The sequence below is a fragment of the Sturnus vulgaris genome, chromosome 2 (assembly GCF_052056855.1).
Source record: "Sturnus vulgaris isolate bStuVul1 chromosome 2, bStuVul1.hap1, whole genome shotgun sequence".
Taxonomy (NCBI): Eukaryota; Metazoa; Chordata; class Aves; order Passeriformes; family Sturnidae; genus Sturnus; species Sturnus vulgaris.
The window spans coordinates 94,638,959-94,783,137 of record NC_142244.1 but is presented as its reverse complement, the minus strand read 5'-3'; the positions used below and the strand labels follow the sequence as shown (position 1 = coordinate 94,783,137).

Below are 144,179 nucleotides of genomic sequence, written 5' to 3'. Positions count from 1 at the left end.
AAACTTAAAAATGTATATTTTTCTTGAGATGGAAAAATCATTTTCAGTGTCACTCTAAATAAGATCAAACAGTCAAATGACATGTCACTATTTGAGAAAATTGCTTAATTGAATGAAGCACCACAGTTGTAGAAAACATAAGTAGGGAAGTCAAAGGTATCATGATCTATGAGTAAGATTGTGTTTGCTCTGCTGTAAGCAACAATAATTTTCATGCATAATCATAGATCTTTACTGTCTATTTTAATTACTGCTCTCTATTTTACATCTAGTAAAGGAGACACAATCTCTGGAACAAAAGATGTAGAAGAAGATTCTTGCCAAGGATATAGGTTAAGAGCAAATGAGTTAATATATCTTCCCTCCAAAGTGTTGCTGGTATAACAGTGATGATTATTCTAAGTGCTGGAATAAGAGAAACAACATGTATATTGGATTATTTTTCACACAAATGATCTGCGGCTATATAGGAAAGTAAGTCTTTCAATGTACAGGATTCTGGAAGATAACAGATCAGAATAACAATTAAAATAATAGTAGTTAACCTGCCTCATTTCTGTGGCTGTTAGGATGCAGAAAGTCTCCTTTCAAAAATTGAGTCTGTGCATCTCTCAAGACAATTGCCAGTTACCCAGAAGCACAGCCTGACCTCTATCTCTACATATTTGAGTGGTACTGGAAGCAAAAATTTATTTTTCCTATGTTTCTGCAAAAACACGTACTTACTTTGGTGAAACTGAAATCACAGACAGATGTAGTTGTGGAGCTTTTTTATGAAAAGTCATATAAAAATCCAGAAATTTGGCAACTGTAGCATATTCAGAGGAGAATAAACACACATTCTAAGAAATTAGAAATGTAAAGAAGAGAGGATCAAACACAAGAATGAACTGCTTGGAAGACAGTACCTTTTTAAAGTATTGCATTCCCTCTAATTGCTAAACTCTGTCAAAGCTGTTGAAAAGTATCAGCATATACTCATTTAACAGAACTGATCAGAGTTGATTAGAATTACCTGGATTCTTCCAGCTTCCAGGAGTTTCTTGTTGCTAAGTGATTTTGTAGTCATAGATACATTTCTTACCTAGGTCAGCACTTCCATATTAATAAACAGGAAGTCGAGTAAGATTTTCCCTAGGAATAAATCACTGCCATCCACTGTTTATGGAAGCTTTTAGCAGATCAGTCTTAAAGTTACCTTTGACCATTTTTTTTCCTGTTAGCTAGGATTACGCTGAGTTGGCAATCAGAAATTGTGTTATTCAAAACACTAAGGAAAGCATTTTTAAATTGTTTTGTGAAATAATTAAATGGCGGAATCTGGAAGAGAATGTTGTAATGCCACAATCTGGAAATTAATCCAAAAAAGAAACTATTCGTCTCCCTGCTTTTCTTTCCACCTTGACATATTAAATGAATGTGTAATTTACTTGATTGAAATCTTTTGCTTCAATAGTAAACTCCTGATTTGCTAAAAATAAAATACATTTGTCACTGAGAGACATTTCAAACATCTGTGGAAGAAAATGAGCTTTATCTGTGCTCTGAAAAGTTTACAGATATCATATACATGGTACTGAATATCCAATGTGAGAGTCTGGTGGAAGTTAATCAGTGATATTTCCTGTGAATTCACCTTCAGATGAGTGTTGTCTCTTTTTGTCGTTTATTTTGGTATTATATTATAACAAGTAAATATTTGTTCCTTTTTATAAAACTTTAATCTTGAGAAGTACAGTGTATTTTTACCACATCCAGTAGATGCTAGATATCATTTAAATCAGCTAAATGCTGCTAAAACCCTATTGCACACCTTTGGTTCTTGCAGACATCAGCCTGTCTTTTGCCAGTGCTATCTCTTCTGCAATATCTAAGTCCAAGTTCTGATCTCACTGGAATCACATTAATTTTCACTGAACTCACCAAAATAACATAACAGATTTGAACTGTTGGCTTTGTTAATTAGATAGATGATTTTACTGTATAAATCTGTGCCTGAGATAACTATTTGGCTGGTTTGAAGAAATGGTTATAGGCCGAGTGCAGCTGTGTAGAAGGTGACAGTGAAGACCTTGCCTTATGTACAACTTCAGTACGTTTTCCTTGGCCCGCTGGGTGTATCAGAATACTTTCTGAAATAACACAGTTCTCAGCAGGAAGTACCAAGAGTAAATGCTGGCCTGAAAGCAAAAGCTTTAGGCAGAGCAAACCAACATGGCAGCCTGGAAGTCTCTACATGGAGTAGTTTTTCCTTTATCAGATGCTCTCTGCCTGACTGTAGTGGCAACATTCTTGTATCAAAATATCGTAACATGCAGATATTGTTTTATTGACCAATCTTTCTGAGAGCTACAGACATTTCAGGGAGAAAAGATGTATCTTGTTTAGTCATGGTGTTGCCATTCTGAAGAAGTTTCTGAAATTAGACCTAGCAAGTTTTATGGTGCATCTTACAAGGAAGCTTAAACCACAGCCATTATTTATATCAACATTAAGTAGTGGTGTAACCCCAAAGGAATGGCAATATGTTATTTTAAGCAATCAGACAGGACATGAGAGGCTGTCTGATATCACACATTGGCAGAAAAGTTAATGCTGAAGATCTTTAGCTATGCCAGGTTTTGAAATGACAGATAGTACCATGTCTAAAATGTGTTATCTTTTTAGAAACACACATAATTTCTCTCTGCTTGGGGAATAACTGTCTACTAATCACAGTAATGAAATGAATGACCAAACTTGCAAATCTGCCTTGACTTTCAAGAATTTGAGAAGCTGAGGAATGTCCATCCAAGCAGTTTGGATACCAGCCTTCATTATGGTAGAATGGGTTTGGTTCACCCACTACTTGAGGTTTGTTATGTTGTCCCAGATAAGACATACTGGTCTGACTTACACAGACTCTTGCTCCCATTTGTAGCAGATGAAACCCTCTTTAAATAGCAGTTACATCCTTAAAACTTTCTATGGATTTGCACCTAGGTCCATGTTCACTGGGAAAATAGTCTGGGAGAACTGCTGGGACTCCATTGTTCCGTAAGGTTTGTGAGGCTAAGTATAATTTGTGTAAAGTCCTGAGCTACTACCAAGGACACAGAAATAGAAATACGTAAACAAAAGCTTACAAGTTTCTATAATACATAACCCATGAAATAATCTTTGATACTAAAGCCGTAATACATTCATATCAAAAGGTATATTACCACTGGGAAAAAAAACCCAACCAAACCAAACAAAATCCCAAACGTACAAGGTATAAAACTTTGGGAAATGCTTTGGGTTTTTTCCTCAATGAAATGGTAGGAAAATAAAGCCCTGTGTGTGGATAAGAGCCATTTGGCTCAAATAACCTCAAAATTTGGTGCTATAAGCAAATTAGTATTGAAGGAATTCCAGGCTGTTGTGATACATAGTTGTACATAACAACAGTTTTTTGCTTTCTGTTTGTGTATCATTGCATGATTTTTTTTCACACATTTCACAATTTATTAATGTATTTTCTTAGCTTAATACAATGTGTGATTTGTATTCAAGTTACATAAATCATAAGGTAAACTATTATTTGTTCACCTGTATGTCAGAATCAAGCAGGAGTATTTTAAAAATAGTTTTTGATTTTTTTTTTTAAATGTGTGAACATGAACTTGTGGATTCCTGCTCTCTCACCAGGTGATATCTATTTTCCAAAGGACAGGAAGTACTGGCGTGTTTCTGCCTCTTCTGAAAGTATTTCTGCTGCCTTTTGAAGGGAGCAATGTAGGTGACTAATTATTAGCACTCACCTCACTGGAGCCTAGGTTAAGGCCCATCAACTTGAAAGGTACATATATAATAAGATATGTGATGCTCTTTACCCCAGCATCACCCCTGGCTTGTTGAGGCAAATTCAGCAAACTGGATCCATAACCATTCTCAGGGGAAGGCAAGGAACAAATCTACTGTTTTAAACTGCTGATTCTGACTTGGGTTAGCCCTCCATTCAAAGCTGCACTTTATAGGAGCCAAGGTACCTGCTTGGGTATAAAAACATCCAAGGTTAGATGTTGTAGCGCTCCATCTAAATCAGTTTGTAGAACAAATGTATAAGGTTTTTGATGGTACTAGACTGAGGAATCAAGTTCACCCCTTGTAGAACAAGACATGTGGTAAAGGCAGAAGCAGGACCACAGTGTTGAAAATCACTGCTCTGTCAGTCTGTTTTAGCCTTGACCAAAGACCAAGACCTTTCTGATTCATTGTCAGTGTCTGTTCTACCTTCAGTTTCGACTAAAAGAAAAAAAAAAGAGGATGCTTGTCATTGTTCGTGTTTTTAAATATTCTGGATTAAATATGCTGAGAGGTGTGACCTCTGAAATTAAACTTATGCATGTACCATGCGTATTTGGAATCTTATCTGGGAGTCTTCATTCTTTTCAAAAGATATAGTGCTTGGGATGAAAAGAAAGTATATATAAACTTTTCAGTTTTGGGAAAAGCCTAACTAAAATAGGAATATGAGTCCGTAAATTCACTGGGGAATTTTAAGGATGGTTGCTGATCAGGTCTATAGTGAATTTAGGAGCAGAGCTTTTAAAGGGAGATGCAGCTAAGAAACAGTTTGGGAATGGGCACAATGCTGGAGTCTCAAGCAGATAGGATGTCTCCTGAAAATCAGGAGAATCAGGAAGGAAAATGCTAATGATTTTTTATCGCCTGACTTTATATTCTCACCTCTAGCCACCCCTTTGGGCTATTCTCACCAAATGCTAAAGAGCTCTACCAGGGTAGGTCTTATGTAATAAGTTCCATTATTTGAGTTTAATCCAGCAGTTTAGATTTGGGAAATACTTAGCTATTTCTTAGAAGCGTTAGCTCAATTTTATTCAGATTTTCCATAGTTTAACTGCCAGGCAGTTTAACTGAAAGTAACTCAGTTTTCCCCTGTGTCTTATATTATGGGAAAGAACCCATAACTGCCAAGAGTTCCTATGATGCTTTATGATGTTTTTTCTAATACTGATGTAATTCTTGCACAATATAGGTGTTCTAGTGTCACCTAGACTCTACAGTTATACTATTATACAGATGACATACTGCTGGGAATGTAAATGAGAAAGCCTCTTGTTCAGATCTACATATTTGTAAGAATTTGTGTTAAGAATAGGAGCAGTGAGGGTGCTGAATAACAAGTGGTGAGGCTCATCTAGTGATGGCTGTTGACACTTACTGCTCCCAGCTGTCCTTTCCATCCCATGACATGTTGTTTTCCACCCTCAGTGCAAAGATAGTTCAGCTGTTCAATATAGCGGCTGCTGAATTTCTTTAATTTGCAGCCAAGCATATTAAGGTAAGCCCAAATAATTTTTGGGCTAAATTAAACTAAATTAAAACTTAAACTGTTCCACCAACAGTAGTACTTCAGCAGCAGTATTCCAACGGAGGCACAGCTGCAACAGAACAAAAATCTTAGGGCAATGGGAGAGACGACTTTTATCAATGCCCTTAATGGACTCAAATTGTTGGATGGAAAAAAGATTATATCATTATTCTGTGTTGAGAAGCTCAGGAGCATTTCCAGGCTCTTTAGTGTGAGTACATGCCTTAGCCTTCACCCAGCTCCATATTCCAAAGAAGTACACATCCAGGACAAGCCATCACTGATATTGAATGAGAACTCCTAGAGCAGGAGTCAGCTCCAGACTCAGAGTTCAGCTTAGATGCCTAAGGTGTAGATTTCTACATGTGATATATGTATTTAATGCACAAAAGATTCAGTGAATGCAGTCAATATGTCTCTGAGACAACTTTCATATCTTGTTGGATTATATCCTCTCCTTTCATTCACCATTCCAGAAACAGTCACTGTATCATACTTATCTCTCTGTTTCTATAAGTACTGATGACTCCTCGATGATCTCTCCCTCTTTTCTTCATCAATTTTCCTCTGCTCCATTTGCTGGTAACACTTCTGAAGTCTGTTTGGGATGTAACTGCCAGAGACTTCGTGTTCTCTTGCAGAAATCTCATGAAAGTAGATTGAATAGTGTTTGCTCTGCATTGTGGACTCAACTTCTAGATGTGTCGATAAATCTAAAAGCAGAAGACAGATAACCTGCATCATCTGGTGTCCCTCCTCTCACACACAAACTGCCATGTGTCTCACTGAATCAATAAGATTTGATTAAGGGTACATAATGGCTTGGTTTTTTTTCTATCTTTCATACATGTGAAAAGGCATTCTCTTACAAACATTCAGTTGTGCCTTTTCCTCCAGTGTTCTCTTTAAGAGCACAGCTGGTGTCTTGGGGTAAATTACAGTGAGTCCTTTGTGGTTACTCTTATCCCTTGGTGACCTCATCTGCCATGAGGTTATCCATATAGCCAGAGCACCTACATTTTTCTTCTGATATTCCCATCATCTTAATACTAAAAGAATTCTCCATAGATCTGTGAAATATACCCTTATGCTGACCATTGTTATGTTTCCCTTCCAATATTCTCCAGGGATTTTTATTAGCTTGTCTTTTTAATGCTGTTCTTAACAAGTGTGCCTGAGATTAAAGTGAAACATTGTTCAGGGAGAAAAGGGTTTCTGGTGAAACAGATGTCACTGGAAGCACTATATATCCCTTTCTTTTGGCAACTGGCACAGATTCTGGCTAACATCATGGGCATCCTGTCCTCCAACAGATGGTGAGAAGTGTGGAGAGCCTAAAGCTCATCTATGAATGTGGAATATGTTGAAGAGTTTATGTCCAGACACAAATGTTGAACGAACCTTTTTAGTCTGAACTCCTGTGCCTGCAGCCAGTCTGGAGAAAATGAGAGCTTTTTAACAAAAGAATATTCTGCATCAGCATATGGCTGCTCCAGTGTTTAGAGCAGATGATTGTTATGGGAGGGTTTGGGAGAGGGAGATCATGAAGTAATCAGCATATTAGAAGAGTGACTCCATTTGTGGAATTCCCCATATTGGGAATACCTAGTGAGAGACCAAAATGCAGTGTTTCTGGTTCAGCTGAGTTTCACAGAATTCGTTCAGAAGTTGGAAAAACCTGTAGTACAGTCACTCAAATAAAGTTAGGTAGCCTTAAAACAGAATTTCAGATGTTTTAATACAAAGTCTGGCTTGTTTTCTTATGTCTTTGTCATGTTTGCCAACAATTTTGAAAATTAGGGATGTTTTTGATGTCACAAAACCATCTTGCAAAATACAGAAGTTATCACATGGATCAGTGAGAAGTTTGTGTGGCTTCTTATGGTCATGCTTAGGAACCATACTGGTTCTTAATTTTTAGGGGAAGGACAGTGACCTATGCTACTGGGCCAGGAAACGTGTATTGCAACAAACATAGATATACATAATTAGGTCAAGGGTTTTGCCTTACATTTTCCCATGTCTAGAAACATTAATATACAGACTGTACTGTAGACATGATTTGTCTTTACTTGTAGGTGTTGAATCCTTACCCATCTGAACTTAAATATTGAGCAGGTTTAAAACAGCTGCCTGGCATACTAGATGAAGGAATAGCAAAAAGTGATAAAACACAAGAAATTTACTGGATAATATTGAGAGATTGATGGAGATTTACCTGAGTCAAAGCAACTCAGCCACAGAATTTGTATGTTTCATTCATGATTATAGGGAAAGAACTGACTTTAGCTTTGGAGGAAAACAGAGGCAGGTATTAAAGCACTGTGAGGGGCAGAGATGAGAAACTGAAGGAGCTGGCTTCTTGTTTGCTGTGCCCTGAGAAGAATGTTACAGGTGCTTGCATGCCTTGGAGCATGAACCAGAGCAAAAGAGAGGCAACAGGCAGTCTGCACTCCTCACCATCAGTGCATCCAGGCTTCTGAAGATTGCCTTTGTTGGGGCAAAAGGGACAGTTTGTCTCTAGGGAGTTCATGCAGAAATGAGAACAAATGCAAGAACAATTTGGTAGTGTGTGCATGTTCCCATGGAGGCTTGTCTAGAGACTCTTGGAATTGTTCACTAAAAAGTCATAATACACAGCTATCAGGTAATAATGATTTTCACTCACCAGCAAAGCTGTTTTGGTGACTGGGGGATAACAAGTCTCATTGTCATTTACCCATACTTTTTGGGTTCAATTGCATCCTGCTTTCACATTGATTCCCCCTTACACTTCTTTGTTATAATTCAGGATGTTTTAAATTCTTTCATTTTTAGAGTGGCCAAAATCATATGCTTTGGGAGGTTTTTTAATATTGATTCTCTATGGATGTGTTATTTCATTGCATACACGTTTCTATAGCTGATGATTATAAGGTCAATCCCTGAGTGAGCTCACTAGCAGTGTGCATTCAATAGCACTCCTCATTAGTTGGTTCATAAAAGCATAGGGTTTTTTCAGTTCTTTGTACATTGTACTGGAGTGAAGTGTCCCATGAACTCAGTACCAGCTTCCTTGTATTTACCAGCCTGTTTTCTATTATTTTAGCTCCGCTAAAAATCACTGTGATTACTAGCTGAATCACAATCTCATGAGCGACATGAGATTTGCTTAGTAATAGCATTTTATTTAAATAATGAATTTCACAATGCTGTTGAATTACGGTGCTTGCTTCAGAAGTATTTTCAAGCTCCTTGTCTTTCTAATATTTAAAGCACACGCAGCAGGTGTAAGAAATGGGAGGACAGAGCCTAACTCACTGTGTAGAAAACTACGTCTTTGTGTTAGCACTGTGAAAAAGGCCCAATCAGGGACCTAATCAAGAGACTGCAGAAGCTAAAGGCTCTCTGTGATCCACAGGCCTGGCATGGGGCTATTGTGTACTGGTTTATAGCTGAGGCATTGTGTTTGCTATTCTGATGGAGCCCCGCACACGGTATGAATAGGAAAATGGAGGCCAATGCCAGTTCCTGTTAATTTTTTTTTTTTTTTACAAGAATCTATTAGCGATTTGCCACGCACCCTGAATTCCTACTGTCATGTGGGTTTGTTTCCTGACCAAGTCTCTGCCAAGATATTTTCACCATCCTTTGTTCATTATCCTTTCCCGGCCCGCATGCTGCACCTGTGTGCTTTTGAACTGCTTTATGCATCTGGAACTGTTTGTCAGACTCTGGACAGTAGTTTTTCTCCCTCAGGAAATCTGTCTCTCCCTACTGTATGAGGAAATCTGGCTGTGTTCCAGCCTGCTTGGGAGCGTGGCTTTGCAGAGTGAAGTGTGTACACATGAATACCGAAGTGAGTGCTTAAGTAAATCTCCAGAGTAAATCTATGTGTGCGTTACCTGGGTGAGGGCTGAGTGACAAATCAGATGATTATGGAGCCATATTTCACAATTCAACAATTACCTGCTACCAGATCTGAATCCATACAGCTTTTAAGGTGTGTTAAATTTTTATTCTTTTTTGTTAAGCCAGAAAGGAAGAGCTTTTCATCCTCATTTATCAATCTAACATAAATACTACCATCATTAATAGAGAAATTCATAGGTTTAAGTTACAGGAAAATTAACTGATAGCTCTTCATACGCTTGCCAAGTCAATAGAAGGACTCTATTGATTTTTAGTACTTACAACACACACATCACAAGCTGCAGAGAAGTCTGATGTCCATCTACTGCCTGTAGGAGTGCTTTAGCCACTGTACTATAGGACACTGTACTATAGGACGTTGAGGGCAAAAGAATTCATTGCTCTAGTTGGAGCTTGGCCGATGTATGACATGGGAAGCTTAAAAGGAATCTCAAGTACTATATCTTCAACTCGGGGGCAATAGAAAAAATGGAATATTAGGTTCAAATTTACATGACTTGTGCATAGAAAATAAACTGACTATCTGAGTTTGAATATGTAGGAGCTGAGCCCTACCTTTTTTCCCCACTTAGAAGCTTCTAGGTTATCAAGTTTTCATACAGGCATTCAGTGAGCAAATGTGTCACGTCAGTGAACAAATATTAATTGAATGCACTTATGCCTGTTACCATGGTTAATTCTACATCCTTGTTGCAGAACTGCTGGGAAAATTAGAAGATTATTGGCATGGTTGGTTTGTATTCTACATATAATGTGGAATACAGAATTTTGCTTTCTTATTTGTGAACAGAACAGTTGGGACTTAGCGTGGACTTGATAGAGCTAGCAGGCACTGCCGTGTCACGTCACTTTGGTCTCTAGTAAATGCTTGATTTAGAGGATGCAGGGTTGCTAGTACTGCATGGTTCTAGTGCAACATTTGGCATTTTCCTTAAGATTTCAGCCTTTTGTTGGACTTCAGCAAAGTGTTCAACATGGTTTCCTTCAGCCTGCACAAAGTGGCAAGTGTCTGCGTGGGTGGTCTGTGAGATGGGTATGAAATTGGCTAAGAGGAGGCACTCAGAGGGTAGTGATCAATGGTTTGTAGTCAGGCTGAAATCCTGCCACAAGTAGAATTCCCCAGGGATGAATACAGGGCTGCATGCTATTCAACATTTTCATAAGTGATCTGGACGATGGGGTTGAAATCAGCCTCACCAAGTTTGCTGGTGACACCAACTTGGGTGGTTGAGATGGAAATGTCAGAAGTGAGAACCATCTCACACAGGGACCTGGCTAGGCTGCAAGAGTGGGCAAGCAAGAACGGTATGAAGTTTAATGAAGTGTGGCTGGGGAGCAGCCTTGCTGAGAGATCCCTGGGGCTGCTGGTGAGCACAGGCTGAACAGGAGTTGGCAGTGTGCTGCTGCAGCAGCCAAGGCACATCAGATCCTGGGCTGTATCTGCAGGGCTGTGACTGGCAGAGACAGAGATGTGATCATCCCACTCCACTTAGCACTTGTCTGGCTGCACCTGCAGTGCTGTGGTCAGTTCTTGTACTCACAATTCCAGAAAGTGGCAGATGGACTGGAGAGGGTCCAAAGGAGGACCACAAAGGTGATCAAAGGGCTGGAGAGCCTGCACAGCAAGGAAAGACTGAAGGAGTCAAGTATCTTCTCCCTGGAGAATAGAAGGCTTGGAGGGGCACATCATCACAATATTCCAGTAAAAGCTGCACCAGGAGAGTTTTCACCTCTGTGTAAGAAGGACATTTTTTACAGTGATAACAATAATTTACTGAAAGAACTTCCCCAGTATTGGAATCCTCACTACTGGAGATTTTCAAGATGCCATTGGACAGGGTGCTAGATAATCTCACCAAGGCTCCCTTTCATCATGAAATGTTGGGCCAGGCAATATTTTGAGGTCACTTCTAATGTGGGATGTTTTGTGATTCCATTATTGTTTAAAGACCTGTTTTCTCTTAAATAAAAACAATCTTTTTAGCCTTAGATATTGGAGTGTCTTGAAATGTTAAAAATAATGTGATAAGAGCCTTGGAAGGCAAATAAAAGCAGCTGAAAATGAATAGTTGTAAAGCAAATCTGAAACTTTTTGCAAGCCAGCCCTCTTTATGTTTGAGAAATCAGTTCAGAACTTGTAGAGGAATAGCATATTCAATATTGTGAAAAGTCTCTCTTTGGTGCAGTTGATATTAATGCTTATTGAGAGGATATCTGAACTGGTACCCCAAGTGGCTTGCTAAGCTATCCCCTAAATTCCAAAGTTTATGTTCCTTGGCACCAGAAGAAGTTTTTCTTCCATTCTTCAGAAATGCTTATGCATCTCCAGGCCTTCTGCTGTCAGTTTAATTATCTTCTCCTCTATTATATTTCTAATTTTTACTGCAGTGCTAATTATGTAATCTTATTAATTTTTAAAAATATTTTTCAAACCACATTCAAATCACATTTCTCTGTTCGGAACTACTACCTTTATGAATGCATCTCAGCTTTCACTGGACATGAATTATCTACACGTTTCAGTTTCTGAGCAAATGCTTGAAAATATGGCTGGAGCACACTCTAGAGGCTTAAAATTTCAATGGCAGATAAATTACCCCTGATTTATTTGTATATCAGAGCTCATGATTTTGAAGTAAATCTCATGATTTTTTAAGCTCTTTTTCATTTCTAATGAAGATTTGAAGCAAGATTTTTGAATACTATGGATTTTTTCATCTCCCATTCCTCCAGAGAAATATCTTTTATTACTCCTAATCTGCTGACAGGGAGCTGAGTCTTCTATTTCTTATATCTAGGTCAAAGATGGATGACATTCTGCTTGTTCATAGAAGTGCTGATATTATTTCTGTCATGTTTTGCAAACTAGGAAAATTTATCTTGGTAGATTTTATAAAATTGTGTCCTGAAAAGGACAAGTGCTGCATGTTATAGAATTGTTTGGAGAACCAAGATACAAGTATACATAAGTTAAAAAAAGTCTAAACAGGTCTGTGGATGTAATAAGTTTGTATAGAATTCATTATGCCACTTGAAAAGGTTCACTACCCTACATGGGAGACTTTGTGTTCTCTGCTATTTTACATCATGTTACATGGCTGGAAAGCTTTCATGAAGGTTAGGCAGAGCAAGCTTCCTAAAAGTCCTGATTTATATGTTGTTTCAGATAATCCACGTGCCTATGCATCTTCACTTTGCAGATTTTTTTTTATTTTTTTATTTGATTTCCAATCAAATGTGAAGCTCTTGAAGTGTAGCAAAAGTATTAATGCATTTTTTTGGATTGCTGACACTTCAGGACCATATTTAGTAACAGGTTCATGTTACTCTCTTGAAGGATAGTTCTAAATGTACAGTTGAGTGACCTAGACAGCTGGATGCTGTCACTATATCTGAGCAGCAATTTGTGAAGTCATTCATGATGTTTCTAAGCTGTGAAATAGGCAGCTATCAACACTGTCAAATTTTTGTTATTATTTTCAGCTATTTGTTTAACATACATGTTGCCTGCTTGGGTTTGTTGATCATATACTATTTTGTGCTGACACCCTAGAGCCTCAATGGTGAATCAAACTCAGGCATCCCTGTCTGGATGTGGAGCCCACATAGCAGTAATCACAAGACCTTTCTTTTTTTAAACAGCAGTTGCTGTCTCTGTTTCCACTTCTCTGGCTGGTCATTGCTTCATTACACAGAAAATGTGCCCTCCAGCCCTGTGTCCTACATTGGCCTTGCTGCTTATTTGAAGAATTTGGGGCAGATTCAGATATAACCAGTAGCAGCCTTCCTGGGTACAGGTTCCAGGGATGTACAGCCTGTCTGCAGAGGAGCTGGCTTGGCATGGAGCCACTTGGCACACTCTTGCTATGAAGACTCTGCAAGTGCTCAAGACCTGGGGCTGTGGTCAAGGCAGCTGGGGGATGAGCTGATTCAGCATGTCCGTGCTGGAGCACGGATTCTTAATCTGTAACCCATGAGCTAATATTTACCTTTGGAACAGGTGGCTGGGACTATTTCCTCTAGTTGGTAGAGAGCCTATTTTCTCTAGTTGGTAGAGAGCCTTTACACTTTGGAAATTGTCTGAATGGCTGTTCAGGCCTGTGAACTGCTGTGATTGTAGTTACCAATCCCTGGCAGAAACCACACAGCTGAAAATCAGGGATAAAAGGACAAGAGTAAACTGGAAAATGCATCTGAGCAAATCTTGTCCCTAAAAGGTATGGACCACTACAAAATAATGAAATTTTTGATTCAAAGTTGTCCCTGGATTCTGGCTTATATGTTGAGAAAGAGAAAGTATTTTCATTTGAAAACTGAAGGAAAATTTTGAAAACTGAAGGAAAATTTTGAAAACTGAAGGAAAATTTTAAAAACTTCTACTATTTTTTGCTAAAAAGGAGATTTCCAGGCAAATTTGTACATCGTCAGCATCACACTTTTCCATCAGAAGATAGTTCTACCAATCTCACTGGATAGTTTCCAAAAACAGACCAAGTAAGTTTTTCTGCCAACTAAAACATAAAATTTCTTTTTAAAGAGAAATTTTAAATATTTTTTAGATGTGGCCACAACATTCATTAGCATTTGATCCATTTTAGCATTCTGTATCCCTTAAAATCCTGAGTTTGTCTGAACTCTGGTCACAGAAATAGTTTGGATGGTACAAACTATTGATTTCCATGTGCATGTGCAGTCAAATTCCTCTGGGCAGAGCTTACGTTTCAACAGTAACTACCAGTAATGATGAAAGAAAAAGGGGAAAAATCCACAGAGTGTAAGTAAAGTGTATACAGAGGAGGGAGAGAACACCAAGCAAGAGAGTAGAAAATAATGTACCATGTGACTGGAGTCAGAGTGGAAATTATTATTCTTTGGGCTTGATCCTCAGGCCTGGGATTTGAGCTTGAGCCTTCTCTTCAGTTACTGATCTTGGTGCCTAGCACTGATGCTGGGTAAGACATCTAAGACAGTTTATATATACCATGCTACTTTCCAGCTAAATAAAATAAATTGATAGCTATACGTAAGACTGAGTATTCTTAAGGAAGACATCATCCATACATGTTATTTCAGTGAGTCTGCTACAACTCTATGGCTTTTATATTTTCAAAAATTGTTCCCAATTGTGCAAATCCAAATAATATTTTCTGCTTGCACTACTTTATGTGTGCAAACAGTACTGCCATATATAGATATATATAGATATATACATATACCTAAAGGCTAGGGAAGAGTCATTGTGGAATGGACTTGTTTCTTATCTGGAAGTTTAAAATCATGTTTGCTCATATACAGTAAGTCTTGAGAAAGATTATTCTTTTTGTTAATCTTATTTAATTACAAAATCAGTAGGTTTATTTGATTGTTAGTTATGCTTGGATTTTTTTTAGATTTTCATATAAATAGGTTTTGTTTAATTACTATTTATTTACTATAGATTAGCCTTCGAATGCGCTTATTTTTAACTGCTTGCAAAAATGCCATTGTCCACTGCTAAAGTAGAGGAGGACAATTACACTATAACAGAATTAAGATAATCATGCAGTGGCTGTATTATTTTGAGCTACTGCTGCACACATGTATGTGTAAAATCAGTGGGGACAAAATTCATACTGCCTGAACAAAATTTGTATGTATTGAGCAGTGTGAACTCTGCGGCTGGGGAGAGCCTTTCACTGCCAGAACGTGACAGGAAGGAAAAGCCGCTTCTGGCAGAGACACATGATGAAATTAATTCCCGTTCATTGAGCTCATCTTACTGGTAAGGGGAGGCACTGTAAGAGTAACTATTAAGAGGCACTGCTAAGAGCATCAGTGAGCTCAGCAAACTATGCTTTTCAGCTTTTGTGATTTTATTAGATATCTGGATGAGGTAACCTCTTGAAATAGCTGAGAGGAAGAGAAAGGAAAAAAGATGCTGATTGCCTGACATCGTCCTGCTGAAGAAATCCTACAGTCTCTTGCTAACAAGAGGTTAATTTCTAGTTGCTGTTTTCTTTATCATGAAGGATATGTTAAAAATTTGGGGGTTTTTTGTTTTCTTTTCTTTCCTTGGATATTCTTGAAGAGTAGATCAGAGACATTCTTGTGAATGCAACTTCTTGTCTTGGAAAATCATATGCAATCACCATAACTGTTTCAGTCTTTCTGGTCACTGGTGACCAAAAAGAAATCCTGTTTTATGCCTGCATTTTAAGACCAGAAGTGAGAATGATGATTATTTAGCCTGACATTCTCCACAACACAGGTCACATCTCAAGTCAGTTATGGAGGTTCTGCTTGATAAGGGGATGCTGTCTCATCTGCTTATTCAATACTGAGTATTAAAATGCCTTGAGCTTCTTCCTGTATGGGTTTTTTTTAATGTCAAGGTGATTGCTATGAATTCCCATAAGCAAATACTATCACAATGAAAGACTGGCTGTTTTTCTCTAAAATTCATTGGTTATTGATCTTTAATTTATAGCTGTAATTCTAGTTCAGATTGTATTCTAGACTGTAATTTAGATTTAGGGGATTTTTCGTGGGTTTTTTTAATTGTTTGATACATAGAAGTTTCTGTATGAAATCATTTGGCTCAAAAGGACATCTAGTGCATCTTTCTGTTGCCAGGCAGGAATATGTGTAGATATATCCCTTCTGACAGATTCTGGTCTAGTGTTTTCTTAGAGGTTGGTAACAATGCTAAGATTATGGCACCTTTCCAAAAAACCTGTAAGGACATTTCCCCATGTCCAATCTGAATTTGCCTTGCTGCAGTTCCTTTTCATTGCATGCACCAGAGACATGAAAAACACATTATTTCCATATGGTTTGCAATACTCCTTCTATATATCTGAAGATATGTTCCATCTTTTTGCATAGGTCATATATTTTTTGTACTGTGCTGTTGTTCCTGCCTTGCATTCTCACTTTCCCGTTGCTATTATCAGTAGCTTCATTAGCACATGTAGCTATCGTTATTCTTACAGTTCTTTCATTTTTGCCTCAAGTACTTGGAGTTAGAATCTTCACAGTGAGTAACTTCTTGATAGTGAAACATCAAAATTTGCTTTTATATTTTATCTAAATAATTTTATTTTATTTATTATTATTATATTTATTATTTATATATGTAAAGACACAAGCTTTCTAAGGTCAGTACAACAAAAAAATTTTGCTAAGTCATTGGAACATAAATGTTTTATTTTGGTGTTTTTTAAAGACTAATGTCCATTTTCAGCCCTCCAGAATGAAAAGCAAGTAGGTATAGGTATGCTGTGCATTTGCCTCTGTTTACAGGATGTCAGACTGGATGATTTCATGCAGCTGCCATGCCTTCTGTAGAAACAGCTTTGTGCAGCAGGGCTATATATCTTGCCCCTCAGAAAGCTTTAAATTTGAATTAGCTAGATGGTCTGTGCTACCATCTGGTGAAGAGTCTGAGTAGTCTGCCCCTAGAAGGGAGCTCTTGTTGGACAGTAGTATTTGCCTTCCATGCCCAGCTTCCCACCATGAAATGTCTGTGCTCCCTTCAAGACAAACCTGGATCATCTCACCTCACATAATTCTAGAGCAGCATCATGGAATAACTGAGGTCAGAAGGAAACCCTGGAGATCTCTAGTCCAGCCTCCAGTCCAGCAAGGCTTATAAAGGACTTTTTCTAGTTGGGTTTTGAGTAAATACAAGCATGTGGTCTGGTCTCTTCTATATGAGATAAGAGAGCCAGCTGTTTCCTAGGTGAAGCAAGCCCAGCTTTCCCAGCCCCTACTTTTGGATGGTGTGCTTCAGCCCCTGGACCATCTTTGTGACCCTGTGTTGGACTGACTCTAGACTGTCAGCAAGTACTGGGGTGCCCAGAATAGGAGGTACTGGGGGAGCCCTTCAAGTGGGAATAATGACCTTACAAGAGAGGAAAAAAACACTTCTCTTGGCCAACTGGCTACTCTCTGAGTGCTCAAGGCTACAGGGGGTTGATGTAGATGAGATAAAATTTTTGTATGGATTTAAAAGTTTTAATTTTATTTCCTTTTGCTTCAGGCTGCTTATGAGTTTTCTTCAAAACAATATTTTTGCTTAGTCTCCATATATGTGGCTTGTATTTAGAGTTCAGCATAATTTTGAATGCCTCTCTCAAAAAGTCTTTTCCACTTCTTTTTGCTACCAGTGCCCCACACTTCCTGTGTGTTTTAACAGATCATGGTACCTAATGACCAGCTGGGATGTGGGTCCATTTGTTGGCTTGCATATTCCAAAGCCTTTAAAGGAAATGCTGTCTGCACATCTCATTTGCTTCTAGAATAAGTTTCAATATTATTAATTAAATATTGAGATTATTTGCAGCATTCCTGCTGTCAGTTTATTTGTACCTCCCTGCCTGAGAAGAATGCTGAGGCTTAATTGTGCTGTGGTCAAGAAGCTCACTCTTATTTTGGGAGTTCAACTGGCTGTCATGGAGGGACAGTTTCCATTTCATCTGAGCACATCCTGTGCAAGTGAGATAACTCAATCATGAACATATGTTACAGGAAGTACAGTTGTAGCACATTGGGGTTTTTAAATTTATTTTTAGATTTATGACTAAAGGGCAGTATCAAAGTTCATGGTCTAAAAGTGAATTTTGTGGCAGTCATCATATTTTTAAGTCTCTTAACTTGACACAGGGTTCCTCTTAGCTTGAATGGTGATCAAAAATATATACAGCTGTATCTTGCAATAAACAATTAAATGCCTTTGTGGAAGCTGAATTTGCTTATGTGGGATTCTAGTGTTTACAAACCTAGTAAAAGAACAATATTTGACTACAAAAAGTGGAAATCGTTCAAAGTTTGTTTGCTTAGTTTTTATTTTTGTTTTAGAAGAGGAAGCTAAATTACAGCCAGTTTTGTAGTCCTGCGGGCATGATGTGTCTATCTTTCTCATTTCATTAGGTTATTTGGCTGTAAATCAAATGTAAAAATATGTGTATTTCAGATAACCTATACTGTTTAATAAATACACCCCTAAAATGTACTTTAAAATAAAGCAAATGATCTGTCTTGTGCTTTGCAAATCAAAAGGTAGAAACCAAGTTTTAAATAAAAGTGTCTTGGGCTCAAATTTTTATCTCTTTATTTTGTGGAACAGTATCTGGACCTCAAACAGTCCTGCTGTGTGTCTTTAAGGAGTAAAGCCCATCTCCATGTGAATGAGACTACCCTTGTCACACAATATTTAATTATGTTTCATCACTACTACAGAAGATCTGCTCTTACTGTTGTTAAGGCAAAGATCTCAGTGTGTTTGTCATGGACTGAATAAAAAATATGAGATCACTTCGTGGCTGCTATTGTTTAAATCAAATACATTACAGTCTGGTTTTTGTAATGTTTGAATACGTATATATGGTGTTGAACTACTTGGAGTCTTCAAAGGCTTACTCTTTTCTTTTGAATTAACTTGGATACTAGCTGAAAGAGCATAGATAAAGACCTCAAGTAGTTGCAGAATTCATCACTTTATTACTTTCACTTCTTATTTTTTGTATATGCATGATCTTTAGCTTTGGCCCAAACACAATGTTGCATTTATTAATTCAAAATTTGTTGCAGCTTCTGCATAAAGACCAACCTTTGTTTACATCAGTATTCAAAATCCAGAGAAATTCAGAACAATTTTCCCCAGACATGAATTACTTCTTCATGCATTAAAGACAATAAGAGAGAGTAAAGAAGGAAAATCCCTATAAGGGTCCTGTCACAGTTCTCTCCATTGCCTTTAAATTTGGCAAAAATGAAACTTGATATTCAACATAATGAGCTATGAAAGGAAAGGTACAGTCTGCCCATATCCATATTTCTGTCATTCTTGTGCAGTTCTTCTACAGTTCAGGATAATGCAGTGTTGTTTGGTGATGTATGAGCAGTCTTCTGTAGCAACCCAGAAGCATCCCTCCTGGAAGGATGTTAAGTGCAGATTCAGAGGGGTGTGTCCTCACTGGCACTGGTAAACAATCCAGTTCCTCTTTTCAGGTAATAGCAGCAGTGAATGATGTCTCTAACTTCTCATTTGCCATCTCAGAACTGTATGAATGGCAGGAAACAGCAATGTTTGCCTTTTCCTTTGAATTATTTCATAGATGTTTCAAAGTTTTATTTAAAAGACTATTTTTATGTTTGTTTGAGCAAAAATAGTACAGTTGTACAGGCGTGACAGTAGCCAATGGCATTTTTCTCCCTGCTGGTTTAGAAAACAATTCCAAAATTGGAGTTAACTTCTGAACAGTGTTCTTGTCAAGAACAAAATGTTGGACCTGCACAGGGGAGCCCATTTGTGAAAGACCTGCTTTTTGCTGCCTCAGCTTCATCTTTGCCATATCAGTTAAGTTGTCTGAGCTGGAAATCAAAGGTGGAATAGAGCTGGTGAAAGTTTGTCTCTCATGTGTCTGCTCATTCCATACAGGTTTAAATGATCAACTCCTCAGCCTGGGAAACTGCACCCATGAAAAATTACTTTTTAAATATTATTCAGCTTCAAGTTTTATAGAATGATTTATTCTCATCCACAGAAGTTGCCACAGTTGAAATTTGTCTGCTACAGTGACATCTTTTCAATAAACGATAATATGGGATTTTATACTTCATGTTTAGGACAGTATTTTTCCTTTGTTTTGTACTGAAATTTAAGGTAGAAAAAAAGCCAGAAGTGGGCTTTGAATTTTTTGTTACTTCTTCCTCATGTAGAACTCCTTTTTACTTTGTGCAAATTTGCTTGAGCATGAACTTTGATGTTTTGACTTCTGTGTTAGTTAATTAAATAATCCTATTTTCAAGAAGGACTTGACCAGTAGACAGAAATGTTTATAATGTAATGTAGTGATGTAAAACTAATCATTACTGGTCCAAACAGTCTTGTGAGTTTGAGTGGAACAAAGTCATGAGAAAACAATGCAGGTTTGAATGGTAAGAGCTAAACCCTATTTCAGGTGATTTTTTTTTTACCTCCACACCAACATTTTTTTTAGGCTTTATCCCATTTCCTAGTTTATATTTGGAAGGTTAAATAGGTGGATCAAGTTATTTTGGTGGTGCTATTTCTTCCCACTGGCATTAAGCTGTGACATTCAAGCCACAGCAGCACAGCAATGCAGCATTTGAACATCTCTTGTGTACATTACTTATGTCAGACATCAAAGCGGAAGGCTCACATTTACATCTGATCCCACCCATATTATTAAATTTTAAGCTTATGTCGATACTGTTGTGAGTTAAACATAAAATATAAATTGGTTACAAAACATTTCTTAATGTTAAACTACCTCAGATTGCCTCAATTGGTGTAATTAGACGGTGAATGTAATTTACATATTGAGCAGTAGAAAAATTCTTCCTTGTGCTAACAAGGATTCATTAAACAATGTCTCCAGCAAATTTCCTTCCCTTAACATCCTTTGCTTCTTAAGTTATTGTTTAATACACTTTCTAATCCTAAATTAGTGCAGGTCCTGCCGATTTAGTACTATTTGGCATTGATGCAGTGATTGCAGATTTTCTTCTGACTGACATACATGATAAGGAGATTTTCATTTCTGAAATGAACAATTACAGACTTGTTTTGCTGTTGAACTGAATATGCAAATAATTATGAGGAAAATAGGCAATGCTCCCAGGAAATCTCTGGTTTCCAAGTCCAGTCCAATTAGTCAAGAAGGAAGCTTTTTTACAGCTTTTATCATGGTCTGTTTCACTGATCAGATAGAGATTCTTGACAGACATAGGACTGAACACTCTTCAGGTTGAAAGATAACTAGGTATAGAGTCAGTCCATTATATTGATTACTGATTTATATAGTACAGACTTATAAATATCAGCACATCAAGACATCACATGTAACGTGCTGAAAATACTGAGATCTGCAATGTTTTGAAGGTGCCCTAGAAAATTCAAGGTAAACACTGAAAATCTTACTTTACTTAATTAAAAAAATATTTTGTCTTACCTATGTGATGTTGTTTCTTTCTGCAGCTATATCTGGTAAATAGCTGGAACATACCTTCTGGAAACAGCTGAAACATGTGGCAGCAATGACTGCAGAGCTGTCTTCAAAATAGACTTTACACGAATACAGAAATTCTCCATTGGGAGCATAGAAAACATGCACAGAGAAAAAAGAGACAAAAATTTCAGGCAATCTTCACCCTAGGATTCTTCCAATGTTCCATAGTCGAGTTCCTGTGTTTAAAAGCAGGAATATCCCATTACTTGGTTGGAAACATAAGATTTAACACAAGGCCATCAAGTAGTGAAAGCCTGATGCTCTCATTATAAGAGGCATTTTTATGCGGAGTAACAACTTTGGTGGGATTACACCTAGAATCTTAGAATCATGAAATTGTTATGCTTGGAAAAGACCTCCAAGATCATCCAGTCCAACCTTGGATTGAGTACCACCATGCCCACTAAACTATATTGTGAAATGCCATGATTACTTGTTTTTAGAGCATTTCCAGGGATGGTGACTCTACCCCTTCCCCAGGTAGCCTTTTCCAATTCAAACAGGAAAGATTGCAAGAAGAATATGGCATGTGAGAATATGGCCTATGAGACCTTACAGAGAGTTTGCTAAATGGTGGTGCCACCTGAGCTTGAGAACCCTAGGAAGTTCAGCATGCCAGTGATACTTACTTGTCCTTTCTAATCAGCTCTGGTGTAATTATATGTGCACCTTGACTTTTATAACATTGTAGATCTTTAGGATTCAAGCCCTCCAGAAGACTTTGTTTGGTAAGATGCTTGTCAAGTAACTACTAATTTATCAGAGCATACTGACTAGTTTTATTTGGCCAAAATTAAGACCACTGAGAGTTATAATCACTGCCAACGGGACTATAAAAGCCAAGGAAAATACACAAGATTAATGTCCTTAAACACTGGGAGCTTAAAGAGGAAATGGTAGAGAGCTGAGCCAAATAATCATAATCCATATTTGTTGTGTGGCTGTAGTTTTAATCAGCAAAAAAGAAAGTAGCCAGAGGTGCCCAGAGATTCTAGGGCAAAGCACAAGATTTCAGCTGTTGCCATCTCAATGTATTCTGTCTGAGCAGCTTCCACAACGGGGCCTCCACCCTCCTGCTGGTAATCGGTGACAGCATCCCTGAAAACCCTAAAGTGTAGGGAGATGAGGCTCCCATAAGCTAGGTAAGCCTTCAGCATTATTATTTGGGTATAGACTTAGTATTTGGTTTCTTTAAAAAGGAGCACTAGAAGACCATCTTACTGCTGATGGAGAGTGTCACAAATAAATCTGAAGTGAACTGGTGATGATACAAAGATCTTTAAGTTAAATTAATATAATTAATATAACATAGCATCATATATTATAAATATGGGCTGGAAGAGTGCAGATGCTAACTGTAAGGCAGATGGTGACATTTATTGACTGTAACATTTATTGATGGATCATCAGAAGGCTTCTAGTGCATTGGCCCTTCAGTACCTACTGCATATGAAACATCCATAGTCAACAAATAGTACCGTAGGACTAAAAATAACAGCTCCACCAGCTCACATGGTCTCTTGCAAAAGCAATCCAGAGAGCTCTTGAAAGCCTGATCGAGCCATAGATGTTCTGCTGAGCCCTACTGTGTGCCAGGCTGGAGCTCTGGCTGGGTGCCAGGGGAGCAGCTTCCCAAAACCCTCCTCTGAGCATGCAAGCCCTGCTGCCATGCCCCACACCCAAAAAAGCACAAGGATGACCCAGCAGATGGTGACACTTGCTGTGCTACAGGGACACAGCAATTTCCCCTGTGAATGGGGAGTAATCCAGTTTTACATTTTTATCAAATGTATTCAGTGTCTTGACCACTCATACAACTCTGAATAAGAATCCTCTTGCAAACCTCCCTTGCTAAGCAATCCCATGAAAATCAGTTTTCTTTCTCTTTACCTGAGCGAAGTGTGGAAATCTTGTCATAAATACACTGATGGAAAAGCTGTATGTTTTGATGCTCCTGCTCAGTGCATTGACTAAGAGCTTCTATCACCTGTGTTCTCTTCCTCTCTCTCATTCCCTGTGCTGCCCTTGCATCCTCCCACACTTCAAAAATGTCTTCAAAACTGTCTGTCTACTGCCAAGGATTTTAGAGTAAAGTGAAGGACAGGCAGTGGAGTAGCAGGATGCTACTTCAGTCTGGTAATTGCTGTGTGTTTAAAAACAAAAGAGGCATAGATCTATAGCAATCTTTTATAGAATTGAAAAATTTGAATACAAAAGGGCTCTTAAAAAAATCCAAGGGTCACTATATGTGGCTTCCAACTCTGTGAGCCTATATCTCAGAGAAGAGGGTTTTCTTCCATTAACCTAGTTTACTAAGTGTATTTTCCAAGCAGCAATGAACAAGTGTCATTAGCATTCACTCAGGGTGAGAGAATGGCTTTGACTGTGGTTCTGCTTATTTGACTTCTCTCACTAAACCTTATCCATCATGATGAATGCTTGGCCCACTTTGATTCTGGTAGACGTAACACACAGTCTGCTGGGGAGCGGAGCCTGGGCCATGTCCAGTCCCTGCTGCTGCACTCAAACCTTAGAATCACTTTAACCTGCACATTATACACCCCTCTAAAAGCAGCTGGGTTATTTGCCCTGATCTTTCTTATCAGCACTGAAAATTTTTGTGGCTAGAAGAAGCAAATATATTTTTCTGATTTCCAGCGTAAATTCATTCAGGACTTGTTTATACCCATTTGCTCTTGTGCTAGCATTGTCCTGAAGCTTAAATAGCTGCATGCCTATCTGTGATATTTACCCACGGGTGTATTTATAGACAGCCCTCCTGTACCCTTTCTCAGGCTTTGTTTCACCAGGGCAAACAAGCCGAGTTCCCATAAGATCACTGTCAGTCTTCTAATGACTCTATTGCTGTGTGATTTAGTTTTTCCAGAGAATAAGTGTCCAAGTTTCTGTGCTATAATCCAAACGAGTTTCTATTGATGACTCAGTAACACTCTTACGTTTACTCTGCCCAAAATTCTTCATCAGATAAAATTTAGAATCCCACTTGCCTTTTTTATGGATGGTCATGTCAGTCCCCTGTGATCAGAGCTCTTTGCAAATTGTTGAGCTCGCTATTTAAAAATGTCATAGATTCATCAACTTTAAGGGAGCTGTGACAACTTCCACCAGCTGGAGATCTGCATCTGATATTTCAGCTTGCAGGACAGCTTTCTCTGTGTCTGGCCTGAAATGGTGGAGCTCACTGCCAACTCCCCTCCCCCAAGTCCTTCCACAGGGGAACCACTGATTTGCTTCTGTCCAGCCTGCAATGTTAAAAAAGTGCTTACTCCAACTCATGCTAACAAAATACGGGGCAAAATTTGGAAAATACTGTTCATTCATTATTCATTTGTTTAAAAATATCCAAGAATCTCAGCTCCTTTTTCTGTTTGTTTAAATTCAATTCAATTCAATTTTCATTCATTTTAGTAATTTTGATTTCTCACCGTTCAATTCTCGTCCTTGATTTCTTTCTTAGACCTTATTAAATGTGAATAAAACTTTTGAAATGGCAATTAAAATAGGTTTCTTCCCATGGAGAGAGCCTAAGTGTGACTGCACTGTTGCCTATTGTCCTGCTTCATTTCTTCCTTTCTCAGGTCTATCCTTCATCTTCCATCATCTGTGATTTAGACTAAGCCCTTCATGGCAAGGACCTTCGTTTTATATTCATCTCTGCCGAAAGCAGAGACACTTACTGGTTTCTGAAAGTATAAAGAACGTAGCGGATCAATGCCATTACCCTGAACTGCACTTAGAAGACAAAGGCAGCTCTTGAATTGATGCTCTCGGGAACGCAGAAGCAGAGCTACATTTTGGGCTACTGCACACTTGCCACAGGACTCTGTATATTTCCACCTGAAGATCACAGCCAGGGTAAAAGCTACAAAAGCACGAGTAACTGTGACAAAGCTTGTAACACAGGATTGCTTCATCAAATCAAGCAAATGCTAACAAAAATTTTGACTACTAGGATTAAGATTGCCAAAGACTTGGCAGCAGCCTGGACTCTGAGCTCAATCAGAGCATAGTGTCAATAGGCTGCATTGATTTAAAGTAAAGACATGGTGACAGTATTTCTGCTTTTGAGTAGCCCTTCTCAAAGGCACTTGCACAGGAAGCAGTACAGCAAGTGCGCTAGATCCTTGAGAGATTTGAGATCTGTGGTTGGGGGAAATAAATGAGGGACTTGATCTCCAGGGCATCTCTCTCCCAGCTAAAAGCTCTCATGATGCTAAGCATTCCTGTTTTCCCTCAAACTCTGCAACAGGCACCTGCAACTTCCATGAAAGGAAGAGGTATAAAAGCACCTTTTTTCTTTGTTTTTTTTTGCCTTTTTGGGAATGGCTTGGACATTGGTGTATTCAACACACTGCATTCTGTGATCCCTGTTTGAGAGGCCCAAGTCTGCCTGGGCACCCATTGTGCTGCCCTGGAGCTGAGCACTGCAGTCCCAAGCATCATGCTGCTGTCACCCTTGGTCAAACACCTGCTCTCAGAGTCCTGGATTTGTGTTTCTGCATCATCACTTCAGCTGCTCTTTGTATGGTACTCATTTATTTATGCTTGATTGACAGGCCTCTCAGGACAAAAAACTTTGCATCTGCCTATTAAAATACTTTGCATCTTGGAAGATAATGAAATAATTTGGTCTCTGTTTTGTTTTTGGTTTTCTCTTTTTAATTCATTGACACTTGGGCCAGCACCACATAGTTCATTGATCTGCCTTTCCGAGTTCACCAACACAATCTTTGGTGTATGGGTTTTAACTGGCACCTTCAGCTGACAGGTAGTCAATCAATAGCAGAGAGAGCTGGTGATATTGAACTTGTGATAGCTGGTTTCAAGAACTGCAAAAGACTAGCTTCTCTGAAGCCTCAAAATTCTTTTGAAAGGTAGGTTTAAATGACATGGAAATACATCTCTGAGTTTAACACAGAAGTGTGCTTTGTTGGGGTAAAGCTTTTACTACAGAAAAATGTAAACCTCCCTTGGCTAAAACTACAGAGATATTTATGTATAGCATGGGAACCCCAGCACAACAATTGATCCACTATGATTCCTATATAGCTAATTACAGATTGTCAAGGCAATTTCTGTTCAAGCTGGACTGATAATTAATTAGTCACCTCCACATTGAAATTCTGACCTTGGCTTGGCACAGGGAAAACAGAGACTTGTGTATCTGGCCAAAGCATCTCATTGCTGCCCAGGGGCAGGTAGGCAAGGTATTAACAGCTGAAAATGGAAAACAGCAATTGAAAGTCCAAAATGAAAGAGTAGCTTTCTTTACCTGCTCTTTCCTTCCTCTTCTGCTCTCCCTCCTCCAAAACCAATTGATCAGGCTACAAAAATAAATAAAACCCTCAGAACTATAATCATCTTTTGGAGACCTTCCAGTTAATTCATACCAGAGAATAAAGGAAGTATCTCTACTGGTAACTTATTGGTCAAATTGCAAACTGGCAATTTATTCCTGCTGTTTTGTCTTTCAGCCACTCGCTAATCCATGGCAGAAATTTACCTTCTACCTCGTGCCTACCTGGTTTCCTTAGTAACTTCTCATAAGAATATGACAAAAGCTTGGAAAAGACCAAATAAGTTGTCAAATGCTTAATCTTTATTTGTAGAAAATGATGTGCTGTTAAATCTACGAGAAGGTGCCTGATGTATTTCATAGAACATTGATTTCTTTCTTGTTCAAAAGTGGTCCAGATAGTATTAAACTGAGACTTCCCCACACCTCCCTCTCCCTCCGAAAAAAAAAAAAAAAGAAGAATCTTTTTGCTTGTGTAAACAGATTTAAGGCCTGGAAGTTACCTGAACCTACACACATGCTTCATATATATCCTTTTTTTATGAGAGTCAGTACCAAAATTACTTTTTCAGCTTTGCATAAATTTAAAATGTTTTGCAGAAAAAAAGTGGTTAAAACCATCCCTCTATGATACCCTTCAGAAAGAATTTAGATTATTTAAATACTATCAGAATGGATGCTTGAATAAAGATGTCATGAGTTTATGATTTAGAAGCAACAGTGGGACCAGAGTCAGGATATAAGAGAATCAGAGCATCTTTAATTGTGAAACAAAGACGAAGAAAGAGCACAGACTTGCAATGTTTCATTGTTTAGGTTACTGCAAAACTCCCACTATGGCATGAGCTCTACTCTCCAGACACTGAAGATGCAAAATATTTGTCTGTCCTATAAGGTTGCAGTATAAATGGACAGTACTGGGACATGCAGGAGCAAAGAATAAAACAAGGGAGCTGTGCAGAGAGTTCAGGTGCTTTGCAGTAAATACTTTGTAGGGGAAAGTCTGACAAGAAAGGAATCCAGGAAGGGAGTGGCATGCTCCTAAATCTTTTGGGCATTTCCTTTTTCTTTTCCTTGAAAGATCTGGAAATGGCTTCCCAACCTGTGTCGTGCTTCTCTCAAAACTCTCTATGCACTCCATCCACACAGCTTTCCAATGGCAAACAATTGCCATGTTTGTGTTCTTCATGGCTGGCAAATTATTGGATTGGAAGCTGTTGCTCAAAATAAATATGGAAGGGTGTACAGTTAAGTGCAGAAGAATGGTGAGGAGATAGGTGATGGATGTCAGTCAGTGATAATCCAGATCTTGTTTACAATGAAACCTTTTATGCTTTGTTAAGATCACTATTCTGTGTTGTAATATGTTGTTACTTCCATTGCTTTTGGATGGGTTTTCCCACATGTCATGTATCATGCTGTCTACTGTAATCAGCCATGAGCTTTTCACATTGTTCATGTACTCTTCACATCTTTCACATAAAAAGCTTCATAAACTCATGCCCATTGTTTTCTACCATGGGCCAGTGCCAGGGATGTCCACATTTCTGCTTACCTTGCTCGGGAAGCTGCTGGGGAACCCCTGCTGGGATTGCCGAGGTAATAAATGCCTTCTGACCATTGTACTTATTTATCCCATCCTGCTTGAGTCTGGGTGGGCATTAATACTGGCAGAGGCCAGTCTGCTGCTCTGACCTCGACAAAAACAAATGGCAAAAGAAAAAACAAATTTTGGAAGAGGTATCTGCCTACAGTGTCAGAATTTAAGAAAATCTGAACCTATTATGGGTTAGAAGGAGAGTATTTGAATTAGATTGAGTGTTAAAATTAGATTTTCTTGTCTCAGATTGAAAAGCATCTCTATCTTTCTGGGCTGGCCACTAGTTTGGGATGAGATTCTGGGTCAGAAAAAACCTACCAGAGCTGCTGCTCAGGGACTGTGATGGTGGCAGATGCAGTCACTAGGCTGGAAGCAGAACAGCAGAGATGGTGAATTTGGGTTGGCATTACTCCCTCTCCCTCTGCCTTGAAGGCTTTTTGCCCCTCGAGGGGGTCAGGTGGGGCGAGAAGGGAGCGCAGGGGCTGGGGTGGTATCGCCTCTCCTGGCGTGTGCTCAGAGAGGCTAATGGCAACAGAGGCACCCTGGGAGCCACACCAGCCAGCTCCTAACAAAAAAATACTGATTGCTCGTAGTGTCCTGGACAAGCAAAGCCTTGAGGAATGGCTTTTGTCAGAATAAAAGGCACAGGAAGACTCTGTTTCAGGTTAGCCTTCACAGTCTTTCTGAGTATCTACGCTGGCTCCCCAGGCGGTGCCGCAGACCATCGGGGTGGGAGCTGGCGGAAGGCGCTCCGGGGATGGAGCATCTCGGCAGGCACACGGCGGGGATGGGGCCAGCCCGCGACCCGGCCGCTGGGCCGAGCCTCCCGAACGAGCTTCCTCGCGCAAGGGAACGACGGGCAAAGGCAGAGATCGCGTTAATGCGGCCGGTCGGGCCGGAATCCGCTGCCGGTGCTCCCAGAGGTGGATGGTCCGAAACCAGTCTCCCCGAGCCTGGCGCCGAAGGCTCGTGGGGGCTCGTTCCCTGCCCGACGGCGCCGTCCGAGGAGGAGACGAGGGGCCAGGGGATCTCGCAACTTTTCCCCGCGGCCGGCGGTGCCCGGCGGCTCCCGCTCCCGCTCCCGCTGCGCTGCGCGCCCGCGGAGGCGCCGCCGCTAGGGGGCGGCTGGCGGCCGGAGCGCGCAGCGGGCGCGGAGCGGTGCGCGGGTCTCCGCGGGCGCGCGGCCCCCGCCCGCCGCCGCTGCCAGTGATGTCATGGGGCGGCGGCGGCGGCGGCGGCGGCGGTGGCGGTGGCGGCGGCAGCGGGAGGGCGGGGGGGCGGGGAGGAGGCGGCACTGCAGCTGCATGTGTCTGTAGCGGCGGGGCCGGGGCGTCGTCATCTGCATTCACATGGGGGCGGCGCCGCCGGCCTCCGCCTGAAGCCCCCGCCGGGGGAGACACAAAACCCACGCGAGGCGCGGGGCGCCGCGACCCCCGCCCGCCGCCGCCATCGCCATGAATTCGGCGGAGCAGACCGTTACGTGGCTGATCGCCCTAGGCGTGCTGGAGTCGCCCAAAAAGACCATCTCCGACCCCGAGGGCTTCCTTCAGTCCTCGCTGAAGGACGGCGTGGTGCTGTGCCGCCTGCTCGACCGCCTGCTCCCGGGCACCATAGACAAAGTAAGTGCCCGGCGCCCCCCGCCCCGCCGCCCTTTGTGCGGCTGGGCCCGCCGCCCCCGGCCCCGGCCCCGCCCGCGCCGCCCCCCGCACCGGAGGGGGGACCCCGGGCCCGGGGAGGGCGGCGAGGGGCGCGGGCGGCGGAGCGGGGCCGGTCCCCGTCGCGGGGCCGGGGGACAGCGGGGAGCGACAGCCGGGCTGGGCTGGAGGGGCTTCCCCGCCGAGGGGCCACTGTTCTGCAAGTGTTTTACAAACGCTCCGCTCCCCAAAGCGGAGTCCTGGCTGTGCACGGGAGATGCATTAATTTTAGGGGTGGACTATGGACCCTTTCTTGCGTGCCACGAGCCGGCTGCAAACTTATCTACGCAACTGCTGGAACAGCCGGTGCCTCACCTCACTTGGGAGGTGATTCAGCTCATCCCTTCCAGCCTCTGAAGGACATTTTAGCGTTTGATGCTTAGTTTTCTTGAAGGCTGTTTTAGCGTTATTTGGGTCCTTTACTGTTCGGTAGCCTGTGGAAAAAAAATCTAATTTTTTTTTGGGAGGGGGCTGAAAAAACGCTTTACAGCTCTAATCTGCGTTTTGTTCGAAGAAAATGTACTCTGTCAGGTAACTTTTATGTGTTCTGTGTGCGTACGTAATTCCCGTCGTAGCTCAGCTAGAGGGAGAGGGGTTTGGTTGTGCCTCAAAACTTGGGACAGTACTGTTGTCTCACCTGATGTTCAGTAACGTAGTGCATGCAGAGATCCACATATTGGCAAAAAACTTTCCTTGTGTGCCAGTCCAAGGTGGTGAAGAGAAGATTGATGAAGGCCATCTGCTACTATGATGGGATGACTCCTTGCTTGAAAGTAACACCGTGTTTTTCACCTTTTGCAGTTGGCAGAGCACTCCACTCGTTGGAGCCTGCTAACAAAAGCCGGCTTTTGTTACCTTTTGTGGCTCTGTTTCAAGTAGTTCTCAGACCCACAAAGTTGAAACCAGTGCCTTGAGCTCAGCGGGACAATGGGCTGGGCTGTCCCCCTTTGGTTCTTCAGTTTGCCACTCCACTGGGGTCGTTACTGTATTGTGTTGTACTGTGTAGCATGGAAGTCTTGGCTCTGGACTGGAGTCCCATTCTGCAAATGCAGTAGATCATTCCTGCCTCCCAAATTCACAGGTGCATTGGGAGGTGGTACGGGGATATGGAGACCCCACAGGAGCCTGCAGTGCTATTGGCAGGGAAGCGATGAGAGCAGGCACAGTGTGTTGGTGGCTGTGTGAACGTGGGTAACTCAGGGACCACCATGGTGGCCGGTGTGGCTAGCTGGGACAGCTGAAGCCCCTGCCACTGCTGGGTGTCCCTGACACCCAGGTGCTTTCCCTGACACCATTTTCCTCTAAGTGGCTGTTCAGGCAGTAGAGCTGAAGAGGATGTCCCTGCACCCAAGGGGCTGCAGTTTTGTGGAGGTGGTACAGCAGATGCAAACTGTTGTCCAGTGCATTGAGCTGCCAAGTGGGGCTTCGGAGCAGGTAAATGTCCTGTTCTGCCATCCGGGGTGACACATGTGGTGTGGGGCTGGGGGCAGGTGGGGGTCCTCCACCTAACTATCCACGGGCTCTATACAGGCTCTGTCCATGCCTCCTTGTCCCCAGGCGCTTTTGCCTGGTGGCACCAAGCCCAAGGAGGGTTTTGGTGGCCTCTTCCACACTGCTGCTTCAGGCACGCTCCCTGAGCACCTCTTGGACTTCGGGTTCTTTAGGGCAGAAAAGGTCTTTCCCCTTCGTGTAGATGTCAAGCCTAGTAAAATGGGGTCCTGCACTCAATTTGGGAAAGAGGCTCTACTGAAAAACAAAATAAACAAAAAGGCATAACAGAAATCAGTGTTACAAGAGTGTTTCCCAACTCAATGTGCTTTTCTGTTACAGTATAGTTGGGGACAGCTCGGTTAGTGAATGAAAGGCTCTCTTTTCATCTCGGAGGAGCAAACACCTCTCATGATCGGGTGGGGGTCCCTTCACAGCACCCATATGCAGGGGAGGGTGTGCAGAGGTGCACAGCTCCCCGCAGCCATCAACGACCCCAGCCTGGCGTGCAAGGAGCTGTGAGCGGGACTCAGCGTGGAGCTCGTGGTGCAGCAGCACGGCGTTTGCAGCGGGTGGTGTGCGGGCTGGGATGGCAGCCAGGGCGGGAGGAACTGGCGCCTCGCAGCCTCCCACCTCCCGGAGCTCACCCCACTCGAGCAGGGCGCTGGGACATCCCTGCTGACCCTCTGTGTCTCCTCTGGCTCTGACTTAGTTGCAAGTCCGGGGAGAAATAGCCGTTTAAATTTTTTTTTAGGGGGATCTTTGGTTTTGTGAGAGTAACTGTATTTGTTTCCATGGGCCATTCACAAAGCATTTTCTAATTCAGAGATGTGTCTATGAGACTCACAAACTCATTTTTCCATCTAACTTTGTAAATATTCTTTTTATGTAGACTCAGAATTTATACCCCATACCTCTTTCACGTTCTCGTCTATGTTATGTCTGAGCTGTTTCCGTGTTACTTTATTCTTTTTCTTTGTTTGTTAGTAAACAGATATAAAACTTACATCCTTTCCTGTGCCATGGTATTTATTCCAAGTCTTTTTGGCTACTACTCTTTGTTACTTTTTTAATACTAAGTGCATTTAAAATATGAGCATTTTTATTCTTTATTTGCCTTGAAAGTCTCCAGTTAAAACTGGACATTTTCAAAGTCTAAAAGATACAAGGTTTGTCCCACGGATGTAGACTGATTCAGTTCTTAAAATCATTTGAGATCATAACTTTCTATAAATATCTGACATTAGCAGACACTTTGAGGACTCACAGAGCTCATTTTTCTGTAAATACAAAATAGTAACTAAAACCAAAGAGAACATTAAAAAAATACTAATTATAAATATGAAGGAATATTTATCAGCTTGGGGTGCTTTTAAAGATGTTTTCTAGAAAATGCTATAAATGTATTTATTTCTTTCAAAAACAGATTAGAAAGAGGATTCAATATATACAGGAATGTAGTAATGCGTTTTTTGGCATTTTGTGCTTTTTAAAGCCTCTGGGTAGCCTGAGAGCAATTAGTAGGAGATTTTTAATAAATAAAGATTGTGTGACCATAAAAGGAATCAAGCACTTGAAGGTCAAAGAACAGAATTTTCATAAGTCGATAAAACAAATTAATGGGTTTCAAGGCTGGTTGGTGTAGTCTTTCTTTAGATTGCTGTGTATTTGTATACCAGCATTGCACAGAACAACCTACAGAGCTTCTTGCCAGGAAGTTTTGGCTGTATTTGTTTACATTACAATCATTTTCTATCTTGAGCAGGAAAGTGCAGATATTTAATTCGCTAGATTTCTAGAAGTCAGAATGAAAATACCTTGGAAAGTAATGTTGTTACAGACTGTTTCTTATTTTTGGGCTCCCATTTAATGTCATAATCATGCCTTTGCATTTTGAAAGAGATCATGACAAGGTGAAACAAAATAGTTGGGTTAGACAGTGTGATGGGACTGCACAATAACCTTGTCCTGAGCACAGGAAATGAACAAAAGTGAGGGCAATTATTAAAAAAAAAAAACAATACAAAATCAACAAAACCGACATCAGCTTCCCCCACCCTGTCTAAACCCAGCCATGTCTTAGTTTTTAAAAGCACGGAGATCTATGCTGAAACATGGTTAGCTGATTTGCTCCGAAAGATAGAGAATTGCTGAATTTAAGTAATTTGAATAAAAAACCATAATTTCAAGTTATGGAATTTCAACCTTGTGTGGTAAAACTGAATCACTTTGATGGCAGGGAAGGGATCCCCGTGGAAGCATTGCAGTGCAGTTGTCTGCTGCTTAGATGCTTTTCCTCTCAGAGATCATTTTCCAAACAGATTCCTCCATCGCAGACCAGTTTGACCCACTTTCAACGTTGTAAACAGAGATCAGAATTGGAGCGGGAATTTTCCTTGTCATATGAGGCTTCGCGCTCCATTAAATTCTGTTTGTACTTTTTTCTTTGGTCAGCTGTTCGACAGAAAGCGTCGTTTTGAGGACAACTTTGTTCTTTTTGGGGAAAATAGGGAAGACGCATCAGGGAATGTGATGCAGCAGCCATTCGACACCCCGTGGTGCCCCCCCTCCCGTCAGGGGCTCCTGGAGAGCACGACGAGAGCAGCTGGGTCGGTGCTTTGGAGCCAGGGGATGGGGAGCGGGCTGGGTGCCGCACGCCCTGGCATCCCTCCGTCCAGTGGACCATCCCCAGGCGTTGCACTGAGCGTAGGATGGAACAGCCCAAAGCCGCTCTGCGGTGCGTGGGAGGCTGATCCAAAACACAGCCGCTTCCTCTTGCTGCTCCCGCATCGCTGAGGTGGGAGACGGACAGCACGGGGCTGGCCCCGGGAAAACAGACACAGCTCTCTCTTGCGGGATGAGACTTGGTGCATGGCTGAAAGGAAACGTCACTCCTATTCCCTGTGGAGGATTGCGTACTGGCGTTGGCATTAATTTGGTTATTAATTGGGATAGCACCAGGACTGATGGCAGCAAAGATTAAAATCTTTGTACAAACACCATACATCTGTATGATTCTCTTTTTAATGAGAGAGGTCTTTGGCTAAACGAGGCATTCTCAATTGTAATTTAGAAATAAATTAACCCTTTGCGATTCACAAGGCAAATGAATTCTTGTGTGTGAGCACAAGCACTAAGAGGATCCAAAAGGATGGTTTGGGCTGCCACATGTGGCAGCCATATCACTAGCCTTGTCCCCGCTATGAGCGTGTATGCCTACGGCTCGGGCAAAGGGAGATTTATGCTCACTTATCTCTGATGTCACACATCAGTATCAGGGCTAAGTATACTTCTCTCCTCTTGTGACAAGGTGTGACCTGAATGTGATAGTTCACATGTTGCGAAGGAAGAAGAAAGGAAAGGTGTTTTGGACCCAGAGTTAGTAACAAGTGATGATTTTTGTAGCCCAGTATCATTGCAGAGGGTGCAATGCTGGCTGTGACCTGAATGTGGAGCCCAGACAGAGCTTGAGGACATCCCACCAGCAATGCAGACGTTACTCCTAAGGTGGAAATTTCCAGGTGCTAGTTGGTCTTGAGCAACCTACATTTTGGAAGTTCTTCTGGCAGGATGTTCTCGCCCTGAAGCCTTGGTTAGGTTGTTGGGGTCTTCCTGGCTGACCCCAAAGGCTGTCATGCCTTCGCTTACTGAAATAGTGGGAAGGTATTGTGGTTGCTGGTATTAGAGCAGCAGCAGAAGGTCATCACAGGACTAGACCTGGGAGACAGGGAGCAAAATCTGCATTTAATGTGCATATGCTCTTTTCCTTCAGCAACAGTCCTCCCAGGGACATTGTTGTGCTCCTGGCAAGAATAATCCATGCCAGACAGGTGTGCCTGCTGTGGCTGCGTGCTCAGGGAACACCGGTGTGTGTGAATGCTGTTGCTCCAGGGTGGAAGCACTGCAAGGACGAGCCGAGAGCCTGGGGAAAAGTTATCCCAAACAAAGTCGTTTGAGTGCCTTTTTCCTGAATACATGCTGTTCTCATCAGTGATACTGTGAGCTTTGTAGGATTCTTTGGTCCTGTTACAGACTTGTCATTGACCGCGTTACTCGTACTGCCTTGTGAAAGCAGGGATGTGCAATGCTTTGAAGGAGAATACCTTTGCTTTTCCTGTGTGCTGGCTCTGTAATTCTGGTGACGGGGATATTATCCAAAGAAATATGGTCTGCCTGTGCTCGTTGAGGAAGCAGAGGACTTGTATCTGTGTGTGCTGCTTTTTTCTTTGAAAACCAGATCCTCTCAATACATAAAAATCTAGACTGAGTTAAATAACGGTATACCAGATCCTGAGAAGATGGGGCAATTAAGGAAACTGTTTGTGATTAAATTGGTTTTTTTGTGTGAAAATATGGAAAAATAATGTGGTTCTGCTGATCTTACTCTTGTTAATGTCTTTTCCACAATTTTTATATAAGTTCTTTCTATGCCTGTACAATAGAGACAACAGAAAAAGTGATTCTTTAGCCCTCACGTGCCCTACTGCTACCCAGACTATCCTCCAAATGCTGTGTCTGTGTGGAGAAAAGGAAGAACTTGGGGATGCCACCAGCACACTCCCCTCTGGTTACACTGCATGCTAGTGGCTGATGGCACCATATTGTTCAGCTGAAAGCATTTAAGATTGTAATTCTAGCCTTAGAAAACTTTAAGTCTGGCTTTAAAATTGAAGTTTGCAGAGTAGGTATGTATATAATTGTATTTATACATACACACACATGTATTTATATACATTATATATAATATGCATATATATTATTAAAATATGGCTATGAATCACTGAGAGGAATTCACTATACATCTTCCTTAAATAACAATTTTAATTAGTTATCCAGTGGCTGTGATTTGAAGAGCTGGAACCTTAAAACATTTAAAGCATGACAAGGCTTGCAAAAATACTGTGAGCTGACAGCATGGAAGCAGTGTCTTGCACCTTAGCTGGCTGAGCTTTATTCCCTGATCCTCAGCCAGTGTGGCACCTCTGCTCTCTCCCTCACCTTGCTGCCTAGAGCAAAGCCATTTTCTCTCCACATCTCTCAGTATGATGTGGTTGCTGCCACCAGAGTCATACCCGCCACCAGAGTCATAGAACAGTAGAATGGTTTGGGTTGGAAAGGGACCTTAAAGATCATCTAGTTCCAACACCCCTGCCATGGGACACCTTCCACTAGACCAGGTTGCTCAAAACCCCATCCAGCCTTGAACACTTCTAGGGATGAGGCAGGTATGATTATCTAGGCAAGCTGTTTCAGTGCCTCAGCACTGCAATTGTGGGGGGAGTTGAGCAGGGGTGGCCAGCTTCATCTGCAAGAAGTTTCCTTCGTGCTGCTCCTCATCACGGATCACTGACACCCTGTGGGCAGAGGCCCCTGTCCCTTCTTGGCCGATGAAACACTGCTTGGGTCTGAGTGCATTTGATACGGGTCTCCATTTTCCTGCTCTGCAGTGAGTGCTATTGGATGATGTTGGCAGCTTGCCCAGAAGAGAATCCATCCCTTCTGTAGGGCTTTGGTAGTCCTATGGAATATTTTCATGGGTTGGGGGGAGGGGGAAAGCAGCAAAAATCATATACCCCCCACTGGTGCAGCTGCACTGTCAGAGAAGTGCTTTTGTTGGCTTTGTTAATGTCACTGGGGGAAGTGGTACCGTTAGACTGGCAGAGGAATTCCCTCTCTGGCATATGTTACATCCACACTGAGGAGCGATGCCAGCATATCTAGCAGCAGAGCTCTCCCAGTGTAAACAAACCCTGAGTGATTGGACTCCTGAAGCCTGAGCTTGCGCTGCATCAAAACAGCCATGCTTCACAGGAAACGCTGCAGGGTTTACGTGACAAGGGGTGCAAAATCCTTCCCCATCAGCCTTCCTTCACCGGGGAATCTCTTTGGTTCAGTTCCTGCCAAGCCCGCACCTGGAGCTGCACTTCATCAGGCTTTTTTCACTCACTGACTTCAGAGAAATAGACATTTTCCTTTGGATGCTGAGTGCTGGCACCCCTGGAGCTCTGCCGCCTGAGGCTGATGATGCTGCTTGGGGTTGGGGTCAGCTGCATGCTAGCTGATTTCCTCCTTTTCTTTAAAACAGAAGGAAAATAAGCAAAACCACAGGAATTAGGAATATTAGTTCTTAGCTTTTAGGAAGGAAGGGAAAGCAGGTTACTGCTGCAGCTGCAACCAGACTCTCTTATGTGTATATATCACATCCTTCAGGCACACTCCTGTGCGTGTGTTCTGGTAGGACTCCTGCCTAGCTCGGGTCACAATAGGGGGTCTGCAAGGATCCTAATAACAGTTGCAAAGACAGCTCATTAGTTTTATGTGCATGGTATTCTCATTTTCTTAATGCTGTGTGAACCTGTGCTTTTTGTATGAAACATAAAAATCTGATGGAAACTTGAGAAAACAAAAGTACTGCATGGACTGTCCTGCTGCCCCTAGACTAAGTATTTTAAGGCTGGGTTATTGTATTTTAAGGCTGTATTTTGTATTTTAAGGCTGGGTTAAAACCTGCCTCATGGGAGTCAATTTATAGACTTCCACAAAATCACAGAATCAATTAGGTTGGAAAAGATCTCTGACATCATCGAGTCTGAACACTATATTGTTAACTAGACCTTGGCACTTCCCTGGGCAGTCCATTCCAATATATCATCACAGTTTCTGTGAAGAACAGCCTCCTAATGTCCAACCTGAACCTTCTCTGATGCAACTTGAGTCTATGTACTTTGATGGGAATTTAATCAGGGTCCAAGGGAAGTGGTAAAAGTACTGTACTTCTACTACAAAAAAATGTACTGTTTTCTTGAATATTGTTTAATTCGGGTATATATCTGAAAAGATGAACTCAAACAGCTGAATCAGTTTTACAGAGTAACTTTTGGAGGGCAGATTAATGGAAAAAGGCAGCTCTGATTTTTGTACAAGGTCCTGTTTATAAAGGCTGCCACAAGACCCGGCCGACATTTTAACCAAACTGTACATTTCATTTGCAAACTTAGCTGAACTTAAGTTTTGAGGATTATTACACTAAAGAACTGAAACAGCTAAAGCAGAACATTTGTGTGTTTGAATGTAGGTCACTGATAATGATGGTTAGTCAGGCAGAGGAGCATTTCTGAACGTGTGCAGAGGAATAAATCAGAAGAGCTAGAGGAGTCTTCAGACAGCTAAAAGTGCTCCTGGTTTCAGATAGCATAACTAAGTGGAGGTTGAGGGAGCACAGAGTGGTTGCTGATGAGTTGGTGTGGACAACTTTCTTTACTGTTGGACAGTAAAGAAAAGGTAGTGTATTGCATTTGTGTGGCTAAATGTGGGATTGGATTTACTGGTTTGGAAGGTGGTGGTATGTGGTCTGACGTGGGAGAGATGAAAAGATGGAATACAGGGACTGGTGTGGGGATGTAGGATGTAAAGCAGAGAAGTGTCAGATGTAGGGTTAGTCATACTGATGGCTTTGGAGTGAGGTAATCGGATCTAAGAGCTGCTTCTGTGGCTGTCACCAATAGTGGTGTCCAAGGGCGAGAGGTCTGGGAACCTTTATTCTCTATTGTTAATAAAAAAATGGACACTAACCACTTTTCAGAGAGTTCTTCCAAATGACACTCAAAGGATTCTTGTAAGTCTAGAAGATGACTGGAATTTAGGACACTAAGTAGATACCTCCTTTTACCTTCTACTATGTCTTATAAACTTCCTGGCTGGGCAGCCTTTCCACAAAAGGATTCCACAAAAATTTTAGCGCATATCGTAAGGCACCTTCCTTCCTCTTTGTATTGTATGCAGAACTTAGGTGAGTTGTGGAAATGTGAAATTTTGGCACCTTAGTGGATGACCCGTAGGAGCTTCAGTCTTTTGCTGGATCTAGCTCTTAGTATCTATGTGACTGTCTTTCTGACTGCCTGCTGCTGTGCTTTCAGAGCATGGGTTTCCTCAAGCCAAAATACAGGTGTCTAGCCCATGCTGACTGCTGTGCAGATTATAATTGAAAAGTTTGTGGGTCGCAGGCTTTATAGGGTGGGAAAAGTCAATGCTAAAGAGCTACAGTACTGCAGAAACTGTATCATGCTAAGGTCTAGTGCTCTGCCAAGACACCTCATTTTAAAACAAAACTGCACTTCGTTGAGAATCCTGATCTGTGTTTTTAGTTTAGTTATAGCATCCTGCTAATGTGCCGTCAGTATGATGTCGATCCTTTAAGTGATTGGGCTGAACTGCAGAGTGCTGCTTACTTAAAGATGTGGAAGCTGCGATCCTTTGAAGCGCAGCTGTGCCTCCTGCTGTCCTGCGAGGAGCACAGGACTCCATCTGCAGTCTTCTCAGCCCAACTGCTCACTGACTGTGGAGGAAGTGCTGCACCTGCCATTGGTCCCTAGCAGTGGATGCTTCCTCTGCAGAGGATGTCCTCCTGTGTAGCTATGTAGCCACTCTTTCTTTTCCATGCCTGCTGGGTGCAATTTGTGAGGACCAGTGGTCTGGGACAGAGCAGGAAACCCGAGTGCCGAAAGGGATGGGCCCTGCTGGCCTTGGGTGCAGGTGCAGGCAGGAGGGAGCAGCTGGGAGGGCTGGGGAGGGCAGGAACCTGCAGGAGTTGTTGGGCAGTTAATGGCCTGCAGCTTCATCACCCAGGCTGGTGTGAAAATGGCCAGGCTTCCTCCTCATGACGTTTTTGATATCGTTTTTATCCCCCAACACAAACCCTGGCAACAAATCCCAGCCTGTAGTGCTTGTGCAGGAGGTGTTTGCCCCATTGGAAGATTAGCTGCCCTTGACCAGTCAAGGGGTTGGAAGCAAGGGAAACACAGCTGCTGTGGGACTGAATGTGATCAACAGGAACCTTTCGTTGGCTTTACTGCATTGTGCAATTATGGTATTTTTACTGATTAGATCGCAGTAATGCGTTCTGTGTACAACGTGTTCTGAAACATGGAGGGAAAACTGTTTTGTGCCACGAGGGGAATCTGATATAAAAGGCTCCAGGCAGAATGAACAGGATTTCCCTCAGCTTAGGGGCTCAGGCTTTGAACTTCAGGCTCGGGCAGCCATACACCTGAACAGGATGTTTTTAAGTGTCTGCTGAACTTGGCTACTAGTTTGCAGCTAGTGTTACATTCCATATTAGTTTCTGCTTTCTAGTAACTGAGATAGTCTTCTCACACAGCATACCCTGTTGTGCTTATTACATGTTGCTCTAGATAAATGATGGATGTAACTTTCATGTAGAAACTGTGTTATTACTCAGTCTATCTAGTAGATTCCAGTTTCTATATAAAGATCTTGTACACTTCTCATTCCGTGACCCAGTTTGTCAACTTGTTCAGCAGACGAATGCAAGTAAACAGCTAATTTCCCATACATATAGCTGAACATGTCTCTTTATTAATGTCTCATGTTTACTCGAGATTGCAAACAAAGAACTTTTGTTTTGAGTTTGCTTGTTTGTTTGTTTTTAAAATTAATTTTAAATTCATTATTTTGCAAATTCCTTACTTATTTTCCTCATATAATTTCCCTGTCCAAATGAACTAGTAGGAGCCTTTTTCATTTTTTCTAAGACCATCCCTGTCACACATTTTCCTGATGCAGCCTCTTTTCATTGCCCATTTTTAGTCACTTCTTATGCTGTTTAAAACCATAGCTTTAAACTGATCAAAAGGGGTGGAACGCTTAGCTAGGTACCATCTATTTGCATTGTACATATTTCCCCACCTTTTCTGGATGGTGGGAAATGTACTTTGCTCCTTGATAGCTACAGTGTATCATGAAAGTGTCCTCATTGAACTAGCTGTGGTTTCTAGCACTGCTCCCCAAGAGATTAAATCTTAATCAGAACCTGTCCCTGAACCACAAAGAAGTGGTTTAAACAGTGGCTGTTCTGCATATTACCTTCCTCTTGTCTCTTTGGATTCCACTGTGGCACCCAAGTCCCTAATTAAGGATCTGTCATGCCCCTCTGGAACCCTTGTCTTTTCTAATTATTATTAACCTTTTTTATTTGTATTACTAGAACACACAGGAGTTCCAGTTGGACAGTGAGGTGTATTTGTACTAAGAGCTGTGTGCACATATAAGAAGTAGACAACCCTCATTTATCAACTAATGGTGTTGGTCTATGACAGGAAAAGGATGAAGCAAATACTGGAGAGGAAAATACATAACCTCTTTATTTCACTGGCTTTATGTACATGCAGCCTACTTTTTATTAAGCTAAGTAATTTGGGAATATGACCTTACTTTTATTTTGTTTATTCTTTGTCTCTGAATGTATCTGCTGCCTTTCAGGTGGACTAGGACTTACCTGGCTGTGGTCTACTTGCATGATGTTCTGGTACATTTTGATTAATCTGTGAGGCTATAAATGTGATCTGTGTGAAAGGTCATGCTCCTGAGCTTCCTATAACTGTGAAGGATATCATGTACCATATGTGTGATTTTATCATGGGCCTGGCCCACATAACTGTAGTTCAACATTCTGTCGCAGGGCGATTTTGTTCTTCAGGTCCCTTACTGTGTTTCTCAGCTGTCTGTAGGAGAAGGTTGCTAAAATCACATTACGATTTTCCAGGTAAATAATGGATTTGCTTCATTTTATGGGATCATTAATGCTTTACATTTCTAGTAGGATGCAAATGCTAAGATATTTTTAAATTCTTTACCCATATGCCTCTGTCTTCTGTTGTATAAAAATGACACTGCAGCCACAGAGCTGAGAAAATGTACCCTGCTTCTTTTCTCCGATTTCTCCGAAATCTTTTTCCTTATTTTGAAGGAAGGAATGACATTCATTTCTAAGGATTTACTTTGTTTTGAGGAAGATGATTTTTAATTGGAAACATGCATTAGAGTGCTAGCGGGACTAAGTGGTGTATTTGGCAAGTATTTTAAGCTTCCTGACAGGGAACGATTTGCAGGGTTTGGGTTTTCTTTGCTTGTTGTTTCTTTAATCTTCCATTGAAAGTTTTTGCCTTTCTCTAATCATGTCTCTCCTTACACTCTCCCCTTTCTTCCCCCCCAACCCTTTCTTTCTGGGGTCTCTTTACAGTTATTATTCAGTCTTTTATGAATTATGTGTAGCCTCCTATGAGGTGGTAGTACACGTCTGGATTTCTTCAAATTACTGAGTTTAATATGTTGGAGACTTTGGGACATATTGTGTTTATGTGGATTACGTTATGAGACAAGACATTTGCTCCTTTTAAGAGAAACCTGGATTTACTGTGATTTCTTGGGAGACATTATTTGTATTTGAAGAGCAGAAGTAATGCTAAGGTTTCTCAGAATGAAAAGAGGCCTCTATGAACAAAGTAGATGTAAAAGAAAATGCTGTGTACAAAAAAAGAGATGAGGAAGTAGTACACGTAAAAGGAGATAAACCCATTATTATGCAAATAGTTTGAGATAAAACAGTTATAAATTACAACTATATCATTGTTGTGTGAATATTAAGAACACATTGAAAAAATTCCCAGCATCTTATTCCAACAAGGGATGCTGGCATGATAGCTTTAGATTTCTTACAAGAATTAAGAAATAAATTAATAGAGTGATCAAAAAGCATTTCAAGCAACAGACATGAAGGTTGTGGTGTTTTCAGGAGGGCTCTCTCACCTCTTGTGTCCTTCAAACTTACTGAATTTATCTTTTGGGCTGTAGTACTTCCATAGGGCTTCTTTACGATTCCCTTTATGTTTTACTGTAGTAAAGGGTTATTCTTAATCCACAGTTTATCACAGTACCATAGATTTATCATAGTACCAAACAATTTAAGGAGTTTTTGAGGGGTGTGTGTATATGTGCTTTCCCTGAGGAAAGGAAAATTCTTCAATTTATATTGTTACCAAATTCCTTGTATTACAGACTAGTGGCTTTCATTTAAGACTCATCTGAATTTTGTTTAGAAAATGATAGTGACTTGTGTTTTAGATTTCTTTGTGACAGGTTCACCGTGTCATGCTATTACATTTGTTAATTTTTGTGGTATCATAGGGTCAGAGGAATCTTTAATATCTTATAATCATGTGGGAGGGCACTACCTTGGTTTCAGTTTGATGGAATATTTGGAATCAACCTTATATGAAGTTTCCAGCACTAGGCAGGTGGATTATGCTGTGAGTTTATGTAACCTTGACATACATGTGTGTTTAACAAAACTTCCTCTGAGCGTAAAGCATGATCAAAGGCCATGACACTGTGCCTTGCAACACCTCAGTTTCCAGGCGACTTGCCAATGCACTTCTGTGCTAGGCTTTTCCCCTTCTGACAGAACGAGGTATCCAGTTTGGGCAATGATTTGTTTGCTAAACTACTTGACAGAAATCAATGAATTTATTGTGAAGCGATGTTAATGTGCACACAGAATTTAGTTAAGCTCTGGTAAATTAAGCCATGCCTCTGAAGCTCTTGGTGCTGGCAACTTTTCCGTGGAAGGGCCACACTTTTCTTTCGGGGTGGACAGAGGTTGAGCTGAAGGCACCGTGTGTGTGCGGCTGCAGAGAGCAGGCGGCCGCGTTGCCAAAAAACTGTCTTAGATTCAGTCAAGATTTTCCTCTTTGTGAATTTGTTTTTCTTCTAAGATAGGAAGGCGCCGTTTAATAAACTACAGATAAAGGTCGTTAACATCAGACCCTGGAATTGGTAGATTATTAACTCCGGGTGCTGGTAGTTTCCGAGGAGGTCTTCGGAGCATTTCTGATATATTTCCTCATTAGAAAACCGATACCCAAGGGTGGACGGCAGTCAGAACGAGGGCACCGACAAGCCTCACTGGCGACACCGGCCACCCGCGGCGTGCGCGCTGTGCTCGCCCCGAGGAGGGGCAGTCCCCGGGCTGTCCCCCGGGCCGCTTCGCCCCGCAACCAAACCCGTCACGGCACCGGTGTCTGTGCATCGGCGTTTTGGCAAGACGAGAAGCACGGTGCAGCGAGGCCCGGGGCCGCTCCCACCCGCAGCCGGGGCGGGGCTGGGGAGGGCCGAGCGCGGCCGCGCCTCCTTCCGTCCCTCCTTCCCTCCTCCCGCCCCGCCGGGGCAGAGCCGCCCGCGACCGCGCCTGGCCGGGGCACCCCTGCCCGCGCTCCTGCCCGCCGCCCCCCGCCCTCGCACGCCATTTCCTGTGCTCCGTGTTTACTTCCCGGTTCAAACCTCCAGTGGGAGCGATCGGCGCCGCTGCCTGCGGAGGGAGCGGGAGGTGAGGGGAGCGGCGGGGTGGGGGGACGCCGCTCGGGTGCGGCGCGGTCCCATCTCCGCCCCGCGCTGAGCCGCCCGCCTCTTCTCTTGCAGGTGTACCCGGAGCCGCGCACCGAGGGCGAGTGCCTGAGCAACATCCGCGAGTTCCTGCGGGGCTGCGGTGCTACCCTGCGCCTGGAGGTGAGTCGGGGCTGGGGGCGCCCGGCTCGGTGCCGGGGGCGGGAGGTTTCTCGCCCTCCCTTTGTGCCGGGGGACGCGGCTGACAAGATGGTGGCGGCCGCCCCTCCCCTGGCTGCGGGCCCGGGGGGCTGCGGGGAAGCCGCCGCCGTCCTGCCGGGGCTCCCTCGGCGCTGCCGGTGCGGCTCGGCGGCGGGCGCGGGTGCGCCGGTGCCGCGGCGAAGGGACGGGGAAGGGGACGGAAGGGCCGCGCCGCTCCGCGGGCAGCGCCGGGCGGGCACGGCAGCGCAGGGCGCGCCCCGTCCCTCCGGCACTGCGGACACCGAGTGCCGGGGACCGCGTTTGCCCGGCCCCGGGGAGGCTAAAACCACTGCTGCTCGGTCCGAATGAATGCTTGGTACGTATACATTGTGTCCGATTTATTCGTGGAATCGCTTTGGAAGCGCAGCGGGCGGCTTAGAGAAATTAAGTTGCCTAGAGCCGAGTGAAATGCTAATTGAAGAAAATGGCAGGTGCTGTTTCTTCTATTTAAATTTGCGTTACATAAAAGCTCAGCAAACTGCCATCTTTTCCGAACGTGTGTTCGCAGGGTTGCAAATTAGGTTCTCGAATATTGCTGGTATATTTAGCTATAGCAAGTACATACTGCTGTCGAGTTTACTTGATGTTGGTGTGTGGGAAGGAACTGATGAGATTAAAAACAGGTTTCAGCTTCTCTGCGTTGGAAAGTAATTTCATTTCTTGGAGACACTTTTTTTTTTTTTTGGTGGAAAAATTGGTTTCTAGTGCTTCTCTAACTTTAATTAATGTAGTGTTGCCTTAATTAATTCACAGGGTCTTGTGGTACCTCTGGTCTTGCCTGTGATTTTGCCAGGCAGTAACCGAATGTCATTAAAGAAGACTCTGATTGCTTTCCTGAGGCCTCTAAACAGTGAAGTATCATTAGTGAAATGAATGATACTTGCAGGACTTTCCCTTAATCTTAGGTTCACTCATGGATAAAGGTGGAAATTAAGACTGCTTTTAGCACTCCTCTTGTGAATATGTCCTCATGTTTTTACCTGCCTTCCTGTCTCCCCTCCAATAGAAACACAGAAAAAAAATCCCTTAGGATTTCTTAGAAGAAGAACCAAACTAAGTTCTGAAATACTCAGAAACCAGATTCTGGGGTGAACAGTGCATTATGTCAAGCATTCATTTTTGCTTTGGAGCAGCTGTCACTACCTTTTTTTTTTTTCTAGGGCCACATTGGATCTGCTCACACACGATTATTCAAAACATGAAAACCTCAAGCTTCAAGTGGTAGACACTAATGAACTGGGGAGGGCTGGGGGAGGAGGTACTTCAGAGCTCAATGCAGAAATAAATTGAGTGTTGTAAATGTTAAAGAGAGGGAAAATAACATTAATATCGTCCCCTCCCCTTTACTAATTTCCTTCATCAGGTCTCTCACAAAGCTTGAAGCTATTGCAATTGTGACAGGCAGGGAATAGTTACAATACTGCAGTTTAGTCTCTTTTCTAGTTCAGAAAGCTTTTGTCAGCTCTTTTCCTTGGGGTGATGAGAAAATGAAAAAAAATGATTAAATGAAAAGATAATTTTGGCCTTGGTCTGAGAGCCTGAATATTTTTGGGAATAGTCAAATTGTTAACCTGGCCTCAGGGGTTTCTCAGCAAGACTGCCGGAAACACCTTTCTTACGTGGAGGTAACTGGCAGCAGTGGCTTCCAGCTCAGCATGTTGGAACAGGAATTACTCCTAAGCTACCAGAGAGTTCAGAAGCTGGCAAGAAGGGGCACAAATGCTTGGGCTTATGGAGCTCTTGTGCATGTATTTATGGTCTGTACATTGTCTGTTCCCTGTTGTTTTCTCATTAATTTTTCCAACCCCCTACCTGTGGCCAAAGATGAGAGCAATGGCAACCTGGATTCAACCAGGGAGTAGCTGGCAGGGGACATTTGGCCATCCACTGCTCCTGGGCTCTTTCCTCTCCCTCTGTTAACAAGGTGTGAGTCAGCCCTGGAGAATCTGTGCCTTCCTCACTGTGGGAACTGGGGAAATGCCATGGCTCCTCTGTGCAGGGTCTATAAAATGCTTCCTGAGTCGCAGTCAAGGTTTAGAGATTGCATTGAGCAAAGAGTGTGAGGAGCATCTCTGGAGCTGCTTTAGGGAATATTTTCAGAGAGGACAGATGAGCTAACAAGGAGTTAGTGGTAAGTACAAATATTTGACAAAGGGATAGGTGTGTATGTGGTACCTTAAATAATATAAATATTTAGACAGTATGGGTATCAGAGGAAGCTCTAGGGTGTTGTGGGGAGATTTGCCATTATTCTCTATGTGCATTAATGTGGAGTTTTCTGTGATCTATAAGGGTTGCACTCGAGCCTTACATTGAATGTAAATTATATAGTTGGATCAGATGATTTTTCTGTATGTAGTTTTGTGATCCTGGTGAAAGCATGGTAGTGGTTTGATTAGCCTAAGATCAGCATTGCACAAGTACTTCTTGCTCCCAGATCTGAACTTGTCTTGGAAGCAGTGGTGTTGCATTTTTACGAAGCCATGTTAGAGCTCCTTGCCTTGCTGGAGCTCTGTAGGTCTCCAGTTTTTGAGACTTTACAGCGTGTTTGAGAATTTGATAAACTACTGTGGCTAATGGAAAGTTGCACAGCAGTAGATGACTTCTTAGAGATGCTTTCATTGTGGATCCTTTTATTGGAGGATATGATAACTTTGGTTGTTTTCCTACACTTGAAGTAAGGGGCAAAGATGAGAAAAATCTGTTGGTTTGGAAAAGTGCTGGTGTCTGAAAGTTGTTCTTATTTTCTTCCTCTTGCTTCCCAGTAAGTTTGGGTGGTTAGAAAAGTAATGAAACATTCAGAAAGGGTATTTCAAATTCTAATGAGGAGGATTGCTGCTCCTTAGAGGAAACCAATGGTTCCCTTCCCACACCCTCCAGTATTTTTTTGATACTTAAGTGTTCCAGAGAAATGAGAATACTTAATTTGGAGCTTGCAGCAATCTTTGTAAAGCAAAGCATGATTCCAGAAATAACCAGAAGAATGTGCTGCAAGTGTTGGGTTTTAAAAATTATTTTTAATACAGTTTTCTTGTATGCGGATACAAGGAGCTGAGACCTATTAATGAAAAAAATTTCCTAAGACCTCCACCAGGGACTGAATTTCCATTTTTTTTTTCCCCCTTCTGAAAGCCACTAGTTCTTCCTTAGAATAATTGTAGTGTTGAGTAGTGTATTCTACTTTGAGCCTTTAGTGCTGTTGCAGAATATCTGTATTGATGGAGCGGACTGTAGAAAAGCTACTACCTATGTTGTCAGTTCACATCTTAATGTGCACCTTTTCCTTAGGCAAATTGAATATTTGCTATATTTCTGTTCTTGCCATTTTTTGCTTTAAAGGCTGTTTTCCCACCCAGTTTTCTCTTTGGGTGGGAAGACATTTAACTGTACTTCCTTCTGAGGAGCATGACCTGCTTTTTGAAACAAGGTCCTAGATACTTGTTGTATATTAGGGATTCTGTTCTAGAAGGATATGGCTGAATAAATATAGTTAAGAAGGAACTCACTGCAGGTGTATATTCCACAGAAGTCTGGCAAAGGAGAGAAAAATGAAAAAGTAATGGCTTATTTCTACCTGAGCCCTAGTGAGTTTTGCCATTTTGATTATCTTGTACCTGTGTCATGTTACTCTAGTTCTGTTCCCTTTCAAAGGAACTTGAGCTTCCTGAATATAATGCTGCCTTTTCTTATTCTTTGACTAGAGCTGTTTGACAGCTTGCAGGACCAAAAACAAGCCCTGGAGAAATCATGGTATAGTTCAACAGCAGTGAAGTTTGTTGGGAACAGTTGGATGTAGAATAATAAACAAAAATAGGTTAATGGAAAACCATGTTAGTATCTGCTGTTTAAAGGGCAGAATGCTTGATATATCCTGTGAACAATGTCACGATCTGTGTGATCAAATTCCACAAGTAGCATCTTGCAGTATTTTTTTGCTGGTTTTCATCAAATAAAAGATTAATGTTTGCTGATCTGCAAATATCTAATGTTAACAGCTTTCTTGAGGTCAAAAATATTTTGTATTTCTGACTTTTATATTGATGGGTAAGATAGCAACTGCTTAATGGAAAAAGACAAGCCATGGATCTGAGAACCTTTTCTCTACCTGCCAAGAGACCTGCTTGCCTCTAGGATTCAAGGATGGTCATTGTATTACAGAGGCAGGAATGGCAAACCCAGAACTTTATTTCTGTAGTAAACTAACCAAAGAAGAAATAAAGCAAACCTGGCAGTCTTGCACAGTCTAAGGAGATCCTGTGTTTGTGTATTATACAGTCTCTTGTACAAGAGAGATTTGCCCTTAAGGTTCAGAACGCTGCATGCAAATTTGTAAAATATAATTCATAGCACTCAAGATTTAATCAAGATATACAAATGCCTGTGAATGTCTATAATGGAGCTCTGGCCTTGGGGAAAAGTTTGTAAGGGGTGCCAGTGTCACTCTGGAGCAGGTAATCTTTTGGGAGCAAAGGTACTGGTCTGTGTTCTTCCCTCACACCCACCCCTAACACAGCAGTGCATGTTAGATGATGCTTCTTTCCCCTAAGCCTTGCCCACTTCTTCAGATCATTATGGCTACAATCCTACTACCAGTGTGGACTTGGAAAGGTATTCTGCCAGCTGACTTTCAAAGACATATTTGCACAAGGAAGGTGTGCTAGTGTGGATGGACTTGGCTGACATCCACTTGTCAGTGAATTGGGAATAAATAGGTTTCTATTACTGAAGAGCTTTATGCCAGTCTTAGGATGATGATACAGAAATTAAATCATCTACCTATTCCTTTCAGCCCTTGTTCAGACTATCATCTTTATTTTGCCAAGAACAATATTCCTTAGATTTGCTTCTGGGTTTATTCCAACACTAGTCTTTCTAACCCAGAAGGTTTGCTGCCAAATGCCTTCATGATTCTTAAATGTCATAAACATTTTCCAGAATTTCAATGTTTTAAAGTTACCACTCTTTGCTTATAGACCACACATTGTGAAGTTTTATTTCGAGGCTGAGATCTTACTGTATTACTTACTTTATTTTTCAAAGGGGAAAAGTTGTATCTTTTAATCAAGACGTGTCTACTGTATTCCTTTCCTTAGCTTCTACCTTGATTTCTACTTGTTCACAAAACTATTCTGAATATATATTAGATATTTTTTACAGCGAGGTGTAGTTGGTCACTGCAACTTGTCTTGTGCATACAGACCTCCAACGTGATTACTTCTCTCTCCCTCACACCCTCAATTTCTATCCTTTTTCTCATGTGTAAATATGTGTTTTTAAGACAGGGAGATGATGTTGCTTGACTTAGATTATTTTCATAAGAATGGCTTCTTGTGATGCAAAGAATTTTTATGATGCACAGAGTAGCAGGCCTAGGACTGAGACTGTTTCATATGTTTACCAATCCTTTGTATTCCTATTGAAGAGAAGCCTTTGAATACTACTTTAAGGGTGTCTTGCAGATAGAATGGTGGAAATTTTTTTTTTTCTGAGATTAAGCCTGTTCCTCATCTTGTATACCATTCGTGCAAAATGTCATGCTAGCTGAGAAGGTGACACAGAGAGGCAGGAACATATGACATTGGACAGGGAAGAATGGTAGTATCAGAAATTCTTAGTTTTATCTAGTAAAACCCAGTCTAAAACACAAATGTGCATGGTACATGGTACTTTTCAAATCCTTACATGGTTCTCTTTTCACTTAAACCTTCCCTTTCTTTCTGTGAGAGTTTATTTCTTGTGATTCTGCCTTGTGTGAGCTTGTTGCATCAGCAGTAGCATGGTGTTGTGCTATCACCTCTTGACTAAAGTGAGTCCAGTGGCTTTCGTTAAAGAAAAAGAATGAGCCTCCTTTTGGGACGGTTCAAAAGCCCCTGATACACCATAATTTTAAAACGACTTAGAAAAAAATTATCAAGTAACAAAGGTGGATTACAAATGTGTCTTTATAACGAAGAATGTAACAAATACCTGAGGAATGTGCTATTTCAACTCTTTTTTTGCTGCTTGAGGTCTATATTCAGTACTGTCCAAGTAAAAAATAATTTTGAAATTTTGAATTAGACCATGAATATTTTAATTTCTGCCAGTTCTTTTGTAGTGCATGATTTGTGGTACTTTGAATAGAAACGTGGAAGACAGTGTGCATGTAGAGTCTGGCACGATGGCTCTATCATGGTACAGATTCCATTCTTTGCTGCATGAAGCATATGTGAAGGTGAGTCTAGTGTGTCAGAATATATCCAAAATGTTTCAGTCATGTCTTGGTGGTCAGCATGTACAAGGCAAATTGTAGTGACACTGTAAGTATCAACTAGTCCTACTGGTTTTGGCTGGGATTGAGTTAATTTTATTCCTAGAAGCTGGTATAGTGCTGAATTTTGGATTTAGAGTGAGAATAATGTTAATACCTCACTGTTTTAGTTGTTTCTGAGCAGTGCTTACACTAAAGCAAGGACTATTTAGATTTTTGTGCTCTCCTGCCAGGGAGGAGATTGGGGGGCAGGAAGTTGGAAGGGGACCCAGCCAGGACAGCTGACCAGAGGGGTGTCCCACACCGTGTGGTGTCGTGCTCAGCAGGACACTGGGCGAAGGTGGCTGTGTGGTGTCCCCCTGCTCTTCAGGGACTGGCTGGGCCCTGGTCAACAGGTGCTTGTGCATCACTTCTATATTCTCTTGTTGTTATTTTATCTTCTTTTTCTGTTGTATTAAACTGCCTTTATCTCAACCAATGAGCTTAACCTCTCTTTTCAATTCTCTCGCCCTATCCCAGTTGTGGGGGGGTGGGCTGGGGGATGAGTGAGTGAATGGCTCAGTGGTGTTGAGCTGCCTGCCAGGTTAAACCACAGCACTGGTATAGATCTGTTCAGAGGAGTTTTGCAAATGAGTTGCTGTGTGGTTTGGGAGAGGCTTCTGTGTAACTGCTTCATTTGTGGTGTTGGTTTGGATCTTGAGAATAAAATGAACCTTCATCTAGCAATTAAAATGTATTGCACTGTTAATTGAGAATGCACAGAAGACTTCAGTGTTATGCTCAAATATAGCAAACTGTTTTCACAAGAGGATTTCATTGCTTCTTTGATAGGAGTTGATGATCTGAGGGAAGGTGTGGAAGCTAGGAAAGTTGGGAGAAAAGGGTGGTTAGAGAGAGTTGGAGGGTTTTGGGCAGAACTTCTGAGTCCTTAAGGTTTAAAAAGGGAAAAGAGTCTGCTTCCTGATTTATACGCTGTTCTCCTGACATGTCAGAGGGGTTCTTGCTCTCAGATTTCTTTAGCCCTCTTGTGCCCTCCTTTGTTGTGAGGCACAGTGAGGAAGGGCTCATCTGCTGGTTTTCTGAAGGGTGGGAGCTGTGAGAGGGGGGCCCTTCTGATTAGCCCTGAGCAGGGAGCAAGCTGTGAGGAGGTGCTGGGGATGCCAGGTGTGAAGGCAGGTCCTGGGAAGAGAGCAGGTGAGCTGCCCTTCCCTCTCAGCAAGAGAACAGCAGGGACAGTAGAGAGAGGAATGGAGATGGCATCAGGACAGTGTGGCACTGCAGTGAGCCCAGTGCTCAGCAGAGAAATGCATTTCAGAAGTCGGGTCTTGTTCCTGTCAGGACCTGCTTGCCTCTTTACTTCCCAGAGGGTGGCTATGGTCTTGTTAGTTGGTGTTGTGGTTTTTATGAATGCCTTGTGAAATTGGACTTAGGAAGTCTCAGACTCCCTCCTTACACACATAATTGTTCTCTTGAATAATTTTGAAAAGATTTTTTTGGCTGGCAAACATACTAAAAATAGAAATGTAGATAAATCTTGCCCTATCCAACTGCAATTGTATATACTGAACACAGTTACATTTTATTAGGTGTCAGGTTATTTCCCAAGCATGTATGTGACAGAGGGAAAACAATATGTGAAGTGGGTTATAGGTGATAGTATATTGTGTGAAGAAAACTTGAGTATCTGCAGACTTTAGTGACATAACACTATGTTTTCTTAATGTATGCATTTGGACTAAGAAGGTCCTCAGAGCTAAAGTGCATCCTGCAGTCTGTGAGATGACAGCACTCAATCTCTTCAGGAACCTGGACATCTTTCTCCTCTTGTAGCAATGACTGTATTGCGTCATTTTGGCAAGGGAGGAATTCTGGCGAACAGTTGCTTTGAAGCTTACCTCAAATGAGGACTATACAGAAGAGAGTCCAGCCTGGCAAAGCAGGCTGCTGCTTTTGTTTACTGTCATCTCACCAGAATCTTTTGATTTTACTTTGAACTTAAGAGTCGACATAAATCACTTCAGTTATCTCTAAATGATGGAGTACCAAATCTAGGTCTTTTGTGAGGTGCTCTGATTTTTTAAGTGCTTCCAGCTTTGCAACTGTTCTTGACTTCTGCTTGCATGTAAATATCCTGGCATGTGTGGGAAAGGTGATATGCATTCTGCTGTGGAGAGTGGTTTTCACAGGCTTGATTTTGAAAGATGGTGTTGATGAGAGGGGAAAAGTACCTTGCTCTAATTAAAAGGAAAAGAAATATTAGAATATGGTGATTTCTCAATTTCCTTAAGGGAGTTATCTTGCTGTGCTCAGCTGAATACACAAATGGCTCTAGCACTTGCATGTTATAGCTTGCGCCCTCTATTTCACTATAGCTAACTGTGTTTAGATGTTTCATCAAATGCTGGGCTTATCCTGTCAATATTACTGAGAGCTGGAGTTTCTGTGTGAAGGGCAGCATGGTTTTTGGACACTTCTAGATTTACCCAGGTCTTTCTGTTTTCAAGGAAATACTGAAAAATTCTAGGTAATGGGAAAAATTATAGTGCTGAAAACCTTGGACTCTTACTACTGGAGAAAAGCTGCCTTCAGCTGTGTGCCTCATACTCCACCTCTGGGATTAAGCCAGCAGGATCCAGCTGGTTTGGTAACTTGGGGGCAGCTGAGGAGGGAGATTCAGCTATGTGGGGAAACGATGTGGTGTTTTCAGTAGGTGGCAGTCCTTCTCTGAATCAGTCCAGGGCCAGTGGTAAGCGTGGGGACAGAGGCAGCGACAGAGGGAAAAAGAGGGAGCAAAGTTTTTCTGTCAGTGCCATCTTGTGGGCCAAGTGTAAATACACGAGCCTGAGTACTGGTGCTTTGGAAAGAAGAGGGATATTCCTTCTGGTGCAGGGCTGTCTGCCTGAGTGGTGTCCCAGCTTTGGCTGGGAGCCCGTGTGTGGGCAGCCCAGCAGCTGCCCTCTTTACTTTTGGGGCCAGTAGGGAGAAGGTGAAGCATTCTTGGGGTGCCCTTTGCTTTCTGCAGGGCCGGGGCTAGAGGCTCATGTTGAGCAGATTAAATCCTGATTAATTCTTTTCCCCCCAAACTTCAGAAGAAGTCACAGACTTCTTCCAGTTTTTTGACTGTTGTTGGCCACGCTTCTTTGAACAGAGTGTTTAGAAACTGTTAAGGAGCAATTGCTTTTGAGTCCAATTTACAAATAAAGCATTAAACACTGAGCCAAGCTCCTTGATACAAATCCTCACTACTTACTACTTGCTTCACCAGCCCTATGAAAGATATTAGTGCAGCTGCCTTAGGCTGTGGAATAATAAAGGAAAAACTAGAGGCGGGGGAACCCAAAACAAATGCATGCTATTACTAGCTGATGTAAGGGCATCTTCACAGATCCTCTCCTGCTAGTGCTGAGTGTTTTCTTAATATCTAGATTAAAAAAAAAAAAAATATTCCCAAGCTCTCCACTCTTGTTTTCTACCTCTTACCCCTGACATGTTTTCCTTGAGGGAAGTAGAAGGCTTGTTATCAGAGAGAGGACTAGTGATGGTTAGTGAGAATGTGGTGATGATATGCTTAATAATTTTTGCCAGATATATACTTGTTAAATAACTTGCAGAATTCCTGCCTGATCAAGTCTTCTCAATGTGATGTCCACTCTTGCTTCACAGCAATCCCTAGGCTGTTTTGCACAGCTTTTAGGAGAGTGTTGGTTGAAAGTGCCAGCAAAAGCAGTTCTCCTAGGCAAGTGCTGCTGGAAACCAAACCACTGCCCTAGCTTTAATGAAATTATCTCTCTTGTTTCCTTTCCCCTCCCCCTTCTTAGAGTTCCCCTCTGAAGAGTTTCAAGAATAGGTACTCTGGGTGTGTGTTTTCTTGTTGCCCACCTGCCTGTCAGTGACTGAGCATGGCAGAGAAGGGCACATTGGTTTAGATCAATGTGAATTGCAATGGAAGCACCCTAGCAAGGCATCAGTCAGTTCCATGATTTACATTCATAACAGAATTATAAACTCTGTCAGCAAGTGTGTATTGTCTGTTTATTATTTTTACATCATCTAGATGAGTTTACAATGTGTTTCGTTATTATTTCTAAAGAAATGTGAGTACAAACACATCTTGCTTTGTTTTTAGATGATCTGACAGACTCCCAGTGAACTGTTCATTGCTTCCCTGCCAATCTGTGTATTGGATTTTTCTTCCAGTTGTAACTGATCCTCAGAACTGGATTGGTTGAGTGGTTGGCACAGAGGACAAAGTGGAGAAGGGAGGAGTCTGAGACGTCCTCTTTTGCCAGCAGCAACCCAATCTAAAATAAATAGATCTTTACATACTTTTTAACTGGAGCAGCCTATTCTTCAAATGTTCTGAGGTTCGTTCAGTCAGTACAAACCAAAGAGACTGGGAGAGGGGATGGAATTTATCATACCCCTCACTCTTGTTCACTTAATTAATGAATAAAAATGAAGTAAGAATAAGACAGTTCTGAATTCTTAAGTCTCTTAGCAGAAAGTGCCTGGAAGCACTTGGTTTTACATCATCAGGCACAAAGATTCCTACTTGCTAAATTAACTAGTTTCCTGTTCGAAACATATTGAAGTGCCTCTTTTTTTTTCATATTCTCTGTGTTTGTTAGCTTCATAGAGTGCCCTGAAAATGTGCACTTTAGGCAATTACCATGTTTTGTCTAAAAGCAAGCCTCTGCAGAAATCATGACATAGTTCATCAGATTTTGTTGTTCGATCAAAGTCTTTGTTGTTAAAGCATTTAAATCATGTTAAAGCATTTAAGTGTGTGGAGATAGGGTAATCGCTCACTTTTTTTCCCTAAAGATGGATGCCAAATGTTTAGGAAAGTGTTTGAATTACAAACATGGAACAGGATGTTAATCTATACTAATCTAATCATTATTTGAATAGGCCATTTAAATCCATCCACCCTGTGGGCTTGTGAGCAGCATAAAGTAAATTACAAGAAAACGGATTTTCACACCCTTTGCCTTAGGCTAGTTCTTCATCCTGGTGTCACATGAACATTTTGCAAATGATAAATTTAATGGATAAATGCAGCTGAAGTTATTTTCTGTACTTGGCAGTAAAACTGGAAGAGAATTCTTCATTGTTAAAATACAAAGTTGTAGTAATTACCTGACTTTGATATTGTAAACTGCTGATAGCTAAATTGACCACATCTACGTATTATTTATGGCCTAAGTTAATTAGTTGGCTTGGAGGGCTCAGCAGTTTTGAGGATGCCAGTCAGCTGTTGTTTTCTTTCCTGCCTGTACTTGCTTATTAAGATGGCTTATCTCATATTTTTTTGTTAATCTTTCTTTCTAGAGATATTTCAAATGTCACTATAGCATTCAAAACGAAGTGAATGACTGTAATTTTATTTATAGCCGTTGTCAGCAAATGCAGAAGAATGTACATGTGCCTTTAGAGCCCTCCAGAAAATCTCAGGTCTTGGGAAAGCACACTTTGAGACAGAAATGAGAGATTGTTGTAACTTAGAATGCTGCAGTCTGTTGTCCTCAACTGACACACTCAAAAGCATGTAATTTGGGGTTGTTTTGTAAAGGTGTAGGTAAATCAACTTTTGTATTAATTTATTTAAAATAGGTAAGTGGAATACTTACCTTTGTATTGTAAAAGCATTGCAAGACTAGAACAACTGTAAGCTTAACTTTGGCACACCACACTTTGCTCAATTCCATTTTTGATGTGGATGTTATTAAAGAAATTTGGCTTGTTTGACCAAAGAAATTGCTATGCCAAACCCAAAAAGCATTTTTGGGCCCCCTCTGTATATGCATTGTGCTAAATAGGTAACTGCTCAGTTTTTTTCTGGGAACCTTGCCTGGTTCCAGCTGGAAAGCTGTTCATTGCTCTTCCTTTGTTCATTGGATGGTCTCATATTTGGATTTAGGTATGAGTTTGGAGGCAGAATTAGTACCAGCTGTATGAAGGTAGTGCTTTCCACAATACTTTTTTTGGTTTGGTTTCTGAAGGAGTGATATTACCCTTGTTTCGTGGTGCTTGAGCTGCAGCCTTGAGTGTCTGTGGTTTGACACAGCTCCCCTGGGCCTCAGCTGGAGCTGTGGGTGCAGAACATGATGCAGAGCAGGCTGAAGCCAGGCTGTGGTCCTAGGGCAGATAAACCATTGTGGCAGTAGAGCAGCACTGACACATGCTGTCACCTATGTATTTCTTGCCATCCATCATCCGGCATGGATATTGGCAGGCTCCAAGGTGAGATGGTGCAGGAAGGTCAGCTGGTAGAAATGACTCTGCTAACCTGCTTTCTTTCCTACCAAATTGACCTTGTAGAGGTCAAGGAGGAGCTGGGACTGGCATGAAGTGGAAGGATAGATTATTGTACAGTGAATACATAGATCATCTTTAGGTGATCCTAGACTTCAAAAAAAAGTAGGAAGAAAGAAAGTTCTCTGTGGCAGCTTGGTGGTGTGTGGGAGATTTGCTGTGTCTCCATCTCAGCCTCTGCACCTGAGCTGTCAGCTTATCTGCCAGTGGTGGTAAGCTCAGGTTTCTGCTTTGTGCTTAGCTGGGAAGAGATGGGCATGTTCTCAACTGCTGTGTTTTCTAAGTGTTGATAGCAGAGGGATGATATGACTTGGCTTCTACACCAAGTTCTTAGTAACTGTTTCTCCTCTCCCATTCTCTCTTTCTTGTTGGCTCTGTTTTTCCACTTGTGTTTTGAGTTCTGATCTTCCCTTTCTGCAATGTTTTCCTAGGTGACTTGCCTCTGTTTCCTCTTTCCTGTCATTCTTAGCTTAGCATCAGCTGTCTAATCCTGATTTTTGATGTTTCCAAGGTCAGTGCTGTCTCTGGTTGAAGAGATAAATATTTTCTATCTGTTGTAACTGCTTACTGTGGACCCTCTCTAGTGCTGGTCAGGTGCTTGAAACGTGGAGAACTACTCCAGGAAAAAAACTGGATTAATTTTGTTTTCTGCCAATTCAGTTTGCTGAATTGCAAAGGGGGTGATGGGCTCAAAAACTAGTGCGAAAGGGAGAGTGCAACTTCGTAGCTGAGAGTGCAGTGAAAGCAAGTGGGTTTTGCAAAGGCTGCAGGTGTCTGTAACTCTACTCTTTCCTCCCCTTGGCTTCAGCACTGTCTCATGGATCCCAGCTAAAAAGGGAATTACAGAAGGGCTTCGTGTTATAGTCCACAGCAGAAGCCTCTCTAGAGGATAACATATGGTGAGTGGGATCAAGTCTTTAGGGATACAAAAGAAGACAGCATTGACCCAGTCATCTGAAAAATACTTTCCTAAATTTAGGTGAAACATATTGACAGTGTCGTTCTTTGTCTGGCATGCTCCCCCTCCTCATTTCTGGATGTAGCTTTTTTTTACATTGTTTTAATTGGGCAGTTGCTTTCTCTTGGAGGTGAAGCTTGTCAGACCTCTACTTGTGCCTCTTAAGAGACTTGAACTGTTGGGGGGATGTACTGCAATGCTCAGCCCTTCAAATAGGGTCTTAATTGTTTTACTTCACTACTGAAAGTGATGAGGCTGGATTGAATTCTGTCTAATTGCTGCCTGTAATTGCTCTCAAGTTCGGTCTGCTCTTGGTAGTAGTGAAGGCAGGTCTCATCAAGGAGTGTCATCACTACCTACTAAATACCAATAGTTACACAGAATAAATGACCCTAGGGAAATAATTATATTTTCATGGCAGTGTCTACCCTCAGGTGACCGTGGTGATGCTTGAAGTGAGATATGCTGAGGTTTGTTTGAAATAATCCTGATTTTAATATTAAGACAACTTTTTCATCTCTGTGTATTTCTTTTTCTTCTGTAGAATAGGGAGTCTGTGTAGTCCAGAAGAGGAAGCCTTGGATGCCCTTCTTGTGAGTTAATGAAGGATGCGAAATCACAGCATGAAACTCTCTCCGCCTTTGTTTCCCTGCCTTTTAAAAGGCCTCTCTGAGGGAATTTATGCAAGCAGATGCAGTCTCCTCACAGGCAGTGAGCTCTGGCCTGTTTGACATTCAGAGAACTTGCTCTCAAGCAACTTGGAGAGAGCATGGCTGCTCACCTGCTCTCATGGCTTGAAGAGTTTTTGACAGAATGCTTTGGCCTTTAGTTGGGGTGACAGGGTGACACTGGGAAGCAGATAGTCTCATGTTGGAAGACCCAGTGGCTTCTAGTATGTGGAAGTTAAATTGTTCAGAAAGCACTAGAATCATGGAGTTCAGGCAGGTGAATTGCCATGAAGCAGGACTTGAATTGCTTTGGTATGATCCAGATATTGCATTATAGCTTAACTCCATTTTAAAAAGTGACATGAAGTTTGGGATTATGGTTTGAATGTCTGTCTGGAAGGAATTGCTTATAAAAGGTAGTGTGGAAACCACTGCTGCAAGCTTTGAGCACAGTATTCATAGGTGGATTTATTGTTGGGGTACATGAAAACTAATTGTGTTGCAGGGCACAAATATGAGGAGTATGTACTGTACCTGTACAGTGTTCGTGTATTGTTTTATCAGGTGTCTTGTATTGAGCAACAGTCCAATCAGTGCAAAATAAGGCAGGCTCTTCTAGAAGCCTGGCAAAGGCTTGGGCAAAACAAATTCTGCTTGGCAGATTGGTAGTACAGAACTAGCATATTCAGTCAGCTCTTAAAAATAAGAAGTGCTTTTTAATAGTTACTTTGTGTCAGATTTTTAAAAACTGTATGTTTATTTCCAGAGCTACTGTTACTAATTAGAGGGTAAAATGAGTGTTCTCTTGATATTGTTCACTAGGAGCTGTGATCTGCTGGAAACCTTCAATATTGTCCTAACTTGTGTTTTGTTTGCTTTGCATTGCTTCTTGCAGTGCATTTTAAAAAGTTTCTCACCCACAGAAGGTGAATTTTTTGTTTTGTTTTTTTGGAACACAAGTCACTCTTTTGTTGATGTCATCCATAAAGAGGAGATGCTGGCAGCACCATTTTGAGATAACTTTGCCAAGATTTTTGAGCAATTCTACTCTGTTGGAGCCATGTCTTTGCATTTTTAAATGCTTCTGGAGCATCCAGTTGGAAAGATTTGCTTAAGTTTTTAACCTATTTCTAGAATGGTATGTTGTACTCCATTTTCCACACAGGATGTGATGCTTCCTTTTGCCATACATAGAGCACCTCTGAGTGTGCTGCTTCTCTGAGGCTGGATCACTGCCCTAGTTACTGCTTTTAATAAATGACCTTTTGCTTTTCTACTTCTTTACATTAACATAATCTGTGTTAATAAATCAGTATGCTTTGCAGTCCACATGTCTCATACAAGTTAGATTTCCAGTGCTACATGACTCGGGCTATAACTGGGTCTCTGCTTTGGTGTCACAGCTAAAAGGTTGACATCTTGAGACTGATGTTAGTCACATTAGTAATCTCAGCAGGAATTTTACATGGGATTTTTGGGGAATGTTAGGGAAATAATAATCTGAAAGGGGTTTATATGTGCTCTTAATTTGGCTTTTCCTGAGACTTGTGCTAAATGCCAGTGTTACAGCCATTTATGGCTTTACAGTGATGAATTGTATTTCTGAGGACGCTGTAGATCCATGTGGTTTGGTTGGTATTCTTTTATCTGAAAGTATTATGTAAATCATAGTTTCATTTTGAAATGTTTCCCTATAGGGGTTACAACAATTGTTACAACAATTATAGTTGTAATTGAAGCCTCATTGTTAACTCAGCAAACTTTACTTTGCATATTAGAAAATTGTGAGCCTCCCACAGAAGTCCCATTAGTATCAACTCCACAATATCAACTGTGAAGATGGGTCAGTATAATAATCCATAAGTTGCTCTTGTAGACTAAGGCTGACTTTTTTGTGGTATTTAAATAGCAAAGATTAAGTGAGGAGAAAACTCCCACGTGTTAATGCATCACATGAAATTTTTATAACAGGATGCTACTTCTGTGCTGTAACTTTAACATATTGGTATAGTGATATTTGGAGCTATTTCTTCTTGCTTATCTCCTTGCTATCATTTAAGCCTAGATATAATTGCTAGCTGATTTTGAAGTGGTGCAAAGTTATGTCAGTGTTTAGGTGGTGCATTTAGTGGTATTAGCAGTACAGTGTTTACCTCTGATACCTGCTGTTAAATCTTTCCAACTTCTGACAGTCCGTGTGGAGTGAGGGGTGTATCCCTATATATTTAACAGCTCAATGGAACTCCTCCTATGGCTTATTTAAATAGCTTTCTAAAGCTATTTTGAGTTTTCTTTACCTTCACAGCATCCTATGGCAGTAAATTCCATATCTAAATTATGCATTTTATAATTTCCTTTTGTTTGTTCAGGTGCTGCAGCTGGTGGCAGTGGGTGCCTTTGTTTTTATGTCAGTGATGTTCTCTATGCTATATGTGAGTTTATATGGCATTAGGGTGCTGCACTACATCCCATCTCTTTCCAAGATGAACACACTTAGTTTACTTTTTCCTCGTGTGAATAATTGCATTAATTCAGTTGGTTTAAACAGTTTGCATCTCTGTATCCTTTCTTCTTTTGTAGTATCACAGTGGACCACAGCTGCATTTAGGCTACATACAAATACTATGGAAATAGTAAAAAAGCCTGTTTGCTGCCTCTGTCTTTTCTAATTTTCCAGTATTGTTTTTCTTGGACTTCTAGACTTGGTTGGTTAATGACCTGAGGTTGTTACCCCACTGTCATCTTGTATCTGTCAGTGTAAATAGCTAATTGAGAACTCATTTCTGCACAGGTATAATGATGGAATTTGGGTTTTTTTCTTTTTTCCTTTTTTTTTTTTTTTTTTTTTTGCCTTGAGGTAGGTTTTGCCTTTGTTGGCATTGGATTTCACCCCCCACTTTAATGTTTGGCCATTGACAACATTGTATGGTGGCTGTTCTGTGAGTTCAAGTTTTGACTAATTCAAATGATTTCATATCCTCATCAAAACTATATCTGCATGCCTTTTGTGAAATTGCAGGTACATTGTGTTGAGTAATGTGGCTCCCAAGTTGGATCTCTATAGGTCACTTTGGATATTCCACAGTGAAATCTCGTTGTTTCTATACAGCTGTTGTTTTGTTTCTTCTATTGTACTTCTGAATCTTCAAGAGGAGTCTCCTGGCTCAAATTACATTTGTTTAAAACAAAACTAACCCTTGTTGTTTTGTCTTTTCAAAGGATCTTCAGATATGATGTGATGATATGATACCCTATATTTGGCTTATTGCTTTAAGATACATAGAAGCATTTGGGAAATGCTCCTTTCTTCTACCAAGGCAATGTTAATTCTTTTCTATTTCCCTATTTTTGCAAACCTCACAAATTCTGGATTTGTTTTTTTTCATTATTACATTTTTTATCAACTTACCAGGCTTAGACATTTGTTTTATTGGTCCGTAGATCTCTGGATCTCTTTTCTACTTTCCTTCCTTGATCTTTAAAGGCTTGGCTCATGTTGGCTGCCTTCCATTCCTCTGCTGCTGAGGCTATGCCAAGTATTACGTTGCTCACTGTAGTTAAAATTTCAATTTAGTGTCTGAGTTCTTTTACTGACATGTGTCATGGAGTACTGGCAAATCACAAAGATGCTGTGCTTGGTCACTCACTGTTCTGTAAATTGTAGCATCAAGATGAATTATATTTGCAGCAGTGCCTAGTAGAAATGCTATATTAAAAGGAAATGGAATAGTCTGCCATTTCAAGACTTAACAGAACTTGTTACAGGAAAATGCAGGAATTGAGTGTGTGTGAGGTGCAGATAAATTGACTCTTCTGTCAACAGAAAAAATGGGTATGTGAGGTCAACAGGATCTTGGAAACAGGCAGCATGGAGAAAGTAGAAAGGTTGTTTTCTATTTCTCTCTCTCTATTTTGCACAGGAGTTAAGGGTTACTCAGAAAAAAACAAGCAATTGGCAAGGTCATAACAAATGAAAGGAAGTGATTCTTTACCCTGTAATTAACCTGTGCAAATGATTTCTGTGATTTTTGTAGAAGTTGAAATTGCATCATTTACAAAGTGACTAAAGAAATCTAAAAAAAAATCTGTTTAAGACCTTTAGATGCAGATAGTCCCTGAGACAAACTGTTGGAGAAAACCTTGGTGAAATATTGCTATATTATATTTGCCTTTCTCTATTCTTCCCTGTTAGCAAATCTGAGATGCAGGTTTTGGGCCTGAGTAGGCTGTCACTGATTTTTCTGAAGTGCTTGTCCTGGTTCACAGATGGCATCCTTGGCTGCTGCTTGGAGTAGTGTATGGCTCTCTGCTAGAAATTCTTGCTGTCGAGGAGCAGCAGTTATATTAGCAAAAGAGCTCACACCAAAGCAATCTTTGCCAGTCACTGAACTGTTGTAAAAGGACAAGGTAGCATGCCTGAGTCTTCCACCAGGTTCCAAGCCCTTGTGCCTGTGGGCAGACACATTGCTGCCCATACAGGGCATCAGCTGCCACAGCCTGGACTCCTCAGTGCCGGATCCCTGCATGCAGGTGGGCAGGTGGGATGGGGATGTCTCTGTATGGTTACCATTGATCCGATGGTGGCTGAGGCTTGCTGTGTTCAGCAGATGGCTGTAGGGAACCAAGGATGTCCTTTTTGGATCAGGGCCCATTTAGTGCTGGTGAGGCAGTGTGTGTTGCCAGTGAGAGGCTGGACTGGGGACTCTGTTCTGTGAAGGTGGGAGTGGGAGCAGTTGTGTTTTGGAAAGGGCATTAAAAGTAAAGGCATTAGCAGTGAGGGAGGTGACGAGGCTGGAAGAACCCTGGACTGTGGAGATGAGATTGTTAAGAAGGAATTAAGATAAACTGTTTGGCCTGACTGCTCACAGGATCACTCTAGCTGCCCTTGTCAGCTTGGCTACCCAAGCCCATCATATAGTGTATCACCTGATTAATCGGAACTATCAAATTCTTGCAATAGCTAGTTTCTTGAAGGAAGTTATCTTTATTTATTTCCAATTGAATTCCTGGACATTACTATGAATAAGAAGAATTGATGTGGATTGAATTTTTGTGGTTGCTTGTAACCTGCTAGAGGGCATCTTTTATTAGTTTGGAATGTGGAAATTTTTATAGATATTCCCATAAACGTTAAGTTTTAATTTCTTACTGAACTACTGAATGATGCTAGATGATTGGCTGTGGCTGGACTGTAGCTAAATGTTTGGAGGTTGTGGTTTTTTTTTGTTTGGTTTTTTTTGTTTTTTTTTTTTTTTTTTTTTTTTTGTTTGTTTTTTTTTGTTTTTTTTTTTGTTTGTTTTTTTGTTTGTTTGTTTGTGTGTCCCCCTGGCAGATACGATATTTCTCTCCCATGCATTGGCTCAGGTGCTAGTCTTGTCTGATACTGGACTCGTTTAGCTCAAGAAATTTGCAGCAAGCTTTCCACTTGCTGGATTAGTTTTCTGTGAGTTCACTTGAATGGCCCCCTGAGTGAAAAGAGTATAAGGAGGTGTGAGAGAGAGTCTGGGAGATTTTACTCCTGAAATCTCGCTTTGATCTGTGGGCTTGCAAATCCTGAGCAGGAATGGTTTTACCTAGACAAGTGCTACATGTCTCTGCTGAGATGTCTGCCTTGTCACCTTCAGAGATGACTTGTCTTCTGGCTTGGCAGCTGCTGGGTACCCTCAGCTTACAGGCTGTTGCATTAAATTGGCTTCAGTTTTTTTGTCTTCCTTGGCCAAGGACACTGGGTCCCAGGGCTGCCCAGGCAGCTCCCCCTGCCCTGCCAGGGCAGGAAGGGTTGGTCCCCCCAGCAGGCGTGGTGGGGCTTGTCCCTGCTTCCTGGCAAAGTCCTGTGCCTGCTCTTTCTAAGTGAGTGTTAATAAATGGTGGAGGATGCTGGATCATGTTGTCACAGGTACCTGTGAGAGAGGGGAGATCCAGCCCAAGCCCCTTCTGAGAGTATTTATACTGGCTGGAGCAATAATAGTAAACTACGGATTGAAAAGGGTATGCCTGGGGAGGAGCTGTAGCTCAGGGATTTGTGTACAGCTTTGTGTTCTTCAATCAATTTTTTAAAAGGGAAGTATGGAAATGAATTTGCTCTAGTTGAAGCCTGAAGTGTTGGTTTTGGGGCTTGTTCATTTCTGCTAACTACTTGAGAATTACTGTTTTTCTGTTTTGAGATTCTAAATTAAATGAAAGTTTCAACAAGCTATATGAAAATAGAGTAAGCCTTTATTCTTAATTATTGGCACTTTCTACAGTGTATTAAGGAAGCAATTGAGATTTCTGATTAAATCCCTTCTTACCAGAAGAGTGTAACATTTCTCTTTTCCTTTTTTTCTGTAGGTCTTGAATTTCTTTGTTATCTTTATGCCCCTCTCCCACTTTTTTCCCCATGTGTTTAATCACACTTAGTCAAATTCTGACTGTTTTCAGAATATCAATTCCCCCTCAGTCTTTCTTCTTTGACTACTAGTACATATTTAATGCTACAAGGATTTTCCTGGTTTTTTTGTTAATATGTTTATTTAAAAAGTATGTGTGCACACAGCAAAATGAGACTCTCAAGCTGATAAGCAGTGGGGGAAATGAGTGTGCTTGAGGTCAGTGGGTCTGTGCTTCTGGCTCATGCTCTGTCCATAGTTCATTCTCCATTGATGCTGAATCTGTGCATCATCTGATCACTTGGCTGCACACATTTGTTCCAGATGAAATGTGAGCATGTGATGGCATTTAAGTTGTGGTTGGAGCACGTGGTAGTGTAGTAAAACAGCCAGCAGGCTATTTTAGGAGGGAGATGATAACCTCATGTAGTACAAAGTCTTTTGCAATAAGATGCCTCCTTTTACCCACCTCCAGCTCTTGCTCCCTAACATGCTCTGGGTGTGCCTGTGTCTCTGAACACTGCTGTTCTGAAATAAGTCTGTCTCAGCAATCGTCCTGTGTGCCTGTGGTACTTGGACTTCATGAAAATCTCCATTTGTTTTGCAAATGGAGATTTGGATTGCAGGTAACAATCCCTATTCTGAAAGCAGGATTTCCTAGTTTTTAATTTTTTTCCTCTCAAATTTTTTCATTATATAAATTAAGCTTTTTGCCTCATTATATAGGCTTCTCTTTATTTGTCCATACAGCATGGCTTTTGAAACTAAGCTGATACTTCAGAAATTAGTTGAGAAATGTTGGCAAACCATGCATCTAGACAGAAGGCATCTGAAATCAGTTGTGGCATCTTTCCTGTGTTTTTAGGTAAGAGTATGGAGATGTTCACAGTTTAGCTAATGTGTACTTGTTTTTTTTATTTTAGAAAATAAATCTACAATTCAAGTATGCCAGAAGCAGACTCTCCCTTTGTAATGTTTGAAACCCAGTTGAAAGTTTCCTGAATATATCAGCTTCCTCTTTCTTAAAAACTGGTTTAATCTGAGCCTTAATATATTCATGTCACTACTTAGTTCAGCCATTGGGGAAGAGATGATTTCATTCTGAGTGCTTATGTTCAGTAACTACTTCCAGACCCTGGCCAGGCCCTTTGGGCATCCTGTTTTGGTAGCCTTAACCACTGTCATTGTTGCTCTCATGTTATTTTGATTTCTACTGTGACTGACTGATCTATTTCAGGTCAGTTTTCCTTTTCAGTACTTCCTGTACTTTCAGTTAGTCTGAAGTGTTGGTCAGGAGTTTGTGCCTTTTTTTAGATTGTTCTTTCATTACGGCTTTTTCATAACTTGTTTCTTTTTAACTTATTACTGAGGGAAAAAAGAAAAGTCAGGAAGAAATTGCAAATGTATGAGAATGATGATGCCATAATGTATGTTTCCCCTCTAAAATGGGAACAGTTTATAGATTCTGTTGCAGTAGCCTTACTTGAAAGTTTGACTTTCATCTGTGGATTATGGAGGAGAAGGTGGGATGCCTACCTGTGAGCTAGTACTAGTACTACAGGGCTCTAAACTGAAACTCGGGAAGGCTTGTGTTCTCCATGCTGTTCCATCATGTCAGTCTTGAATGGGGCTGGTGAAAGGATAGGTGCCTAACAAAGTCTGAAGTAGTAGAAGCTGTGGAATGAAGGGAGTAGCTTCCCAAAATCGTAATCTAATACTATGATTTAGAAAGCAGTGTGGCCACTCAAGGGACCAGCTCCTCCCGTTACTTGCAGTTGTTCATGTCTAAGAGGCATTGTAGGCTGGGGAAGGTGCCCAGTTGGTAGTGTTACAGACATCACATGGATTTGAAAGACCAAAATCTGCAAGATCTGTTTTTTTGTAATTGCGAGTTATTGACAAACTTTACTCAAACGGATTACCAGCATCTGTCTCATAGGCAGCCCTAAAAAGTGGCTTCAGACTTTCTCCTGTGACATTGATCTTTAATGAGCTGTTCATACTAGAAGGCACTGGTTTTATGAAATAGATGTGTCTACTCAGAATCAGCGTTACAGTCCTGGAGAAGGTGTCAGCCTTGTTCTTGTGATGGATATGGCAGGGGGGAGAGCAGTGAGACCCAGAAGCTATTTTCCTTCTCTACAGTCTGTTTCATTTGGGAAAGTCCTTTACTTTGCTCATGTGGTTGTCCCCAAGAAAATGACTATTTAACCATGTTCTTGTTTATAAGATGTACTGGTAGTGTCTGCCTTGTGCAGTTACTAGTTAAAATTAAGTTTTACCATTTTTATCATTGACTGCTTACTCTGCTTGATAGCAGAGCTATCTGTGTCTATTTCCAAATGTATACTTGTTTTCTTCTTTTTCTAAATGCTATATGTCCTCTTACTTGGACACAGTATTGCCTTTGCATCTTGGTGTGGATTTCTGCAGCTGTGTTTCCTGATTTGTTTTAGGACAGTAGCTTATAGAGTTGTCTGTGTATACCAGGAAGAGAGGTGGGTTTTTCTGGGCTGAGTCTTTCTCAGGGTATGCTTCTGGCCAATTTTCCTGTTGAGGTGCCTCTCTTCATTGGCACTAGAAGGTGCTTATGCAATTGCTGTGTTTTAGCCAAGCATGTAGGTGTAACCTGTTCCACTGGCAAGAGCTGAGACATCTCAACTTCAGAGTCAAATTTTCTTTGCTAACAACGCTTATTTTTGCCTGTAGTCCCAGGAGTGTGAGCTTCCTTAAGCCATGGTACTCAATTGTGGATTGATACTGTGTGCTACTGAATGTCTTTCTCTATGTCAGCTGAGGTTATCACTTTGTGATATCATCTATAAACCAAAACGTACAAAGCAATTTGGAAGTGTTTTAGCATGAAGGTGTGATAAATGTAGTTTTTCTTTTGCTGCGCAGGTAGAAATTTGAAACAGGCTTGCTCTTATGTTTTCTTACTTACACAAGTGTAGGCAGTGCTAATCTTTCTATTTCTGCTTTTTAAATTATATCTTGCTTTCCTACTACTAGGTGTTTATGCTCAAAAATACTAAATTTTATTATTTAATACAAAAGAATTCATTTGAGTATACTAACTTGCAGTGTTACATTCTAAAAACAGATTTGGAAAGCTTAAGAAATTGTACTGTTCATCTCCAAAAGGAAACATAGTATTTCTTTGTGTTTCTTTTTTTAAATTATATTTTTGTTTCTGTTGATGAAAAATATGTTGTGTATGTTTAGTCTCAGCCATGTTTAGGAGTTTACTTTGAAGCACTGTCTTAGGTAAAATGTTGTTTAGTATTTGAAATTAATGCTCTGCGGAATCCGTAGCACTTTGTGTCTGGTTTGGGCAAAAATTCTTGGAGCTGGAAAGCTTTAGGACTCTAAACCAGATTTTTTTAACCTTTGTCCTCTTTGGATTTGTGTTTTAAATGTGTCTCTGGATGCAAGCACACACAGATGTGCACACAGACACTACAAACTTCCATATACATTTTTACAGCTGGTTTTGCTTTTTTTTGTTGATAACATATTATGTCTTAAAAGTATTTCTAGTTGCAGGAATTGAAGTTTTCTAGGTGATGTGGTGCTTTTAGTACAGTTAGGTTTTTACTTTTGAGGAGTAGGTTTATATGAGCAGCAAAATTTATTCCAGACCACCTCTTAAGTTTTATTTATTCTTTACGACTGATGTTTCTCCTGTGAAATGTTACCAAATGGCACAGAAATCATGTACTGCAGGTCTGTTCTTCCAGTTATTTTCAGACCTTTCCTTTTATCTCACTCATAATTTTGGAAACAGAACTGATTTTTTCTTTTAGCTCTCCTTTGTGCTGTACAGTGCTACATTTGGGCAACAGTATGCTTCTTAGAGATTTCCAGAACATTTGTAATCATCTCTTCTCCCCTCACCCCTTCCTTTCCTCTCAGTTGTCATAGTTCCCTGCTTTTCTTATCTCTCCTTTTGCTGCTGCAGCTTTCAGATGATAATGCACAGCTCGAGCAGCAGCTGCTGCATAATAGCTGCAGCACCACTTAGAGCTGACCTAATGTGAGAGTAAATGAACAAATCTGTGATTTGCATGTGGGCTTACCTACAGGATCTCTTTTTTCAGCTTGGGTGTATTAGGAGTCATCATTGGAGAAGGTGAACCGTGGATGGCCTCCGTGGCTTCCTCTTGCCAGCTTGCTCCAAGGATTGTGCCACACTGGGGGTGGTGGCACAACAAAGCAAGGTGTTGGGATTCCTAGTGTTTTTTTACAATCACCTGTTTCTAAAAACGAGTTACTTTTTTTTTTTCTCCTACCACTTCTTTATTCATGCTCTCATGGCCAAAAACACTGTGGCGTGTGCAGTAGGAGCAGGTGGAGTGACACGTTGTCGTGTCATGCTGTGCTTTGTCAGCCACTCTGCTCATTTCCTTCCATTTCCTCCGGGTGAGCGAGCCAATGTTCTCGTAATCTTCTGTGCAAGGAGCCCGAGGCTGCAAAACCGAGCTGGAAAGTGTCCTGGTGGTTGAGTGCACACAGCCCAGGGGCTGCAGCTTTCTTGGGGGCTGGCTGGTGAGGTTAGCAGCAGCAGCAGCTCTATCTGTGCTGCACACATGCCTGGGCTGCTCCTAAGTCAGCTCCGCAGCTGCTGCAGTTGGTGATGCAGTACTGTAAAGAGAGCTGTCACCTATTTTTGTCAGATGATTTAAGTGGTAATACTCACGGGAAATACTGCACCTATGTACGTTCAAGGCAGTAGCTTAGCAAGGAAAAACGTTTCTATTTTACTCCATTTAACTCTTAACCAGTATGTGAACTTTTCTCGCAATGACTGTTAGATACTTACTTACTGATGCTCTGCTGGTTTAAGGATACACGCAAGTTAAGGTTTGTAGAAGAACTATTTGAAGAGTGTGTCAGAGGAAAGCTTTACTGAACTACCCTCAATTTTTTTTTTCTGTTTCCAGCTGTAGACCTTGCTTTATCCGGTGAAATACCTTTATTTAAAAATACTTCCTCCATAACTGGATTTTGACTTTTAAGGTCTAGAAGGGGGAAATAGTATAAAGGTTATGTGAAGCCTAAAACTGACTGATTTGAAGAAAAGAATCTTGCTGCAGGCTTACTGCATGCTGTAATCTGCTTTCACCATGTATATTTTCAGCTTTATTTCCTCATTTCCTTTTTCTTTCATCAAGTTGTCTGGTAATGTTTTTTCCTTTTAATAGGTACTGGGACATTGTTATGTTAGTTTTATTTCCTTATTGCTATTAGATGAGAAACACTGAACAGAAATCTCCATCCACTGAGGGTTAGTGGTTTAGATGGCTTAAAATTGTCCTATTAATACATTCAGGTAATTTTGAATGTTATGGGGTTTAAGCAGATCTATGCAGAGTTTAGTCTTGTTTAAAATCGGAGGGTGGATGTGGTAGTTGATCAACTAGTATGTGGATGAAATGAATCTCTAAGGCATTTTGTTTGGTGTTGAAGAAATGTCAGTGATGGAAGAATGAAAATGGCTCTCATTAAGTGAGTTTAAAAACTGGCTTATTAATACACTTCATTGTAATTCCAAATGCAGAATGACCATCCAGTGTATATCTTGGTGTAGGGGTTTTGCTGCCATTGCTACTTGACCACATTGTGTAACGTTTCACTAATGACCTGGAAGGGTCATAAAATTGTTACAAATAAAGTGTGTGGCCAGTTGAAATCTGGGGGCAGAAAATTTATATATAGTTGTGGAAAGCCAGGCTTGTTGTTGTTGTGTTTGGAATTAGTGTGGTGTGTGGAAAAGGGATGTGTGGGTGAGGGGCAGGCCTTGGCAGTCGGTGACCAAAAGTGCCAGAGTGCTCTTGAGTGTTATGCATAGTGTTGTTTATAGGTCACTGTTAGCCTGATCTGGTCTGCCTTTAGAGCACAGCATCCATCTGGGATATTGTTGTGATTCAACCCCATCCAGCAGTGCAGCCACTCTCTTCCCTGGTGGGGTGGGGAGAGATTTGGAAGGGTAAAAGTGAGAGAACTCCCCAGTTGAGATAAAGGCAGTGTAATGGGTACAGCTGGAGCTGTGCCTGCCAGCAAAGCAGAGCAAGGAACGGATCCATGACTGCCATGAGCAGACAGATGATGTTCAGCTATCTCCAGGAAAGCCAGGCTACATCACTGCTGGTGGTGACTTGGGAAGACAAACACCATCACTCTGAGCATCAGCCCATTCTCCTCCTCTCATCTTAATGCTCATGTAAGGTGTATGTGCATGTGGGCAATTCTGTGGTATTTAAAAACAAAGGCATGTTAGTTAAATAGTTTGTTCAAAAGATTTGGCTTAGCTGGGTCCTCATCTGATCTGATCTATTACGGTTTTATTCTTTTATTTCTACTAATGTTTGATCTAACTCTTGGTGGAAGGTGAGGATTTAATGAACAAGAGGGTGTATTTCATCACAGGTAGAGTCTACAGAGTTATAAATTTCATTTGCCTGGAAGTCAAGGGTATATTGGAAATATTTTTTTTTCCATAAAGCCTTGTTTAATGTCTATATATACCTGTTGCATACTGTTCAAAAGACAAATCTTACTATTTGCAAAGTAATACCTAAGTGTTTGTGGTTTTAGGTTGAAAGAACTGTGAGGATGTGCAAGTTTGAGTTGATATTGTTCTTCTGCTGTGATTAGAAAATGGGGTTATGCCAGTATTATAGATGGTAATTTAGCATGGAGACCTTATTAATTGGTAATATGTTATGAAAACAGTTTTTCTTGATATTTGGATCTCAAAATTCAACTCTTTTTGCAATTGAAGAATTGGGAGTACTGTATGGTGGAAGAGTTTGTCATCTAGTGACACTGAATGAGAACTTACTGTTTTTAACATCAAGATAAATGTTGAGGGTCAGTTATACAGCTGATTTGTCCATAATTGCCAGAATGAAGATTAAAGGCCACATGCAAGTTGGACTTCTCTTGAGAACCTGGAGTAGACTGTTTTCTCTGGATACTTGATGCTCTTACTGTGTCAGAATTTTCACATATATTGTGAAATGTGCAAACCTCCACTAAGATGGAAGAAGGGTATAAGTGGTTGGCAGGGTATTTTTTTGTTTGTTTGTTTTTTTCTCCTGTTTTGGTGGGGTCGTTTGGTTTTCTTTGGCTTTTTTTGGTGGGTTGTGTATTTCTTTGGTATTTGGTTTGTTTTTTTTAGTTTGGGGTTTTGTTGTTTTGGTTTTTTTTGAGATAAAGGTTTTATAATCAAGAATTATCTTCAAAACTTTAGAACACTTATGTTATTTTCCTCAGCTTTTACATCTCTAGGTTAGTTATTTCTTAAACTTTTGCTTTGTTAGGAGAAGATGCCTCTGGAGGGTATCCTGTCCCCCTCCCCCTTTATTGTAGGCTGCTGCTGAACATATTGGCCATGAGCTGCTGAGGCTGGCTTCCTGTCAGAATTGCTTCATGTAAAATCACAAGGAAGCAAATGTTTCTTGCATCCTCCCATTGTGTTGTTTCCTGTGGAGCAGACTGATGCATGTCCTGGATACAGGTTTTTTTATGGCACTATACGTGTTGGGATGATCCAATCAAATTGTTCTTGGTATCCCCTATAGTCTGAGTGTAGCAGGAAATGAGCTTCCTCTCAATCTTTTGTTCTCAAGTCAGCCTGACTTTGGAGAGCTCTTGGCTCTATCAGAATCCAGAATGAAGGTGAGCTTAAAATGGATTTAGGGTTGGGTTGTTTTTAAGTTTTTGTAAGTTTAAGCTATAATTTTTAACCTTTTTTAAAAATGTTCCCTTTCTTAGTCATTCTTTCTCCCCTGTTGTCCATTTCTGATCCTGTTCTGGTTTCTGCATGAGCACCTGTCTTGTGTATTTATTTTTTTTAGGATCAGGGCTAGTCTTTTGTGATTCTGTTCATATTTCAAGTTTACTTGTTTAAAAACTACCACAATAAGTGTGTAGTAACAATGGAAATTTCACACTCTTAATACTTTCTTATTCCATAGCAGCTTAATTTTTTTCCACAATTTGAACAGTGGTTAAACTGATCTCCAGCCTGGTTTTGACTTTATAAATTATGCTGTTAATAAAATCTATCATGTCTTTTTGTTAAATCAGATTATTTTTTATTTCCTTAATGCTTTTTTGTGTACAGTCTTTTAATATTCCTTGTGTTTGAGGAAAAGTCTTAGAAAATTCACATCTAGGCAATTCCCTGGTGCCTCTCCTTACAGCTTCAAATAACTAAGAGAAGTATTTTTAAATTATCTGTAGTCCAGTGAAACTTGTTGAAATAGTTATTTGACTTAATTTATGTGAGCAATAACTGCTTGGAGTATATTGGTGTGTGGTTCTGCCTGCTTGATGCTGTATGTGTTGTGTGGCATTGCTTTTCTGAGCTGTGTAAATGCTACTCAAGCTTGAGAGAGGTTGGCACCTGTACAGCCTAGCCAGAACTGCTGCTTTCTGGGACCAGAGATGATCCTCAGTCTGATGGGGGGAGAAATGAGCATGTTAATGTATGCAGTGGATGCATTGGGAGGCTTTGTTGTTTTTGGGTTTTTTTGTTGTTTTTTTTTATTAACTGACTAACACGGTCATTAAATGTTTCCTGAATCTGTTCTACCTTTCCTGCGATATTGCATCACCAGTCAGAACTGGTCTGGCAGCCCCTTCTGTGGTTTACTTTCATAGCTTTTGTTAACATTTTCACTTCTCTTGGGTTAAACTAGCCTTTCTTTGTTCCTTTCTTGCTTCTCCCCTGGGATTATGAGTTTTTCCTCTCCTGTCTGTGAAGGCTGTTTTCTGGGGTAAGGATTTTCTGATAGTGTCTGTGGGATGGGTCTGTTATCAGGAAAGTGAACAGGTTTTTGTTGACTTTTTAGATAAAAACTGCTACATTGCAGAAAATGAAATCTCTTTCAGTTTCTTAAATCAGTTGGAAGAACTGTAACAGCTGTCTTTTATTGTCAGCTTTCTAGTCTTGCACAAAGGAATACTGGGAGTCCTTTTAACCTATGCAGAATCTGTTGCAAGAGCTATTTTCATGAGACTTTGGATGAGTGTTTCCATGACCTAAGGCAAATATGGGTTTGTGGAGTTTTTCCCTTTTCTTGAAAAATGTCCTCTTTTCCCCCAAAAAATCCAGATGTTTAATGTCGTCACCCAGTGCTTGAAAGTTGCTGGAGTATTTTCTGCAAGATTGTTCAAGTTTGGATTGCTTTACCACAGTTAAAAAATAAAAATAAAATAAACCTCTCTTTTCATCTGTCCCCTTCCCAAAACTCATCCTTGATCTAACCTATCCAGCAATTTAATTCTTTTTAAAATTCATTAATGTTCAGGAATGCTGCTTTCCTCTGTGTATTGTAAAGAGATAGCATGCAGGTTTTAGTATACTTCAAAAAGTATTTGTAGTTCTTTTCAAAGTACATTTTGAAAAATCAGGTAATGCCTGTGCACTGCTATAGAAAAAGAAGAGTATGCAAAGAGTAAAGGTACCCAGTAACTTTTTTTTTGGCCAAAATGTCTCAGGAAAACTACTTCTGATATTTGTTTTATTCAACTTTCTTGTAACTTGAATGATACTTGATATTTTTACGTTCTCTGTTCTTCAGTTTTTTTCAAAAATAAATAGCAGTTGTTGCTATATTATCTTTCCATTTAAAAGTGTCGTAGTTTGTTGTTTTACTTGTTTTAAGGAGGAAATCCCCCCTCTAGTTTTACTGGTTCATAACAGCCAGTAAGAGACTGATACCTTGATTGTGCAATAGCTTCTGCAGTCGTGGTTTGTATGTGCAAGCTTGAAGGCTTGTTTCTGTGACTTAACTACATGTTTTTTGCTTTTTTTCAGACTTTTGATGCAAATGACCTGTATCAGGGACAGAATTTCAGCAAAGTTCTTAGCTCTCTTGTGGCTTTAAATAAGGTTACTGCAGGTAAGTAGACTGCTCTGTCTTGTGCTGGCTTACTGCTACTTTCACCATGCATCAGTGTATATTTATACCTGTACTGAACATATGCAGCATTTTAAAAGAGATTTTGTTGAAGTTCATATTTTTAAAACTTTGCAGTGGTTCTGGGTTCTCTAGTCAAGTCTTCTGCAGAAGGAAGCTTTGTGGTAGAGCTTAAGGCTAAGCCTTTAAGCAGGCAAGCAATTTAGAAAAAGGGTCTGTTTTTTAGATGGTTTTCGTTTGTTTTTTTTTCCTTCAAGTTTGAAATACTAGAGTTGACTTTTGCTCTCTTCTGTCATTCTCCTATTTGAACTGCTTGGCAATATTTTTGTCTTCCCTGGCATATGTTTCCCAGTGGTATCCTTTCTTGCCAATAACAAAAGGCTATCCAACATCTTTGATCCCTTAAGCCACATACTTCATTCATTTAGCAGCTAGAAGTCATGAACCACTCACCTCAAGTTCTTTGGTGGGAGGAAGAGAGCTGTAGAAATAACAGACAGGTGAGAGGTGTCCATCCATCATTGTAGGGTGAGGCTGTCCTAAGTTATTCCAACTGGACCCTGGGATAGTCAAGAATTAACATTGGCCCTTTTGGTTTCTTCCTGTTCCACCTTCAGCAGCAAGTTTCAGTACTGGTCATCAAGTCAGAGTCTGAGAGAGAGTTCTAAAATTGAACCATATGTGTCAGTTTTTGTGAGAGCAAGAAGAGGATGCATAAGTGTTGCTTCATTTAATACTAATAAGTATCTTGTCGCCTTTATAATACTTACCTGGTCTTTTTCAAGAGACATTTGGTGCTTTTGGTGGCTTATTTTTTTTTCCTTGCATTAGAAAGCATCCTTTAAAATTAAGTTTTGCAGCCAAGTCTTAGTTTTAATGAATGGGCATGGAGTAATACCATTGACTTCTTTGAAGCTGTTTAGACCCGTTGGAGGTGCTGCTGCTCATCTCAAGTGTAAACACAAATGCAAACCAGTGCAGTGCATCTTTTAAACTGCTGTACACTCGCCATTGCTGCCTTTGCTGTCATTCAAGTGGGGAAAGTGTGGCTGTTTTGTCCAGATATCCATAGATTAATGCCTATGTCCAAAAGCCACAACTGCAGCTGGTTGGAAGGGACCTGGGCTGATCCCTTTCACGGTGGGGGCATGTTGTTGTGGTATGGAAACCAAAAATCAAAACTACATGCAAACTATGGTGTTGTCTCATTCCTGTACAAGAAGCGTAAACCTTGTAACTTTCATTAACTGGGTAATTGTGTAGCAGGTGTTTTAGACTCTGTCTCTCTGCTCTAGTATTGGAAGATGGCTTTCAGATTCCCATGTGGGTCTGCAAGAATTTCAGGCATACACAGGTTCTTCTGAGATAGGCCTTCCTACAATATGAGGAATGTGAGTAATAGGCATGGTTACTGATGAAAGTCTTCTGTGGGTTTTCACTCCACCAAAATAATAATCTCTGGAGCGGTGGGACCAAGGAAGGAGGCTGCAGCCAGTGCTGAACCTGGCTCTTGGGAGCTGCTTTGGGTGCAGCCCCTGGCTGGCTGTAGCTCCCTAAGCCACAGGACACAGACACACCCCTCTTGTTGGCTGGCAACATCCCATCCCAGGGAGGTGCCAGCCCAGTGTCCACGGCTGGGGCTGCCCTGGTGCCCCCAGCTGCCCCACTTCTGGCTCAGATGGTGGGATGAGCTCTGTCCTGCTGCTCTCTTGATGCCTTCCAGCCCTCAAGGGACCCCCTGATGGCACACAACCCTTCAGGTGAACATATCACATGAGTGTGCCTCTCAGAGGAGAGACAAATGGAAGAGGAGAAATGTTTTTGGAGGGTGTTGTTTACTTGAGAAGCAGCATTTTCCTTTCTCAAAGAAGAAAAAATAGCTTAGTTGGCAAAAAGAAAATAGGATGAGGCAAAGGAATGTAGGAAAAAAGGCAGTGGAAGGAATGTTTTAATTGAGGAGATGGGGGGCTGTGGGAAGAGCTAAGAAACAGATGTGGCTGGCTTCACTTCAAGCAAGTTTTATGCTTTCAAAATTCTTGGCTACTAGCTAAAATGATGCTGGTTAATTACCTTTAAATAGACTGGTAGTGAGTAGGAATAGAGAAATACAACCCTTACCCTCCTCTATAAACAGGCCAAGTTGTCTTCTTGTCTGTGTAAGGAAGAAATTGTCAATGTCTCAGGATTTCAGATTATTTATTGCTATAATTTTTAAAAGCTTGAATTACTGAGTAACTGCAAATACATCAAATCTGCTTTAAGCATGTGAATTTTACAGAGGTATTTAAATTCTAATCTTTACTTTTTTTTTCCACCCTCCTACAGACATAGGGCTGGGCAGTGACTCTGTATGTGCACGTCCCTCATCTCATCGGATAAAATCCTTTGATTCTTTGGGATCCCAGTCTTCACACAGTAGAACTTCAAAACTCTTTCAGGGACAGTATCGGAGTTTGGTAAGTTCTGGAAGAATGAAACATGCTGTGGTGTGATATTTTCCCCCCCTTTCTTTTCCCTTTTTGTTTTTAATGAGTTTTGTAAGTAAATTACAGTGTAGCAAAGTAACTGTTTCCTCTCTTTTTCAGTTTTGCATTTTTAGCCTGTGAGTTTGTTTTTGCAGCTTTTCATATGATGCTTCAAAATACATGCAGCTTTTTGTGAACTTCGAGCTACTTTTTCCTCCTTGAGTGCTCCGTGTTGTCTGCATACACAGTATCTTTCTGGATTTATGTTTCTCTTTTCACTGTAAGGTCTTTCTTTTCCACAGGCAAAAATCTCATTTTCTCTGAGTTTAGGGGTGATAATTGAAGACTATTCAAACCTCTGTGAAGGTGATACTTCTAATGTTGGTGGTAGTGGTAGTTGTTCTTGTTTTCTGTTATATTTCAAGGTTGATCCTTCAACTTGCCTTCTTAGTCATATGGGCCATTGTTTTATAGTACAGCTGAAATCAGGGTTGCATACCTCATAGAAATTGTGATAAAACATATTTTTAGTCACTGAAGGTTTGCAAGGAGAGTTCAGATCCCTAATGAGAGCTGCTTTATCCATGGCTTTCTTAGGTGTGGTGTAATATGTTTTCTCTGGTAGCAGAACCTATGCAAGTTTTTGCCTAGGTCACTAATTCAAGCTCCTGTTCTGCTGCTCACAGCCTACTCAGTTTTGCAGATGCAGCAGTTGGTGGGACTAGCTGTTAGCTGGATCACTGAAGCAATCAGAGTATATTCAGTATTTCTATCACTTTGGTGATCTGAGTTGCTCTGTACAAAGTTAGAGCAGAGAAGTGCGAGAAGGAGGGGAAAAAGGACGGGTGGCCAAACCCAGGAAATTCCTGGTTTGGTTTTGTTGGTGTACATGATCAGTTTGGAACTGTTCTCACCAAGTTTGTACTCATTTCCTCTGCTGGAAAGCCATACTGGCAGAGCATCATGTTTGTAGCTGATCTCACTGTGCAATGTTTCTGCTTATTTTGTGGCTTTTCACCATTTACTGTACCAAAACATCTTCTCTTGTTGAGCAGAGAGGATGAAAGCACATAATGTACAAGCAGAGGACTAAGGCAAAGACACTTGTTTGAAAATGTGCTGATCTAATTGTCAAACACTGAGACTTACATTATCTTGGGCTTTTTGCATGTTTTCAAAGTTGTGTTTGCCCTCATTTTCCTGTAGTTTCTCAGCTGCTGACTCTGATGAAAGTCATATTGAGTTTTGATACAATAACATGATTGCTGGGATTATGAATTAAACTGACATGTAAGATCCTAGTGATAACATGCAGTCTTTTAATCACCTCAACTATATAGGCAACATGTAGGTGAAATTCTTCTATCTGGATTGCTGACTAGGACTGCTTACGCAGTCATCTTACCACTAAGCTACTTTTTTATCTGCACAAGTATTGATCCTTAGCTATGATAGAGACAAACATGATTTGTAGTGCTGTTCTCTCAGTTCCAGTGCAATGTTTTTAAAGTTGTCCAAGTATTGCACTCCTTTAACCTAGTGGTTTGCCCAAACGCTCATGAAATGTATGAGTGGTGCAGATACCCAAAATTGACATCCAAGGACGAAATGCTGAATTTGAAAGTCATTAATTCAAGAGACTGATTAGTTACTTCTAAGAACATCCAGATGTTAGGACAGAGTGATCATCTGCCTTCATATCCATGGTAGGAGATGAGCATGCATACATAGTGTATATGGACAGCTGCAAGTCTGACTGCTGCAGGCTTCCAGCTTTGTTAACCTGGTGAGAAATGATTTGGGAGGACTTATTTAAGGTAAGTTGCATAACCCTTTCATAGGTTTTGTGAAAGAATACTCCTTTATTGGCAGGCCGTCGAAACTTGTACCTTCAGCTGTGGAAGCCACCAACCTGATCTGTTACAGGAAAAAATAAAAGGAAAAGGCTTTGAGCTGCAAGCTCTCAATAGATGCAAAATTAAATTAAACCCGACTCAGTTTCTCCTTCCTTGCATCACAAAGAATTTTAGGAAAAAACCTCTCTAATGTAAAGCCTTTGTTTCCTTGTAGTTGTCAAAGGCAGTTGTGGAAAATGTATGTGTTTTCTTTATTGTTTTGGAGAGCAATAATTCTCATTTTAGCTCTGTTAAACCCTTCTGATTTGAAGGGGCTGTAATAAGTAAAAATGTGTACTCTCATGGCTGATAGAAACCTATAGACTAAAAATGGCAAATACTGGAAATGCCAAATTGCTCCTTATAAAGGTGTTTGAGTAAAAATGTGTGGGGACTATTGTGTGTGGAGGAAAGGCTATTTCCATTTTATGGACATTTCTGTTTTGCTTATGGAAATGTGGTTTAAGTCTCTAATGATCATTTTATTCTTTGTTTTCACTTACTAGGACATGACAGATAACGGCAACCATCAGTTGGTGGTGAGAGCCAAATTTAATTTTCAGCAGACAAACGAAGATGAACTTTCTTTTTCAAAAGGCGATATTATTCATGTTACAAGAGTGGAAGAAGGAGGCTGGTGGGAAGGAACTTTAAATGGAAAAACAGGGTGGTTTCCAAGTAACTACGTACGAGAAATTAAATCAAATGGTGAGTTTTGAAGGAGAGAGTGTATTTGCAGAAATTCTTGCTTTGGGTAGAGATTGATGGTTGGTTCATTAAAACTTCTAATGTGTTTTGTTTAAGCTTGATTGTATTTACTGAACATCATTCACAGCAATCTTTAATGCTCAGGAGCTCACAGTTCCCCACCCCAGTTCATTGGATAGAGTAGCTTTTGAATTAGCAGCAAGTGTGCAGAGAACTCCCCATTCTGTTTGCTTGTCTGTCACATTTGGGGCGTTCTGACTTCCTTGGTCTGAATTCCTAGAATATGGGATTTTGACTCAGATGCTGACAGACTTTGAATTGGTGCTTTGCGTTTAAATAGTGAGAGATTTCCTACAAAAGATAAAAAAATCAACAAGAAAAAGCCCCCAAACCAAACAAAAATTTACTCAACAAGTCCCATTACTTAGAAATAAACAACTGCAGGAAAGAAACCCAATTCTATCAAAATCTACTTTTGAAAGATAATGTATTTGTGATTTTTCTTGTGCTTTCTTCTTCATGTGTGTTCAGCTTTTCTTCATACAGGCTTCATCCCTCTGCTGAAGTTTTATTTTGAACCTTATGCAGTCTGTGCCTTCTGTAAATGTCATCTGAATATCAGAAGTAACATTCCTTTTTAATCCGCTAGGACATTGCTGTGGGTGACATAATTTCTCTCTCTCCTTTATTTCCTTTTTTTACCCCATGTCTTTCCTTGTCTTGGCTTATTTTCAGAGATTAGGGATAAGCCTGGTAGGATAAAATTACTCAAAGTCTCTGGAAGGCTTTACCACAGTTTCCTTTGTTACAGCTCCAGTGAAAACACACATCTTTTGGTGCTGTGCTAAAGTCTTTGGCATGGCTTCCCCCCCCCATTATGAGGCAGCTATTCAGATGCCTGATTGCAGTGAGGTTGTGGGAGCAAAAGTCCATTTTTAAACTTATCTTTTCTCCTTCAGTTGCATCCTCTTATTTTTCTTCCGTGATTTAATATCTCCAGTCTGTTGCTGCAAAATGCTAGTCTTAGATCTGCAACTTCATTGTCCTTTGTAACCAGCTTCTCTAAGACATAGTAACAATGTAAGGCTTGGCTGTAATGTTCTTTAGAGATCTCTCAGATGCAGTTTTTCATGAGAAACAATACTTAAAGCCTGGTTTTGGTCTGTAGTGTTGTAACATCAGCCATGATGATCTTCTTATCTCATTGTTATTCATTTAAATCATTGCTGTGGAGATTTTGTTTGGATTTAATCAGTTTTGACCTCTTCCAACTCCTGGAACCTGGTTAGGCAATTAAGCTCCGGAATAGAAAGGCTTTAAGAGGAAACACACAAGAACCAGAAGCTGCCAGTAGCTGGAATTAAGTGGTTCTTGTTATATTAAGAAACTTCACCCAAGTGCAGTTAACTCTTCTAAGTAGGAAGAGACAAGCTGTAGTGCTAAGTGCAGTCTGATACTTGTGACTCCTTGCAACCCTGTTCTGATCACTGGGTTTTTACTTTCACTTCTTGACCTCAGAAGAATTTTCTCTCCAGTCCTTTTCCCTCCACTTTATAGGTGTATTCTCTCTGCCACAGCAGTTTATCCCTTCTGGCTTTTGCAAGACTTCTTGCATTCTTGGACTGCTGTCTCATATATTCAGTTTCCTCTATGGAAGTTTCTTCTGTTTGTGGCCATGCTTTTCTCTTCTCAGGAAGCTTAGTTCATTGACTATTACAAAGTTGAAATGACTGAGCTGTAGCTCATTTGCTTTCTCTGTTTTACTCCTCCATTTTAAAATTACTGTGTTTGGCTTTTTCCAGTACTTTATGGAACTTCACTTGTCCTCTCTGGTTTCAGATATGGATATAGCTAGTTCTCTTACTATCAAATCAGCACAACAGGTACTGTGTAATTTATCAAAATAGTAATTTTAACCTGCTTTTATGCATTTGTAGGTATATGTTTGAGTTGTCTGAAGTTGACTTTTTTATGAGGAGGTTGAGGGGGTGGTAGAAGGAAGCATGGCATACCAAGAGCTTCTTAGTGTGTTAGTAACTGTGGAGTTGCAGATTAGCTTTACCCTTTCATGATATATGCATGCTGTGGAATGCTTTGCTGCTACTACCCTCATGACATGTTAGTTGTATTTTAAATGGTGACCTGGCTACTCCTGCTTACTTTTTGCTTCTTTTTGTGTGTTTGTGGTCAGTGTATATATTTGTGATGTTTGCTCCATGTCAGTTTGCATCCACTTTTTCTGTTTTCTTTGACATGCTGCTGATTTTTAAAGGAATTATCATTCTTGTGAGTCTTTTCTGCTTATGTTGTTACTAGTGAGACTTCATTTTTAAACATATTTTTAAGTTAACTGAATGCTTCTTACTTGAAGTCCGTTGTTGTGATTTTGCTGCACTGTTATTTTATTTTGTTTCCATAAAACTTGTTGTGAATATTTCTGTTCTCAACTAATTTTTGCTTTGTGGGTATTGTTGAAGATCCTAGAGGAAGGGCTTTTCTGGAATTCTCCTCCTTTCTGTATCCAAATTCTCACTGTGTCCTACTGCTAGACTTCATTCTGCTGTCCTTGTTGAAACAAGGATGTAATGCTGTAAAGCTCTGAAGTTATTCTAATAAGTGGGTGTTCATGGGAAGTTTCATCTAGGTTATATGTAATTTCTGTTGCCTTCCTGTGTCCCTGCTCTTCTTAGTTGATCTTCATTAGAAGAGTTGGCATTTCTTGAGTTGATAATCTTACACTGTCCATATTTCTTGACTTCCCAGTAACTATATATACCTCACTTTAGGATTTTCCAAATTCAGAAGTATTTTAAGGCCCTTATGCCTTAAGCATGAGGTTGAAATATAAAAGTGCTCTTTTTTTACCTTATGTATTTTAAAAGTAGTTAGGAGAGTTTGTAGCCTTGCTAGCTCAAATTCAAAATGTGTTTTCTGTCAGTGTTACAATAGATTGATTAGAAAGAAATAGCCAGATAGGATTGTTGGAATGCACGCTCTTGATTAAAGTCTCTATGAAAATTCATCCTGAACATCTCATCTGTTTCCAAAATGCTCTGTAAAATGTTCTGGCATTGGCAGTATGACTCTATGCTTCTTTCTTCTCTGAAATGTTGCTGAAAATACTGTAAATAGTTAGAAATTCTGTATAGGATGATGCATTCTATGGAGAGCTCCCAGGACATGACTAAATAAGCTTCTGGGTTTCACTAAATTAAATCCCCTCAGTCTGCTGTAACCTGACTTCTGCAAATTGAGTAAAAGAAGAAATGAGTGTAGTTATTTATGCACTTGTGGTTTTGTTTTAATTCTCATAAACTTCATAGGCATTAGATGTTTAGATAAATGGATTTTTGTTCTAAATTAAAATCCTCTAGTGTAGAAAAAAAGCTGTAGATATGTAACTTAGCTTTTGCAGTGGCTCTGAAGTTATATATTCAAGGAAGGGAAGAAAGTGATGTGTGGCAATGGAACTGCCTTTACCCACACTGATTTCTTAGAGTTTAGAAGAAAAGCAAGCTGTGTTACATAAATTACAGCAGCAGAGCATATCACAGTGGTTGTGCCCTGGTTGTAACTTGTTTGTTTAGCTGTGCCTGAGTGATTAGAGTTAGCACACAGTGCTAATACATGTATGAGGTGAGCTATGAGTGGTTGTAGGATACGTACTGAGATTATTGAGCAAAGCACAGCTATTCATTTTCTTAGGCTGGACAATGACTATTTTGGGGGAAAATAAATTTGGTTGAGGTGGAAAACTGTTTTTCTTTATCTTTTGAGTGTGTATTTATTCTGTCCCCCACCTTAACCAAGGGGAAAAAGAGGATTTGTTTTAAGTTGCAATAGTCATGATCAAACGTATAAATATTAAGAAAGAAAAAAAGGTATTTTTTCTATTCAGATTCATACCTACACTGTGAACTTCAAAACGATGGTCTATTTCTCTCTCCTTCCTCCCTGTGCCTGTGTTTTCATTTCCATTTTCAAACCCTGTAACATAAGTTTTTAAATGTTCTTTGATCACTAGTCAGGAAGTACTTTGAAATGAAAGGGTTTTGTTTTTATCCTGCTTTACTGTTACACATGACAGAGGATAAAAAATAATGTGTAAACTTGTTAAGATACTTGACAGTGTGACCTTATTGAGGTTGTTTTTGCTTAGATAAAATGAAGCAGGAAGGGATGAAGGTGTAGGTGAAGTCTTGTCTCTTACAGTGCTGCTTCTGTCTCACACAGTGGTTAGAGAGATTTGGAGACCTAACTTTGAAGGTTCCCTTGCAATGAAAAGAAGAGTGGCTAGCCAGAATGGGATGCACTTGCTTAGCTACTGTCAGATGTTAATCAGATTTTTGGAAAAATTCACATGTTCAGTTACTGAGTTTTATCCAAGCATAATCCCTTTAAATGGCATGAGATTACACAGGAGGGAATATAGCTTTTTAAAACTACATTTGATATGTCACAAACTTTTTCTAATTCTTTGCAGAAATTAATGTATCGTTAGTACCCTAGCCTCTGTTATACTTTCCTGACAGTTGTTAGTATCAGGCCCAGTGCAAATTACGGTGATAGTGTTTCTTTTAGTTGGATGCTAAAAAACCAAAATCAGTGTGCAGAAAAGGTCAGTAGGGAGGGGTAGAGTGTCAGCTGTTTCCATCCTGTGGTGTGTGAGGGAAGGAGAAATTAAACTTTTGGCTCTGGGGAAGAAAAAAAATAACTACAACCCCATGAAGAATATTAGTTTTTCTCTCCCCAGCCATGCACATTCAGAGGAGTATTGTGTTCTCTTGTCCAGTGTAACTCTGCAGACATAAAATAGAGATTGGGACCAGTGAATACTTTTGGGGCAGATGGAGCACTTCCCTGATAGGAACCACATAGCTTTTGATGTTCTTGTTGGTACATCTTTCCTCCCATAAAGTAGGATGAAGTAGCCCAAATCAGATCTTTTTATCTAGATTACACACCATGGTGCAGTAATCACAGAAACACTTGGGGTGTTCTTGTAGCAGTAAGGTCAAAGTGCTTTAGTAAATTTATGTTCTGAAGGGAATAAATTTTCTGGAGTAGCATGAAGTAGAGTGTTGCATGAAAATGAATATGGCATAAACTGAAGACATGACAGAAGAGAGAGAATGTGGGAATGTCAAGTAATTTGAAGGCATCTAAGTTAAAATAGAAAGAAACAAAGTATTGGGAAGGATTGGGTAAATTTTTACAGCCAATAAATAGACATTTGTAAAGAATAAGAGCTTAATTTTAGGGAGTTTGCAGCATCTTATGTACTACTTAGGGAAAGGTTATAAAAGCAATTGCTTCCATTGAGGATAATTATCTGCTGGAAGAGTAATGTTAAAAAGCCTGTGCTACCCTCATTCTCCACCCAAAGGTAATCTGTTAAGTGAACTCCATCTGGTGTGTCACTAGGCAATGCATTATCAAGTGTGGCTGAAGGCAGCTGTATGTGATGCTTTGATCACAAGAGAGATGGACAGTGGTAACTTAGCTCTTGGTTTCAGTCACCAGCAGGATCCCATCTCTTCCTGTATTTGAGCAGATGCCTGCCAGCTTTGAATTTGATCATAGACGGAGCTATTTTCATCCTGCTTTCACTGTTCATATAAGGGATACACATTGTGGCTGGGAGAAAAGTGGGGAGATGCAAAAATCTTCTGCGTGGGAAAAGCTGGTGTCTGGCTCAGGTCACTCTTTTCCAGGGCTTTGAGAAATAAAGCCTCTGTGGAGTGGGCTAGGTGCCAGGGTTTTGCTGATGTTTCAAAATCCTGTGGACTTTTTAAAGATGTAGTGTGCTGAATGGGGGTGGTACCTCCTTGAAATGTTTAATGAAATATGCTCTGTTTGCAAAATACTCTAATGTTCTATTACCAAGGATAATAAATGACACTTAACTTAGCATAAACAAAGAAAGTGATTTCTTATGTGCAAGATCAGGATTTTCTTCTGTGTAATGCATTGTGCAATAAGCTAATTGCAACAAGACTGTTTCTTATTCCTTCTTATGAAGCAAGGCACTGCTTGGAGGCAGAATAACAGACATGATAGACAGCTGGACTAATTTGCTGTGTCTGAGTCTGTGTTTCTGCAATAGAAATGGCCTTTACATTTTAAAAGCTAAATGTTGATTATGACTGTTCAGGCAAAATAATATGAATGTGTGATTCTTTTTTTCTGTCCTGTCTTTAAATCTGAATTTGGACATTTGAGTGTCTCTGATGGATAACTGAACAGCTGGCAATATAAATGACTCTATATGTTTCAGCAAAAAAAATCTCCCAGTTTCTTCAGCTGCTTAAGGGAAGAGAGATATTTTTGCACCCTTTAAGATAATAAAGAGCCAGAATTCCATGATTAGCCAGCTTAACAATGGTCAGCCATCTATATTATGATAAATTCAGTGACAAGTACTTACTTTTATGCTTAAATAACTCTGGTTTCTCCTTTCATCCTTTTTGGTATTGAGTGAACCTGGAAGTCACTATAAATTGTAGGATAAGTCCAAGAGCTTCCACAGAGAATGAAAGCAAATTACCAAGTTTGTTGGAATGACATAATTTTCATCATTCAGTACAAAGAAAAGAATTTTAATTGTCCCATATAGAGCAGCATTATAAATGAATATATAAATGAGTAGCCATACATATGACATGATTTTAGGTTCTTTCATGCTGAGTGTTTGATGGCAAATCTGCTTGAGTTTACAGCTTTGTTCTAAAGGGGTGGGAGGAGTCCTGTCATTTGAAATTACTTGGCTGTATAGCAGAGCATGTATGTATTGCAGGGCTGGTGGCTGAGAGCATCAGTGTTCCCAGCTGGATAACTGCTGGGTCTAATAGTTTTTGTGCTGTGTGTCAGCTTAGATCTGACATGAGGTGGGTAGGCAGGGATATTAACCAAAACGGTTTTACTGTCATCCCTGAGTGTGGTAAGGAGAATATTTTTCTTTGCTCATGTTTGGCAGTTTTAAGACTATATTTTATTTTTAGATTAGCTTCTTTGAGGGAAGTTCAAGTGCTGTACAGAGCAAATCCCCTTAAAGATACTTGCATTTGTGTGCTCATGAGGCCCAAGCTGCTTTTCAAGGGCTGTTAGCTCATGTTACCTCTGGCCTGCCAGGCTGTCCTGGTCCTGGAGATGAAAGGGTGACCTGCACCTGGAGTCAGCTTGCTTGAGATGGCATCATGCATGGGCTGCAGCTGGGAGCCTGAAGAAACCCTAAATTGCTCAGGAGAGGCTGGTGCCACAGGGAGTGTTCTGCTTATGATGGTGCTTCCATGGTCAGCTCTGCTGTCCATGGGAATTTTCCATAGCTGGCCCTTAGCTTGGCTGACCGGGCTTCTCCTGGAGAGATGTTTGATACTTGCATAATTTATTCTTAGCCTGAGGTATCAGGTAAACTAGAGTTAAATTATTCATGTATCTTTATTAAAATGTGTCTGAAACAGGAACTTGCTTTTAAAATAAAGCTAGAGCCTTCAGTAGGTATGTTTTGGTGATGCTTCTGTGGTTTTGTTTGGGGCAGTTCAGTTGACAATTTGCTGTTTTATAGCTTGGATGCAAATTACTCAAATGCTTATTTGACATTTGCATATTTCACAAGCCTGATTATTTAAAAAGCATGCGAAAATAGACAAACCAAAATGTCCTGATAAACATAGTCCCACAAGCACTCTGAGTGCACAGTCAAGTGTGAGAGATCAAAAAGAGATACTGTAAATCTTACATGATCTTCCTGCAGCATGCAGCATCTTGCTTTTGATTTACTCTCGCCTCATGTTTGCCCCTCTGTGGTTGACTTAGAGGAGTAGTAGTGATGCGAGGGAAGGCTTTGAGCGTTTTCCCTGCCTCTCTGTTCTGGGCCAGCACTTGGGTAACTCTCAGGACTGTTGTTTTGATCTTGCAGATTAATGTTGTTCTTCTAGGAAGAGCATGCATTGCTGAGGGAGAGATTCCCTATGGGTTATAGGAAGGATTTATAGTTGTGAAGAACTCTGTTCTCAAATGCATAAGCATTTTTATCCTATACTTCATTAATAGCAAAGGACAATTTGTTTTGAAAGATGATTTTCTGGGCTTAAGGCAAGTCACTTCAGTAGTATAGTGTTTTGAATCTCTGTTTTGAGACTGAGTGTAATGTCTCACCTCTGGAGAGTTCAGCTTTTTATTGGTCATTTTCTTTGACTGAGTTCATTAAATCGATGCTAAAACTTAGTACTCCTTTTGTTTGAAAGTGTGTACATGGTTTGGAAATACCTGTTACTGATTTTTTTTTTTGCCTGTTTGTTTTTTTAATTGTAGTCTATGACAACATCTTGTTTTTGAAAAATAATTTTGGGAAAGCAAATTCTTTTAACTGACTTTGTGATTCCAGGAAAAAAGAATGGGAGTTTTTCTGCTTGCCTTCAATGAAGCTAAGGTTTTATTCATTGTGAACGTAGTTATTCTTTACCAGTAATTTCAAGTACAATGATGTATGTTTCTCAGTGAATCACCATTTTCGCCGTATCTTGATAAATATTTTAAAGCAGTTTGTTTGACCTCTAGTGTTGAGCTGTGAAATTACACCATATTGACCCCAAAATATCTTACATTTCAGAAAAACCAGTCTCGCCCAAATCAGGTACATTGAAGAGTCCACCTAAAGGCTTTGATACATCTGCAATTAACAAAAGTTACTACAATGTGGTGAGTGATCATTTTTTCTTCCCGGTGAGCTGTTTTGTACAGTAGAATGTCATTTAACGAAGTGCTCTTATCTCCACAAAAAAAAGGCAGTCTTGCCAGGAAGTACCAAAACTAGATGGGGTATTGGTGGATTCTTATATAAACAAGATCATTATTAGTTTAATAGAATATCACATATGTGGATTCTTAAACATGGTGCAAAAATTATAGTCTAAGTGAATAATTGGCGTTTATGTAATATTATTATCATTTTACTTGTTTTGCTTGTTGTTAATTTCCTTTTTCTCTCCCATCCCCCACATGTGCCATCAATATTCCCCAATCCCTATGAAATGCTGAAATTCTGCTGTGTTAAATTCATTAAATATATTTTTGTCCTTTTTGTTGAATAAGAGATCATTTGAAAATTTTGGATTTGCTTACTTTGTACTCATGCTTGTAAATCAACTCTGTTGTAAACTTAAGGAATCTCTCCCTTATACTGCTGGATAGATTTCATAGCAAGGCAGTACAGGCACAGTACTCCTGGGAATTCTGAACCTGGTACTCAGACCTCTTTAGTAGATGCATGTAAGAAACATACCCAACTCCATCTTTAAGCATGTTGTAACTGTGTTGAGAATAATTTATTTCTTGAGTAGATACATTGGGAAGCAAAAAAGCATCTTACTGTTTTTGTTAAGCACTGCTCCCTGCTGGTGTAAAACCAAACCACAACCTTTCTTTCACTTTTCTTCCAAGCAGCTGTTTCAATTTATGTTTTCATTTTATATGTCAGTTTTTTAAAAGGATCATAAAGCATCATTTTCTGGTTTTATCTTGTGTGGTTGTGGCATGAATTGCACCTGGAAGAGCAGAGGTGTTTTGTCTATAGTCCCTAACTGAAAGCTGTGAAGGAACCTCCTGCTCCTCCATCTGGCTCTGTTCCTGCCTCTGTCAGTAGCTGCAATTCTGTGGTGAGGGGAGGGCTGCAGTTCTTTGTCTGCTGCATCCCACAACTGGTGGTCACAATGGAAAGTATCCGTGCAGGCAAACCCTTCGCTCAATCTGCAGGAAGTAATGATCTTGCTGTGATATATCCAGTGACAAAATAGTGTATTGGTTTAATTTATTTTTGTTTTCATTGTATCTCTTTCTAGTGTTGTTTTTTTAAAAGTTATTGTAGTGTGCGGATGCGAATTTGAGAGGTGAAAGTGTACTTAAGTGAAAATAAGAGAAAGTAAATTTAATAAGAGAAACTAAAGCTGGTTTTGTTCGGGCACCTAAGTTATACCATACAGTTTTGATATATCACCTTTGGTTTGTGTAACTTTTATAATTGTTCCCTAGATAACCTGTTAGAATTGTGGAGGCTTAAGCTACTTTACTTGGGGAAATGCAGCTGTGACTGGCCTTTTAAAGTAGTTTAATTAAAAAACAAACAATCAAAAAATCCCCAAATCCTAATGACCATCATATACCTACTCTTAGGATTAGTTTATTTTTTGTTTTGCTCAGGTGCAACTTTCTTGGTACAATTAACCTGATGTTACGAGATGGCAACTATTTTGACTACTAGTTACTTAACTGTTGATGACATTGTAGGGGATGAAAACGACCAGTTCATGATAATATATATACTATATTACATATACATATATCATGATAATATATATTGTAAATTACAGCACTGACCCTAGACTGCTGTTCTTAAGTTTGTCTGCAATTAATTCAATGAATTGGGTAATTCCCTTGTTTTCACTTTTTCACAGTGTGGCAAATACTACTTTTTTTTTTTAACTCACTGTTTTTCTCTTCTGGTTTAGAAAGTAAGAGGCTGTGCTGTAGCATGCCCATTGTTCCAGAGAAATAAGACTGTACTGCTGTGTTTGAAACATAAATTAGATGTATTGACAATTAGATTTTCTTGAAATACATTTTGAGTTTCTGATGACAATATATCTATAAAATATTTTCAATTATTATTAAATGTGTATGACTTTTACATGTTTTACATGTAGATAAGACAAACAGCAAACCTGTTCACTGAAGTGAAATTCTGAGTTGATTTTTTTTGTTCTAGTACCTAAGCAGTAGGCACGAGACTCGTCTGTGCTACATGTCATCAGTCTGTACTGATAACAAAATTAAGGAAAAAGCAGAAGAGCTCTGAAAAAACTTTTGGCAGCTGGTAACTGAAAGGATGTAGCTCAAGTGAAGGAGTGAATGTTAAAATCTCTGTTTAAGGCTCTCTTGGCTACCAGGCTTGAGTTTAGACTAGTACTCTGGGTTGGTCTATGTACTATTTTGGGGTTGTGACTGTCCCCACATGGGGATGTGCTGAGACTCTATAGTCCTTATAGTTATTTATTGCTGTTTACCCTAGGGAAGGTTTTGTGCAGGCAGCACCTGCAGGTACATTTGTTGGACTAAGGACAAAATCAAAGGGCAGCTCAGCAAGTGGTAGGAGTGACTCCCTTTCTAGGAGGAGAACTGGGATTAGCTAAGGGAAGAGTACTTAATGTAAAGAGGAGACTGCTCTTCCCCCCCCTGTAAGCATATTCTGTATTTCTGTGGATTCACAGCTCTGTCTGGAGTTCGTGAGACAAATCACATGCCTTCTAGTCTTTGTGTGCTGAATTAGTTGCTCCTTGCACTACGTGTTGCTGAGAGGACAGACATTTGTTATGTTATGTACATTTGGCCTAGCTCAGGAATTCAGGTTAGTGGAGAAGGCTGAGGTTTTGTCCTCCATGAAATGGTACCAGTCTATAGTAGTGTGTAATGTGAACCAGACTTGTGATGCAGCATTTTTTGTGTAGGAGTAATTTAGTAGCCTATTGCTGAAGAAGTGGGTGTATTGTTGCATGTTATTCCCTGAAGACAAAGCAGACATTACTCTGAGTTTTATTTTTACTTAAGATCCCATGAGAGGTTATAACTTTGTATCCAGAATAAAATCAGATTCTCTCCATTTACAGTTGCTTTGAGATTAGGTAGCTTTTCTAGGTGAAGAAATGGGCAATTTTCTCCACAGTTACAAGTATTTGGATGACCTTGTTTCCTTTTAAGTGTTTGAGAAGTAGTAGAAAGTAAACACTCCTGTTAAGGCCATGCTTTTAAAGCTGGTCTACTGAAGTTCATAGAAGTTTTTGAGGACCCTCAAGATACGGTGTACTTGCACAGTGCTTTACAATGCCCCCCTCAAGGGCCTGCTTTAAGGAGTTCATTGTGCAAATTCTTGTGATCCAGGAAAATTCCATGCTGATCACAACTTTGCTCAACTATATGATATTTTGGTGCCATGCTACTATGATAAAATGTGAATGTACCACAGGATCATGCCCAGGTGTATCTCTGCCTTTTCTCCCACCAATTTGCAAGGTGATCATCTTCACGTAGGTGATTTTAAATCCATTTTTGAGTGGTAGTTATAGCCTCAGGGAGAACTGTGTGACGGAATTTTGTGTGCCATGTGATTGAGGGAGCTGGTGCCGTATGAGCTCAGTTGTCTGTGCCTGCCATTCATCAGCGTTACGGATGCAAAGGCTGCCGCTTCAATGCTGCTCTCGTGGTGCTCGCTCGGGGCTGTGCAAATGTTGTGGTGGAGTTGTGGAAACAAGGTCTCCGAGGTCTCATGGGGTCTTGCAGCAGCCAGAATGCACAGAAAGCGGGAAAGGGAAGAAAGGTGATTATTAGATCATGCGGCCACGATGTGGATATAAGGAATGTAAGGGATTTCTGGTGCCAAAATACTGAGTCGCAGTAATGAATACTTGTCACTTCAAAGCACAGTCCAAGAGTTTAATCCTCATAGCTTCTCAGTGAGGTAGGTAAGTCAAGCTGGAAGAATGCAAGGTATCACAGAAATTATGTTTTAGAGCTATGTAAGCAAGATTATTTTTTAAAAAATATATTCAAATTTTAAAAAATGTTGTATGCAGTGAAAACTCTACTTGTTAAATAGAAAGGGTCATGGACTTAGTGTATTCCGGGGACTGTTGAAACTGTGTATATCTCAAATATTGTGTAACACTGTAAGCTACTGGAACAAAAAGATGTGTAAGTGCATCTGGTACTCTGCACAGATTTTGTAGCATAATATTATTTACATTGGCATTCATTTTCAGGTTACTAATTCTAGTTTTTAAGCTTTCTTGTTATTACCTCCCCCTGCACTTAGTCTTTTTCCTCTAATCCCATGTTCTCCATATGGCAAGAAAATCCCCGAAGAAAACTCCAAACCAGCACAAGGAAAATAATGAAGTGTGTCCAACATGAAGCTAATTTTATTTCAAGTTTTCAGGCAGCTGTTTATAATACAGAATGGAAGTAGTCTTTGAGAAAATGGGATAGTGGTGCAGTCTTTCAAATTGTCATAGTCTTTCAAATTGTTTAGCAATTTTATGGATTTTTTAAGTGTCTTTTAATAATGTTTGGTTCTTCATGAGGACACTGCTTTTGTCCCTGGCTTTCAGTCTTCTGTTCCCTACTAATTTTTCCTGCCAGTGTAATGACTTTGGGCTGGAAGATTATTGTGGGAAAAACCATATTGAAAAGGATTGGTTTTGCACTTTGTTTTGAACCTCATGGAGGTTCAAAGTACTTTTATATTACGATGTGCTTTCTTTGTTTTATATATATAAAAGAGAATATGGGGGTTAGTTAGTGCTATGATTGGCAGAGCTATTTTATTTCCCTGGTCTCAATAGTCAGAAAAGCCCCTTGGCTTTTTTTTAAATTTGTGTGCCCATATTGTACTTTATGCTGTAATTTCCCAGTTAGTAGCCATAACTTTCTCTGTGACATTCTTCTGTCACAGTGTTTAGCAGAGAATGAAGACATTTTAATCTTCAGTCCAGGATTCAGACTTGCAACAAAAGAATGGACTCAAAAATGGTTTCTCTCTCTCTCCTCAAATGAATGGAAGCATTCAAGGAATAAGCAGAATCAATGACACCAATGAAAGGAACAGTGAATTCTTCACTGACATACTGAACTATTTAAAGTTATTTCATCAGGTTTGCATTTAGGAATGAATGGCTTTTTTTATTTCCTAAGAAGGAGTATTGACTACAACAGTGAATAATGCACTCAATTATGGTTGTTCCTATAAATGCTGAAATGAGATATTACTGTAGGCTTGACAAATATGGCATGTAACAAAATGAGGTTTGTGGTGTGGCTTATGACCAGTGAATAGCAGTAAGTTTTCAAAGTTCAACTCTGTTCACTAAACTGCATTTAATTCTGATGAGTCTCTTGCTAAATAACTTTTTGGAGGCAAAAAATAAGTTGCCTTCTAAAAGCGCAGTAGAACTTGTGATATGATTATATTGGAGGGTATCCTAAAGCAGGGTCCCAAGAAATGGCCCAGTAAAATGTTTTCCTGTACATACTTGGGGTTATTCTAGTTGTTAGGTTTTGGTTGAATATAAATCAAAGTGTGTGCTGTATTTTATAAATACCTGGCTTTGCCTCTGTCTATTGTAATCTTCTTATGACAGTGTACTCAGTGTAAGGTTACGCAGCACTATTGAAAAATAATGGTGCTAATTGTTATGGTATTGGTAAGTGAAATTGGAAATTACTTGATCTTTGTAAATCTGTTAATGTTCTGGTGTTCTAGAATGTTATTGAGTGCATCTGAACACTCCACTAGCAACATTAGTTGTAATGTGTTGTAACTGAGACTGAGAAAATGACACTGTTAATTTCTCTTGCAACGTCTATTGTGCTTTACCATCCTCTGATCTGTGACTGTTCAGAAGTATATAGGGGGAATAGTTACCCTTGGCTTTGGAAGAAAGCTCTGTGTAACTCAAAATTTGCAGCAAAATGGGGAATGATAATCCTGTTACCTTACCATTTTTTTGTAGGTGGCTAAAGGATGGCTCATTTTTTTTTCCCTGTGAATTTCATAGATATGTCATTCAGTGTTGCTGATAGTTGCATTTTTAAAGTAGGAACTCTCATTTACGTTTTTCTTATGCTAAATAAATCTTAGTATACTTTAAAACTTCTATTAATATTAAACTTTTAGTGATATATCTTAAAAACCACTAATTAGCAATTGTCATTTATTGTAGGTGCTACAAAATATATTAGAAACAGAAAATGAATATGCTAAGGAGCTACAAACAATGCTTTCAAACTACCTGCGACCATTACAAGCCAGTGAAAAGTATGTGAGTTTGTCCTGTGTTTCAATTTAAACTTGAGATTTCTCAGATGTTGGGGAGGGTTAACGTGGTCAAAATGTCGATGTTAGTGTGAATTTACCTCTGAACTGTGTGATTCTGAGGCAGGGATTGCTTTTATTCATTTTGCTTGCTGACCGAAGCAGTCTGGTCCTTGAGAACCAGTCTAAGAACCAATAAGCATTTTCTTTTATTGCAATAGATAGTATTAATGCACAATTAGTCCATAGCTGCAAACCTAAACATGTTTTATTTGCTTTGGCTCCAGGTTAACCTTGACAAATACTTCATATTTAATGGGAAACCTGGAAGAAATAAGTTCTTTCCAGCAAATGCTTGTACAGTCTTTAGAAGAATGCACCAAGTAAGTACCATGCACACTGGATAGAGAAAATGCTAACATGCAAATTTCTATTACTTTACTTGTTGCATATTTTGTTGGGCATGGTTTTTTTTCCTTCAAGAGTTGTTGTCAGAGCAATACAGTAATAGATGTATGGAGACTATATTGATTGTTTGTACAGATACATATTGGCTCTAGGATGCAATTGCAAAGGTAGAAATTTTGATACACTTTAGAAGAAATTTTGAATTTTCATGATGTGAGTGCATACCAGTAGGAAAGTGGTGGTTTTGGGGGCATGAATTTTAAGTATTTTCTTCAAAGTAAGAGAAAGAAAGAATGGAGAAACCTTATGTGATGGTGGAACAATGGAGAAGGAGGTAAGTGATTTGGCTGAAGGACACTGTGTGAGAGTGCTTGTACTTAGTATTCTTCTGGCCTGAACAAAAGTGGTCATCAAAGGGTGCTGGGAGAGGTCTGCAGGATAGGCAGAGCAACCTGGATTAAATAAAACCCTCAAATGCTTGCCCTGCACCATATAGGAAGCATGGAGCACAGAAAGAAAGGCATAAAGACAAGAGTCCTCCTTCCTTAATTTAGGCTGAAGTGGTAACTCAGTATTTTTCAGCTTGTTACCTCAGCAGTGGGGTGTGTAACAAAGAAGGTGACCATATTGCCTTTGGATTGTCCTAACAATTTTCTGAAATTCTACTGAAAATGTCAGTTATATTCCTAACCTCAGTTGTGTCATTTTCCTTGCCTTTATCCTAGTTTTGTCTGACCACATGGTGAGCTAAGGCAACTTCCTAATCGTAATTGTCTTGATTTCTGCCAAATTAGTAATTTGAATTGCTAGTGAGGGCTTACCAAGTTTCAGTTTTCTGTGAGAACGAATTAATGTCTTGGATGGAGGAGAAAATACCTCTTTTGGCAACAGTGAGCTTTGGATCACCTCAATATGTCTTGTTTTGACCTCTCCCTCCTCTCCCCTGCTCTGTGCAAGAAGCAGCCTTGTCATGGCAAAGTGTAAGCTGCATCTCCACGGGGCAGTAACATATGCCGAGTACTGTTACTGATTTCAGATCCACTCCCTCCCACCACCCTCCTTCTGTCCCTCTCTCTGCTCGAGATAGCTTAGAGAGAGGGGAAGGGAGGACGTGTGTAGTTCAGATGGCAATTTAGCAGTGTAACAGAAGCATTCTTGAAATGGTCTGTGTCTCATGCTGTGACAAAGGAGCATAGTCATTCTAGCAAGTTTGGCTTGTTCAGTTAATGTCTAAATCTCTGCAAGTGTCCATTTGTTGACATGCTCAAATGTTTCCTTTTGTTTCTTGTCACCACTCTGTTGTCTCATTTACTTGTTAACTATGATTTTGTTTCTTTGTATCAGAAGTTAGGGAAAGTAAATTCTTTGCATGGAACAGACTGTTATCTTTAAAAACTTCTTTTAAGGTGGTCTTAAAAATGAGTGGAAGAAAGTACATTCCTTTAAACAAATATTAATGCAAACTTCATTTTAACCTGCAGTGTAGGTTAATGTGATACAATAATGGAGCTTCATGCTCAGAAAGCTTCATTAATAACTCTGCTTGGCTTAAACTCTTTTAAAGCAGCTTTTCATAATGTCCTTTATTTCTTCTTTCTGCTGAGTGAAATGTTGCTGTGTAATAAACTAGGAACATACTGGACACTAGTAGGTGGGCAGAGAAAGGATGCCCTAGAGTTACTCAAGTGTTATTGCAAACATTTTGTCTTATTTTCATTTCATAAATATGTTAATCATGCTGAGTTGTATTTTCAGTTTAATTTTCATCGTAGCACATTAACTTGTGCATACAGCATCCTCCTGTTTGGAATCTAATCCACTAATCCATCATGATTCTTGTAATGTAGAAGAATGCTGGCTCTGCTGCCTTTTATTTTTTGTCATTTTGCCATGTTTTTTGGCTGATGAACCTGTTCTGTAAACTCGGACTGGCTCTCAGGCTGAAAATAAGTTTATAATTTTATTTTTTGGCAGAGAGCTCATAGTTCCATTATTGAGGTACTTCATTGCAACATCCAGTGTGTTGTTTGATTTTTAACTTGACATATCAGAATGACCAAATGCTGTCATCCTGCGAGTTATAATGTTACCAACGTACCTTGCTTGACAAATTCCTTTTCTTGGGCATGAGAGTTAAATGGTTTTTGAATTCCACACCCACCTTGAGACAGTTTGTCATTTGAGTTTTCTCTTTAACAAATCGTGGCATATACTTCAGTGGCAGAAACTTTCCTGTTCTTTCCTCCTTTTTCCTGTACCATTTAGGCTTATTTAATCCTCAGGGTGTTAGACTTTTTGTTTGGTTTTTTTTTTTTTTTTCAGAGCATATGCTGTAGTGGGTTCTTTGTGTGTTTTGGGGAGAATGGTTATTTGAGTGTGGTTTGTGTGTGCCATGCTCCCATCCTGCCCACAGCCTTGAATGTTTTCTGCTTCACTGTTGAAGGTTTGTCGTCTTCAAACTTGTGCAAGTTGGGGTTATTTCCACCTTTGTAACTTCTCTTCTTAATTTACCAGACAAAAATGGTGTATGGAATAAATCTAACTAGCATTGAGTGAGAATCTTCTAGCTGATAGGCTTCAAAGGTGGTTTGTTTTTTTTTTTTTTTTGGCTGATCAGCTTCCAGTACACTTGGTTCATGGAGGGAAAAGAACTGTAACAGACAAGGCAGATGCTGGAGTCTTCAGCTGTGAAAGAGCAGATTTCTGACAGTGAAACGTAGCAAGAGTGCTCTGTGCTCTGGTCTCTTGAAGACAAAGTGGTCCAGTGCTCTAGGTCTTATTCCAGGTCTGTGGTCCTATGCCAAAGATCAGTTCTGCAGTAGTTGACAAAGCAGAAGAGTATGTGTGAGCAAAGTCAGTTCCATCAGGTGACCTCTGGCCTGATCTAAATGATCTCTAGTGGAAGTATTGTTCTATGGGTGTTTGTGTAGCAGGAGAGTGAACCTGATTTGATTTCCTGCTCTAGAAAAGATTATTCAATTCATCTGGAAGTAGAAGCTGTCAGTCCATGGCTGTATTCTCATAAGGAGGGACACATGACACACAGGCTGGCTGGTGACAGCAGCCTACATGGACTGCTAGACGTCTCCTCTGTAGCAAACTGAAGTCTTTTATCTAGTATCACAGGCTTACCTCCTTGCCCTGTAGCAGCCATAGCTGGGGCTTGTCCTCTCTTTCCCTCACGTTCCTGCTCTTGCAGTCACAGTAACTGTTGTCTTGTTCTGTGTTTAAGTGCAAGCAGATACTTCATGTTTGGGATGATCCTGAGGTGGAATGGAATTTAAGAAAACCCCAAGCAACAAAAACAGAGGGGAGAGGTCAGAGTATGAGGGAGAGACTATTTAAATCTAGTCCAAAACTCATTAGTATTTCAGGTTTGGTTTTGGAGTGCAGATGCAAATTAAGTCTGTTAAGTCCCAGTATCATTCTTTACTTTTGGTTATCATGAGTATCCACAGAAATAAGGCTATTGATATTAAGGCAATTTGAACTCAGTGTCCTTAGATATCCTGAAACAAACATGCATAATAATTGATGGCTGAGAGCTAAGGCAATTAGAGAATTAGGGAAAGGTGTGGTAGTGAAGAGGGTGGAAATTAGACTGAAGAATTGTGAATAAATTGAGTAGTGCCTCAATTTGTTAAAACAGTAGCTCAGAAAATTGCAAAGAGGCCCCTTATTTCAGTAACCTTTAACTGTGAATAACTTTCATTTTCTTCACAAACTTCACCCTTTGGAGTTCAATTGCACTTAATTTTTATTTCTTTCTTCAAATTACCATGTTAAGTCTCGAGAAACAGAACTGATAGATGTTGGATGCAACTCCAACAAGCAGACAATGTTAGGTAATTTAGATGTAGTCACATGGTGATTCCTCTAGTGTATGTACAACAGCAGAGGCTTTGTAATGGTTCTTTTGCATTTGCAAGTAAAACTAAAGCATATATCTGGCCGTTTTTTAACTGAAGTTAACTTAAATATATGTGTAAATATTTATATGTGATTCCCTTTTAATTCAAGTGCCAAATATTAGAAGAATGTTGGGATGATAACTTCAGAATAAATTGTAAAATAACTATGGTCTTTATGGAACACATTAATTACTAGAAGGTTTATATGATGCAGTGATAGGCATTAAATTGTTGGCTTTTTCAGCAGGTAAAGGAGGTAGTTTATCTGCTGAAATAGAGTACGTGCAACTAAAATGCATGGATTAGAAAAATCAAAGGGGATTAGTTACCACCCCCTTACAAAGTCTAATAAACATCTTTATTCAGCAAAGAATGTGCAGTATAAAGTGGCAATGCATGTGCAACATGTGATAGAGAATAATGTCAGTCTTTGATTCTGCTGAAAGAACAGCAGACTGAGAAGACACAGATGTCTACTTGGTGCAAACAGCCGTAATTCACCCTCCACCCCCATCACTGCAGTATGAAACGGGAATTTAACCATTTTTAGCAACTGTTTATTGGAGCCTCTTGCTATTTAATACTGAGTTAGATGCCTTGAGTATGTCTTCAGAGTTTGAGACTTTGGCTGCATCTATTACTCGAAGAATGTATTATTAGCTCATGCAAGATTTATTAAAGGAGGCCAGCTGCTAGGCAGGAAATGCTGCTTGGCAAGACTGTAAGAATAGCATTCCCTCAGTATGCTGGGGAATGCCCTTGGTTTTCCCCTAAACACCTGCAAAAGCAGCCACTCTATTGACTTCAGAATTTAAACTTTTAAAAAATAAAAGATGCAGACTTAAAATGTGAGCCCTAGCCTTTGATATAAGGAGTGTTGATACTGTGACCTGAATGTGTCTGGTGTGATGTGCTAGCTGGGGATTCAGCTGTCATTTTCTGAGTGTCTGTAACAAAGGTTGCTCTCAAATCAGAGAGTGTGTTTCCTCTGACTCACATTTGGAACACCTCTGCAGTCAATTTTTACTTCATTTTGGGTAGTCTTCTCATGCAGAGGGACTGAACAGCTTAATAGGAGACAGACTTACTGTTTTGGAACTTTGGGGAGAATTTCTTGAGATTAACTTTGAATTTTGACTGCTATGAGCAAACCTAAGGACTGGGATAAGAGGACTGTGTTTGAGAATGGGAACATCCCCTGCTTGCAGGAGTGGTTGTCCTGGAAAGCTGAATGGTTTCTTTCCTACTGAAGTTCACTGGAGCACCTCTCACTTTTTTCTAAAGGGAATATGCTGAATATTGATGTTTAGGAACTTTATTTACATGTCTGGGACAACTACAGAAAATACTGACTTTAAAATTTTTTTTTATTTTCAGGAAAAAAGTATTCTTACAGAAAGAATTGTTGGAACTTATGTTAGAATGAAGCTCTTTGACTGTGCTAACATTATGTGCATTGAATACTCAGGGCTCATTTAGCTTTACAGCTGATGTGAAGAGTGAAGTACTGGTTTTAAGAGTAGCTAAAAAGATTAACAACAGCAGTAAAATCCACTGTCATATCTTGCAAGGAAGCAAAAATTCAGCATATTTATACTAGGCAATGCAGCCTTTATGAAGGAGAGGAAGTGCTTGGAGAAATTGAGACATTTCATCTTGCACATGTTGTACAGTGGTTTAGACCAAGTGTCAGGAATAAGTTTGAAATCTAGGACTGATGAAAGCTAGTGGCCCATCTTCTGGATAACTTCAGTGTGGGTTATACAATTGTCCATACAGTCTTCTGCTGAAGAGGCTTAGTCCTTCAAGTGTGAGCTGCTCTGTAGAGAAGAAGAGATTTGTCCCTTCTGTTGCCCTTATGTTATTGCAGAAATCCAAAACATGGTCCCCTACCAGCCACTGTGAGGATGATTAACTCTGCCCCAGCCAAACCCAGCACACAATATACACTGCTTTTCTGGGCTTTAATTTAGTTCTCTGTCTGGTTGATATTACAGTATTTTCATCTCTGTTACTCTGTTTTTAGGTTGCCTGAAGCTCAGCAGAGGGTTGGAGGATGTTTTCTAAATTTGATGCCACAAATGAAAAGCTTATACCTTACATATTGTGCGAACCACCCATCAGCAGTAAATGTTCTTACAGAGCACAGGTATGTTAACTTTGTGGTCTTTAGAGTCTGATATAAAAATATATGCAACATAAACTTCAGTTGTAAAGCTGTGACATCTCTTTTGATATGTTTGGTGTAATAGAACTTGTTTGAGAAAAAAATTACATTTTTTTTTAAAAAGGCAAAATACCCCATAAAACAAAGCTGTTTCATGTGATCAGGACAGCTTGTCAGTTTTGGCAGTGTATTAGCAACTCTTTGAGAGAATTTTTTCATTGAAAGAACACATGCTGGACCCTGAATATGTAAACCAAACTTTACTGATTGTTGTCTTTGTTTTGAAAATGTTGCAATCAAAACAAGTTTGTGAAATTATGGCAAGACTGACATGACTTAGGCTTCTTAGACAGTTGCTGCATTGTAACTTAGCCCTGTAAATGTCTGTGTATACTTCAAAATGTGTTATACCCTTAGCTTACTTTTGGGTGATATGAGAAAAGTGTGAGTTTTACCAAATTTTTATTTTCTTTAAGAACTAGAATGCTTACTTAACATGGTGTAGGTTGTTCAGCTTTTGGACAGACTTTAAATTTGCATAGAAGATGCCCTGTATCACCTTGAGGAAGAAGTATTGAGGCCAGAATTTGATTAAAATAGTCAGCTTTCACAAGCTTTTGCTATATACTTGTATTCTGATGACCCTCATGCTGAAGCAGCTGTTAGTTTGGGGTTAGATGTTAGTTTTAGCTGTTATTTATGCTTGCTTGAGGTGCAGACAGAACCATGACTTCTTCTTGGAGGTTAGCTATAGGACAAATCCTAGCAGGATATATGTTCTTTTTGCATCTCACACCCCTCTCCTTTTTATCTTGTTGCATTGGACTAAAGAAAAGATATTTTGTACTCTTAACACTTAGAAAACAGAGAATCACAATAGATTTTTTTTCCTACAGTTTTAGCTTCTTTCAGGAAGTCGAATTTCATTTTAACAGCAACGTTATGGCATGTTTGTGAACTTTACTCATAATATTATGAAGACAAAAAACCTTCTAGTTACCAAATACTCTGAACTTTCACTTGTGTTATTAATATAGGTAACTATGTTACAACCCCAACTGGAAAAATCAAGCTGCAAATTCACATTACAGTATAGGCAGAAACAGGGTAAGTTTTTGTCATTAAAATTCGGCAAGACAAAAATATTTTTCAACCCTCCTGATGAAATCTCTACTTGTTTCCTTTCTTTCAAGTGACCCTCTTCTTAGTACCATTTTCTGGAAAAGGTTTTTAATGCTCTTGGGCTTGGAATTTTTTTTTTCTTTGTTTGAGTCTTTATTCTCTTTTCCAGAGGTCTGGGATTTAACCTATAGATGGAAGATGGCATGTGACAGCAAAGTGATCATCTACATTTCTTTAGATTCAGGGGTATCTGTGAAGGATTATCTCAGAACTCAGAGAAACAGTGATAGAAATGTGAGGGAGGAAAATTCTTTATTCTGCAAATGGAGAAGAGAAGCATTTCTTCTCTTTCATGTTTCTTTTTGTGTAAGATGTCCTAAGAAAAATTCAGCTTCAGGTCTCCAGAGTAAACTTGACATTAAATCCTGGTGGAGACAATATAAGTATAGAGGAGTTAAGTAATTTGGTTGTGGAAATTTGTTCATATGAGAACTCAGGGGAAGAGAAGATGAGATACAGACAGACAGTTTTCAGTTTAATGCTATTGTGTTTCTAGGCATGAATCAACAGAATTGCATCCTATTCTTTCTAATTACCCCAGTTTTATTATTCTAATACCTTAATTTTTGTTGTTCAACATTGCTGTAGGTAGCAAGTGGTCTGACTAAATATTCTGCTTGAGGCAGCTGCCCTGAAGAAATCAGAAGGTGGCTTTAAGCAGTTCTGAATCTCTTCCTCTCAGAATGTCAGAAAACTTAATTACATTGTTTCAAAGCAAGAGGGGGAAAAAGAAAAAACAAACTCCTTGGAGGCATGAGGAAATGTAAAATACTCTTAACTGTCTCTGTCTGTTTAGCTGAAATTATTTTAGTGTGTAAAAAAATCCCCTACAAACCTTGATTTTAAAATTGCTGTGATGTTTGGGATAACCATGATTGTAGTAATGGTGAAACAATTACACTGCAGTTTATACTGGGTAAAATACCAAGGTTTAAGGCCTTTAAGAAAAGACAATGTTAGTTGGCTGTTTTGTCAATTTTATTTGACAAAATTTTAGAAGAGGGTCCAAACGTATGTATTTTAATACTAGCAAAAATAGAGCAAAGAAATAAATGTTAGTGGAATATTTGGACTTTAATGCCATGTTTGTAGCATCTCTGCTATTCAGTAGCATTTTGAAGAAGAAAAGGGAACTATCTGAAGCAGTTTGGTTTGGAACATGAATTCTCACTGTCTGCAGAAGGTTATTTCTTGCCATGAGCTCTGTGCAATTCATAAACTGAACACATTTGCAATAACTGTACCTCTGAAAGCCTTTTTATGAAAAAACCTAGCAAATTCTTATATCACAAAATTAGTATATTCTTCTCAGTTTATTAGGCTGCTTGTTTTTCTGGGAACCCATACCAACAAAAACATCTGGATAATTGCTCTAGATGAAGATTAAAAAAATTATAAAATATACTACTTTTATTATTTTTTCCTATCATGGGCTTAAGGAAATTGGCTGAAGCATTAACTGTATTCGTTCTTCAGAGTGACTGGATCACTTACATTGAAATTGTAAGTAGTTGTCTGGTTTGGTGGAGCATTACATGTGAGGGTTTTATATGTCATTTTCTGAGCTATCAAGGGTGCTCTTCAAGCAGTGTTGTAAGACCTGTTACAATGTTGTTAACACCTTGTAAAGGCTCTGTGTGTATGCATAGGTAAAACGTGATATTAACGTGCTCAGAGTTACTGTGCACTTCTAGACAAAAACTTTGTTTGAATAGCATTCTAGTGAAGTAGATTCTAAATAGCAGTCCTAGGGATGGAGTTGGAGATTTAGAAGGGGCATTCCACTGTAACGTGGCTGTCTTTTTTTCCCCATTCTTTTAAATGCCATCCAGTATGAATGCAAATCTATTTAAACGTTATATTTTGTAATTTGCTTCATGATCATATGCAGCAGCAAGATGGGGGCTTTTATTCAATTAATACAGAATAAGGGTTTGTGTATGCATGTATGTGCATGTTTACATAAATAGACAGTCTGGGCCAAAGGGAGTCAATTATGTTATTTAAAGAATAAGATGTTTATCATGTTCAGATCTTCAAAGACACAAACATCTTTCATTTAATTAAGTTGAATTAATAATAGTCAGACTATTAAAAGACTATTAAAGTCATTGGAGACCTGAGTGTATGTCAACATGAAGAAATGGGAATAAAACCTAATGCAGCCCTTATATGAGTTCAGATTCCAGAGCTTTGTGTTTCTGAAGATATATTTGCCTCTGATAATCACAGGAGCAACAAAATCTTTCTATTAAGTTTGGGAACAGATTGTTTTCTTAGTTCTGGTTGTGACTTTAAAAGTTTTATCCAGGTGTTAGATTTGGTGTGCTACATAATTTCTCCGTTTTCATACTGTCTTCAAATTTGGTTGGTACCTTTTTGTCTCGGGAATTATTTTGGAGCTATTGCATACTTTTTTCCAGAGTTTAAATTCCTTCTGCTTAATGAATCAAGGTTTTTGAAGGATTAAGTAATTTTTCCTCAGATCTGTCATTGTATCTTGTAATTGTGTCTTAAGCTGCTGGCTAGAGCAGAAGGGGTGGAGTTTGCTGGGTATGATTGGGTGGTGCTCTGGCAGAGCTCAGAGATTTGCATGATCTCTTCTCATAGTGACTGTAGTGCCACTGTTCACCGTCCCTTTTTTATTTACTTTATTCCCCAACAGTCCCAGCTTTTTGATTCTATTGTATCAGGTTTGGTTCTACTATTTAGTTTTGCTTGATGATCCCAGTTCAGGTCTAAGGGTAGGTGTTCCAATATATGATGTTATTTTAGGAGTTAATTTTGCTTGTTGGTGAGAGCAGTACTGCCTTGAGGATGTAGAGTTTAGTCAAACTAGCTCTTTTCCCGTGTGTGCTTCTGATCATAAACATATCCTTGCCTTCCAGTAGGGAGCAGAATGAGCAACCAAAGGCATGAAAGAGTGAATTTCCTGCAGATTAAAAAACACAGTTGGATACAAAGTGCAGAAATGGGTAATTGCAGCAGGATAAGGAGTGCCAGGATGATGAAATGTTACCTAGCTGGGAAAGATCACAAGCAACAAAGTTCAGTGCAACAAGGAAGTCTAGCAACAAAAAAACCCAAAACAAACAACAAAGAATAGCAGGCTGAAGCTAGGACTGGGATTTCCTATGGACTGTATCCAAAAATGATAAGAGGAAAGGTATTTGTATATAAGGTTTAGTGAAATTTGGATAACATAATTTAAAAGAGCAAATGTGACAGACCTCACTGATCAGTGGACAAAAAAATTCTTTTATGGAAATATGGACAGTACAGACCCAATGTAACCAGCATCAGATATGTCATTTTGGAAGGGTAGAGTGGGGTGTTAAGCTTTTTTGCTTTCTTTAAACAGCAGTACATTTTTAAACAGACAGAAGAAAAATCTTACCAGAAGAAAATTTAATTTGATGAAAAGGCAGTTGAAAATTACTGACACAACCCTGCTTTTTTTTATTTTGCAAAGTGGCAAATATCAAGCCGGTTCTGAGCAGCAAGAAAGGTATTCACAAATCTTTACTTGTTAAAACATTAATTTTGCTAGATTCTTCTGTTTTCTTAGATAATGTGTCCCAAACATATTCTACACTTGCATCACAAACCTAGCAGTCTGGATAAAATTTGTGGAGCTGGAACATCACAATTACTTTGAGTAACTGGAGCATGAATACAGATCAGCTTGAGTCAGAAAACTCTTTGTGCCTTCCCCACTTCGGTGGATTCCCTGAGCCTGCAAGTGTGCAGGCTGATGTCATAGCCTGAGCAACAGTCCCCGGGAGAGGAGCTTGACTGGGAAGTTTAGCCCTAGGAAATTGGAAGCTGCAGCTGAGGGACTGCTGAGCTAAGCTGTGACACGAAGCTCGCAAAATGCGGTGCCTGTGTGCAGTCCTCAGACCCCTCAGCAGTGACAGCTCGTGCTCCATCTATGACAAACAGAGACCTCCTTCAGAAGTGTAAGTTGTGATTTTAAATGTATACATTTTTAGATCTTGGATCTGCTTTCCTCAAGGTTCAGTGGCTGTATTTATTTTCCTTCTGTTACTTGTAGGAACATCTGAACTTTTGTTTTCTTCCCTCTTTCAGTGTGATTTGCAGCTTTTGAGGCAGCTGTACTGAGATTTGAATTTATTAATAGGTCTTAAAGACACTTTTCTTGGTGACCTTTAGAGTATCTCAAGCTGTGAACTAACTCTAGTCTGGAGTGGGGAGAACTCTTCAGCTTGAGATTTCAGAATAAACGAAGCACAGCACGTTTGTGTGCTTCTCTGCATTTTATTGTGTAAAGTGACGCAAGTAGTGAATTAAAGTCTCATCTGCCTCTTTCTGAAAAGCTACTTGCTTAGGCAGTTGTGACTGAGTTGATGATTTAACTGTTGAGAAGATTTTCCTGTTCAGCTAAATGATAGCTTTTTATTAAAACATACTCTTAGCTGTGGGCTGGAGTTTCATTTAGCATATACTGCCAAGGAGACTGTGGTACTTGCAGGCATCAGTTGAAATTATGACATGAAAGAGCCATTGTCTTTGGCAAAGCAGCTGACACAGACTTTTTTTAATGTTGCAATTAATTTAAAAACTGTTGTGAGCTGTTGTCATGTTCGAACAGTAGTTTAATCCGCTCACATGTTTTTGAAAGTAAACCCTTCCATTATGTCCTGTACTGTTATTTGTCTTTTGTGACTAGATGAAAGACACTCACTTTGAGCTAAAGTAGCATCCACATTTTGATGGATATTTTATGTCCACAAAGCTGCAGAGGTGCCAGGTTGGTATAGCATGAGCGGAATGCTAAGGTGGTCTGCATGATGGAACTGCTCAGATAAAATTTTGGGTATTATTGCATTAAAGGAGTGTGTGCTTGTGTTCAGACTAGAGATTGAACAAGCAGGCATGTCAAAACTTGTCACAGGGAAGTGTAGAAGTGTATGAAAGAAAACATTGTCCTTTTGGGAACGTTGGGAGGAAAACTACGTCATTCAGTTTTAATTGCACCTATTAACACTGCTCCCTGTTAAAGGCTTCCTGATGATGCCATTGCTAAGCCTGTTTTTCAGGGTTTCAAGTGAGCTGAGGTTTAAACTTGCTCCATAGATTCCTATATTGTGATTAAGTAAAAAATGATGATCAACACCAAGTGTCACTTGAGCAGAGGATGGCATAGCCACAGAATGTTTAGTTAAAGGGATTGCAGAGTGCACAGTGAAAACAAGATAATGCCAGGTTTTTATTTCAGGTTTCCAAGAAGTCAATTTTAATTCAAACTGTAGTGAAATTTTCCACTGTTTTTTTTCACACACCTGTTTCATAATGCTGAAGTTGAAGAAATGGAACAACGATAATGAAAATCAGAAATGTGCATATGGGTGAAATTGTAACCAAAGTTTCTCCTACACTAAAAGCATTAAAATTAAAAAAAATAGGGAGAGGGAAGTTCAAGTGTTGTCTGAGTGGATAGCTCAGCAAATACTATTTGTATAATGCATTTGTATGCACCCAAAGTATGGAGATGGCTGAAGTCATTAGGAATGCAGGTTTTTGACCCTTAGCAGTTTAAGGGCAAAAATAAAGACTATTAAGAACAGTGTTAAATTGAGTGGCCTGTGGTATTTGAGCTACAGAAAATGCAGCTACGTAGGGATGAAAGAGAATCTGTGTAATACGCTTATGGATTGTGCTGCCTGAAGTGAGGGAGAGTAGTAGATACTGTAAAAGGGCAGAGTTGATAGAATGAGGCAGCAGGAGCTGTGTCAGACTGAAACAAACAAAATGCAAAGAATGAGTTTGAACAGCTACTTCCTCTTGGTTCTTTTAGGAAATGCCTTTAACGTTAAGAAGATGAAATGTGATGAAGTATCAAGTACTGTGTGTAACCTGCTAATTTATGATGCTGAAATGAATGGGGTGATTACAAGTGCAATGAATGGATAAAACAAAAAAGCAAGGACTTGCCATGTGATCAGTGCCATATGCATAGGGAATTGAAATTTAAAACCACTGAGTGCCTTCCACAGAAGGGCTTTCCCAGGTGAACTTTGGTAAAGCTTCCTGTGTAAACTGGATGTCATACCTTTATTATTAACTGGAAACAGTTTCTTTTCCTTTTAACTGAGTCAGGAGAAGAGGAGGTGCCCCCACACTGTAGTCATTCAGACTGATGTTTCCATGAATTACCTGAATACTTGACCTTGAAGTAGCTGATAACACCATAAACCCAAGACAGTTACAAGTCAAAATCTTTAATCTTGTTCAGGGTGCCGCTGCAGTCAGCTGGCAAGTTCTGAAGTGGTGTGTTTTTATGCTAAACAAGGGCTGACTGTGATTAAGGAAGTGTTAGGCAAAGTAGGTCTTCAGCCTCTATATATTCAGAGCTGGCCAGGTTTACTTAATTTTAAATTAAAGCTCAAAAAGTCCTCGGGTTAATGTGTTGCATTATTATAACTCTTCATACACGGTATTGTAGGAAGTTTTTCAAGGTGTTTCAATTTTGGCTAAAACCTGTTTGTCACAAGCTGATTTAGAAGGCCTGGAGTTGCTGATACATCCTGCTTAGGAGGGATGCAAGGTCTTTCCCAAGTGTGCCCAGCCCTTCTCTTTGCATCTTAAAAATGCACAGCAGATGTTGAGAAATCCCCTCACCCTCTTTCTCCGCTCTGTAGTTAAATGTAGCTGAAATGGCACAAACACATACACTGAGGAGAGCCTCAGAATGGGGACAGAAAGCTCTTCAAAGAGGTGATGCAAAATGGTGATGGACCTGACAATTCAGAAACAGTGCTGGATATACATAAGCAAGGTAGCGTAAGTAGATTCCAATGAACTAATCTGAAGACACGTAAACCTGGAGTAAAGTGTATGGAAAAGTACCTTCTTTTCTGTGAACTGGGGGAAACTTTGGTATCTGGGAGGTGAATGATCCAGGTGGGATGGTGGGTAGACCACCTATATTGCTATGGGAAGGTCACAGTTCATAGAACTGTAGAATCATTTAGGTTGAAAAAGACTTTTAAGATAGAATCCAACTGTTAACCCAGCAGTGCTAAGTCCACCACTAAACCATACCCCTAAGCACCATGTTTGTGTTCTTTATCTATTTGGACAAATGACACTGATAAGCAGTGTCACTTGTTCTGAAATGGGAAGGAATGTGTGTGTCTTGAATGCAGTAAGATGTTACATTTTTAATAAATGACTTTCTGTATTTCTTTTATTTAGAATTTTGCTTTTAGAATTCTGTGTTCTTTGGCAACTTGTATTTTATGAAGCCTGGCAATAAGCCCAGATGCTGCCATATCTTCTATACCGAATGGAGAAGGGCTCATTTTGTTCTTGGTGATTTAAACTCTTGAAAACTCCTCCACCACAGTCCTCTAAAATCTCTGCATTACAAGCAGAAGATGTAGCTATTTTGTTTCCTTGATAGCAAAGGGAGCTGAAATTCTCAGATCTGGTGTTTTAACTGAATTGCTATAAAAGTTGAAGGGCTGGGCTAGTTCTGAATTATTCAAATACCAAAAAATATCTGGAGAGGGGAAGTAACAATTCATGATATGTGGAGAGAATGGATTTCTTAATGGCTTTGCTGTGGAAAGAAGTGTGTTGTATAAGTCGACACTTAATGAAACTCTAGCCCGCAAGAGAATAGACTGCACTGTGATTATTTCTGGCATTTGTATGCATGTTGGTCTTTTTTTGCATTAACACCTAGGATGTGAGATGAGGTCATTAAACATGTAAGTGTGGGAGAGAAAAAAACTTCTGAAATGTTCTGTCTGCTCATTAGTTTCGGGCACCATAAAAATACCAATTTTTTAATTATATATGGAGCATTTGAGTCTTACTTGTGTAAACCACCTCTAAGGTCATGGGTAATTTTATTAGAATAAAGAGCTGAGTAATAAAATACGGCTTTATTCTGTAATTGCTGCTTGAATGGTACAACATTTAGGAACTGTCTTTGAGCACTGTTTGTCCAGAACAGTGGATTTGATTCTATGTAGTCTTTTTTCCATGGTTGATCCTGAAGTCTGCACATAGCTTTGTTCCTGTATTTTATTTAATACACAAACTGATCACAGCACTTAAGTTGTACTTGAATTAATTTTTATTTGGTCTCATATTAACATACTTCATTGCAGGTGAAAGATTGAATCATGAATCCAATGTAATTTATTTGTTTTGATAATTAAATCGTAATTTTCTTAAATATCTTGTGTACACAGTGAGGAACTAGGAGAATTCATGGAGATGAAAGGTGCAAACAGTCCTGGGATCCTTGTACTGACCACGGGCCTCAGCAAACCTTTCATGCGTCTGGATAAATACCCCACGTTGCTCAAAGAACTTGAAAGGCACATGGAGGTATATCTTATCAGCATTTATGTTCCAGCTTAATGATGATTTGACAACAATTATTTTAAAGGTACATGTCAAACATGATGGGACCCAAAATTGCCTTTGTTTGCTCTTCTGTCAGCCTTCTAAACTACAGGCTGCAGTGGTTTATGTAGAAGTCAGTGCAGTAAAACTTCCTGTAAAAGCAAAACATTTCAAGTAAAACTATCCAGGGAAGCTAATTATCATTCCTAGAACAGTCTTACCAGGGTCTCTGGTTGACTTGACATTGAATATGTCTACTGCACACTACTCGAGGTCACTTTATCTTGTAGAGGGAGTGCTGCTTTTCACCTCAGCATGCCAAACACATTGGCAAAAGAGTCCCTCTGACTTCTAGTGAACACTGTCCAAAAGGGATCTTTACAGGATAAGGTGTTTGAGGACCTACTCTTTTCACCTTTGCATTTTATAGGTTAGATGTTTGGAGTGGGAAAAAAAGAAAGAAATAGAAAGTGTGGGGTCTTGTCACACAGATTGATTTGTCAGCCAGTGACAGCAGAACGTGCTAGTTAGTCTGCTAGGGAATCGCCTTTGTGACAAAGCTAACCTGCTAGACAAAACGCTGTAAATGCTTTCCCCTTGGGATTTCAGAATCTCTTATCGACTAGGTCTTGTAAAACTTCTTTGCCTTTATTTTAAGTATAGCTAGGATTGTGCTAAGTAGCTGCAGCTGTAGTTTTACTACAAGACAGACCCAGCAGTGTTTAACAGAAGAAGGCCATGAAGAGACCAGATCAGTCCAGAACTTCAATTTTGCAGAATTGTTTATTTGTTTTTAGTTAAGCCTGTAACAGTTTTAAAAATTAGTTTGGCTAGAACTGAACTTTCTATGTATGTTTTCTCCATTGTTTTTAGGATTATCATCCGGATCGTCCAGATATTCAAAAATCCATGACTGCCTTCAAAAATCTTTCTGTAAGAGTGATAAAAGAATAGATTATATATTTTAAGTAGAATGTTTTCTAATTGCATCTCCCTCCGTTGCTTAAAAAAGTGAGGCTTTTCCATAAATGTGTAATAAATTTTTAAAACCCTGGAAATCAATACTGCATGTGGGCAGAGCTGAGGATGGTAATTGGCTGGGGAGTTGTAGTAAGTAGCTATTGGTGTAAGAGTTGTGTGAAGTATTCTGCACCTCTTTTTCTGCCCTCTCATCATAATTAATCTCTTTTTCTACTAGTGCTTGCATGACTAATGTCCTCAAGAAGGGCTTTACAAATGAGTACATGTTCTTTTTTTTTTTTTTTTTTTTTTTTTTTTTTTTTTTTTTTTTTTTTTTTTTTTTTTTTACGTGCATTCCTTCTCAGGGAATGATGTTGGATTTGAGAGAGGTTGAAGAGGAAAGTGCTAGTGAAGTTCAGAAGATGCAAAACTTGTAGTAATAATTAGAACAGGAATCCTAATTTGAACAGAGAAGCTGTCTGCTACTGTCTTTACAAAAAAATTAAAACTTATGCCTCAGTTGCAACAAGCAATGATTAATGCAGTCTCAAGAAACTTAATGCATTATGCTTCCTGTTAGGAATGTGTGCTGAGGATAACCTGGCATTTTTTTATTTTTAAATCAGAAATGTAGTGTTGTAAGTGTTCGGAAGAGGTTTGTGGATTACCTCCTGTTGATGCAATACAAACAACAGGAAACAATTCTGTTGAGAAAAATTCAAATGAATAGAAGTAGAGCAGGTTGGAGTTACTTAATAAAAGTAGAAGCACAAGGTTATAAACACTCATGGTTTGCACAGGTGGCATGTCTCTTCTTACTGAAAGAAGATGCTTTGTTGTATAGATGTGTATTTCTGACAGCTGTGTTACTCTTTGCTGCTGAGCATGTCCATTTTTGATTAGTCATACCAAAATTTGAAGTAAAAAGGAAGGAGAAAATTGAGTAACAGAGCTATGACTGAATTTGGAATCGTAATTTAAGTCAGTGTATTGAAAAAACTTAATATTTAATTTAGTAAAACTAGTTTATAAAAAATATTGGTAATAGTAATCTAAATGAAAGTGCTTCAAGTAAGGTGCTCTCTTCTGTGTGTTACAAGCACAGCAGCAGTAAATACAACTGTAGTGGTATTTCTACGCTTAACCCATTCCAAATTGGTAGAGCTTACAGAGATGATGTTTTTCCCTGTGTTTGTTAGGCACAATGTCAAGAAGTACGGAAACGGAAAGAACTTGAGCTGCAAATACTGACAGAAGCTATTCGTTGTTGGGAGGGAGAGGATATCAAAACACTTGGCAATGTGATTTACATGTCCCAAGTCATGATTCAGTGTGCTGGAAGTGAGGTAATGTCCTTCTCATCTTTACTGTCACTCTTCCAATTTTGAGTAGAAATTCATTATAATCATTGTACAAAAGAAATAAAGAGAATGCTTCAGAGATGGTAATCTAAGGTAAAGAATTTCTCTGATTTAAGGCATTTTTTACAAAATCTGAAATAGAATTCCTTGAAGACAGATGGTCTCATCTGTAAAATTTACTGAAGTGACTGAATACAGCAGTTATACAAATTTTAAGATGATTTTTCAGGGCTTTTTTTCAAAGTGCATGATTAAACAAGATTTTCCATGTGTTATTTGTTACAGGATCATTGTGCACTGCAGTTATTATGGTGTGTTTTAGATAGCAAAAGGTTTAAAGCTTTATGTTATAAGGTGTCAGAGACTTTTTTTTTGGCTGTTATGAACACATTGCTGAAGTAGTAAATGTTGAAATGCAAGCTTGAGTACTAAATGCTCTTTGAGAAATAGAATAAGATGATACATTAGAAAGTTAAAAGTGACACATTTGGGTGATTTTTTTTTTTTCCTTACCAAAGAAGCAAATAAAACAAAGAAAAGCTTGTCCTGCCAGAAATAATGTTAAATAATCTTAAAAGCAAGTACTAACAGAAAGGCAACGTTATACGGGTTACTGACATGTTTTTATTGCTTGTTGTTCTCTTGAAAAATCAATGAGGCTTTGAACCTGATGAGGGTTTTTGAATTGCAACCTCATTCAGTCCATTTCCTCCTTTAGAACAACAAGTTCCATAAATATGAAGAAAAAGAAATATGTTTATGCAGCTGAATATTTGAAAGTTAGTCACTTGATATTTTTCTCTCAGATGTTTTGTTAGGTGTTAAAGTAGATAAATAAGATTCAGTAGAACTGATAGGGCATCTTCTGCAGTCATGTGTCTTTTTAAAGCCAGCAAAGCAAATCACCATCCCCCATTCTCATCATGAGGTAAAATGTCAAAAATAATGGACTTCTAGAAGTTTCTGATTAGCATAATAGTTTTTTGGCGAGATACAGGACAGCCTCATTCGTGCAACAGCAACTGGGTTTGATTGTTTTTCTAAAAATGATGCAGACATTTGCAAATGTTTACTTAAAAATATTAAGACTTGCTAAGGACTTGTAATTTTGCAAGGATCCTTGAAATTAGGATGGTGGCTTTGTCAGTTGATATACTTATTTTGCCATTAAAGTATTACACTTTAATGCTTTTCCCTTTTGTTGTTTATAGCATTAGATTCAGAGTAAACTCATTCCTCCTTCCATAAAAATACCCCAAAACAAAACCACAATGGATAACTTCATACATGGAACTAGAAAATTAAAACCAGAACAAAGTAATGAGTGCTTTTGTTGTGACTACAATAATTATTCCTTTGCTTTTTCTACTTCTGGGCATAATCCAGTGTTTAAAAATCTGATCTCCAATTTGAGAGACCACAGTCTTGACACAACTGTAACAGTAGCCGTCTAAATTATAGGAAGAAATAGATCCAGTATGTAATTTTGGTTTTACTGAAATTGGCCAAACAGTTGTTATTGTATTAAACAAGGTCAGTATTTTACCCAGACTGTAAAATTCCTGTTTTAAAATACAAGACTGTACTCTTCTGGAAGATATATAGACATGTGTTAGTAGCACTTTTCAAATGGAAAATAAGTAATTCTGTCTTTTTTTTTTTTTTTTTTTTCCTGAATACAATGGAGAGAGTTTTGCACTGAGCAAATATTTGTGGAGTAATCACCCAGTTATAATGCTGATAGCTTTTAGTAATAGAAAAATGGGAGAATGACTTATGATGGTGTATTTACTTTTTCATTTTCTTCTTTTAACAAGGAAAAGAATGAAAGGTATCTTCTTCTCTTCCCTAACATTTTGCTTATGTTGTCTGCCAGCCCAAGAATGAGTGGGTTTATCTATCAGGTAAAGTAATACATTTATACGTGTGTAAAAATGTGTTGGGGGTTGTGTTCTTACCAAATGATATTTCATAGGAAACCTGGAAGGGATATTAAACTTTTGCATTTCTAAAGAGAAAAGGCAATATCTGCAATAAGAAGTGGTCATCTGTCTTATAAAATTCTGGCCTAGAAGACCAGGTTGTGATTTTCTTTGTGGCTGTGACAAAGGAGAGCTGTCTCACCAAGGAGGCATTGTTTTTTTACCTTGTTAGTAGTTGGCTGATGAGAGGAAGTATTGGTAGCTTTTTAGATCTATGTAGGAAACCAGTGTTGCTGCATAGTGTTCTGACAGCTGCTTGAGACTTAACAAAATTGCACAGGCCCCTTAAGCCTTTGTTAGTGTGAATCAGGCTGTTACCATCAGTTTTAGATGCATCCGGATTAGTGTTTTATCTTGGAATTGATGGCACACTCTAAAAATTAATCTTTTAGTTTTTTCTCTTTAATGAGCGCTGAGTCACAGAGCAGGAGTTGTTTTGGGGCTGATACAGTAGATTCCCTCTGGCTGAAGTGGAAAGCATGCTCCAAATGTATGCTTGATATACTCTAACTATTGCAAAAGATGAAGTACATGGACTGATAGTCAGTCCCTGGCCCCAGCCTCGGGCTCCCCAGTGTAGCACCACCTGAAATGCATACAATGTGACATTAGAGACCTTAGCAGCAGGTGTTTCACTTCACAGATCCTCTGCTCACAGCCAGTAGACACAGTCTGAGCTCTCTCCCAAGTTTCCTAGCTGAGTACTTGTGGCTGTTGCTCCACAGAGCTGTTCCAGAGGTGGAACAACTGCTGTAGTGCAGCAGTGCCGTTTGTCCTGGCTCCCCTGGAGCTCTAGGCTGTGTTTCACAGAAGCACTTGCATCTTGGGTGTGTAGTTGCAAAGACTCCTAAGAAAGGCAAATGTGCAATCCATGACCTCCAAAGTCTTGCAAATGTTCAAGTAATGCCATGCAGGCCTGGGGCATCACAATAAAATACCAAAAGACAGGGGAAAACTGCAACAAAGTTCTAAAAGAAGACAGATTTCATCTACTAGAAATGCTTCTGTAAAACAGACACTTGAACAGTTCATTCCTTTCTCCTGAGCAGTGATATGCCTGCTTCAAAGGAATATTGAAGGTTGGTGTTCCTATGTGATCAACTAGAATCAGTCACAAGATGTGACCTTTTTTTTTTTTTTTTTTAAATTAAGAGCAATTAAATTCCAAGATTTGTGTTTGGATTCGTACCTTACCTGCCACAATTGTAGATGGATTTGTCTGAAATGTTGCTGCATTAGGTGGTTCAAATGGACAGTCAAGTTTGTTAATTTTGTGCCGCTTCTAATTATCCCAATGTTAATGAAAAATATACTAGAAAAGGCAAGTTAGTTCTGTGTTCCGGGTGGCACAGTCAGAATTTTTGGTGAGGGTAGATTCTTCTGTACTGATTACAAAGGCAGCTGACTGGAAATTTAGTATGTTAACAAGCAACATGAAATTAAACAGTCCATCAAGCTTTATTTTTCCTCTCCAATCACTTGCATCTCTTCTTCCCACCTACTTTATCCCCTAGGTGCACAGCATTGTTCAAAAAATAAATAAGCCATTTTCTGTGATCTGTCTTCAGCTCCTACTCACAATGGCCACAGCCCTCTCTTAGTGTTCACTATCCAACCATCTCTTGGAAACAAAACTCTTGATTTCCTCACAACCTCGTGTGATAGTCCCATCACTGAGAATGTCTCAGATTTTAAAGAGTACATCTTCACAGCAAGGTGAAATTATTTCACCACTGTTTGTGTCTGAGATAGTTGCTCAGAGCCCATCTCTAGAGTGCATAATGTGGGCCTCCTGCATATTTTTTCTGAGGTTCACCTCTCAGAGCTGGGATGGATGTGGACAGAAGATGATGCAGTTCTCTCAGTCATGCTCAGGGAAATTATTCCATTAGAGGCATCATCCAACATAACACCTTCCCTGCATTTCTGACTAGCCCAGTTGTTGTCAGGCTTCAGATTTTCTGGTTGATAGTGCTGATATCTACCATGTGAGCTAATGGGAAGAACTTGTAGCAGTGGTAAGCTGAAGTCACAAGGAGCAAGGACCTTAGGAGGGCTACACAATTGTTTGTTAAAAGAAGGGAAATATGAATGATCTACAAGTTCACTTCAGTTTTCTGTTTTGCTGACTTTGTACTTATTTTTTGCCATGTAGTTGGGGTGATCTCTGTCACCAGTGTACCCCTATACTGCCTCCCCTCCTGTGTCAGCAGTTCTTGCACATCTCACTTGTGGTTGTATGCTGTGTTATTCATGAACCAGCAAACATGGGAAAGAAGGAAAAAGAACAAATTTTAGCTGCATTGTGTGCATGGACACCATATTTCCTTCAGTGGGGAAGCTGCCACAAGAGAACTCCTCCTTTCTCTTTGGTATCTTGAGCTTGAGCATGCTCTGTGCCTACAGAATACCAAGGGATTTTTTGTTTTCAAGCTTCTAAGAAACCTTTGTCCATTCTGCTGTCTTTAGGAAAGAGGAAAACATAAAGTTGTTTTTTATTCTTTTTGCTCTGTTGGAGCCAAAATTCCACAGTACATAGTATTTGTGCTTTTGCCAGTATTTGCTGAATAGTGTTTCTGTGCAGGAGAATACAGGATCTGTCTTAAAGAACTTTTATTGACGTTTCATTTTCGGTAAAGCCTTTCATCTCAAAAATATTCAATTTTATATTATTCTGTGTTTCTAAAGTCATCCTAAACTGGCTTTATTTTCCTTCTTGGCTAGGTGTAAAATGTGATCTTCTGCAAAATTAATATGTTCTTCTGAAGAACATTTACAAATTTGAAGGTGTTAACTGCTTTTTTTTTTTTTCCTCCTCAAAGTATTTCCATAAGGGAATTTAGTAGTGGCATTACTAGAGAAATAAATCATCAGTAAATAATTGATGCATTTATTTAGTGAAATACTGCTTTATAAATGTAGTTATTCTACAGACCTTATTCTGGGAGCTAATCAAGCAGTTTGCAAACAAATGTGCTTAAGGAAGAGTCACTATTACTTCCAGTCATGTAATATGGATGATCCTGAAGATCTCAATTTCAAGAACTTGAGACTGAGGAATGATCAGTGTTGTATTTGTATGGTTTTTGTAGCCTGAATAGGTATCAGCTAGACTTACTGATGTCACAGATGTCATTTGCAGAAGTTGGACATATGAAAAACTCCCATTGTGAGATGTTCATATGGATTTTTAAATGTTTTTAATCCCATCAGGGTATATGTGCCATTTTACTATGAATGTCTTTATTCAGACCTCAAGTTAGTATTTTCTTTAATTGGTAAGGTTTTTATGTGTTTTATATTTAATGTTAATATTACCATTTTTTTTTTTTTTTTTTTTAAGGGAAAACTGCCTATGACAGGAATGACTATTACAAAGCTAGAAGACAGTGAAAACCATAAAAATGCATTTGAAATATCAGGTATTGCCCATTAGTATTTTTATTTGCTAGTTATTCCAGGATATACTGTTTCAAACATCAAATGCTCACTCTGATCAGAGGAAAAAACTTTTTCTTTGTGAGGGTGGCCAAGCACTGGCACAGGGTGCCTGGGGAAATGGCTGTCCTTGGAGGTTCTGGAAAGTTCCCTGGCCATGATCCCAGGAAACCAGTTCCAGGTGTCTGTGCTTGTGCAGTGTGGGGAGTGTGACCTACAGAGGTCCCTTATAGCCTCAGCCATCCTGTGATTATACAGACTTTGTAACACTACCCAAAGCCTCACTTGAAGGCTGTTTTTTACTGCTTCTCCTAAGCACTTAAGGAGCTCTTTGCATGGGATTCATCCTGGAATTTCTGTATCTTTATGAATGGAGGCAGTAGCCTTGGAGAAGCTCTTTTGTGATGAAACAGTTCAAAGTACACTATTCACTGAAAGAACAGGAATTTGAGAGGCTCTGGAAAAGCCTTGAGCAAGAGTTTTCTTCTAGAAATTTTCCACCTCTTCCCTGAGAAAATGAGATGCTCCTTTAGCATCTCTGATGTTAATGATTGTTGCCATTATGCTTGTATTTGGTCATTTCTATCTGTTTAGTCATTCATTTAATCATGTAGATCTTGAGACAATTTAAAGGACAGAACAGGGTCCCCATGCTGAAGTTTCACATCTTCATTCATTTCCTGGATCAGTTCTACCTCCAAGCAGGTTGCATTTAAATAAATTAATTGTAAGTGCCTCAAGTATGATATCAGTACCATGAGTCACAGGGAAGAAATTGTTTGTTGAGAAAAAAATGTTTTTTTGCAATAATAGCTATGAAGCTGACCTCAGGGGGAATGTGATGGGTTAATTGGTGTTAAGTGCAGAAATGAAAGTTATCTTTGAGATACATTGAGATTACATTCCCAAGTGACTTTTGCCTTAGGTTTAGTTTTATGCCTTCTTCTGAGAGAAGATTGATGAACTCTTATTTTATAACTTCACCTATGTTGTAGTGTACAGACTGGAAAAATGACATTTTAGGCTACGTGCTGGCTTTACTGGGGAAGATGGAGAAGCATAAGGCTGGGAGATGAGCCTATCTCCCACTCTTGTCATTTAAGGTTGTGCTCAATTAGTAGAGCTAGGGGAAAGAAGTAGAACTCCTGTGCTAGGCTAAGAATAAATACATGGAGGCGATGTGTGTTACAACCTGGAAAAGAGGGTACTGTTGTACTGAAAATATGATTTAATTTTTTGCTTAGTATTGAGAGGGCATAATATTTTAGGAAATTAGTGTATTTTTTAATCATGTCAGATTGACTAAACTGTTCTTTTTTCCTTTCCTGTCTTTCTGGTATCTATCACCTAGGAAATATGATTGAAAGGATATTAGTATCTTGTAACAACCAACAAGATTTGCATGAATGGGTGGATCACCTGCAGAAGCAAACCAAAGTCACAACTGTTGGGAATCCCACCATAAAACCTCACTCTGTGCCATCTCACACGGTAAGAAAGAGCTTCTGGACTGAAGTGAATGAGCAGAATTAGGTTGTCTGGCAAATATAACACCATGGAAAGCTTTTTGTTTAGCCATTAGTAGCAAGAGCTAAACTTAATTACTGTAGTTTAATATGTAAAAAGACAATTCTTTTTTAAATTGTGTGAACGAAGAATAAAATGCTGAAAACTCAGTGTACCAATTTGATGGGGTGAAAGAAAGTTCATTATCATTACTTTTTCTGTTTTGACCAAGTGCACAGGCCACCCTCTTTTAAGTTTGCTTAGAACAGTAGGTTCTAAGTAGGTTTCTAAGGTAATTGGTGATGTACTTGACAGGCTGTGGAGAAACAGTAATTCCTTTTGGGTTCTACATTTGAATTTTTGTATATGAATGGTTCTAAATTTAGCTCCACCCTTAATAGTGAGAGAAGTGGGAGCAGGACTGCTTGTAGCTGTTCTTTCCTTAGTTTGTGCTCTGTCTCTGGTAGACAAAAAAAATTTAAGCTCCTTTTTTCAAAAAAATAATTTAGTGGAAAATTTTTCCAAGGCCAGCTGTAATAAATGGAAATGCTATAGCAAGTGGGATTATTTCACCAGTCCTTGATGACACTGTCTCCATTATGATAATATGCTTTCCTTCCTTTCTCATCATGTTTGACAGCTTCCTTCCCACCCAGTGACTCCCTCCAGCAAGCATTCAGACAGCAAGCCAATACCACTGACTCCTGCCTACCACACTCTCCCTCACCCATCACATCATGGGACTCCACACACCACAATAAACTGGGGACCGCTGGAACCTCCGAAAACGCCCAAGCCTTGGAGCCTGAGCTGCCTGCGCCCCGCGCCGCCGCTGCGGCCCTCAGCTGCTCTCTGCTACAAAGAGGTGAGAGGCAGCAGACAGGAAAAACACAGTGTGGCAGGCCTTCAATAGGAAGTTGTAAATTTTTTTTGTGGTGTCTGTGTGTGTGTGTGTGACTTGGCTTTAATTTTGTCAATCTCCTAAACAACGGGAACAAGTGAGAGTTGATCCACAGTGCGAGATTTATATTGAGATGTAGCTGCTATAACGGGTTCTTCTATTTGGCTGTACTATAGGCTTATTTTGTAATTTAGCTTAAAATCCTTTTATATTTTCATGTGTAGGCCACTAAATTCTCCAATGTGTTAAAATTTCAATCATCTTTATTATAGTGTTTAGCATACAATAACACTCAAAACCTATCTTGATTATCTTTGGTAGGTCCTGCTCAGTCATCTTTTTACTTTCTTGTTCTGTATTTTCAGAAGATGTATTGTATCCTTAAGGTAAAGGGTAGACCAGCATAGTCCTTTTGTTCCTGAAACTTAGTAATGTTCCTGTAAATTATTGTGACCACATTTTAAGCAGAAATGTTTCTGGGTTTGTTTGTTTGTAGTTTTTGTTTGTTGTGTTGGGTTTTTTTTGTTTTTTTTTTTTTTCCTGTAGACTTCTGTTAAAACAAACTTAAACTTTTACAAATTTTGGCTTTGAAGAGTTTAGCACCTGCCAAGCTTCCTTGTTAGGTCCTTTTTTACTTGCTTACCAATAGACAAGTGAAATGAATTCTCTTCAGCTGTTCAGGAAAAGGACCTGTTAATGTATTCCTGCCTCTTCCCTTCACTATAGCTCCCAAACAGGCTGAATGCCTTTGCAGCAGGTTTTATGTACATTTCTGTTAACAGAACAGCTAAAACATTTGGCTGTGTGTATAGTTGGAGGAAGGGTAGAGAGGAAATCAACCAATTCAGGCAAATTGAACATGGCAAAAAATATTAGTAAACTGAATATTGGTGCTGTTAAAAGGTTTTTAGTTAGTAATGCCTGTATGCATTTTAGAAGTTAAATTCTTGAAATACTGTCTAGAAGCTCTGCTTTTATTTTTCCTATACAGGATCTCAGTAAAAGCCCTAAAACCATGAAAAAGCTGCTTCCCAAGCGCAAGCCAGAGCGGAAGCCATCGGATGAAGAGTTTGCACTGAGAAAAAGTAAGAGAGAGACTTGGAACAAATATCTGCATAATGCAAAGGGTGGAATGAGCATCAGTTAAAATTCTGTAAGAGTTAGATGTAAAGTGTAAGCAAGTTCCTGTCTCATGTCAGGGCAGAGGGGTAGCTATCTCCAGAGGATAGTTTGTTATATTCATCTTATGCTATGATGGCATTAGTTGCTTTGTAGAGCTTTAACTGATTGCTGCAGTGGATGTCTGCTTGTGAAGTGCCTATTTCTGTTTGTTACAGAAGGAAGGGAGGTTAACTGGAGAGCCATGTGAAGTTCAGTTGGGTAAACCTGTCTTTTAGTACTGTAAAGTACAACATGAAGATACTGAACCACACTTGCAGAATACTTTGTAGCTATATTCTTAAGTTGGTCTTGGTAGGAACTTCTGTTGTCCTAGGTGTTGGAACGCTGGTTATTGCTTCAGATTTGAAGACAAGTTGCTTCTAATATCATTCCTCCTAAGATCCAACAGTCTCCTCTTATCTCCTGTAAATAAAGTAACTTGCACATGTCTGTATGTAAATAAATTGCAGATATTTAGGCTGCCTGAAGTCTGGAGAAAAATGCTGATCTAAGAGAGACTGAGTAATATACACAGAGAGGTCAAAATCTGGATGTTGGGATAATTTGAAGTGGAGGGAGCATCGATGTTATCAAGCAAACACAGTATTCACTTAGCTGTCAGTGTTGCTGTAATTCTTCCTTAGAAATTTGTGTGAGTTTATAATCTCATTACTTGTATCAATAAAAGACAGGGTGTTTTATTGGGCAGATTTTTGCTGTAACTTTTGCTTCTCTGTGTCTGTCCTTTGCTTATGGACTTTTTAAGATAGAATCTGTGCCATGAAGTGTGTTATTGTGGCAGTTGTCTTTCACAGGCAAACTTCAAACCTAGTTATTTAATGGGGGAAAAGTGTTTTTGAAAAAACAAGTTATTTTGCCTTGCACATAGACTTCTGGGGTCATCTAAACTAATAATGGTAGAGGCACCTCTAGATTTCTGATTGGGATTTCACTCTATTGCAAGTGAACAATTTGGCAGTATTTTTACTGAGTCACCCAGTGAGATTTGCTGTGGAACTTTACCTTTTGGAAAATGTTGCCATGTTAAGCTTGAAAAGTTAAATTTGTTCAGTATTGCTGCTTCTACGTTGAAGTCCGAGTAGATTAGAGTATCACTTTTCACAGGTATATATACCTGATAGTGGTATCTTTACTTCTGCATGCTGGACTGAAATAATGCTGTTAATTCTGAGTTTTATTTTCAATTGTGTGCTGTTGAAAGGGGTAAATCTGATTTTATATCACACACATATATATATATATGCACAAATGCAAAAAGTTTTCAAAATGTTTTCTATGAATTAGTATTCTGTTTCTTGATTTCTTTGATTAAATAATGGAATAGTATGCATATTGAATTGTATATTTGTATAATAACTTGAGTATATAGGGGTTTTTCAGTAAAAGGGCTGCTTTAGAGTGAGAGTCCTCATACTTCAAAACACATTCTGTACAAGATCAGATGCTCAGAAAATTTCTTGAATGTGTGGGTGGTTACTCTGAATTGAATTTTTTCTAAGCATTTCAAAATAGTATTTGTCTTTTTAAACTGTTACTTTTGTTCATTGAAATTTGAGTTTTAAAATGGTATGATTGAAAAATTTTAAAGGTTTGATTAGGCTGAACTTTGGACTCAACTGAACTGTACTGATTTACAAAGGCTTTTCTATATTAAGAAACATGCCCATGTTTAAAATTCTATTTTTCCCATTGATTCTAGGTACAGCTGCTTTAGAAGAAGATGCTCAAATTCTTAAAGTAATTGAAGCATATTGCACAAGTGCCAAAACACGTCAAACACTAAATTCAAGTAAGTTAGAAAGTACTGAAATGGGTAGAAATGGCTAACTAAAATACAAATGAGATAGTTTGCAAAAGAGAGTGCTGTATATTCTCAGGCTTTTGCAAATAGCAAGTTGGACCTGCAAATAAGAATAACCTGTTTCTAGTTTAGCATCAGTGCCACGTGTTTATGTATTGGATGCCAAGGACCATGGTTAGAGACTATGATTTTTTTCGGTATTTTGAAAAAATCCAAAACAACAAAAACCCCAAATGTGACTACTTGTCATGGTTTAAAATTGTGCTAAAGCTTCACCAATGAATAAGAGGTGTCTGAACTGAATAATAACAGCTAATCAGTATGCTTTTGGATAAATTTCAAACTGGTAAGTAGGAGGAATGAAGACGTCATCGTAATTTTAGAGGACTGTATTTTTGTTGTGTTCTGTTCAACAAAGACTTTTTCCATGGAAAAGTAACCTAGACCTATAGAAATTTCTTTAATTTTATTGCCACTAGTTGTTTTTAGTATTAATTACAAATTTTAATCCCATCTCATAATTTCAGGAGAAATTGTTCTCAGATGTGTGTTGCCTAAAGCCATTTTTAGTTTCTCAGATCAATACCTAGCATATTGAAAACCTGTAACGTGCCTCTGGGGTCCTACTTCATTTAATCCAAATCAAGGTTGCCATGTGGAGTTCCTCTGCATTGTAAGTAAAACACTGCTCTAAGCAGGGGAGTCCACCAGCATGTGTTCCATTTACACAAGGAAGGAGAAAATGCTGTTGCGTTTGTTCCTTTTTGCACTGTTGAATACAAATTTAATTTGGAGATCCTTGGAACACAGTATAATGATCTTGAAGTACTTGGCTGGTTTTGCTGCAACTAGAAGACTGGACATCATAACTTCTTGTCCTCTAAAGCTATTTAAATTTTGCTATATTAATCACTCTTACTGCTTCCTACAGTGCTCTAGGCCTGTTTTGCTTCCAAGCAAGAGCACTTCATGCTGACAGTTGAAGTCTTAAAATGTAATTGCAGACTTAGTTCTTGAATTTTCCTAATACATGTTCATTTGCTATTACCACCTTGGAAAAAACACAGCTACTTTGTATTCCTATGTAACTTACAGTGGGAATATGGCAGTTATATTGGACTGTAAAAACTTCTCAAGTAACAACAAAAGCCTTAATTTTAATTTTTCTGTCTTAATGAACTGTAGATCTCCAAGATCATGAAATCACCTACTACTATTATTTTTTTATTAATACCAGTCTTTTTTGTAGCCCTACAGTCATTACAGTAGTGTGCCTAATTGGCTAAAAGGAATGATTGAGTTCATAGTTCAAAGTTCTGAAGATATACTGTTGTTCCAAACAAAATCAAATTAGATGATTGCTGTCTAAACACCTTAGCTGTGATCTGTTATTTCCAAGGAAAATGTGACAAGAAATGGTTGGGAAAACATTTGCACTTGCACAGTACTTTGTGTGTGTGCAGATATGAATTGGATATGATTTTTTTTTTTGCTTGCCAATTTTTCCTGTCTATGTATATTTAAGAAATATACATAGTGCTGTGAGTATCATTGCATACATCAGAAGTCAGCAGCTTTTATTTGCTCTTAATTGCAGCAAGAAACAATTTTTTTATTGATTAGGTACACAGCTGCTTTGTTTAGAAAGCATAGTGTTGTCACCTAAGACTAGGTTTCAGGAGGTCCATTTGTAAACTGGAATTGGAAATGGGGAAAGAACCAATAAAGCTGGAATTGCTTTTATTGGAGCAGTAGTCAGTGTAGAATAACAGAATGAGCAAGTTGCTTGTCATCTGTGAAGTATACTGGTTTTTTACATAGTCCATTCTTACCTCCTTGTTAATATTCTGCCTGTCCCTCACAGCACTCACTGGGCAATTCCCCTACCTGCACCTTAATCTGCTGCTTTTGGCAGTGTCAGTACAGCTGACCTATGGCACCAGTGCAGGCTGGTAAGGTGTAGCATTAGAGGTAGCAGAGCAGCTTTTTATCACTTGTTTGGGTGGGAAAGAAGTGGGATTTAATTTGGATAGATAGATAGATGGATGGATGGAAATGAAAGAACACAGTCTGACTTTCTCATGCTCTTTGAACACTGAGCTTATTTTGCATTTCTGCTTCAAATGAAGACTTAAAATCCTCTGCAATATCATGTGCATGGTGGCTCATAACTTGGCCACTTACATGGCTTCAGTCCTTGGATATTGCCAGGCCTTGAAAAATTAAAAAACTTGCTTACGATGTTTGACCAACTATCCTAGAGATCTGAAGGTATTTAATTGGGGAGATGGACTCAGGTGTGTAGGAAGAGGTGTATGAGGGGTCAGAATGGGCTAGGCTGTGTCACTATTAGGCTCTTTGCCATGTTTTTCTGTGAGCTAATTTACCATATGGTTTAACAAATAACAAAGGATATGGGCACAGGAAAAAATATACTTTGAAAATCTCCTTCAATGGGTGCAAGATGTTACTGCTGGTTTAGTAATCAGCAGCCCTGCTCTGCATGAGAACCTTTGCTTTTCTTTTTTCCCCCTTCATTTTCCTCTTCACAGTGGTGACACAAGCACTTCTGTTGGCTGTGTTGTGAGCTGGTGGGAAAATTACCTGCTTTAACCCTACAAAAGATTTTTTCATCTGAAGCTGTTTCCTGACCTGGCTCATGAAGCAGCTGTACAAAAGACTGTGTCATTGCAAGGGAGGGAAAGGATGAGGTACAGATATGTGATGGGGAAGGGGCTGTTGCTTTTCACATTGGTGCTGGATCATGCTGGCTTACTGTGTTTGTTTACTGCTCTGTGCCCAGTCAAATCCTCCCCAGACCAAAACTAACTCTGTATTTCAAAAGAATCTGACTTCCTCTTCAAAAAATTCTACTTTCAAACAATATTTTGTTACTCAAAATTCTCAACTGAGACTGCCTAGAAACTTAAAAGCCACTTCAAAATTGTATTATAACCGTTCAAACATTATTATGTGCTGAGTGTAATTTATACCTAAACCCCAAACAAATTTGAAAAAAAAAAGAAAAAACCCAACTTTGGTGCCTTTTTAACAATATTTTCTCTTTTCCTTCTCTTCCCATCACCTTTTTGCTTTTATTTCATGTGTTTGGTTGTGGCTATTCCTTACGTTCTCCTCCTCATCCCACCTCTGCCTATCCACATCCACCATTTCATTTCACCTATACATCCTTAGCATGGCAAGGCACTGACCTGATGCATAATCACGTCTTGGCTGATGATGACCAATCAAGTCTAGACTCCTTGGGTCGTCGCAGTAGTCTTTCTCGTTTGGAGCCTTCAGACCTCTCAGAAGACTCTGACTATGACAGTATATGGACAGCCCATAGTTACAGAATGGGGTCTACATCTCGTAAGAGCTGTTGCTCATATATCTCTCACCAGAACTAATGCACTTCTGAGCTTTTTCTTAACAAATGCTTGTTGTATCACAGCCTGCTTTTCTTAGATGTTTTCTTGCTGTTCCTTGTCTCTTTAATGTGATATTTTAACAACTTCTGAGGGAGCTCCTGAAACTTCAGTTATACCTGGTGGAAGGCTCTATTGTCAATTCAGTACACGTACAAATAAGTAATTCTAAAAAGTGTATATCCTGTTAAGGATGATACTTCTTGAGGGTTTTTTTAACTGACAGATGTTAATTTGTAGCTCTGAATGGTCTTTTTTTCTTTTGACTTGGTCAGTGTAGTAGCAGGTCCTTTACTTTCTTTTTTTTTTATTTTGGATAAGCACATTTTTATATTTTGTACTGAAACCATACTGGTTTGAGAGCTGAGTGCCAGCTATATGGAAATACCTTAGTGGTAGTGGTTGGATTTTCTACATATTATTAACAAAATACATAGCTGGTAGAGTTAAGTGAAATGCAGCTTAAAAATAAGCAGTACAAGAGCTGTACAATCATTCAGATATTCACATATCTGGCCTATTTGTTTGGAAGAGCATTTGCTAATCCGTAAAAAATTCTGGTTTTATACTGGTGTCTTTTGCTTATTGTTTAAAACGTTTATATGAAGGACCTCACTGCCCTTTCCTTACCCCAGTCTGGCAATTGTCATGAATACCTGGCAGTCCATGTTCATTACATGCGGTGTTTTGGTACTCTCATGTTACCTGTGGTCATGCTGTCACTTTACTGTATGCAGTAGTGTGGCAGAAAGCAGGGTTTAGATGTTTACTTGCCTGTTAAAATACACAACTGTCAACTCTCAATTGACCATTCTTCTTGAAAAGACAAGATGAAAATGATTCCCCTGATGGAGGCTCCAGTGTTCAGCATCTGAAACTCTAGGTACAACTGTGATCAAATTGGCTTTTTGAAAGTTCTGAATAATAGAATGCTTGGCTTTTGGGTTGTGCCGTTTGGAGCATGTCTGTGACAGATTTTATTGTCTTGTAACTTTTCTCATAAGCAGGTTTGTTTTCAGCAGCAGCTCCTCACTTACAGTCATGTTGGCTTTTTCAGAGAACTGTGACATGCTGTGCACAGCTGAAGGTCTCAAACCTGCATCTGGGACACTGTTGGAGTGAATTGTGTGTGTTCTGTCTCGTTGCTAAAGTAATTGGCATCAAAACAAAAACGGCGTGTTTTCCAAATCTTTGGAAGCATTAGGGAAAAGTGTGGTGAAAGTGATGAAAGGACAGAAAGAGTTCTCAGTTTTGCGAGGGTTCCCAAGTGCAACTCTTATCATTTTTCACGTAAGCATATTATCCAGTGTTTAGGTACTACACTAAGAACAATTTCAGAGTAATCATGCTGAAATTTAACTGCAGCCTGGGAACTTGATCACACTGTTCAAAAGGTAATCAATACCTTTCTGCAGATTACGCAAACAGAAAGTTGCAATTGCTAGATGTGCATGATTCCAGAAGATGGTCAGTGTGGAGAAGATGTTTCAAGGCAGTTCACATCTTCAATTTACATTCAGTCTTGTTTGATCTCCTGCTTTATCTTCTCTCACTTGTTGTTGGCATTCTATAATGTGACTAACAGAAGCAGGAGTTCCTACTAAGGAGGGTTTTCAGGGGTACATTTTACTGCTGGTCATATATTATTAATGTAATGACCACAAACTTGTGTATGTTGAACCTTTTGCAAATGGAGGAGTCTTGCTTAGAGAAATAAGTTTATGTGCTCCATATCATTTCACAGTACATTTGGAACTCACTTCACTCCCTTCTTCTTTTCAGTCAGTTTTTTTTTTTTAACATATAAGGAAAGTATGGATTTTTTTTTGCCCTGTTTCGTATGCTGTGGTGTTCTAGTTGAATAATGTTTTCTGCACTGGATAAATAATTCCTTTGTCTGTTTCATGTTATATAGTGTAAATATGAGTTTGTAATACCGTTGTTGCACTTGAACTTTCCTTATCACACAAAGTTTTGTTATCCAGATCTGAAGATTTTGACTTTCTATGCACCAAAGCTTTGACAGTTTACCACCATTAATTATTGTAGCATTTAAGTCATTGAATACTATCATAATCAGTATCTTTCATATTGTGTATTCTCATATTAACATCACAGCACATTTAAAACCATTCTACGTCTTCAATGTTACAGGCTGTAAACTATTGTCAACTGATCAGGAGTATTAATGCAAAATGCTTGAAACAAACAAAAAAGGCAAATGTGGAAATGGTGGTATTCAGTCCAAAGGTTCAGTGTTTCTATTTTTGTGGAACTTTAGTCATGGTAATAACAGTACCTTATGTTTATGCAATTCTGTAAATTGTATGTGTACAGTAACAAATACACTGGAAGGATGGAGAACGTGAATTGGAAGGTAGGTTCAAGCCATTGTCAGGCCCTCTTCTCATGGCTTATGCAGTGTTTCCATATAAATTAGTACTTACCATAAACTGAAGCCAACCAATATTGATTGGGTGTTTTGCGTAATCTTGCCAAAACACAGTAATGTGTATATAGTGACGTAAAACATAGAATAATATATATTGTGCACTTCATTTGTGAACGGGAGAAGCCATCTTTAGTAGGTGACTGCCTTTGGAAAATGCAAAATGGATGTATATCTGAATGTTTCATTGTACTGTACAGTATGCATATTGTTTGTGGTTGCATATATCAATTAAGTGTTTTGTTTTCTATGAAAAGGACATCTGTTATGTACAGTTGAAATAAATTTTGCATTTGCTAGACTGTGACTTTAATATTTAATTATTACACAGGGGTAAAGGACAGCAGAACTTGTAATTTAACACATCCTCTTCTCCCTATGCCTCCTTTCTCTTCTTCCCTTCTTCCCGGAGGAATCAAATGCTGATGTGAAAGACCTTTTTGACATAAGTGTGTAATCTTTGTTTAATGTAGTTGGCATCTACAGGAAATTCGATGTAATGTGAAGTATGTATTCTTCTATATCCTCTTTTTTGTAAAAATAACTTCAGATACATTGCCATCTATAGATTGTTCTTCTGTTCCCTTCCTCTTCTGTTAAATTCATTTTATTTTCTTCCTTTTAATTTTGGGGGTTTTGTGGTTTTTTTGGGGGGGGAGTTGTTTGTTTGTTTTGTTTATTTGTTTTTTGTTTGTTTTTGTTTGGTTTTTAAATTGGTATATTCTCAGTAAAAGCATGGGCTGAATTATTGGAACAATCTAAAACCTTCTAAAACTTCTGCAGATCCTATTGCCAGAGAGAAATTTTATGAATATAGTAAGGGTGTATATGACCTTGTATGTTTTTATTGTTTAATATTGCAATATTTTTCTTTTCAAAGCAAGAATTATCTTTAGTGTTTCTACTTAAAAGATGCTTACAAATGAGTGAATTTAAACAAATCAATAAGCTAATATACATGCTAAAATGTTTGCATCAGAATAAATTTAGTAATCACCTCTCTCTATTTAAAGGTCATAACTTTATTTTGTTATGATTGTGGCAACTCTAGTCCTGCAGCCATCTGCTTGGAAGATGTCGTATTGGTTAGCAAAATGCAGGCAGTTTAGTGGAGTAGCTCTTCCCAAAGGTTGTCTTAGGAAGCTCCCATGTCTTCAGATGGTGCATCTGTCTTTTCAAACTATTCATTCTGTTCTTACATGACTGACACTTACATATGAAGTTATATTTTGGACCATTTTATTTGTTTCCATTTTACTCATCTAAGCATATTGCTGTAAACCACCTGAATCAGTCACATATGAGTCATGTGGGGTTTTATTCCTGTTTGTGTATCTTTATTAGTTTAAAAAAAAATAGAAAACAACTTCGTGCCTAAACCTTTTTTATTATTCCCAAGAATTTGCAAACAATGGTCTATCTTATACAGTGAACTAAGTTTAGCTGGTATTTGGGTTCTGATTTGTGCCTTCTTTATAAAGTAAACATATGATAGTATGTTGTAGTAAAGGATGCCCTTTTGACTTTGGCAGATCTGTAGCATGGATTTTTCCAGTTGTTAAATCTCAACACATGCAGAGTCTGGGAGCAGCATTTTTTGAATTCTTTGTATTAAGATCTCATGAAAAATTTCTTAAAAAAGAGAAGGTTAATTTGGCAGGTCTGTTCATCTGCTTTAACATATTTAATATAATATAAATGCAATGCAACACTGAATGTTTAAATTATATTTAAAATGACAGGTAATTTTTTGTCTAATATTTGCTTCACTAGGAAATGTACATGTCTGTACATGCCAATGGTTAATGGTAGATGTAAACAGTTGTGTTTAGACACACTTGTGTACACACACGTGTTTTTCATTGGCAAGTCACACTCCTTTCATTGAAACTCAAGTAAATTTAATTTCTGAGAGCTTCTTAGCTTGTAAAGTTGGTGAAAAACAGAATTGTATATTTAGAAATACTGTTTAAAACTTTTAGCCTTTATCCCTGCTTTATTCCCCTCCTTACCTCTCCTAATCACAGGAAAGGTATGAAGAAGTGAAGAAAGCAGCAATACTTAAAAACTGTAACAGTCTTTGCTCATGGCCTCAGATAATGCTGTGCACTTCTTGAAATTGCCACCATCCCCACACATCTGACTTCCATGCCTCAAATTAGGACACTCATCTATGACTATGAGCCTTCTTCTCCCATTCACCAACTCGAGGAAGCTGTTCTTGGTTGACTGGGGAGAGTTGTTTTTTAACTGATGCCCTGAAAGTAGCTACTTTAAGCAGATGATGTGAATACCCACCTCCGTTTTACTCTTGCCTTAAATGGTTCCTGGGCAGACAGGTCTTTGAACATAACCAGAGTTTTAATATCCAGTTCAAATGTGAAAGTTTCTGAATTTCATCCCCCTTTTCTTACTTCCCTTCTGCAAAACTTCTGAACTCCTTTCATATTTGTCTGCAAAGTGATTCAAAACCAAGGACCAGACTATTTACCAGTGCAGCTCTTTCTGAAACCTGGCTTCTGTCAGGAGCCAGGATGGTGCCATATAAAAATAGCATGTTGCTCAGAAAAATTATGGATGCCCCGTCCCTGGAAGTGCTCAATCCAAACAGGATTTTGTTTGGATGAAGCTTTGAGCAACCTAGTTTAGGGGAAGGTGTCTCTGCCCGTGGCAGGTGGGTTGATTCTTTATCAACCATTTTGTAAGATGTCATACTCCTTTTGGGGATGAGTGAATAAAAGGCTGAGGTTGTGAGTTAGGATTGCAAACAGACCTCTGTGACATTTAGTCTCTGCTGTGGTATCTTCCTGGTCTGGTGTTCAGACCATACTCCAGGGCGAGGAGTGGCACTCTACCTGTTTTAGGCAGATATAAAGTGAACTTTTGTTATGAAATCTCTCAACCATGTAAATACCCAAACAGGTCTCAGCTCTCCTTATTTCTAGAAATGCTCAGAACTGCTTGCTTGCTTTTGACTGATTGATTTAGCCAGAAAGGGGATCAGACACTGAAAACCAAAAGCCAAGGGCTGTTCCTCATGGGCGTATTGTATTTCTACCACATTATGTAGGGGGTATTGCTGAGGCCTGTAGTCCTGGTCTGAATGTCAGGAGGGTTGTGTTGTTACTGGCTTTACTCTGGAGGTTAAATTTGCTAAACCTATAATTTAAGGCATGGTTTTGTCAAAAAGTATTGCAATTCTTTATTCTCCACTCTAGGGCTGATAGGTATTGATATTGAATAGGTACCTTTATTTTTTTTATGGAATTTAATTTATGGAAACTTAGTTGAATCTTGATTGTAGTGGTCAGTTGTTTGCCTTAATTATTCAACAGACTTCTAAGTAGTGGGGTCATTCTTCCAAAAGCCGGGATTTAAGAGTTTCCTGTTGAGAAGTTATGGCAACTTATTTGGCCTTAATATTAGTTTCCTAATCTTGAAGTAATTGTTTGGGTTTGTCAAATATACTTTCTTGTCCCTTCTACTTACTTCCCTCAATACCTACCCCCTACAAAAAAACCCTCAAAACTAAATGAAACCCTGTTTTGTGTAGCTTGGGGTGCAGGGTGCCCATCTTAAAAAAAAACCCCAAAATCAAACAAACCCAAACTAAAACCAAACAACAGTGACAACAAATCTCCACATGAAAATCCCCAACAAACTTACTGACTAGTAATCGTGATTATGCTTTCTCAAGGTGAATTAGGTAGTTGTTTGAGTGTGGATGCTTAGGATTGAGGAATAGCAGATAAGGCAAACTAAAGTAACTTTTACCCTATTTCATGAAAATATGGAGTATGTCTCAAAGATGTTTAGGATTATCTGAGCTGTATGAACATCCTAGACTGTACTTTCAGTGTTAATTCAGTGGGAAGTGCCCACTGTACTGTAACACAACCCTCTCTTCATGTCCTAAAGCTGTAGCTTTTGCAAAAGGAAATGGTTACATAGAGGGTAGGCATAAAGAACTTGATAAAGGCACAAGGTGGAATTTAGGGGATATTGCTGAGTGCCAGTGATGACTCTGCTTGAAGTTACTTCCAGATGTGTAATTGCAAAAAAAGCACCTTAAAAATAGGGGAAAAAAAAAAAAAAGGATAGCTTCTAGCATAAATGGTGCAGAAAAGCAGGATTTTGAAATAGCTTCCTTTTGCCTTTAGGACTTGACACCTCATGTCTGATGTTACTGTGCATGTACTCATTTGATGACCAGATCCTTTGTGGCAGGATAGATGTGCTGTGTGTTTGTACCTTTGATACTCAGCAAGTGCAATAAAGAAAAACCCCTTCAAAACTCACAAAACCCAAACCACAATCAAAAAAAAAGTATGGATGGTTTTGCATAAATCCAAACCATAAGAACAGGACGAGTTCTGACATACAAGTAAGAGTTTGTATGACCAAGGGTATTGGAGCAGTGAAGGCAAGAGTGAAACTTGTGTTTCACAGTAGTTACTGTCCTGTGGTGCAGGGAGGTCAGTGTTCACAGCAGCAGTTTTCCATTGTGTGTGTTTGTGTAGCATGAGGTCTCCTTGTTTGTATAATGTTGAAGTGCTCTGTGTGTCTCTGCAGTGCTGTGTTCTGTACCTTCATCAGGATATGCTGCTGTAGACATCTGCATCATGTGCACGTGTGTGTATAAGTGAACAGCTGGGACATTTGTTGTCAAGCTGTCTCCTCCACGCTATTTGTGCTTTGCAAGGACTTGTGTTACCCTGCCTAGCAGACAGCTGGATGCAGCTCTATACAAAGAGAGAGATAACATGTGCTCCATTTGGGTGGAGGGAGTCATGGGTGAGAAATGTCTGGCAGTTCTCTCCCCTTGATCAGTGTCTCCCTTGGCCTGTGCTGGGCTGAGGTGTGCTCCACATCAGTACAGAGACCCAAAATGCAGTGATCTGGTAGCAGCTGCTGCCAGCTAATTCCTTATACAACATTTAATTCAGTTCTGTGTTAGCTGCAAGGCTGATAAAGCAGAGCAGTAAGCAATTAACTGAAACAAACATGGGAGCTTTTTACAGTTAGAGATTGACAGCACAAACAGGGAAGTGTCCTTGAGCTCCCTACAGAATTTGGATGTGTTTGTTTTATAGGTTGTTCCTCCTGGAAAATAAGTGGAAGTGTATTAACCCTTAAAAGATTTCTTCGCTCCGTAAGAAGAACTTACATCTTTCAAGGACAAGATTATTTCTCAAATTTGCTGTTTTCCTTAATCTATATAATTTTAACAATCACATACTGATATGGTAGATCTTTACTGGAAGCTTAAGGAAGCTTTTTTCTTCATTAAAGACATTTGTCATTGTTTGCTAAAATAGTTTAAATAGCTAAGCATATGGAGCTAAGATAGGTCCTTACAAGCTCACTGTTCAGAACTCAAGACTGCAGCTGTTTGGGAAGTTAGTATTTTGTAACGAGTGTGATTTATTCAACATTTTTATTTATTTGTTCATATTATGTATTTTACCATGAACCATAAAAGAAAAGTGCTATTAGCACAAAGCAGCTGTTCAATAGCTGAATTCTCTGGACAGGCATGTTCCCCATAGTACCAAGTTATCAGTTTGAACTGTATGAGACTTAAGAAATTCCTGGTTAATGAAAGTTCACTACAATGAATTGCTGGGCAGGTATATCTTGTTTTTTAGAATGGATGTCTTAGTTAAAAAAATGTGAGAACTTCAATGCTTTATCTGCAGTGTTTGAATTCTGAACATATGCTTAGACACCAATTTATTTACAGACCTTCTTAAAAAAAACCAACCTTGTAATTTGTTGCTGCCTAATTGAATAATGTTTATAGAATACCTATTTATGGGTGGATTCACATTCCTGAGTTGTAACTTTTTTTAGTCAGATCTACATTTTTATAATCTATATGAATTATCTTGATGTTATAAATTGTAATGTGTGGAAAAAGTTCTGAAGATGTTGGAATGTTTTGAGGTTTTATCATCAAACCATGAAGTGCTTTTTAAAACATCTGTTAAATACAAAGAGTGTGTGTCATTTGGAAGCAATGTATTACAGGACTAAAAGACTACCTGTAGGAGTATTTGCATGTACATGTGTGCACACACCAAGTTTGGTGCTTAGTGTTTCAGGGGAAAGGGATTTTACTTTTTTTTAATTTCTGTTTCATTTGATACCACTATTTTGCTCCTTACTGACAGAGTAATGGGTTTAGAGCAGAATTATATCTTGGATTTGTATCAGTGTAAGATCAGAATCTGTCCTTGATGCTTAAGTTGCTGCTACTTAAACACAGCTATGTCTTTCTCAGTCTGCTGTGGGGAATTTGCACAGCTTACTGTTGGTTGCATAGTGCATTGTTCCTTGAACAGTGTAACATCCCTGTCAGTGACTTGGGAGTTATGTCACCAGTGGGGTAGGAGTGTCAGACAACCTTTTGTTGTTGTAAGGCTGTGGTTTCAAAAGTGAAAAATGTGTCAGTAACTCCTGTATAGAGGGAAGGGGGAAGTGGTCATGGGGGTGTACCATGTGGTGAATGAATGAATAATCTTTAAAATGCTCCGGTGGTATTTGTGAGTTGCTCATTTTGGAATTTATTTTTACAACAGGTTCCCGTAAAGAATCAGCTCCTCAAGTCCTGCTTCCAGAAGAAGAAAAAATTATTGTGGAAGAAACTAAAAGTAATGGTCAGACTGTTATAGAAGAGAAGTAAGAAAATGTTTAATGAATGCTGAATTAAAGTAGTAAACTTTGCATTCTTCCTCCTTCTGTCTTCCATTATGGTAGGGTGTGTATGGTATAATTTGTATTTGGAACAGAACAGTTTGGAGTATGCTGCCAGTCCTCTGAGTGCAGTTGGCCTTCATTTAAATCTCTAGTTTCTTTGTATATGCTGTGCACCCTATTCCACCTGTGCCAAGAAGTGATGTGCTTCACTTACAAATAATTTTTCCAAGTGCTGTCACATTTCAGTATTAAATTGGTGTCATCCTTCTCGTTAGTGTGTGGAGTCGTTCTACTTTTTTGGTAAAGTGTATGTTGAAAATGAAATTACAGTTCTGCTGTAGCAAACTGTAATACAGAAACCAGTAGAGGCCCATAAGTGCTTGAGAGGTGTTTCTTATCACAGAAGCTGGTAACAAGTCCTTGCTTTACTGAATGTAAATCAGGATTAGAGATGGGGTTTTTTTTAACACAGGTTTGAAATTAGCTATCAAGTGTGGGTGTTTTTTATTTAATTGCATTTCATTCAATAGTTTTGTCTAATAATAGATTTAGATGTGTGTTTCTGAAAACTGTTGTTACAGATGACCTTCTTTTTCCATTTTAGAAGCCTTGTTGACACAGTATATGCATTAAAGGATGAAGTACAGGAGTTAAGACAGGTTGGTAACTTGCTACATTTATAGCAACATCGAGAAAGAGAATCTGGAAGGCTTGTTATAAAACTAAATATGGCTTGCAAGTTCATTTTTACTGTCATGAACTTGAATTTTGGACTAGATTTACTTTTAAAAGTCAAATATCATTTGCCAAAAAGCACTCAGTTATTATCATCAGTCTTGTGAGAATAGTGTTGAGGATTGGTTCTTTGAAGTGAATTACTAAGCTGGTTTTGGATGTTGCAGTTTCTGAAATGGTGGAAGTGTTAAGCAAATTCAGTTGTGCTGTATCACCACAAAGTAAGCTTACAGAGACTGAGAAATCGTAGTTGCTAGAGAATGCTAATAAAGCCCTAAATAGAACCAGATATTTATAGTTATAAAATGATACAATCTTAAAGTAACCTGAAGACCTCTTATGGATCAGTTATTAAAACTGCTCATTTCCAGAAACAAGAGTCCTTTTCAGTGCCTATCACATGGCTTTTTTTTAAATGAGGACTTCATGGTAGCTCTGAGTGCTTTTTTGTCACTTGTTCTAAATATCCACCATGAATAAATAAAAATGTCATCTGATCAGGACATAGCTTGTTTTAACCATATTAATGGTGCTGCATGTAGTCCTTTGCTTAATGTATAGATGAAAAGAAGCATTGGATTTTCCTTGCTGTGCAAGATGTGAACTTGCTTATCAGTCTAACTCTGGAAGTTGGATAGAATTTCTTGTGTTAATGTAAAAAGGATTTGTATTCAAATGTCTTCAGGTCTGGGGCTATAAATGTGGTTTTTTTGCCATCTGTAAGCATGCCTAATATTTCTAAGGATGTCGTGCATATTCCTTGAAATAGGACAGTTGATGTGTTGCATACTTAAATTCTGCTGTGTTCAGCATATAAAGAATGAGTATCCCAGGTTACATCTGAATTTGGCAGTCTTTTAAAAAATACAATTTATGTAATAAAAGCAGCAATAATAGCCTAGTAATACTCCTGTGGCCTCCTGCTTTTGTACTAAGAATAAATGTGCAGCCTTACTGAGGCTTTGCACAGCTCCATGACCCTTAAACAAAAAGTCACCTTGTCCTGAGCTTCATGCAACAGCTCTCTTTTCTGGTGCCTTTCCAAATAGATGTTATACAGAATCTTACATCTCCAAGCCAAGATATTAAAGCCTGATTTCATTTCCTTACATATCAGGAATTCAGGAATCTCATCTTAAAAGCATTTATTGGTCCGCTGCTGTGATGCTGCCAACCAGAGAAGTGGCAGAAATAATTTGTGAGCTGGCAAGGGCTTTTTGGATAAAGGCTCTCTGGGAGTACATAGTGTCCTGGTTGATGTAGACACCAGACTGCAAAGTGGGATCCTTCCTGCAGCAGCTTCCATCAGTTATTCATAGCTCTTGTTCCACAGGCAATACACTTGAACTGGTCCTGAATTGGCAGACTTAATAACTTAAATCTGTTCCTACATAAAATAATGAATTTTCCAAGTCTCTCAACAGAGGAGGGAATGGAATTAAAGAGGTGGCAGACTGTGGGTGTGTGTATAGACTAGGGAACAAGAAGCTGCAAAGCAGTGCTGTGGAAAGGGACCTGGGGGTCCTGGTCCATGGCAAGCTGAACATGAGCCAGCAGAGCCCTGGCAGCCAGGAGGGCCAACCCTGTCCTGGGGACATCAGGCACAGCATGGCCAGCCAGGCAAGGGAGGGATTGTCCTGCTCTGCTCTGAGCTGGGGCAGCCTCACTTCCAGTGCTGGGTGCCACAATATAAAAAGGATATTGAACTATTAGAGAGTGTCCAAAGGAGGGCATCAAGAATGGTGAAAGGCCTTGAGGGGAAGCTGGCTGAGGTCACCTGGTTTGTTCAGCCTGGAAAAGAGGAGGCTGAGGGGAAACCCCATTGTGGTCTACAACTTTGTTGTGAGGGGAAGAGGAGGAGCAGGTACCAATCTCTTTTGGTGACCAGTGACAAGACTTGAGGAAACAGCATGAAGCTGAGTTAGGGAAGGTTTAAGTTGGGTATTAGGAAAAGGTTTTTTCAACCAGGAGGTAATTGGGGCACTGGAACAGGGTCCCCAGGGAGCCCAGCACCCCAGGTTACAGCACCAAGCCTGTCTGAATTCACAATGCTCTCAAGCACATGGTGTGATTCTTGGGGTGTCCTGTGCAAGGTCAGGAGATGGACTTAATGATCTTGATGAGTCCCTTCCAACTCAACTCATACTCTATGATTTTATGATCCCAGCATATTTCTAAAATGTCTGTAAATTACAGCCAATGGGAGTCCAGTTGGACCCTTGGATTGAAGGCCTGTGTTTGTTAAACACCAGTAGACTTATCTTGGGGCCTTATTTCAATGTTATTTTACCTTCTGGTTGCTTCCCTACTGTTCCAGCATCACCTCGACCTAAACAGGATTAAATAGTGTAAGCATTCCTGTGGATTGGTCCCTGTCATCCTTATGGTCCTGTTGTTCATTTATTTCGATATTGCTTGATGGCACTAAATAGTGAGAACTCACTTGTTAATATGCATGTGGAGAAATGGTGTTCCTTGAAATTCAGACTACTTAGACTGCTGGTAGTCATCAGTCTAGTTTAAAATTTAGTCACAAAACAGTGTTCAGAGAATGTAATGGTTTTCAGGATACTCCTTTCAACTATTTACATTCCTAATCAAGCAAGTTAATTTGCATTAAATTTTAGGAAGCCTTTTGGAGATTGAAACCAGTTAAAATCACAGGAGGTTCTTACAGGGGATATTTAGTCTGCTTACTGCTCCATTTCCCTTCTCCATTAGCAGCAAATACATTATTCTCCTCATTGATCAGATTTGAGCAGAAGAATTCAAAATTAGTGGCCATCTGTTACTAGTACTTGCTGTATAAAGGCCCCCTAAGTACAAATAGGAAGTAGCTCAGTTCCTATTTGGTAGCTTTGGTTGCCCTGTGTGAAATAACTGTGTGCAACTTGTGAAGATTTAATAGAAGCTTTGCTTTTGAACAGCTAATATTGGTTTTACTGGGAAGAGCCTTGAGAGTTTGTAACTGACAGTGTATGTGTAGTCAGGTCTGTTAAAATCCCCCAAACAAACCAGTAATATCTCTGTCTCTGTTAAACAGGATAACAAAAAGATGAAGAAATCATTAGAAGAGGAGCAAAGAGCTCGCAAGGACTTGGAGAAGCTTGTTAGAAAAGTTTTAAAGAATATGAATGATCCATCTTGGGATGAAACCAACTTATAACCACTTTTTTTTTCCTCTTCTTCTTTCTATTGAAAGACCAGTTGTAAAACTGAGCTGGGAAGCCTTCTGACATTAGTCAGTGTTGCATCAAGAGCACTATAAAACAGGATTTAACTGGATCTAGTGATTTCTTGCTCTGAACATACAGAAAGAGTCAAGCCATTTACTGAAGCAATCTGTACTTTAAGCATGGAGACTGTGGATCCTGAACTCTACTAATTTGTTTGCATCCAAATTACCTCATTTTGCAGAAAGTGCAGCACCTGACTAAAAGTCCATGTTTTTCAGTGGCTTTTTAATTAAATATGTATTTTTCATGTAAATAGCTGTAATTTAGAATGCATATGTAATTGATGTATCAGGGCTGATATGCTGGGGGTTTTTTCTTGTGTTATTATAATGGTCACAAGTGTTAGAAATAATGGCAGTACTGTCTTACCTAAGAAAGGTCAGAGTTCTTTGTGGATAATTATGAATTAGTTCCAAATTACCCACTCACCATACATGCAAATTTAAACCCTTATTTTTCCTATTTACCACTCTATTTAAATCCTTTACTGTTACCTGTTACTTTAAACAGTTTACAGTTCCTTAAGAACAGTATTAAAATACAGGAAATTGTTTATTGACAGTAGAAACCATTTTTAACAAATCTAATGCCCACAATTTACATTCACATACACTTGTTTGGCAGACTAATCTATTGTGCTTTGGCCACCAAAAGACTGATGTACTTGCCTGCTTTTTATGATTGTGATTTTTAGGTGTTTATGTACTACATTTTCTATTGTTGTGCTTAAACATACAGCTGGCTAATAACAGCTCATACAGTTTGTTAAAGGAAAAATCAATCTAATCCAGAATTTTGTGAATAAATTGTTGCTATTTATATTTTATGGTCACAGCAATTAAATTTTAGCTAACCTTTGTGCATAAGACACATGGGCTAGGCTGAACTTCATTCAGAGCTTTGTTTCTATACCACTATATAAGGCTCTCTGGAGTTCCCATACTGTGGAAGCAGTCATTCCTTTCCCACCCTGTTTTCTTTGCATGTTGCTGATTTCTGTCCTACTAGGATTTAAATGGAAAGAAATGTGGAAGTAAGATTTTTCTTTTTTTTTAATCGTACTGTAATTCATAATTTGCACTGCTGACAGATTTTTAAATACATAAAGGAACATTAATTCCCTAGTCTGATAGGTGCAATCACTGCAGTTTCTTGTGTTTAAGATAGGAGATGATACATCACTGCAAACGGTGAGCTTCAGATGGAGCACTTAAAATACTAATCCCATTAAAGCTCATTGTTTTCATAAATTTCATCAAACTTGGGATTCAACTCCAACAGTGCAGCTTTTTGAGGGGTTTATATTCAGTTGAGTCAGGAGTCAGAAGTGCAGGCATAGCACAGACTTGAGTCACACCTTTTGTCATTCTGATTTTCTACTGCCCTTTAACTCCTGCTAGATGTAATGCTCAGATTTAAGCAAATGCTTGTACAAACTTTAGTGAGTTGGAGCCAGGATGATTTGGGTTGTAAGAATTGTCATGCATTTGGAATGAAATGAAAAAATCTACTTTTAAAGCTACCCACTTTTTTTTAGTCAAGAACAGCTTTTTAAAAATAGGAAATTCTGTCAATGATTATATACTTGAGAAACAATTCTGTGGGAATGGATGCTTCATAACCTGAGTAGACAAGTTGTCTCTTTTAGAGAGCTGAATATATTTGTAGGTGTCTTGTGTTCCTGCAATTTAAAAATGTTTTCCTTTAATTCTAAAGGAGGAAAAAATTAAAAACATCTACATTACCAGAGTTATATATATTCCCAGATCTTTAAATTTGTTAATTCTTGATATGAAAATCTTTCCTTGATATTTGCAGTTACACAAAATTGTGGACTGACCTTGTATTTGTTGTTTCATTTAGAAAATACCCTTGCTAAAAACAAAGTGATACTAACACCTGCAAAGGCGTACTATCATGGCCAAATTTAGACTTGGGAAAGCTGATATAATTAGAATTTTGCTAACATTTTCATTTTCTGGCATCTGGGGTATTTTCAGTGATTTTTAATTTTCAATTGAGCATATGTGAAAGGACATTCCAGAGGAAGCATAAAAGGAAAACATTAACCTTAGCAGTATTTAGCAAATTTTAACTCAGGAACAACTTCCATCATAACAATTTGTTTTACATTATATTGTAAAGAGTGGTGTTGCTATGTAAATCTGCTGACTCTTAGCACCTGTGGTATAATTTCTACAGTACCCCTACATTGACATCTAATGAACATGCCTTAAACACTGGGATGAAGCAGTTATTAAATATGACCAGGACTTAGAGACTGATTTTATTCAAGGTGGATTGGGAGGACTAATTTTTGCACAAACACACACACAGACACAAAAGGAGGCAAAAACAAAAACTGACCTAATGCTGTAGATAGCTTTTGTCTCTAGTGCAGAGAGCAGCTTCTGACTTTTGGGAACCAAGAATTACCTGAACTTGTTTTCATTGACAGTTTGTTACAGTGTATATAGATTGTAAATGTCACCATGGACCTTCTGAATTGCTGGAAACTTTATAGAAGCATGGATAAATGGGGCACTGTTTATTTAACCTATTAAAGGGTTGTTTGTTTGCTCTCATCATTTAGGGATGAGGAGACAAAGCCATTTCTTATCCTATAGATGTGAAGCACTTTCAGTTCTGAACTGTCCAAAATGTAGCATAACATTTCTCTGTACTTACTGATGTATGTGTGTTTGTCTCACCATGTCATGACATCCTAAAGATTGAATAACTGACTGCTTTTGTATAAACCTTTTTAATGCAAATCATTTAGGGAAGTTAGAGTATCTGTTTACAGTGTCTGTGAAGAACTCTAGTTTAGATGTCACAATAATATCCTGATATCCACTACTAAAGCATTTATGCTACATTGTAATTAAACCATGAATTTTTTCCCCCTACCTTATGAAGTGTTACATTTCATCTAATATGTGGTCTATGAGATAAAGGGAAATTGCTGGGGTGGTTTTTTTTTTTTTTTTTTTGCCTTTCATATAAATAACTACCTCTCCAATTTAGTAGCTGCTATACTATCTTGAAAGAGCTTTTTCATGGTCTTTTATAATAGTAAATTGATGCCTGGAAAAAAAACCAAAACAAAGCAAAGGTTGTTTAGAGGGATGAGAAGGAGGATCTTAACTGTCTTACACTGAGAAATGCACACATTCTTTGGCAACCTGACCTGCTCAGGTAATGTAAGAAATGG

General features: G+C 39.4%; 1 protein-coding gene across 5 annotated transcripts; it reads left to right on the top strand.

Moving 5' to 3' along the window:
- The first annotated feature begins 29,543 nt into the window (after positions 1–29,543).
- On the top strand, positions 29,544–143,874 carry ARHGEF7 (Rho guanine nucleotide exchange factor 7). Of its 5 annotated transcripts, none has more exons than XM_014883227.2 (22): positions 29,639–29,818; positions 44,654–44,740; positions 75,207–75,291; positions 77,635–77,765; positions 80,176–80,377; positions 88,989–89,077; positions 95,146–95,240; positions 95,525–95,620; positions 101,583–101,705; positions 111,131–111,269; positions 112,161–112,220; positions 113,447–113,593; positions 115,426–115,512; positions 118,934–119,012; positions 120,380–120,519; positions 121,175–121,399; positions 122,427–122,520; positions 124,317–124,406; positions 127,614–127,790; positions 136,877–136,976; positions 137,599–137,653; positions 140,773–141,786. In XM_014883227.2, the coding sequence occupies exons 1-22, from the start codon at positions 29,654–29,656 to the stop codon at positions 140,893–140,895; spliced, it is 2,589 nt and encodes an 862-aa protein (XP_014738713.1). In that variant the 5' UTR covers positions 29,639–29,653; the 3' UTR covers positions 140,896–141,786. The 5 variants fall into 5 exon arrangements, with proteins under 5 accessions (XP_014738709.1, XP_014738713.1, XP_088016288.1 ...); XM_088160162.1 differs by lacking the exon at positions 29,639–29,818 and adding an exon at positions 44,410–44,561; XM_014883223.2 differs by lacking the exon at positions 127,614–127,790 and having other exon boundaries at positions 29,544–29,818; positions 140,773–143,874.
- Positions 143,875–144,179: the final 305 nt, after the last annotated feature.

Excerpts from the sequence above, each read along its gene's own strand:
- ARHGEF7 (XM_014883227.2), top strand. The coding sequence starts at position 29,654 with ATGAATTCGGCGGAGCAGACCGTTACGTGGCTGATCGCCCTAGGCGTG. Across the intron at positions 112,221-113,446 it reads CTGCCTTCAAAAATCTTTCT|GCACAATGTCAAGAAGTACG; the intron begins GTAAGAGTGATA and ends TGTGTTTGTTAG. Across the intron at positions 124,407-127,613 it reads ACGTCAAACACTAAATTCAA|CATGGCAAGGCACTGACCTG; the intron begins GTAAGTTAGAAA and ends ATACATCCTTAG.